This window comes from Haliotis asinina, chromosome 1 (genome assembly GCF_037392515.1).
Source record: "Haliotis asinina isolate JCU_RB_2024 chromosome 1, JCU_Hal_asi_v2, whole genome shotgun sequence".
Classification (NCBI taxonomy): domain Eukaryota; kingdom Metazoa; phylum Mollusca; class Gastropoda; order Lepetellida; family Haliotidae; genus Haliotis; species Haliotis asinina.
Window position 1 is genome coordinate 76,818,913 of NC_090280.1, and position 137,591 is coordinate 76,956,503.

A 137,591-nucleotide genomic window follows, 5' to 3' on the forward strand; every position below is an offset into this window, starting at 1 on the left:
AAAACTATTTTTATCAAATTTAATTGTTTTAATTGTTAATTTAGTTGTTGTAAATCTCTCAATGTGATGACCTGATGTGACAAAGTGATTCTTAAATTGCCATGTATTTTTCTATATCTACTCCTCTGCTATTTTTCCATGAAAGTGTTGTAATCTTGGTAGAAGATCCTAAAGATAATGAAACCCTGCCCTACACTTGAACATATCTTAACCTGGGATGGGAACTGAACGGTAATATTTTCTCCCATCTAGAATGATGTTCATACTCTTGGTATAGTTTTCTATAAAGATTTTGTACAGTTTTCACAGTGTTAAATGTTTATAGGACTGACAACGCACAGCTCTTATCGCACATTTCCCCCAAGTGCTTTTGGTGTTGACACTGTTATTGTGTTTTGAGGAACACTATCTTTCACCTTTGTCGCATGTTAGTATAGTATGGAGACAAATGTTTGATGAAAACTTTGCTGTTTCAAGTCATGTCACTTCCAAAAAATATTGAGGGAAACAGTTAAGGGAAACAGTTAAGGGAACACCTCATAGTCACATATTTCTTTTAGTGATGCCTAGATTAACACAAGATGTGTGAAGGTGAAGAAATCTAGAAAAGAATAAACAAACAATTTTACTTTCATGTGTTACCTTATTTGTTTCCTTCAATATATATCTACCTACATGAAGATGTGTTGCATTTGGAAAATCAGTTGTGGCTTATTCTGACTGTCCACAACTATTAGAAATGTTTGTGATAACGGTTACTAAAAAATCTGTTTGTCAGTTTTACAAATTTGGTTGTCCAGCAATTAAGTTGTCATGGGTGACGAGCAATATAGTTTGTCAACCCTTGTTTGATTGTTGACAAATAAGAGTGACCTTGAATTGTTTTATTGCCATTGCTATGAGGCAGAGAAAAATCACTCTGAACTTGCTGGTCTTCGTTGTTGACAGATAAAACTTGCCCCTTGGTAGTCGGTTTCTCATCAAGGTATCTTCAAGGTTGGTGGGGTAGCCTAGTGGTTTAAGCATTCGCTCATCATGCCAAAGACCTGCATTTGATTCCCCACTTGCATACAATGTGTGAAGCCAATTCATGGTGTCTCGTGCTGTGATATTGCAGGAATATTGCTGAAAGTGGCTTAAAACCTCACATACTTTCTTCAAGGTATCTTCAGAGCATAAATTTAAATGTTGTGAGGAATGTTACATTTTATTACTTTTCAGGTCAGTAGACTTTTGAGTATGATTTCTGTCCAGTTGGTCAGCAGTGAAATTTATGATCATTGTTTATGTATCACAAGCATTATCATCAAACAGTATTATCTTCATCATCTGTTATAGAACAAAAGATAGCGCTGAGACGATTGTAATCAGTAACACAACTGTGTAGTTTTTCTTGTTACTTTGTGATTAGACCAAGCATAGACATTTTGTTAACAAAATTGGAAGTTTTCAAGGGCATTTTCCCCTGTGATCATGAGTAGTTGGAGTGAATGTTTCATTTTTCAGTTTTACTGACATGCAAATTGTTGAGTTAAACAATAGACTAGGACATTGAAATTGACAAAAAAGGCATGGTACCAATGCTTATCAGTGTTGAAACATAAGGCCAGACCAATTTTATTTCTTGTTTTGTGGATCTGCTTGTCAGTATTTTCATGAATAAAATAAAGAAAAAAGAAAAAGAAAAGAAAAAAAAATACATTCCTGCTTAAAAAAATAAATCCTAAGGTTTTATTTACTAAAAATGTAAACTTGCAAGAATTTTTTTCAGATTGTTTTTCACTTCATGTACAATTCATAAGGTAACAGATTTTAAAAATACTTACAGTATTTAAAAAAATTATTACTTTGGGGATTTCACAAAATGAAATCCCTCCTGCCTTTAGGTTTTCTGAGGAAAAAAGTCTGTTAAACAAAAAATAAAATTGGTCTGGCATCAACCACAAAGTCATCTGCAAAAAATAATTAATCAGATTTGCCCAAAATGTAATCCTTGATCTCTTAAGACAATACCAAAGTTTTATTTCGAAAATGCAATGTATGTTCAAGACATACATCACTATGGGTGTTTGTCTCAAGTTAGGATGAGGTTTGGTAATAATACGTACAAATATACTGAAAATATCTTGTACCCTTTCATAAATTTTATGCACACATTTACCCCCAATTTATTTTTTAAACATATTTGTAGAGTCTAGTGTGTAAATATTATATTTTTTAATCAAAGCTTAGTTTTGTGTATGTATTTGGTAGGACAAATGTGTGTGTCATTTGAAGCTACTATATCATTAAATAAACAAAGGAGTACATTTCCAATAGACATCTACTTCATCTGTCTAGTATATTAAGCCTTGTGTGGATTAGTGTAGAATCCTTTAATACATAGCATCTTTCTGATAATGAACAATTCAGGTGGGGCGATGTTTGATACAGACACCTGCTTGACAATGATAAAAGAATCTGTATTGAAATGTCGCATCACCGGAATAAAGCTGTTCATCCATAAAGTTTGTCCTTATCCAACTCTCCAACTTCTAATAAATGCCATTCAAAGAAGTTACCAGTTTTCTATTTACTATGTAACTACATAACAGTAGAAGATCGTTTATGCTGATGTAATATCTCTCTGTATGAGGACTTGAGAATACCCCGTGTCAGATCAGGGTCACCATGCACAAGTCATTTGTAATGTTACAATGTTTCGTAACACTATAGTTTATCATAGGCTTAAGATTTGTTGACCTAGGTGAATTTTCTCATCAACCAGTAGTGTTTCCTCCAGAGCGTTTTAGAAGGGGGCTGCACCCTGCCCTTTTCTTTTGGTGCCCTGCCCCTTTTTACTGCGCCCTGCCCGGTACTTGCTAGTTGTGACGGAGCACAGGAACAGACTGAAAGTCAGCAACTGTAACAAGCATCTTATGATCAGCCTAAACACTGACAGCCACAATGACACCGAGCTGTTGTGATGAGCTTCCTGTGAAAAAAGCAAAGGAGACTGTAGGTTATTAATACATCAGGCTCAATCTGTTCATTTTGTTTTGGTTCCTTTTGTGGTTTGTGCCCCTTTACAAACTAAGGTGCCCTTTTCTGTAGAAACTTCACCCTGCCCTTTTTGTGGTCTGGAGGAAACCCTAACCAGTGTGCATGGAGACTTCAAAACGTTTGGTACCACTGAGTGAAAGTGAGGTAAACATAGTGAAATTCTGAACCAAATCTTAACAGGCAGTTCTGAATGCAAAGATAAAAGTGTGTCTTAATCATATGCACATATAGTTGTTCTTTAAGTGCCATGGCATTTAGTGCCATCTATGCACATCTGAAAGTAATTTTTAAGGTGTGTTTGTATTTTGTATGTTGGTTATTGACTAGGGTAAGCACTGATACTGAATCACTGAAAAGCTGATTGGCTAAAGAAATAAGTCATCCTTCAGTTATACTGGATGGTCAAAGTTTGCTCAGTGTTGAGCTGATATAGGGTGTCCTGTCTGTCCATAGGTCTTCATCTAGAAAGGTCATTAAAGAGGAGTTTTTTTATGGGAAGAATGGGCAGCGTTTGGGTTTAAGTGTTCGATTGTCACAGGCCAGAATTTGATTTTGCTCATAGGTACAATTGTAAAGCCCATGTCTGAAATCCCCTCCTGAGGTATTGAAGGAATAATGCTAAAGGCAGGGTATTTTAATTTAATTTAATTATAAATATAATGTAATTAAAAATTTAATAAGTTAATTTAATTTGACATTGACCTACACCCCAGGGAATACTGGTATATTTTTCTGTTTACTTAAATATTCACCCATAGACGTTATCAGTCATCTTCTTTAAGATCTGGCTTTTTCTTGGTATGTCAACAGTTACATTTGTAACGGAAGTTTCGAATATTTAAGGCTTGCATCACGTCAGGTTGGAAACCAACACAAAGCAGCATGCATTGCAGTAGTGTTTACAACAGCGTGATTGTTAAAAAGGGTATTTATCATCAGAGAAAGCATTTCTTTCCTACTCAAAAGTAGTTACAGCAATTCTTTCATAGAACTATTAAGTGATCCTGTGCTTCTTTTGAGTAGTATATATGGGCGTGTGTATAGAGGGTCCTGATTCACAAAACATTCGGAGCACTACAACATTCGTAAGCCCATGCTAAACTGTAGAGATACGACAAGTCGTAATGTTGCGGATGCTTTGTTGATCTGGGACTCTTCGGGTACTCTTAGGGCAGTGTTAAAGAATGGGAATTAAGGTTAACCTTAGTAAAGGATGCTTTGTGAACGGAGCCCCAGGACTCTGATTAGTTGTCTTGAACATGTATTATATCATCTTAATGAGCATCATAGCAAAGAGAGGCTTTGCTGATTTGTAATTCAACAATTCACAAGTGTCATATTTGTTAGTATTAATTGCATTCCATAGTTGAAGTTAGTGCTTCTGAAGCAGATATATGCTGACATAGATGCACGCTGAGTAGATCTGCAGAACAATAGTCAAGCTCTCATTGGTGATTACCTGGCCCCAATTTCTCTAAACAAACTTATGTCTGAGTTTTTGACTTAAGTTCGTGTTTTTACTCAAATTTGAGAAAATATATTTCCCAGAATGTACTGGAATTGATATTAAACTCAAAAACAGTAGACAGTTTGAGTTTTGTGAATATATTGCTTAATGCATTTGAGTTAAAAATAAAGCAGTTTCAAATTGTCAAACTCAGTTTGAAATTTGAGTAAATACTTAAGTTCGTTTCGAGAAATCAGGGCCAGGTGTATTACGTCTCCATTGTGTTTTAACATATGTGCAGCCATGGCATCATCTGAGTCTGGTTTGAATGACAACGCTGAAATGAGCCGTCCAATCATATCACTCTATTCTGTCAAGATTGAAATGAGAGGTGATATCAGCAGTACTCAACTCACTTTGTTTGAGCCATCTTAACAGGAATGTGTTGTAGCTTTTGGATAATATTCATTTATAATTGTTTCTTGTTTCATTAAATATATAAAATATATACTGAGATTATGCTGGTATGCAGCTTCTCAAGCCGTTGCCTCCTGCGATATAGGCTAGTGGACACTCTTGCCTTGGACAATGTTGTTAGTGGACTCAGTTTGCCCAAAAGTGTCCACTGGTCAAACCCAAGATTAAACTTCTTGACACTTTTGGTGGCCTGGGGAAGATGGTATTCGTGTCCATTACCAAGAGTGTCCAAGGCAAGGGTGTTCTCAGGCCAATATCAGATAAGTCAGGAAGATCGCAATTATGTCCACTGCCATGATTGTTAGAGGCAAGAGAGTTTTCATGCCAATATGAGATAGGTTTAACCTTTGGTACTGATTAGTGCTTCTAGCTTCAGGAAGATGGCAGTAGTGTCCACTTCCATCAATGTTCACTTGTCAATAGGAAAGGTTACATTCTGATACTGGATTCTAGACACTGTTGCTTCAGATACTGTTGGTATTAGATGGCTTAGACAAGGCTAGGGGATGAATGATGATTTGCCAAACAACCATTCAGAAGCTCATGATTGAGAGAAATTCTGTTTGAGTTGGTCATGAGAATGAATGAGCTGGTGATGTCACTTCTGAAATGAAGCTAAGGCTGCAGATAGGCCCAGGAGTCATGACACGATAGAGGTTTATGATGGCTACCAGAGTAATCGAGGGAGGGGTTTTCACTTCCACTAAAACATCTGAATGCCCCATATTGCTCCAGTTCAGCTGATGCCTGTTCGCCTGTTTGAAGTTGTTGAAGACATTTATTCATGGGTTTGCTGCATATTTTTGTTAACTGCTTGTAATGAAAGCAAAATATATGTATTCAGAAATAGTGGGTCATTATACCCATTCTTTCAATTTAGTTCAGAAATGTAACCTTTAGTTATTTTTGCAGCATTATCTATACCCATGGAGAATCACTCTCTGCAAATCCTTGTGAGTTTTTTCCACCAATGTTCTGAGGCCATGCTGGGAGCCCAGCATTACTACACCTGTGTATATCTGCTGTGAGAGTATGTTGTAAGCATTGTATATAGATTAGTATGACACGATTACATTTTGTAGATTCATTTATGTTTGGTAACCAAAGATGTCATCGTCATCCCTTAATCCATCAGTACATGTCATTTATGGCCTAAATACTCAGAATCATTACACAAGTCTCATAGAACAGAATATATGAACAATTTGTGGCCATGATAAACATACTTGAGAAGTGAAAGCAGCATTGTGTTTGTATTTTGTCTGAGGATAATGTGGATGACATGTTTACCTTGTTTGTCAAAAGTTGCAGTATGTTAATTACAATGTAGCTTCAGTTCTAATACCTTGAACCTTGTTAATCCTAAAAACTGCTATTGCTGAACAGTGACTGTTTGAAATGTCTGCATTATACAGTAAGTAGTCTGTCTTGCTGTCGCTGAACCATATTATTTTCTAGAAGCAAGTCTAAATTTTCTCAGAATCATTTGTCTCACATGGAGTCATTTTTTGTTTGAAAAGGATTATTTGTTTCAATGAAAGTTGTATATATTCAGAGACTAAGCGTTAGACTACACGGTAAATTGTGTCTGTAACAAATACAAACTGACAGGTACAATGACCGGGTCATCCCTTATCTCTATTTCTAAACTGAAATTGATATGACAAATTACCGTTATTTTGAACTAAAATTACCAGTCCAATCAAGTCCATTATAACCATAGTCTGCTGAATACAGTTTTACCAAAGGTGTGTTATGTTTTGGGGGCTGTTATTCTTTTTAATGACTGCATGCGCCAAGATTGATTGGATTCAGATGAGGGGAATAAACCTTGGTCCATGGCTTTCCATCCTTACAGAAACTGCATCTAATCACTGCCCATGTGGTATATGTTGGTAAGTGGCGCCTTGATCATTGAGAAGCTATGTGTCTATTGAGGAGGGCACCAACCGATGTGTAACACAACTTGGTACTTGGAATTGGTTAATTTAGGTTTCAGATTAACAAGGTTCTATTTTATGTGAATACTACATGTAAATCTGTTTAAGCATAATATAACTTCAGTGGAACTGAAATGTATATCCACTCATGAAAACATACAAAGGAACAAATCAAAGTACAAGTGTTCCTTTATTCCAGTTTCCTTCACAGGGTATTTATTGCACTGTGGGTGTAATCTTGGGAATAAATATTTGAACGTTTGTACTTTCGTGTGTTCCCATATTCGTTCCCATAAGTATATATACTGAAGGCAACAAATAAGGAAACACCACTTCATATCAGTGTTCCTGTATTCCAGATTTCCTCACACAGCTGTATTTAAAGCTGATGATGAACACTGGAAATATTAAAGGAAGACTTGAGTTTCCTTGTGTTCCTTTATTTGTTTTCCCAGTGTATATTTATTTACATGGAGCTGGGATTTTGATTTCATGCCTGATGGTATGATTCAGAAAATGTGGGTGCGTATCTTATAGCATTATCATATGGTAATAATACCTGAAACAGTTGCTGTCGAATTTGACTTCCAGTCTTATTTGATGAGCACTGATGAACAAATACAAAAAGTATATTTCAAATACAAGCATTATTCATTGACAAAGTTGCTTGCCCACTTTTCAGCTACTGGACCCTTCCTTATACTGGATGCAGTGAAATGTATTGTGGTATACAGCGCCAGTATTTCAGTGTTAAAATATCATTTCTCTTTCTTTGTCTTTGAGGTTACTTAAATATAACCTTAAATGGTAAGCGTGAATTTTGAGATACATATTTGCAAATATAAGATATTATGATATACATTACATACTTGTTTCGCTTAGAAAACCTTTTAATACTTGATTCACTTGTCCTGTTTTTTTTGTTCCTTGGCCGTATGATTTTCCCTTGCTTTACAGAACTGCTGACTGAATTTTTTCAAAAATGTAAACATCCTAATTGCCCTTTTATTAAGCTGATAAGCTTATAACTTACTGCATCCAGAAACTATTTTCAAAATAATATGTCAATAAATGTAACAAAATTTGATAAAACACTCAGTCTTATGTTAAGTTGTTGGTCACCTATCACAAGCATACAAGGAGGTCATGTGTATCTTTCCACACCACATATTGGCAAGTGTGGTATTTTATTCACATTTGATAGTTCCTTAATAAAGCACACTGTATGTAGTGTTCCAAATAATACCAGTACTTTTCTCTGTTTTATCGTGATGTGCCCTAAATTTCTTGAACACCACTTTTATGTGAGACTGTTACCTTCACATTTAAACACATTATGTGATGAGCGTTTATTTTCTGACAAATCTGCCAATAAGGTTTTGTAGATTGTGTTTTATACATGCATATGTTGCTATCATTGTTCAAATATGTTATCATTTCATCTTCAGAATAAATCTTCTGATAATTTTCTGCTGTTGTGTTATACCTGGTTATCATGCCTGCAAAGGTGAGTTAGTTCAGTTTTATGCCGCTTAAAATCCAGCAATATCATGACGGGACACCAGAAACAGGCCTCACACTTTGTATAAGTATCCATGAGGGGAATTGAACCTGGGCCTTTGGTGTTTAATGAACGATAGCCTTAACCACTTGACTATCCCACTGCCCCAGCCTTTTAAGGAAGGAGGGGTAGCCTACTGGTTAGAGCATTTAATGATACCAAGGATACTTGTCAGGATGCACATTAATCAAATCTGGATGTGACAATCTAGTTATTAACGTCACGAGCAATGGGTACTTTGATTGGTATACAGTGCTATTCATCAACACCCTCCAGCCCCACCCTGTGTATATGGGAGTAGTTGTGTATCACGCCAAAGGCCTGTGTTCAATTCCCTACATGGGTACAATGTGGTAAGCCTATTTCTGGTGCTCCCCCATTATGCTGCCGGAGTATTTATAAAAGTGTCATAAAACCATTAAATTTTGATCTGACAATCTAGTGATTGACATGATCAATGGTTTCTTTGATTGGAGGGTGTTGATATATAGCATCGTATACCAAATTTCAACCTGTTTATGGGGAGTGGTCGGGTAGCCTAGTGGTTAAAGCATTTGCTCATCACACCAAAGACCCAGGTTCTATATTCCCCTCATGGGTAAAATTCATTTCTGGTATCCTTCAATGTAAATTGCTGGAATACTGCAAAAAGCGGAATAAAATCAAACTGACTTACTCCTACCTGAAAACATCTGGTATGTTTTGTTTGTAGTTTGATACCTCTGTATGATTGTTAGTCTGTAAATAATCGTGTCTGGACCAGACAATCCAGTTAACAGCATGAGCATCGATTTACACAAATGGGACTTGATGATGTGTCAACCAACTCAGAGAGTCTGACTGCGCGATCCCATTAGACGCCACTTACAACAAGCATGGGTTGCTGAAGACCAATTCTAACCTGGAGTGAGTGAGCGTAGTTTTATGCCGCACTCAGCAATATTCCTGACATATGGCGGTGGTCTGTAAATAATCAAGTCTGGACCAGACAATCCAGTGATCAACAAGATGAGCATCAATCTGCGCAATTGGAAACAGATGACATGTGTCAACCACAGCCTGGCCACCCGATCCAGTTAGTCACCTCTTACAACAAGCATAGTCACCTTTTATGGCAAGCATGGGTTGCTGAAGGCCTATTCTATCCCGAGACCTCCATGGGCGAAACTCTAACCTAGATCTTAACAGGCAACATATGATTCTGATGTGGATGGGGGTATCATGTTGTTATCGTTATCGGATATTTATATAGCACATATCCAGTCATCTAGAGCTTGCTCAAGGTGCTGACATATATTTCCCTTCCAATTACGTCTTCCCCTTCTGATGATCCTTGGACAATGATGATGTTCCAACATGAACACAAAACAATGCTCCAACAAGACATAGTAAGATTGAATTGTATTATTCACCGTGTGAGTTCACAAAGGTTAAATACTCCAACAGAAAAGTATAACAAAAGTCAAGGTTGACAAAAAAAAGTGCAGATTCGAATCGTTACATATACCGAGGTCATATTTGATAGGCAGGTAAGGATGGACAATTATCAATGATAATTTCATATTGGTCTAGTGCCTCAAAATTGTACCTCTGGCTTTCACGTCATTATTTGTGCAATGAATACTCATGAGATCTAAAATATGAATATTCATCAGGTGTCAAAACTACCTCATGTATCATATATAAAATATACATATTCATCATATGCAAATTTCTGACTTGATGAGTGATATCTTTACCCAGGTTTGAATATTCACAGGATGAAACATCAGAGGTAAAATGATTAAACCTCTGTATTGTTATGAAAATTTATCCAATATGCATCATGATTATTTAATTTTTATGAAATAATGGAATGCAGTGTGTAGTTTTTACATCAACAAACTATTGTAGCTGAAATTCAGTGATACCATATCTGTGCTTGTACCCTTATGCATGGCGTCGATAGTCCCTGATTGTTTTAGTCAACAATCTTATGAAGGGCTGTTTAGTAACTATGACAACAGTTACCACACTCCCATTATAAATACCAAACACAGAGAAGGGTGCCAACCCGTTTTTGTAAGCTGATCCCTGTTAGTGATTGTATGCCACAGTATAGTATGCTAGATGTCATGATGTGTTGGTCTGGTGTGCCAATATTTCAATGATGGAATGTAGTTTTCACTTTTTTCTTCCAAGAATGACGAATTAAAAAAATATTTAGCCTTCAGGTAACGAACACACTTGTTCAGAAATTCAGAATGAAAATTCTAATTTCATTTCAATTTGAATGAAATTTGAATTTAATTTAATTAACAGCAATTTACCCTGATATTGCCCAAGACTTTAGATGTCAGATCAAATAAAGTGGCAGACCAGATGCCCAGAGAGTAAGAGTTGGCACCCAAATTGAGATCAAAACACGGGTATGTGAAAGATATATATAGATATATATATATTAAAAAATAACATGTATAATGAAAGCACAACAGGGCTTCAGTTTCAAGCAAACATTTATACAGAAATTCCCTTATCTAACTAAACAATGGAAAGTGAGTACACTGTTATTACCCTTTAGATAAATTAGAAAACTTTGGATTGCTTAACAGCCAAAACACAATAAACTACACGTTAGAATGAACTGCTTTGACCTTGACTGTTTGCGACCTTTGACAATGAGATCCAGGCATATTTAAACAGTGGTATTATTTGAAATAAGTCCTGTAAATATTGTTTTTAAGCCTTCAAGAATTACTTCCCTTTAAGTATTGATTGATATGGTTCATCTGCCACAACAACAACAACAATCCCAAATAATAATAATAATAATAACAATGATGCCAACCATTCTGATTTTGGAGGAGTTACTCCAATTTTCAAACACAGAATCTACTCTCCGCTTTGTCTGCAAAAAAACTCTGATTTTTAGAAAATACAAATATGTTTATGAATTTAGAATGTTTGAAAGAATTTTTTTAAATAGCCGGTTGAATATGTTCATTTGAGTTATGTATTATGTGGTTAAGTATGCCCAGATATTGCATATTTCCAACAGACTAACCCCCCAGACACCCACAATCAAAACGGCCCCAATCCACCTCAACTCGCACCTTTATTGCCCGAGAATTGCTTTGGGCAAGGCATGACTTCGCTTTCATTTGATTCAGGGTTGGCATCAATGCAATAATGTGTCCATTCATATGGTGCCTACAGTACTTCATACAGTAAGTGTATGCTCATAGTGCTACAAACATGTTCTAGTATGAATTTATACTCTGTCAATGGGGCACATGCACAAGGCAGTAGATTTTTTATCCAGGTATGACTGTTGGAAGATATGTTTTCAGCTGGGATTTGAAAAATTCCAACTGTGATGACATCTACTAGAACCTGCTGTCCAAAACTCTAAAGGGTAGTTAAGTTGTTACATGGCTATCGGCCTGTAACAAGTCATGGTATTGCCCATTCAAATCTGCATTCCTTTGGTTTAGGGAATACAGATTCAAACGGGCTGTACCATCCCACACAAATGATCACATAACTAATACTTTCCTTATATGTAAACCAGGAATAAACGACTCACTTAAAAATAGTTTTAGCTTTGCAAAGAAATGAAAATGATACAACTCACTGAATGTGAACAAAACATTTTTTGTGTATATTATGTGTAGAACTCACGATGCATATTCAGTTTGAAATTATAATTCACAATAAACACCTTGAAACCAATAACTATTGTTTCCAAAATACCTGATGAACACTCTGAGAACCATGCAAACCCAGTCCTTCTCAGATTTTATCAACACACAGAGAACCTAACTACAACAGAGTAACTGAAACTGTTTTTTGAAAAATGGAAACTTGATGGCAAGCAGTTTTACTTTAAAATTTGTAATGCTAACTTAGAAATAGGTTTCATGAACTGGTGACATTTAGCATTTCAACAGATGCTTGAGTTTCTACAGAATGTGATCTGAGTGAATGATGAAGGTGATAAAAGAATTTTGAATGACGGTATAATATTACAACCAATGCAATCAGATTTTGCACGTGCAGTTTCCAGAAATGACCATGGTTTTGAGCACTTCATTTCCAGGAACATTAAACATGTGTAGGACTCAGATCGCTGGTAAGCTCTAATTAGGTCATTTGCTGACTGACCACTCTCACTGATCATCCACGTGTATGAAAGCATTTTCATCATGCTGAAAACAGGGATCCAATCCCTACAAGGGTACAACGTGTGAAGCCCATTTCTGGTGTCCCCTGCCATAATATTGCTGGAATATTGCTAAAAGTGGCATTGGGTGAATCTTGGGTTATGCCTAACATCTAACTTTCACTGATTCTTTTTACAAATAGCAATGTTACATCACAATTTACCATAGACAGGCAATAATCCAGAGAGTGGTAGGAATGCACCAGTGAACTGAGTCCCACACTGAGAGTATGCATATCACATATACAGAACTCAAAAACGGGACACATGGAATGAATGTCCACACAAAGATGCTCGTTGATGCCACAGACATTTGTGTCAATTCTGCTGCACATTAGAACTCAGTACAAATGACCTCTTGTGTCATGAGGAAAAACTGCAGTTATGTGATGCTTTGAGACAGATAAAAACAGGTCGAGGACCACCTTTGTACGACTTCAGTTTGTTGGAAATAGGAGAGAAATATATACTAATCAAAGTAATCAATCAAAATCGATTCAAGTTTTTCAAATGGAAGAAATGTCATTGTTAATGAAAAAAAACCCCAAAACCTTTAACACTTAAATCACTTGGCCTACCAAATCATATTCGTGCACAATTACAATCAACATAAATGGACAGGTCAATTTTGATGGTGGTGAATGAATGTTGTTTTATGCCACAATCAGGAATATGGCAGCTTCCTGATGTCAGCACGTCAATCATCAATACGACTGTCAAACAGAATGAGCAGTGATACCACACACTCTTCCAGGTCACCCAGGTCACAAATTCCAGCCATTTGAGGCTATATATTCCTGATTATTTCCAACAGAAAGAAACATTTGAAATCCAGTTTCAATCATAACTTCCTGTTAAATAATATAAAACAATACCAAATTCAATGGTGTGTATAATGATGTACAATTGTACAACAAAAAGAAACATTCCTAACCTGATTATTTTTTTTAACACATCTTCCTGTGAAACTGATTCACATTCATTGTACAATGACAAGGATAATGGTCAATCTGGGCAGAGATTCGAATTTCTGTTTGGACAATAACTTTCAAAATAAAGTCTTCACTTTTTGAATCATATATTATTTTTATATGTTATGATTAAAATATATTTCAAATTTGATTGGTGAAGAAATAAAGATTTCAGAAAATTCTACTGTTACACTCATTACTTAAACTACATAACAGTGTAGCAATTTTCTAAAATCTATATTTCTTTATAATTTTCATTCAAATCTGAAATATGTCTTAATCATAACATTTAAAAACAAAATATACCTGCAAATTGATTTTTTTTAAAAAATTAGTGTCAAACAATTAACTGACTGCTCTTAGATGAGAAATCTTTGGGAATGGTGGTTAAAACACAATCATAAAAGTTATCTGATTTTGGTATAAGAATATATACATAAATATTAAAAAACAAAGAGTAGCTTCAACCAACAGCTAAAATGTCAACAAAGTCTAACAAAAATAAAACACAAGAGTCAACAAGAATTACATTAAAATCTGCGAACATGAGACAGGTCTCACATCTGATAAGACATGGTAAATACAAACGAACACAATAAAATTATGAAATATCTCCCATGAATGATAGTGAAGTTAGTTTCAGCAATATACAGCAATATTATGATGAAAAAAATTAGACCTGGACTAGTGGTTGATAGTGCGAGGAACGACCTAAGATGGGTGACATCTACAGGTAAACTCTGCAGCCATTGTAGACAACTGACACATGAATAGGTTGTCTCAAACTCAATTTTTTTCATTGAATGTTCATGTTTTTAGTCACTAGGTGCAAACTGATGCGTTCACTATTGCTAAGTTTGAAAGATACTAGTGATGTCGACACTGACATGACTGACATGTTAGTCAACAAAGTCATTCGTAAATATGTGCATACATCTATAAAGAAAACAAAAACAAAAAAAATTGAGACAGTGTTATTAATTTACATGTATTTTTCTCCATTCTCTCCTGTCATCTAATGGTAATATGCATTCAAGTAAATCTGAGAGGGCCATTTGAAGTTGGGATGACTACTGCCTGAATTAAAAACTGACAAGGATTTTATTTACAGTTGCCTTTTTCCCAAAACTGGATGTGCCAGATGATATGGTCACTCTGTCTTGCAGTATTTCACTTTTACTAATTTGTTAATCATACCTCTCCTGAAAAAGACCTGGGCCTAGGTTTTTGAGGCTCTCTTAGCCCTAGGACAGTCGTAAGTGCCATATTTTATCATTAACTTACCACTATCTTTGCACTAAGAGAGCTACGGCATACTCAGCACAGATCATCACAAGTGAACCATCTACTACGTTAATGTGAAGTCTTTACTTCTCAGTATGCTGACGAGGAGTATTTACAACATATACTGAACAACAACAAAAATGCAAATATGGGTTTTAGTCAAGTTTTTAAACATAGGACTTACACATGAATGCTTACTTTTATGAGATTTCATTTTTTCGAAGCTTGCATTTCTTTCGCTGTTCAGCATATTTCAGTTCTGTATCCAGATAACAAATCTAAACAGGCAGTTCTGAATGAAGAATGAAAAATGAATCTAAACAGGCAGTTCTGAATGAAAATAAAACATGCCACAGAGTGGATACTTTACATACTGTCTTTTCTGAAAATCAATGTAGAGAGAGAGTTCTCAATGAAGATTTATAAAGTCAAAATATTTTGGGGACACATCGGCACCTGAAAAGGTATTATCCCGGAACACTTTAGGAATTGCTTAAGCTTTCTATTAGATAGGCAGTTTTTATTGACTCAAATATTTTATTCTGATGAGGTGATAGCTCACACAGGGTTAGCCAAATTGATGTTTAGTATGTTTGTAAGATCTTAACAGAGAGAGGTATAAAATCACAGAAAACATCTGTCTGTAATAAGATTAGTTCAAGGAATTATATCTGAACAAACAACTGTGACATACCAATAAGTGTTGTGCAGCAATATTAAAGTGAGTGGGTGAAATCAGTGTAGTACTGAACACTATTAAGTTTAAAAACGTGCAATATCTTAGCAGAAAATGCTAAAAAGACATACGCCACAGAAAAAATATCTTGCACTGTGATGTTTCAAACACCTGTCCTGATTTTACTGCAATGAGCTAATACATTTGTACAGGTGAGCTACTGTGGTTTTACAACAAGACTGAGGCAAAGTGATTGCAAGAAGATAGTTGAGGACACTTTGGGTAGGTTGAAATGACGACAAGCAATGTTGTTTGGACAGATGAGAGATGACAAATGGCATACAGTAAATAACCACAATGTCAAGGAACGTAAATACAATGTGGATGAAGAGAAGATGAAGGGGATGGACAGAAGGAGAAGACAATGGATAAAGGAGGATGGCCTTCTGCAATCACAATCACACTGGAATCCATATAAACTTGACTCTGACTAAACCGGACTCTGTCTTAAATGGACTTTGACTTACCTTGACTCTGACTAATACAATTCTCTGTCCACACAGAACCATCTTATGTTCTTGAAGTTACAATGTGGCCTGTAAGTTTGGGCTGTACAAGCACATGCAGGTAAATAAAAGTATTTCAATAAGGTGATTATTTGGGTCTTGCATGAATATATTTGTAGGTAGGGTGCCAAGGCGTCATTGACAATTTTGGCCCATTACAGACACAGTTTTTCAAAAGTCACTAGCCCACGTAGGTATATACAGGTATTTCAAAACAAAGGTGGTCATTTGGGTCTTGCATGAATATGTATTTAAAGAGTCTATATTTACAAGCTCCTGTGAGTATATATCTAGGTATTTCAAAAAGAACGTAATCCTTTGGGTCTTGCATCCCTCCACTCCTTCGTCCCCTGAAGTCTGGTACTGTACAGAATGACATGAGAGTGGCATGAAAATAAAATGGATGGCAGGAATGAGACTGACAGAAGGACCAACACCTTCTCAACACATACAGTTGTAATTATGCTTGGGTAAAGAGTGAACAATGGCAGGGCATTCCCTGATGAACCTCTGTCATCTGAGACACAAACCTGATGAAACATGTGTATGATATATAACATTATATATTCGTCATGCTCAAACCTTAAGCTCAGCAATATCTGGACAGATCGTTGTTCCGAAACAAATGACTTCACCAAATAATTAACAAATTTGCCTTTGTCCAAGGACTGTCGCTTGACTTCATATGGGTATTTCTGTAATTACTTCAACATATTCCATCAAATGGTAACCAGCAAAAATGACTTCACCCAAGGAGAGATTTCATGATTACAAAGACTTGACTTTCATTGTCAGACATTTCGTTAGATGGAAGCCAGAAAAAACAATTCCACAAACAACTTGCCATTTTAACTGGGCATCATCTTTAGAGTTGGGATTTCTTTATTTCAATTTTAATCATCTTTTGTTTTCTGAAGTTCGGTTCATTTGGGTTATAATCAGTGGGAATCATTGCCTTCAATCAAATTTGGCCATGAATCCAGCGAAATGACTGAAGATAGTTGGAACACATGTATTAGTAAGTGAACTTCAGAAATTGTGTATCTCCCATGAAAACAAAACGTATTAACACTGAAAGAGTGTAACAAAACAGTTCAACAAAGAACAGCAAAAGTCATACAAATATGTGAAAACAATGACGTGAATAAATACATGAAACAGCAACATGCGAGTGAGATTAAGAATGTTTACAAGTTTGAAGCAATAACACTCATATCACAGCTGGGTCACAAAGTATGACCTTGAAATATTTTACCAGTGTTGGGAACAGAACCCAGGACTATGCGTGGCAAACGAACACTCTCACCAGAGGCCTGTCATGTCCTGTCACTTATGAGGTGATGATGTTAGGAGCTAGGATTACTGAACTAATCAAGTTCCGACAACCCATATCTTCACAACCCTAGACGTATTCCACTACCAAAACAGACACATATATACAATTCTCGTTAATGCTTGTGAGCAGCCATTATCCATGCCCACTTGGAAAAAGTGATTTGAATTCATTAATACATTCAAAGGGTTCTTGATTGAACTGAACACCTTCATAAACAGCATCTTGATTTATTCCAGGAATGACCAACTTTTTACCACAGTGTAGTACTCACTAAATGTATTATGTCTACCACCATAGTGAAACCAACTGGTGGGTCCTGGCAGGCAAGGGTAGACAACTCTGCAAAGTCAAACACCCATTCTCTGCATGCTATATATCCGCAATAGCAAGTCTTTCTTAGGGAGGAGGGGCACTAAATACATTGTATATGGTAAATGACTTTTGTTCATGTCACTATGCATGTTAACTTTTCATTTTATCTGGCTACATTCACTAAATATGAGCAGAGTGATGAGAAAAATGAGGCTTTATCAATTACATGCTACTAAATATGGCTTCTGGAATCTGTAGAAACAGATTTTTTAATGAGATGGTGCCTGAGCACTGCTATTTATAATAAGCTTGTATAACAGATGGAAAATTCTCCACTATATTCATAAAGAAAATGCCTGACATTCTCCTAAATACTGCATGCGAACAAGCAGCCAATATTTCAATTTGTGAATACTGAGGGGAGTATCAAGATCACTTTTACCCTTACAATACTACTGCAATAGTTTCATAATCTGCTACCATACTTCAGACCAGACCAATTTTATTTCTTGTTTTATGAAGTTTTGACCTCAGAAAATCTTAAGGCAGGTGGGAAAATAATAAAAATTAAAATCACCAGTCAAAGTGAAAACCCACATGAGTTTCCCTGTTTTCTCTGTTGGTTGTTCATATCAACTAAAAATAAGTGATAATAGATTTCACACTGATTTCAAGAGTATGTCACTTTTATCACATTAACATTAGGATTTTATTTTTTGAGCAAATTAATTATCATTTTTTTCTTATTCTTGAATAAATACAATTGGAGGATCTGCAAAGCAAGAAATAAAATTGGACTAGACTTAAGCAGATTTCTTGTCATCAGTCAATATAACAAATCCTAAATTCAGCATTGAAAGCTGTTCAGGAGTAAAGGGAGAAAAGTCTGTGCAATGTCCGACATAGACCATTAACAAATTGTGAATGAATTGTGAACTTTGCTTCCAGAGAGGAGTATTTTGACTAAAAAACTGGAAAAGAAAAATATGAATAATATTTTTCACTTATGTCTACAGATACTAGGAAAGATGGACCATGTCAATGTTAATGATGGGTATTTTACATGTCACTGATGTATTGCAATTGGACCACAGATAATTGTCATGATGAAAATATTAGCAGCCAGAAATATTCATATTACTAACAACAGTAAAACACCTTTGTATCTGTGATCTGTAACTGCCATGAGATTCTCTGATATCGATGTAGAAGAGGATAACGATATTCACATTGTGCACAGAGCAACAACCAGGTTGTGCCTGCATTTTACAGCATTCAGTACTAACGCTGTTTGTCAGTGAAACAAATAATACTGGTGCTGACATAACTCAATAAGGTGACAACTGAAACAATTCACTGCTAAATAATGAGGCTGCTAAATAATGCAGTACTGACACATATGACGTCAACTCAGCCATGTGATGATAAAATAAAATTCACAAAGACCTGTATGACACAAGTAACCTGTAAATATTCAAGAAATTCACAAAGGTATCCATAATATTTAAACATTTGACCTCTATATGATGTTCAAGAAATTCAAAAATAATATTAAAACAATTAACTTCTAAATGATGTACATGAAATTCACTGTGGCTTGTTCAACACTGAAACAATTAACCTCTACATGATGTCCACAAATTCACACAGGTCACTTCAATACTGAAACAGTTAACCTCTAAATGTTCATGAAATTCATAATCTCCTGTTTAACACTGAAATAATAAACCTCTACATGCTTATAACGTTCACACAATTGCCTGTCTAACACTGAACCACCTTAACTCTAGATGACATTTAAGAAATTCAAAAAGGCAGATGTAATATTGAAACAATACACCTCTAAATAATGTTCACAAATCCACAAATGCAGGCATAATATTGAATAAAATAACAATGTTCAAGATGCCCATAATATGCAATACTGAACATATATAGTCTACACAATGCAAGCAAATTGACAACAGCCATAATTCCTTTGAAACAATTAACCTCTAAATGATGTTCACAGTTGTCTGTGAAATGAATATATGTCATGAGTATTTTAAGGTATAGGGCATTTGACTTTCTGACAACAAACAACATGATAAATGTTTCCAAGTAAGTAGCTGTTTCTCGGAACTCTCTGTAAAATGTAACAACATACATATTATTCTCTACTACACCAAGGCTCAGGACATTGCAATTTAAGCCACACTGAGGCAATTAACATTCTGAAATATTGCAATATAAAAGACAAAACATTTTGACATGAAAAATACACAGATCATAAAATCTCAAAATGTCCAAAATAAGAAGTATGATAAACTGACAAAGTTCGCTGGAGGAAGTTCTTGTTGAGTTGGGGACACAATCGATGTGAGCACCCCCTATCAACACAAAAGGAACGGCATCTGGAATGTGCTGAAAGAACACTGAATCTTAGCTGCACCTATAAGATCGAAAGGTCATGTATGAGAAAATAGATTGTCTATGAGGCAGGCTCATCACAGTTACATGGACAAATATTCTCAAAAAGTTATACTTCAAGTCAGAATGTTGATGAGAGGACATTCTGTGTGGTTTTTGACTTCTTGGATGACTTGCAGTCGATGATTGTTGATGATGTCGCTTACATTGTCCAGTGAAACAGCCCTGGCACTGTTTGATAAACAGATCTTAGTACTATGGTGATTGTAACTCCTATTCCTTTAAAACTGGCTTACATTGTGGAACTGAGCAAAGTCCATCTGAGTTTGTCCTTGTAATGAAGATGTGGTCTATCTAAGCATGTGCTGGTGATAAAGCTGTGGTTCAACTGAACTTGTCCTGTTGATCAAGTCATCGGCAATCTGAGCTTGTCCTGTTGATCACTTTAGGGCCATCAGAGCATGTCGTAGTAATGAAGCTGTGGGCCATCCAAGCTTGTCCTAGTGATGAAGATATAGGCAATCTGAGCTTGTCATAGTGATCAAGTTATGGGCCATCCAACCTTGTCCATGTGATCGAGCTATCGGCCATACAATATTTTCCTTCTGATCAAGTTATGGGCCATCCAAGCTTATCCTAGTGATCAGGATATGGGTCTTCCTAGTGGTCAAGTAATGAGCCATCCAAGCTTGTTCCAGTGATCAACTTATGGTCCATGCAATCTTGTCCTAGTGATGAAGCTATGGGCCATCCACGCTTGTCCTTGTGATCAAGTTATGGGCCATCAAAGCTTGTTCTAGCAACAAAAGTGTGGTCAGTTTGAGCTTGACAAGTGAGGAAGCTGTGGCCTGTACCTGCACTTTGCCTGTACTAGTGATGAAACTGTGGTCCATCTGAGCATGTTTCGTGTATCAAGCTGTGGTTGACGATCAAGGACTAGTCCATCTGAGCTTGTCCTAGTAATGGATCAGTGGTCCCTCTGAGCTTGTCTTAGTAATGGATCAGTGGTCCCTCTGAGCTTGTCCTAGTAATGGAAAAGTGGTCCCTCTGAGCTTGTCCTAGTAAGGGATAAGTGGTCCCTCTGAGCTTGTCCTAGTAAGGGATCAGTGGTCCCTCTGAACTTGCCCTAGTAATGGCTCAATGGTCCATCTGATCTTGTCCTAGTAATGGCTCAATGGCCCATCTGAGCGGTCCCTCTGAACTTGTCCTAATAAAGGAATCAGTGGTCCCCCTGAGCTTGACCTAGTAAAGGATCAGTGGTCCCTCTTATCTTGACCTAGTAATGGATCACTGTTCCATCTGATCTTGTCCTCATAATGGCTCAATGGTCCATGTGAGCGGTCCCCCTGAGCTTGTCCTAGTAATAGATCACTGTTCCATCTGATCTTGTCCTAGTAATGGCTCAATGGTCCATGTGAGCAGTCCTCCTGACCTTGTCCTAGTACAGGATCAGTGGTCCCCCTGAGCTTGTCCTAGTAAAGGATCAGTGGTCCCTCTGAGCTTGACCTAGTAAAGGATCAGTGGTACATCTGAGCGTGACCAAGTGAGGAAGCTGTGATCCATCTCAGCCTGTACTAGTGATGAAAATGTGTTATGAACTTGTTCTGTTGAACAAGGTGTGGTTCAGCACAGCTTGTCCTAGTGAAGTAGCACTTGTCCATTACATATTTCCTAGTCATTATGCTCTGGTAAATTGCAATTTTCATAGTAACATTGGCATATATGAGTAATATTGGGGTGCAACATCGCTTTGTCATTTTCATTCTCAATTTGTTTTTACAATATCTTTGTGAACTGCAGCCATTGTGTCAGTGATATTTTGACATTAAAGGAATAGGACTGTTGTTCTGATAGATTTTTTAAATACGACTGCTGCCGGGAGCTGAATCTGGAATAGAACTGTAAGTGGGACACATACCATGAATGCAATCATCATCAGACCATGTTTCACAGTTGTATTTATGGCATGTTCATACATACAATTGTATTCCTGGTATTGAAAAGCTGTTTTGATATGTCAGATGTATGTTGCAAATGTGCAGGAATGCTGCTGCTATTTTGACATGTTTGAGATTCATCTGGATGTTTCTAAGCACTCCTAGTGATGGAGCTCAGGCATTTCACGGAAAGTCTCATGGGACATCGTCAGCTGTTCAATGACATCCAATATCTGACCAATAGTTTTCAGCTTCTTGTCTATGGGTTGACCTTGGCTAGTGACGCAACCCTCTGAGCCCTCTGCTCCCCTTCTGGTCAATTCCAGCTGAAGCTCGATCTGTTCCTTCCTGTGAGAGAAAAAGAAACGCAATGTAAGTAATATCTTCCACATGTTGTTTGCCATCCTTCTAATACTGGGCTCAGTATATGTTTCACTAAGCCCCCCTCAGAATTTATCTTCAGCAACCCGTGCTGCTAAAGTTTTTCTTCTGTTTCTTGTTTAAAGCTGTACTCTGCAATAGGCCAGCTATCTGGTGGTGGTCTGCATATTTGAATCTGGACCAGACAATCATGTGATGAACAACGAAATCTATGCTACTGGGATATGACTTGCATCAACCCAGAAAATGAACTTTACCACCCGATCCTGTTAGTTGCCTCTAATGACAAGCTGGGATTTCTGAAAACTTGGTCTAACCTGGGGACCGTTTCACAAAACTCTATGTTACTCTATAAGAGGTACGAATGCTAAGAGAAAAGTCACTAGATCTTAGGCTAATGATAGTTTTGTGAAACTCAGCACTGGACCTTAATGGGTATGCTATAATATAAAAAAACATGTTCTAATATAATGTATTTTACAGTAGTTTTAACTATCTCTATACATTAAAAATAATAAGAGTAGAGTGATGATCAGTTTAAGAAAACAGATTGTTACAGAAAAGATTTTGTAAATGACTATTAAGTACACTTGCAAATGTTAAATGTACTGCAGGCCCCTGATGTATTTAAGTGAGTAATTTGAGCAGTTTTGCGCCACACTGAGCAATATTCCAGCAAAATTTCCATGACGGTGGTCTGTAAATAATGAAGTCTGGACCAGCCAGTCAAGTGATTTACATCATGAGCATCGATCTGCACAACCGGGATATGATGACAAGTGTCAACGATGTCAGTGAGCCAGAGTGCTTGATCCTGTCAGGCGTCACTTACGACAAGCATGGGTTACTGATGATCAGCTCTAACCTGGATCTGCATGGGCCACTTTTTAAGGAGTGAATAAAGATTGTGACAGATGTATGAGTAGGTTGATGAGGGTCTGACCTGAGGTCGTCCCTGCTGTTGAGGAGTTGTGAGAAGATGATCTGCGTCTCCAGCCTCGGGTCCAGAGGATCCTGCCAGTCTCCCAGCATCACGCCGTGGTATGTCTGACTGCACCCAGTAGCTGCAGTACAACAAATTACACGTGTGAGTGAGTGAGTGAGTGAGTGAGTTTGGTTTTACATCATTAGCTACTTTATCATCATCAAGAGGGTAAAAGGCCTGCTGTCAATAACAAATCAAAAAAAGCTATTTCATGCAAAATTATGTGATGATACCTGTAGGCAGCGGCTTGTGTAATTGGTGGGCTGTAGATGGTGTTACATCTGTTGGCAGTGGCACCTATGGGTAGTCAGGGACGGGTAGTTATACAACTGTGCCCAGTAGCTCTCCTGTGGGTAGTGATGCGTGTGGGTACCAAGCTGTAGGCATCTATGGGTAGTGTGTCACTTGTAGGTAGTGACTCACCTTGGGGTAGTGACTCACCTGTGGCACATGTGATTAGTGTGTCACTTGTAGGTAGTGACTCATCTGAGGGTAGTGGCACTTGTAGGTAGGAAGCTGTAGGTATCTATAGGTAGTGTGTCACTTGTAAGTAGTGACTCATTTGAGGGTAGCAACACTTGTGGGTAGCAAGTTGCACACATCTATGGGTAGTGTGTCACCTGTAGGTAGTGACTTATTTGAGGGTAGTGGCACTTGTGGGTAGCAAGCTAAAGGCATCTATGGGTAGTATGTCACTTATAGGTAGTGACTCACATGAGGGTAGCGACACTTGTGGATAGCAAGTTGCACACATCTATGGGTAGTGTGTTACCTGTAGGTAGTGACTCACATGAAAGTAGTGGCACTTGTGGGTAGCAAGCTGTATGCATCTATGGGTAGTGTGTGACTTGTAACTACTGACTCATTTGAGGGTAGTGACACTTGTGGGTAGCAAGTTGTAGGTATCTATGGGTAGTGTGTCACATGTAGGTAGTGGCTCACCTGAGGGTAGTGGCACTTGCATGTAGCCAGCCATAGGTATGAACACATTGATAGGTAGTGACTCACCAGTAGGTAATAGCCTGTGACAGCAGCTCCACTTGTCCCCCTTGTACACCCCAGGATGGTAGGCTTCAACTCGACACTGATTAAACTGACATGTCTTCCTGATGGCAGACATCCAGGAGGTAAGCTCATTTACATCCTGGGAGGGTAGAAATGAAAAACTTACAATGTCACATCATATTTGGGGTACAAGGAGACAAGTAAACTCACTAACAGCACCTCCTTCACATCCTGGGCAGGTGCAAGAACATTTGGGCATGTTATTCAGCTTTTGACCAAATGAAATCCAGGTATTGCCAAGTACAGTCTGATGACATATAGGATCAACATCCGACTATATCCACTGTCTCTGAGTAACACAACCTGAGCATCCAGACACAGGAAATGATGGTGGCCAAATCCAATGAGCCATAACATTTACATAATGGTACATGGTGATGGCAGTATATGAAAAATCCCCCAAACCCAGTCAGACATCAGGGCTAGAAAATTCAAAAGGTTACCAGGATTTAACCAGACCAGACATCAAGATATGGTGAATTTAGTCAAAAATATGGACAATCTAAAATTTTTACCAGACCATTGGTCTGGCTAGCTGTAAATTTTGACTGTCTGTGAGAAATCTTGCCCGTCTCTGGCTGTTGAACAAGCCTGATTTTCATACACTGGTAATGGTGCTGAAACCTGGAAACTGAATTGGGGGCAATCCTAATATGTTTGACTGTCACTGTAAACATGGCTAATTATACAAATCTGAAGTGTGCTGCTCACTATACATTAGCCATCTCTTGTTTTCCAAGAATAACTGCATGTGAGGTTTTTGTTTTGTAAGGCAGACCTCTTCCCAAGTTTTACTTTTCATTAGTAAGACCTCTTCCCAGGTTTTACTTACCGTATATGCACATCAACATTCAACTGATATATGAGTTTTTGAAATCAACTGAAAAATATCATTCAAGATTATGTTCAAAGTGCAAATGTTTTCCCAAGCAAACTTGGAACTGCAGCTTACAGATTCATATGCAGACACTCTACCACATGGCTACTGGCCTCACAAAAGAAGTGAGATTGAATTATCTATTTACAGTTACTGTCAGTAAATTGATTTTACTTGCGCTTCAGTTATAGTTATGTAGCTTCATTAAATAACCATCTACATTGTAATTATCTATCACTGACGGTATATGTGTTAGCGAAAACACTTCTTTTTGGTTTTGGTAGACAATGTAAAACCTCCACCCCTCCAAATTTCCCTCCCCCTCTGGAGAAGTGGTCGCTCCTATACATACAAACCTGGCTGTCACAAACACTAACTGGTAAAAAAAAAATCCCAAACTCCCTAGTTGATTCACAAACCAAACAAAAATGTCAGTTAATAAAAATATGAATGTTCTTGCACAAAAGTGTGTAAGCCAATCAGCCTACATTCTAGAATAGAAGGAATGAATGAGTCCAACCTTGGCCTGAAAGTAGAGGATGCCGTAGTCCAGGTTGTTAGTGTCCTCTGGGTCACGGATGAGGATCTGACCCATGTTGGACTTGCTGAGGGCTCCATAGTCCAGCTTCTCTACCGCACACACCTGGGACACAGGGATCACCTTCCTTGCCTGGAAACATGGCAGTCATCATAAAACATGGAAAGAATGTGTACTACAAACACAGACTACCTGTGAAGATCTCAGTTAGAACTGGAGACCAAAACCTAGGGATGTCATCAGATGTACCTAATAGGATCAGGTTTTCAGGGTCACTGAATGGTTGAGGATATCGTATCCCAATTGCGTACATCAATGCATATAATGTTTATTACTGGATTGTCTGGTACAGACTGGACTATTTACAGTGCAGCATTAAACAAGACACAAACAGAATCTGGAAGTTGGGCTTACTAACTTTCTTGACACATGTCACCCTATCCTAACTGCCCATGTCAATTACTGGATAATATTGCTAGAATTTCTGTGAGTGTCGCATTAAACAAAAACAGAGATAGAAAGGACAAAAGTTTTGGTGATGCATTATTAAAAATCCAAAACAAAGCATATTTTTCTTCCAATAACAAAGTTTTCAAAAACATGCAGAAAACATCATCAAAGATTCCTTCACACTCAATGTTTCAAACAATGTTTCAAACATTTCTAGTATTCCATCAGGAAAATTCATTTTTTTAAACACATAATATTACAAGTTCATTTTATAAGGAGTGCTCTTCCATGTCCCCCTGAGGAGATCGATATGAAAAGCAAACAATGTCCTTGACCTCTCACCTCTTCTGACTGTGACTTTGTGTAAGATAAGGTGGATCGAGTGAGCCAGAAATTGCACTTCTTGAAAACGAGAGGCCGCAGCCATGACTTGGTCTTGTAGCGGCACTTCAGCAGCACCCCGTGCCTCAGTATCACTTCATCCTTCTGGTGGGTTGGGGACAGACCTGAACATCGGTGGTTCTCTGTACAAAACACATTCATACGTTACATTTCTTGTTAGCAGGACAAGAATCATCATTGGACTGGGGACAGACCTGAACATCGGTGGTTCTCTGTACAAAACACATTCATACGTTACATTTCTTGTTAGCAGGACAAGAATCATCATTGTACTGGGGACAGACCTGATCATTGGTGGTTTTCTGTACAAAACACAAGTCATACTGTACATTCTTTGTTCACTGCCACTTGCCAAGAGAGGTATATAGAAGATGGTATTCTAATGGGGATGATGAAGGGGCACCTGACGAAGGGGTAAGGAATAGCCCAGAAACATTGTGTAAATAATAAGGAAGAAGTTGACATCCATAACATTTTGTCTTACACTTGCCAACAGTATACAACTGAACTGAACAACCCAGATTACACTATCAAGACAAGAATTATAGTCTTCAGGCCAGGAATACCCTTCTGGCTGACACAGTACAATATAATTGGAATATTCAAACAAACAAACAAACAAACAAACAAACAAACAAACAAACAAACAGAAAGACATATATATGCTGCAACAGTTTGTGTTTCAATATAATTAAAATCTAAATATTTTAGATATTTAAATACTTACCTTACCATAGGTCTTATGCATTTTACCTCAAGCTACCTCAAGTTGAGACAGTCATTGATTTGCCATCCCCTTGATGGCTACCTCATGTAATCTACAAATGCAGTCACAGAAGTGACGTGATCTCTCCACTCGTGCAAGAGCACCGAATCCAAAATTCACTTTTACCGTCAACCGGAAGGTCCGAAGAGTCCAAAGTGGGGAGGAGCATCCAGCGTTGGGAGGGAGTCACCGCCCTATGGTAAGGTAAGTATTTAAATATCTAAAATATTTAGATTTTAATAAATTTTTAACTTACCTTACCATAGGTCTTATGCATATGGCTTCGACAGATGGATGGTGGTGTGGACTCCAGAGGACCATCCCTCAGCAAACAGTGCAATGCATCAGGAGAACTCGGGAAACCAATGCCAACGGTCTCAGGATAACACCTGGAACAGGACAAAGAGTAACCCAATAGAACTCCAAAGAAAAACCGACGCACCCTGGGGGTGAGGTTAATCTTAAGACCAACGGTCAGTAACAGCGTTATTACCTAATGGGCGGACGGTCGGGTAAGTTGCTGAGCAACCACCAGTGGACCAAATGACTGTAACCCCTCCACGTCTTCAACTGCCAAGTCCATCAAGTAGTGGGAAGCTAAGACAGTTGATGACTTCCAGAAACAGCCCTCCATGATCTGCGGTACCGTGCAATTCCGATGGAGGGCCATTGTAGACGCCAAAGCCCTGATCTCGTGCGGGTTATTTGCTACCGGATTAGGCAGGTGCTTGTTGTCGTAGGCCGCAAGGATTGTCGATCTGAGCCAGAGGGCAAACGTGTTCCTCTCCTTTGCAGGTCGACGCAAAAGGAATGAAGAGTCTTTTGCGGGACCGTCTCCTAGAGGCTGATCTTTTAATGTAACATCTCAGAGCTCTGATTGGACATAGCAGCTCCTCCTCCAAGTCATGATGACCCAGGACCGTAGATAAGGGAGGGATGGAAAATAACCTGTTGGGTTGCCCGGGAAGCTGGTTCTTAGCCACAAAGTCCCATAGCAGACCCAAATGGACTCGTCCAAAGCGGATCTGTGTGACATCAAGAGCATGGATCTCACTGACTCTAGCCGCTGTTGCCAATGCTAGTAGGAAAGCCGTCTTCTTGGATAGGTGTTCAAAAGAGGCTTCCTCTAACGGCTCATATGGCGGTCCTCTAAGATGTTGTAGAACGACATTAAGATCGCAAGCTGGAGGACAAAACTTGGTATTCTGGTCTTCCAGCTTGAAAGCTTTGAGAAGCGCAATAAGTTCTGGTACCTTGGAGATCTGTTTATCACTTGATTGCAAGGACAGAATTCAATGCTGACAGATAGGTGCCTAAGGTACTGCCTCTGAGATGTTTAGAGTTCCGTAGAAAGAGAAGGAACTTTGCCACAAACTGAGGGGATGCTGTCATAGGATCTTGAGATCTTTGTGCGCAAAAATTCTTGAATGAGCGCCATTTGTCGTCATATAGAGATAGGGTAGAAACTCTATAACGCTCGCCACGCGTGTGAAGTAGCCCTTAGCCTTTAACGCCCTCTGCTAATGACCCATGCGTGAAGATGGAATCGCAGTGGATCCGGATGCAGTTGTCGACCGAGGGGACAGGGTGTCTGCCAAAATGTTTTTGCAACCGGGAATGTGACTAGCCACGATCACGTTGCTGTCCACCAGATCCGCTAAGAGGAACATCTGGTCCAGAAGTTGTTTGGATCAGGTCGTACCCTGATTGCGAATCACCCACACGACCGTGGAGTTGTCGGACGCCACCAGGAGCCTGGAGCCTGTTAGAGCCGGCAACCAGTGATGGACCGCTAGGATGACTGCCTGCATCTCCAGGTTGTTGATATGCCACTCTCTTTCAGCGTCTGACCACAGCCCTGAGGTTGTCTGGCCGTTCAAGTGAGCGCCCCATCCCAGCAGGGATGCGTCTACAAACAACTCGTGGTCGTGGTTGAAGCTTGTCAAACAAACACCGTCGCAGATGTTCCACTCTACCGTCCACCACCTGAGGTACCGATGCAGGTGCTGAGGTAGAAGAAACGATGACTGGAGGTCGTTCTCCCGAATAAATGGTAATAGGAACCTCTGTAGTGGGCGCAGCATAAGCCGTCCTCTGATGGTGAGGTCTTGCGCCGATGTCAACAGGCCCAACAGAGACTGCCACTCTCTGAGGGTCAAGGGTAGGGACAGAGCTCGATCCGCAAGGACGAGAATCTTCTGTCATCAATCGGGAGGGACCCTGACAAGATTGAGCCGGGTCAGGAATAACCCCTCGATGAATTATTGTGACTTCCAATTGTGACTTCTCGGTATTGATAATCCATCCCAATTGATGTAACAGGCGTGTGGAGAAGTCCAGCTGTTTGTGTAGCAACTGAGGATTGCAGTGATTCAGAAAACAATCGTCGATGTAAGGATTGAAGTCTATCCCCTGGAGGTGCAGGAACCGGGTGACAGGCAGTGTGATCCGAGTGAAAAGCCACGGGGCCGTAGAAATTCCAAACGGCAGCACCCGCCACTGGTAGTGTACTCCGTTGAATATGAAACGCAGGAACTTCCTGTGACGTGGAAATATGGGAATGTGCAGGTAAGCATCCTGTCCGTCTAGGCTGGCCATCCAAGCTCCGGGTGACAACTTGGCTCAGATCTGTTCCAGTGATGTCATCCGGAAATGCGGGGGCTCGGCTAAATACTTGGATGCTTTAATAGTTGGATTTAAGGACAATTTCGCAAAATCCGAGTCTAGCAAAGCTACAGCATCCACCACCATGGGGTGAGGTGGAATAAGTTATTCGGGAGACAGGTGAATCGCCGCCGGGTTGCTTGAATCAGCAGAAGGTGAAGGACAGTCCGGTAATCTATCGGCAATCCATTCAAAGACAGCAGCTAGGGGAGGATAGGTGGCATCACTATCACCATCATTGCCAGGTTCCTCCTCATAATCTGGACAAAAGAACTGCTCATGATCCTCCCAGGAAACAGACGTTGATTCCCGTCGATCGCAAACGCTGAGACCTAGAGAGACGCCGCGGAGATCGGTCGTCTACTTCTGGTGCGTGAGTCTTCCTCTAAAGAGCACTTGACAGTGTTGGCACCGATTATCAATGGAGCAAACAGAGGACGCACAATCCGGACACCAGGGATGTGGGTCTTTGACTGACTTCTGCCCCTTGCAGATAGTGCAAAAGTGTCGAGTCATACACAGAAACAGTAACAGACAAGAAACCAACACTTGACAACATGTTGACACAACGCCAGGAGGAAAATACCCCTACATAAAAGTGTAGGAAATAATTGCACCCCTACATAAAAAATAGACACACCCGTAAGTACGGGGCAGCGATAAACAACAACCAAAATGGCTTCCTTTGCTGTGCTGTAATTAATGGCAAAAAGGGTATTATAAATACCAAAAACTCAAGCTATAAAGACCAAAACATGGACAAGTACATGGAGGACAAACAACCAGCAAGTTGAACTACCCCCACGGACGCCATGCCGCTCTCACACACGACACAGACAAACCCATGCCTGAGTGAGAGAAAAAGATAACACGAGGTAGCAAGGTAAGTGTAATTAAATACTTGTTTGACTTGACATACATAATGAGGGGATACAAACCATACCTACCAAAGAGTAGCGACTTTATTGAAACTACACAAAGTAGATACACAGCAAACCAACATGTCCGTTCGCACGCACGCTTAAGGTAAAAGTGAATTTTGGATTCAGCGCTCTTGCGTGAGAGGAGAGATCACTACACTTCCATGACTACGTTCGTAGATTACATGAGGTAGCCATCGAGGGAATGGCGAATCAATGACTGTCTGATCTCGTTTAGCGTAGCTTGAGGTAATATGCATAAGACCTATGGTAAGGTAAGTTAAAAATTTGAGTCTTAATAGTACAGACCCATGAAGATCCGGGCTAGAACTGATCTTCAGTAACCCATGCTTGTCATAAGAGATGACTAACGGGATCGGGTGGTCAGGCTCGCTGACATGGCTGATAATGTCATCATATCCCAGTTGCGTAGATCAATGTTCATGCTGTTGATCACTGGATAACCTGGTCCAGATTCAATTACTTAGGGACTGCTGCAATATCGCTGTAACACTGCTGTGTGTGGTGTAAAACTAAAGGCACTCACTCTATAATGCATCTGTACACTCAACAGCCATGTTCCAGTATATTTCCTATGATACATTTTGAGTAAGTGAGAGAGTTTTGTATTATGCCTCACTCAGAAATATTCCAGCTATATGGCAGCAGTCTGTAAATAATCGAGTCTGGACCAGACAATCCAGTGATCAACACCATGAGCACTGATCTGCGCATATGGGAACTGATGTGATACATTTTGAGTTGTTAAGTTGATAATCATGTAGATGGATGTTTGATAGAGAAATGTAGATGGATGTTTGATAGAGAAATGTAGATGGATGTTTGATAGAGAAATGTAGATGGATGTTTGATAGAGAAAAGAGCTTTTGGTTTCTAAAACTTGATCACACTCATACCAATAATTTCAGCAAGTTCACTTACTGTCAGAATCAAATACTGTTACCAGGTCGTCGATGAACTCTCTGACACAGCCAACATAGTTATGTATAAGAGGTGCTAGGGGTTCCAGCCACGACTCCTTGCCCTGAACGTTCAAGTTCCCCATGCTCTGGGTCAGCTGCAACAAAGGAGAGGGCTCGAAATGTTTAGATGCCAAAAGAACTAACTGTAGCTTCAGAAACAAGTCATCATGCCTCGGCATTATGATTTTCTAAACATGCTATAGCAATGCAATAATATCTATTGCTGTTTCAAACCAAGCTTTTGAGTTGTTAACATGTACGTCACTACTGGCAAACAAGGATAAGTTGAGAACCAACCCGACAAGTGAGCTGAATTAGCATGTACGAGTGCTGCCCACATACCATTGTGAGCAAAGGGGCCCCAGGTTGTCCGCGATGAAGTGTACTTAAGTGTGGTCTTATTTTGCTTTCAGCAGTATTCCAGCAATATCATGACAGGGAGCACAAGAAATGGGATTCACACATTGCACCTATGTTGGGAATGGAACCCGAGTCTTCGGCGTGACAAGCAAATGCTTTAACCACTAGGCTCCCCACTGCCCCAGAGGACACCCGAAATGTTTTTTCCACATTGTACTTATGTAGGAAATCTGACCGGAGTGTCGTGTGACAAGCCCACACATTAATCACTGTGGTCCCTCGAACCCACCTATCCTGAGCCGTGTGTATACTGTAGTGAGTCATAGATATGATGTAATAATGACCTACCTTTGCCAGGAGGGTGAGGGTCCGACTGATCTTCCTGTTGGCGTGTACAGGGTGGAGGGAAAACAACTTTGGGGACAAGATGGCCGGAGCAAAGAATCGGAGGAAGAGGAAGCCGCTCACAGCCAGGTATGGAATGTCCTATACAACAATGGAGATAACTCTGTCTGTAATATCTGTTGTCTAAAAGGTCCTACATGTGTATTCTGGTACAATGAGTTCAATTCAATTAAATGCTGAGATACAATCCTGCAGCATTCGAAATTAACTTTGGTCCTCAGGCTGACTGAGAAACAATGCAGCGGTCCAAAGCCCCGAAGCCGACTGAAACCCACAGCTTTCTGGGGGTCCTTATGGCCGACAGCCTTTTTATCCACAATTACTAAGAGTACTGTTTTTCAGAAAATATTGTGCAGTAATATTTAGTTTTTCTCTCGATCAGTAGCTGTTGTCTGTAAGTGAATCAGCTATCATTTTTGAAGAGGCAGTTCAGATACTGAGATATGATTTTTTAACCTTGAACAAGTTTCCAGTTAACTCTTTCACTCAGTTTTCTAAAGCATCACATTTTTTGTTTGTTGAGAATTACTGATATTGTAGATAAAATATTGGTCAACACATTCTAATCAGGATCCACAACTGTCTATGGTTCTGGGCCCTTAATCAATCGATTGCGGAATTGTCATGTACTCTCAGTGCACAGCTCCAACATGTAAAACACCATTACTCAAAACAAGTGTCTTTAAGGATGAAAAATGTCAGGTACCTGAAGCAGCCAGATCCAATCTCATGTTCATTACTTAACCAATCACATTTGTTGCGTGAAGGCAGGCATCCCAGTTACATGAATTCACTACAGCATTCTATGCACAAAATGACAATTATCGGTTATTATTAGCTTTTACAGACCCAATAGATTTAATGCAAAGGAGTAAAACAGAAGCCAATAAAGACACATTGTAATGACAAAAGCTGAATAAATGCTGTCTAAAAACTATAGGTGCACAGTTCAAAGACTGCACTGACTTCCTACCTCATACTCTGTCTCCGGCCACTTCTTCCTGACGGTCATCTGGAGGTTGCGGAACACTACCCTCATGATGTGGGGGCAGTCACGGGCGGAGTGGATGATGCGCTCCATGATGTCCGCCATGTAGCCCTCCAGCACCTCCTGACTAGACTGGAGGATGTTTTCCTCCGACTCACGGTGAATACTATGTCGTCTGCAATACAATACTGGGAATAAGACACTGATGGGGTACTGACAACCTCCTGACTAGACTGGAGGATGTTTTCCTCCGACTCACGGTGAATACTATGTCGTCTGCAATACAATACTGGGAATAAGACACTGATGGGGTACTGACAACCTCCTGACTAGACTGGAGGATGTTTTCCTCCGACTCACGGTGAATACTATGTCGTCTGCAATACAATACTGGGAATAAGACACTGATGGGGTACTGACAACCTCCTGACTAGACTGGAGGATGTTTTCCTCCGACTCACGGTGAATACTATGTCGTCTGCAATACAATACTGGGAATAAGACACTGATGGGGTACTGACAACCTCCTGACTAGACTGGAGGATGTTTTCCTCCGACTCACGGTGAATACTATGTCGTCTGCAATACAATACTGGGAATAAGACACTGATGGGGTACTGACAACCTCCTGACTAGACTGGAGGATGTTTTCCTCCGACTCACGGTGAATACTATGTCGTCTGCAATACAATACTGGGAATAAGACACTGATGGGGTACTGACAACCTCCTGACTAGACTGGAGGATGTTTTCCTCCGACTCACGGTGAATACTATGTCGTCTGCAATACAATACTGGGAATAAGACACTGATGGGGTACTGACAACCTCCTGACTAGACTGGAGGATGTTTTCCTCCGACTCACGGTGAATACTATGTCGTCTGCAATACAATACTGGGAATAAGACACTGATGGGGTACTGACAACCTCCTGACTAGACTGGAGGATGTTTTCCTCCGACTCACGGTGAATACTATGTCGTCTGCAATACAATACTGGGAATAAGACACTGATGGGGTACTGACAACCTCCTGACTAGACTGGAGGATGTTTTCCTCCGACTCACGGTGAATACTATGTCGTCTGCAATACAATACTGGGAATAAGACACTGATGGGGTACTGACAACCTCCTGACTAGACTGGAGGATGTTTTCCTCCGACTCACGGTGAATACTATGTCGTCTGCAATACAATACTGGGAATAAGACACTGATGGGGTACTGACAACCTCCTGACTAGACTGGAGGATGTTTTCCTCCGACTCACGGTGAATACTATGTCGTCTGCAATACAATACTGGGAATAAGACACTGATGGGGTACTGACAACCTCCTGACTAGACTGGAGGATGTTTTCCTCCGACTCACGGTGAATACTATGTCGTCTGCAATACAATACTGGGAATAAGACACTGATGGGGTACTGACAACCTCCTGACTAGACTGGAGGATGTTTTCCTCCGACTCACGGTGAATACTATGTCGTCTGCAATACAATACTGGGAATAAGACACTGATGGGGTACTGACAACCTCCTGACTAGACTGGAGGATGTTTTCCTCCGACTCACGGTGAATACTATGTCGTCTGCAATACAATACTGGGAATAAGACACTGATGGGGTACTGACAACCTCCTGACTAGACTGGAGGATGTTTTCCTCCGACTCACGGTGAATACTATGTCGTCTGCAATACAATACTGGGAATAAGACACTGATGGGGTACTGACAACCTCCTGACTAGACTGGAGGATGTTTTCCTCCGACTCACGGTGAATACTATGTCGTCTGCAATACAATACTGGGAATAAGACACTGATGGGGTACTGACAACCTCCTGACTAGACTGGAGGATGTTTTCCTCCGACTCACGGTGAATACTATGTCGTCTGCAATACAATACTGGGAATAAGACACTGATGGGGTACTGACAACCTCCTGACTAGACTGGAGGATGTTTTCCTCCGACTCACGGTGAATACTATGTCGTCTGCAATACAATACTGGGAATAAGACACTGATGGGGTACTGACAACCTCCTGACTAGACTGGAGGATGTTTTCCTCCGACTCACGGTGAATACTATGTCGTCTGCAATACAATACTGGGAATAAGACACTGATGGGGTACTGACAACCTCCTGACTAGACTGGAGGATGTTTTCCTCCGACTCACGGTGAATACTATGTCGTCTGCAATACAATACTGGGAATAAGACACTGATGGGGTACTGACAACCTCCTGACTAGACTGGAGGATGTTTTCCTCCGACTCACGGTGAATACTATGTCGTCTGCAATACAATACTGGGAATAAGACACTGATGGGGTACTGACAACCTCCTGACTAGACTGGAGGATGTTTTCCTCCGACTCACGGTGAATACTATGTCGTCTGCAATACAATACTGGGAATAAGACACTGATGGGGTACTGACAACCTCCTGACTAGACTGGAGGATGTTTTCCTCCGACTCACGGTGAATACTATGTCGTCTGCAATACAATACTGGGAATAAGACACTGATGGGGTACTGACAACCTCCTGACTAGACTGGAGGATGTTTTCCTCCGACTCACGGTGAATACTATGTCGTCTGCAATACAATACTGGGAATAAGACACTGATGGGGTACTGACAACCTCCTGACTAGACTGGAGGATGTTTTCCTCCGACTCACGGTGAATACTATGTCGTCTGCAATACAATACTGGGAATAAGACACTGATGGGGTACTGACAACCTCCTGACTAGACTGGAGGATGTTTTCCTCCGACTCACGGTGAATACTATGTCGTCTGCAATACAATACTGGGAATAAGACACTGATGGGGTACTGACAACCTCCTGACTAGACTGGAGGATGTTTTCCTCCGACTCACGGTGAATACTATGTCGTCTGCAATACAATACTGGGAATAAGACACTGATGGGGTACTGACAACCTCCTGACTAGACTGGAGGATGTTTTCCTCCGACTCACGGTGAATACTATGTCGTCTGCAATACAATACTGGGAATAAGACACTGATGGGGTACTGACAACCTCCTGACTAGACTGGAGGATGTTTTCCTCCGACTCACGGTGAATACTATGTCGTCTGCAATACAATACTGGGAATAAGACACTGATGGGGTACTGACAACCTCCTGACTAGACTGGAGGATGTTTTCCTCCGACTCACGGTGAATACTATGTCGTCTGCAATACAATACTGGGAATAAGACACTGATGGGGTACTGACAACCTCCTGACTAGACTGGAGGATGTTTTCCTCCGACTCACGGTGAATACTATGTCGTCTGCAATACAATACTGGGAATAAGACACTGATGGGGTACTGACAACCTCCTGACTAGACTGGAGGATGTTTTCCTCCGACTCACGGTGAATACTATGTCGTCTGCAATACAATACTGGGAATAAGACACTGATGGGGTACTGACAACCTCCTGACTAGACTGGAGGATGTTTTCCTCCGACTCACGGTGAATACTATGTCGTCTGCAATACAATACTGGGAATAAGACACTGATGGGGTACTGACAACCTCCTGACTAGACTGGAGGATGTTTTCCTCCGACTCACGGTGAATACTATGTCGTCTGCAATACAATACTGGGAATGAGACACTGATGGGGTACTGACAACCTCCTGACTAGACTGGAGGATGTTTTCCTCCGACTCACGGTGAATACTATGTCGTCTGCAATACAATACTGGGAATGAGACACTGATGGGGTACTGACAACCTCCTGACTAGACTGGAGGATGTTTTCCTCCGACTCACGGTGAATACTATGTCGTCTGCAATACAATACTGGGAATGAGACACTGATGGGGTACTGACAACCTCCTGACTAGACTGGAGGATGTTTTCCTCCGACTCACGGTGAATACTATGTCGTCTGCAATACAATACTGGGAATGAGACACTGATGGGGTACTGACAACCTCCTGACTAGACTGGAGGATGTTTTCCTCCGACTCACGGTGAATACTATGTCGTCTGCAATACAATACTGGGAATGAGACAATGATGGGGTACTGACAACCTCCTGACTAGACTGGAGGATGTTTTCCTCCGACTCACGGTGAATACTATGTCGTCTGCAATACAATACTGGGAATGAGACACTGATGGGGTACTGACAACCTCCTGACTAGACTGGAGGATGTTTTCCTCCGACTCACGGTGAATACTATGTCGTCTGCAATACAATACTGGGAATGAGACAATGATGGGGTACTGACAACCTCCTGACTAGACTGGAGGATGTTTTCCTCCGACTCACGGTGAATACTATGTCGTCTGCAATACAATACTGGGAATAAGACACTGATGGGGTACTGACAACCTCCTGACTAGACTGGAGGATGTTTTCCTCCGACTCACGGTGAATACTATGTCGTCTGCAATACAATACTGGGAATAAGACACTGATGGGGTACTGACAACCTCCTGACTAGACTGGAGGATGTTTTCCTCCGACTCACGGTGAATACTATGTCGTCTGCAATACAATACTGGGAATAAGACACTGATGGGGTACTGACAACCTCCTGACTAGACTGGAGGATGTTTTCCTCCGACTCACGGTGAATACTATGTCGTCTGCAATACAATACTGGGAATAAGACACTGATGGGGTACTGACAACCTCCTGACTAGACTGGAGGATGTTTTCCTCCGACTCACGGTGAATACTATGTCGTCTGCAATACAATACTGGGAATAAGACACTGATGGGGTACTGACAACCTCCTGACTAGACTGGAGGATGTTTTCCTCCGACTCACGGTGAATACTATGTCGTCTGCAATACAATACTGGGAATAAGACACTGATGGGGTACTGACAACCTCCTGACTAGACTGGAGGATGTTTTCCTCCGACTCACGGTGAATACTATGTCGTCTGCAATACAATACTGGGAATAAGACACTGATGGGGTACTGACAACCTCCTGACTAGACTGGAGGATGTTTTCCTCCGACTCACGGTGAATACTATGTCGTCTGCAATACAATACTGGGAATAAGACACTGATGGGGTACTGACAACCTCCTGACTAGACTGGAGGATGTTTTCCTCCGACTCACGGTGAATACTATGTCGTCTGCAATACAATACTGGGAATAAGACACTGATGGGGTACTGACAACCTCCTGACTAGACTGGAGGATGTTTTCCTCTGACTCACGGTGAATACTATGTCGTCTGCAATACAATACTGGGAATAAGACACTGATGGGGTACTGACAACCTCCTGACTAGACTGGAGGATGTTTTCCTCCGACTCACGGTGAATACTATGTCGTCTGCAATACAATACTGGGAATAAGACACTGATGGGGTACTGACAACCTCCTGACTAGACTGGAGGATGTTTTCCTCCGACTCACGGTGAATACTATGTCGTCTGCAATACAATACTGGGAATGAGACAATGATTGGGTACTGATGAGCTCCTAAATAGACTGGACGATGTTTTCCTCCCAGTCACGGTAATAACTATTTGTCGTCTGCAACACAACATCGGGAATAAGACACTGATTGGGTACTGATGAGCTCCTCCTCTTACTATTCCAATAGGAAGAGAAACATTTTCCTCTGGGACACGCTTCTGTCTTGGACTTTCTACGGGATGACAAGAGTTATCTTCAAAATATTTCTTTCATTCAAAATTACAATGCACTACAGCAAGACATGAATATTCTTTAGGGTTTGCTTCTGTTTTCATGTGATAGGCAGACAAGTAGAATGTTCTGGGAATCCTTTTGTTTCTTGTTTGTTGTTGGACACAAAATTCTAGGTACCGGCCATGATCAGGACCAGACATTCAGGTACAAATATAGTAAACTATAGTCATAACAAACTAAAAGGGACCACTAATTTCAGTTCATTTTAATTTCACAGTTCACAACACACATTTCAGTCAAAATATACTGCAAGAGGCCCAAGCCTAGATTTGTGAGGCTTTCTTAGCAATAAGACAGTTGCTTGCACCAATCATTATCATCAACTTACCACTATCTTAGTGCTAAGAGAGCTTAAAACATATAGGCCCAGAACTGCACTAAACTATTTCATTAGTTCACAAGACCCCAAAATGTCCTATAACAACCCTTGAAATTAGTCTCTTGGGGGTTTCTGAGCCCTTATATTTGAAGGACAAGGTTGCATGTTGTCCTGTGCATAGTGCGTTGGGCGTGGACAGTCTTTGGATGGGTGACCCTGTTTGGCAGCTTGACTCTTGACTGAGTTTCTAGACTACAGACCTGTCCCACAACGAAAAGCATGTGAAACATGTTGTCTTACCTTTGGCAAGTGATTTTGTTCAAACATGCCTCGGTTCACCCACCAGAAAATGGGCACCTGGTGCTGTAAGTCATGTGACTATAACCTTCCAGCGCCTCATAGCTTGTGCTATCTCAGATAATACTGTGCTGTGCAAGCACTTGCAGCAGACACTTAGTGCCTTTAATATACTGCGTTATAGAAATACACCCATTATTACTGTTATCATTATGCAACCCTGCTGCTGACCTTCTGACACTGTTGACTCTATGAGGGTCCAGTTCCACAGTCTTCTTCTCACTAAAGATCCGGTCGATCTCATTGGACAGAGTGTGATGGAGGTATGGCATTCCTACAATCTGCAATTACCAACCACCATCAAGCAATGAGCTTACAGAAGACAGGAAACTCAATTCCACAGAAAGGATATTACCATATTACTGGAGTATCAACACAAAATTCTTAGAACCTTCAAAATATCCTAGGTAATACTGCAGAGCATACCTTCATAAACTGGTCCATGGACTTTGTAGCAAGAGTGTTCCCCCTGAACAGGGTGTTTGGATTGGCTGAAGAGGAAAATGGAGAGGATATCATCAGATTATAGAAAAGTTTGAAATAATTTCTGAAATGTGTCACTACACCTATACTTGTTTTGAAAAGTTTTGAAAAAATGAAATCTCACAAAAGTAAGCATTCATGTTTATTTCTTCTAATTCTGTCTCATCTATTAAATCACATCAAGCACATCAAGGGGGGTGGGTGTGTGTGGGGTGTCAGTCGTTTATGCGTGTCCCCAGGTCTCGGACAGATGGTTGTTTGCTGACCTGCATTCTCTGCGTCACACTAACAGTTGGGAGTGCGTGAGTATGGTTTTCAGCAATATTCCAGCAAAATTACAGCAGAGGACACCAGAAATGGGCTTCACACAATGTACCCATGCCGGTAATTGAACCCGAGTATTCTGCATGACAAGTAGATGCTTCAATCACTAGGGCCACCCTGCCTCCTCTGACTGTTGTGACAGCTACATACCTGTATCTTCCACATCTATGCGTGTCACTCGGTCGAGGAAGTCGACTACTATATCATGGCTCAGTGAGAACCTGATCAGTGATCCAGCAACCTCGCTGAGCTCTAGAGTCCTGTTCTTGGCCAGAGTGCGCCATATGTACATGCCTAGATTGTAGTTCTGCAATGAGATAGGTCACTTGTAACCCTGACTAATATTTTGCAATTGTGTTGTCAATATCAATATTGACCAAGATATTTTATGGATTAATCTTCTTTAATCCTTTCAACACAATGTTTCCAGGTCATTACAGATCACTTCATCAGGGGAACTGACAGTTGATACTATGATGTCGAGCTTACGACGTCATAACTGCAATATGTCTATGAAGAGGTTGTAAACATTGAAGCTGTACATTGAAGCTGGCTAGATATTCTCAAAATGTTCGTAGCCCTACGAACTTCATAAGCCCATACTTAACACATTGGTTACAATCAAAGTTAAGAATTCTTAGGGCTACCAACATTTTGAGAATAAGGGCCCTGGACTTTCAAACATGGTTTTACACTTCCATGTGAGATCAAATTATGAAATCAAATCTAACCTGATCAGTGTCTGTCCTTAACCCTGAAAAGCTCCAGGCCATGAGGACCAAGACCCATAAGAAGTCGTGAGTCCTGGTCAGAATTTGTAGGCCCTACATCTTAATATGGAAATAGTACTCTTAGTTACTGGGGATGAAAAAGTTATCTGCCATGGGGACCTGTAGAAAACAAAAGCTGTGGATCCAACTGGTTTTCAGTTGGCTTTGGGCCTAAGGACCAGAGTTAATTTCGTACAATGAATATGACACATACGTGCTTGTTGAACATATCACAACCCAGTGAACCTGGAAATAGGGCAACAATGGTTGTAGGACCATCATTTAGAAAAAATATGTTCCTCCAAAACATGTGATTACAATTGTGTGTTACAGTGAGGAGCGTCCAAATTTTGTTTCAGGACATTCAGCTGAATCTGATATTGCTGGATATTGAAGAAATGCATATGGTAGATGGCTACAAGGCTGTGACACAGGAGCTTGTAAGTGTTTGGCACTGCCCATAACCTCACCTCTGGTTTAATGGCCTGGAACAGCAGGTCAGTGATGGGATTGTAGCAGGACGTGGGCAGCACCAGCTCCTCTAACAGCTGCAGCTTCAGACGTAACTTCCCACGATCGATTTTACTGTTGAAACAATGAACAAATTAATCATCTTCCTACAACTTAACTTTCTGCTACCCTCAGAACTGTCCATGTCTGAGCCAGCGAATTGAAACCATGAGCCTGAGGTGTACTTCTGAAGATCAGGTCATCGATACCTAATCAATATTCCTTTTAAGTCAGGGCAACAGTACAAAACTGTTTGCCATTCCATAACGACTTTTAACTAGATCATGCCCTGTACTAAACTTCAAACTTGCTGGTTCTTACACACTGGGGACCTAATCTTTATGCCAATCATGATAGGAGCAGACATTGAGGTAATGGGAGCTGCATAATTTGTGGATAAAAATACAGACAGACATTGGAATTTACTTCAAGATAATTAGAGTGATCAGTACCTGCATCTGCGTATCTCAGTTGCTGTGAGGGTTTTGTGAGCTACTGAGTGCCACTTCCTAGTTGTACTGCCCTCGGGAATGTCATCCGCTCGGAGGTGGATCTACAAAGTATAATTGCCATTTAAAGTGATCTGATGTCAGATGAAGTCATCAATGCCTACCACTAGCATCACTTACTTGTCCACTGAAGTCATCACTGTCAACCATTAGTTTCACCTCCACATCAAATGAAGCTATCACTGCCAAACATTAGCGTCACTTGTAGCATCACAATTACCCTTCCCATCAAATCATCATCTACTCTCCCAAAGAAGTCATCACTGCCTAGAACTAGCATTACCCTTGAAGTCATCGCTGACAACCACTAGCATCACCTACCCTCCCCATGAAGTCATCACTCCGAATACGATCTTTGTCCATGACCGTGATCGTAACTGTGAAGTCAACATCTGCTGACGGAAGCAGGAAGGTGAAGGTCTCGTGCCATTCAGGGAATCTAGTCTTCTTCTGACTCTGTTTATAAACAAACAAAATACATCTCAAAACAGCATTATTGAAATATTTTCTACAGGGCAACACAACAGGCTTTCACTACCCTACAACTATATTCCTGAAATGCGAGTTATACAGAGGTTCATCCTTTCCAGTTTACTGTGTTTTGTTCTGACCCATGCAGAGGTTTCTATCCAAACGATTCCGAATACTACTTTTCCCTATGTTTGCTTCCGGGTAATGCACATGGAGCATAGCACGAAAGTGATAAACAGTCGCTGAAAATAGCAGCTTTGGAAATATTCAAAGATGTCATCTTGCGGAAATATTAGCTAATAGTAACCATGTCAACAGAAACAAGAAAGGGTATATACTGCAGGTCAAATATCAGTGCAGATTTTCGTCTGTTGAAGGATCATTGTCAGTGACCAGTGTATTTTGTAAGTCCCACCAAACCCTAAACAGTAGCCTTTGTCTGATTGGTTAAATCCATTTAGCTGTCTCGCATTTGAATGGACGGTCATAGGTCGCTCAAATGTTACCTGATGCGACCTCCTACTAGGTTTTGTTAGACCCATTGTAGGAATGCAACGAATAACACTGGGGCTAGGTTTACTTAGACTGACGTCACTTTTAGCAATATTCCAGCAATACCATAGATAGGAACACCTGAAATGGCCTTCACATATTTTACACCTGTGGAGGATCGAACCTAGTGTTTGGCATGATAAGCGAACTCGTTAACCACTAGGCTACCTCTCTGCCCCTGTATTAGCACTTACTGAGGTAGTTTTACTTTGGTCAAGGCATTCAATGGTGATGTATGGATCGGAGTAACCAGTCTTGTCTTTCGGAGCTAAGTCTCTGCAAAATACAAAGAACAAAGATAAAGTTCTGTAAACAAAATAGATTGATACATCTTCCATACAAACTCCAAAGCAGGAGTAAGTCCTTGCAAAGTAAGAGACTGGGATTAAGATTTGCCTCAAATCATAAGAGATATATACATGTTATATGGAACACAGACATCACTAAAATACACATATAAACAGATAATAAAACAGACCACATTGTTAAAGGTGAAAGACAGTAAAGCAGATACACAAGAACCCACCTGCCCTCCACTACAGTGAGAACCAGATGACTGCTGGACATGTTCTCAGAGGATCGTATTCCGTATTCTAGGAGTATTTCCCCCTGGATTTCCAGGTCCTTGTTTGCCTTCAGCAGGGGGAACCATCTTTCTAGCCCTGTGGTAACAAAAACAATCCAGTGACGACTTCTTCATGAAGTTTCAGTACTAAGAGAGTGAGTGAGTGAGTTTAGTTTTACGCCGCACTCAGCAATACTCCAGCTATATGGCGGCAGTCTATAAATAATCGAGTGTGGACCAGACAATGCAGTGATCAACAGCATAAGCACTGATCTTCACAACTGGGAACCAATGACATGTGTCAACCAAGTCAGTGAGCCTGACTATCTGATCTCTTATGACAAGCAGAGTCACCTTTTATGGCAAGCATCTACCCCGGACCTTCACGGATCCAGTACTAAGACACCATTCATAATTTATGATTGTGGGTTAGGGGTGGAGATTGGAGCAGGGTGTCACCCATTAAGTTCTGGGGTGGTTAGGGGGGTCAGCAATTCTGTACATGAAATTATTCAGAAATTATTATAACAAATTATGGGTACATGTAATTGATTTTGTACAAGACATGCATTGGGGGATGGGGTGTGTGTATGCATGTGTGCGTGAGAGGCAGACAATGACGTTGTTCAGAAAGTTTAAGGTCTGGCATAAAAAAACAAAAATCACTTCCCAGCCATAAATTAAGAAGGATGTTGTTTTGACTGTTCAATTTCGTGTGCAACAAGCAGGAAATCGTAACCAAGGTAACAGCCTTAGAAACCATAGACATAAATATGTTTGTGACATGATTTTGACAACAAAGTTGTGATATTTTCTCCACTACAAACACGCAGAGCTCAAGTGTCTGTAACAAGTGGGTTTCTTCTGATCTTCAATGTGTACTCAGATTTTCTAATACCAACCCTTTTTCAAAATGTGGGTATTTTCTATGTCAGTAATTAATGAAAATTGTTAATATAGATAACTATAACCAATTGTTTGCTGTTGGTAATTTCCTTTGCGCATTTGGGATGCTACAAATTAGGGATGTTATGATACATTCACATATTCGGAGAATCGAACCATAGCCCTTCATGATTACAATTCATTATTCATGGTCACCAGAACCCAATATTAATGAATATTTACAATTTTTTTATCAGAGCATATTTTACTTTAGCCCTTATCAATGGGAGACATGAAACAATGGAATTATGTACTAGCCTTGCAGTACTGCAAGTCCTGTTAGTTTGCAATGGCTGCCCATGGTACGATGGACTATAATTATTAGTCTATTGCATACCAAATTTGAGCGTCATGTCAGATTACTAGTATTTACTATGATAAATTAACAGTCAACATTGGGTTTTTGTATTGTGAATCAATCACTTACCTACAATATTACATTAGTGAATAATTATTCGTATTCATTACCCAATATTCATGATACATATTATATTCGCCACAGAGTGTATTCATTGGAGCCCTACTACAGAGATATTTTAGTGCATATATGAGGCAATCACTTTATTAGACTTATTTAGACTTCTGAACACAGTTTGGTTGGTTTGTCTTTCAATGCCACACACACCATTATTCCAACTATATGGTGTCAGTCTGTAAATAATCAAATCTGAACCAGACAATCCAGTGGTGAACATAATGAGCATCTTTCTATGCAATTTGGGTATGATGACATGAGTCAACAAAGTCTCCGAGTCTGACCACCCAATCCCATTAGTCACCTCTTAAGTCAAGCATGGGTTACTAGCATGAAAATCAATTGTACCAACATGGAAGAACATACGCTACCGTTATTCGCCTCTTACAACAAACATCGGTTACTGAAGATCAATTCTACCAACATGGAGTAGCATCAGTTACCGTTAGAGGACCTTTGCTCGTGAATCATCTGCTTCGTGATGGAGATTGTGCCGATGATGTCATCGCCACTGCAAGGGTAATTGTGTCATATTCATCACATACACAGACAAAACAATTTTTTACTGTTTTTTTGTTAATGCCACCTTTATGTGGCTTTGTTCCAGCTTTATGACAAAGGACCGTAACTAACAGATCAGGATCACACAATCACATGATTGATATCATGAACAACATTAGTAATACAAGTCACACTGAGTGACAGAGTTTAGCTTTACCCCACTTTCAGCAATATTCCAGCAATATTGCAGCGGAGGACACCAGAAATGGGCTTTACACATTGCACCCATGTGGGGAATTAAACCAGGATCTTTGGTGTGATGAGTGGATGCTTCAACCACTGGGCTCCTCCACCATTCCCAACAAGTAACAAGTCTGATTAACAGATTTATTATGCTTCCTTGTGAAGAACATAGTTTCCTGGGGATCTATTCTAATTCCTGGTTTGTCTTGATAAATATCTGAAATAAGACTAAATTAGGGTTTTTAATATTCACTCACATATTCAGTGAATCAAATAATAGCTCTTCATAAATTCAATACATTATTGACAACCACCTGAATCGATTATTCATGAAGCTTTCAAAAGGCGTGTTTATATTTAAATTTGAATATTATTTATCAAAATGAGATGTGCTAACTGGAAAATATTCACATTCCAGCCACAACAGCTTCCTTTGTATAGGAGAATTAACAATGCCAGTACACCTTGGGGCAGGGATGAGATGTACTCAGTTGCTACCACACTTGCCGTACACCTTACAAGGGATAGTGTGTGGTTTCTGATCTTGTTACCCCAGTATCCTCGGCAGTCGGAGGGGGTCTGACCATCCTGTCATGTTAGTCTCCTCTTTAAACAAGCATGGCATGCTGGAAACTGCCATAAAACCTGGATGTTCAAGGCACAAAGACAAAGGGTGCAAAAAGTGCACTGACATACCTGACTCTGTCCTCATCGTAGACGTAGATTGCAAGGTCACGGAAGCCGCATGGCATGTGAAGGGTGAATTCCTCACCCCACAGAGGTTCCAAGCTCTTATATACTGTGACTGTCCTGAAAACATTATATGCACCACATATGCAAACCATAATGTGTTGATTTGTATTGGATCAATTAAATGCACATACCTTAATCATTAATCATGATGATATTCACCAAAGGATTTTTGTATAATATATGACAGCATATTCCAAAATATTCATCATTTTATCATATTTACCATATTTACCATATTTACCATATTTACCATATTTACCATATTTATCATTCATGGCATATTTACCTGGCTATGACTTCATTATCAACTTTTAACACACAATAAGGATCACTTTTGCCATTTCTGAAAACAAAAACAATATCATGCTGTTTACCAAAGTGATAAAAACAATGGATTGTCATACATTGGAATCTGTCAAAACTGGAATCTCACAAATCCAAACCTTGTTCAGTATTACATTTAAGGTCCGATCCAAATTTTCTATGAGGAGTTACTGAATAATCTAATCCTCGGAAATGTCTAAACTGGACTTAACTGTGTTCGACCAGCGCTCAATTTAAGGACATGAAATTTGTTAGCAGGCAGTGGAACCCTGCGTAGCAACAGTGTATGAAATATGGCCTTTCCAACCATCTGACACTGGCTAAATTTTTTACGAATGGTCGAAATGTACAGCTAGCCAGCTCAATGGTCTGGCAAAACATTTTGATAACATGTTCCACATATTTGAGTAAATTCACCATATCTTAAAATTTAACTATTCACTGGAACTAAAACTTGAGGCATTTTCTTTGGATTGTCTGGTCTGGTCCATTTTGGGCTTGGTAACATTTTGAAGTTAAGAGGCCTTGTGTCTGGCCGGGTTTGGTACTTATTTTATACACTGGTAGCAAACCTGTTGCACCAGACAAAAACAGGTTGCACTTACTGAATCTTCACTTTATTCCTATTATGCCGTACTGAAGAACAGGCAAAGTGTCAGCTTGGGTCATCCAGGGTAATAATAATCAGATTGTTTGGGCGCCTCGAACTTGCATTGTGGATGGGGAAACGTACATGATAAATGGACTATTATTGTTATATGTTATCATTGTTATGTATGCATGATAACATATTCTAAATACACCTTATGACACATAACAACAAGATAATCTGTTACCATTATTTCATCAATTTAAGTCGTGAACTTGACTTAGCAGAAACTTTAATCTACCAAATTGACCAATCTCAACATGCCAATAAATCTAAAGTAACGGAAAACATGTGATGTATAAAGTTAAATATGAAGATGATATCATAATAACAAAGATAATTCAGGGATTCAAACCCGTATCAGTTTATATTCATGTTGTGTGTTTCCTGATGCTTTGGAACATGTGTCATACGAACAACTCTAAATCATAAAACGCACTTGTAAAAGACAACTCTATCAAAAAAATATAACATATAAACATATACAGCATTTTTGTGATGACACATCTCTAGTAACAATACTTGTAATGGCTGTAAATACGGTAGTTAGAAAAAGTAATATGTCTGGAAACAAACATATATGCAAACATAGAGCACATCCAGATGAGAAATATAATATCTATATTTGAATAAAATATATTTCATCGCAGTTTTCAGCTACCTCCTCTTCCTAATCAAAACCAACTTGTAGTTTTTTAAACAACCTATTGAATGTACATCATAAATCTTTTGGATAAGAAAAAACGTATCAAATACAACACTCACACACAAAAACACAACACATCAATATCATGTTTTTGTTAGACTCTACAGAAGGGACAGTGATCATGATTCATTAATTGCTTGTTGTAACATGCACATGCAACTGAGCTAACATCGATGACAAATATTGACCAAACTGAACCAAAAAAAGGATAAAGGCTTTCGATGTTCCATCCCGAATACTAATTGAAATGACATCACATTGGGTGGTGACGTCATCTGGATTAATGACGTAACGTCGCGTCTTATCATGCGATCAACTCTGCATTACACTAGACAGGGTGGCCAAATGCCATCGAATAGAAAGACAGCAGACACAAGAACTAGTAAAGTATCTGGTGACCAACGCCTGTCGATGTGACCACTGATGTCAAAAGATGAGTCAGAATGAAGTGAGCACCAGACCACAACGTCCCCAAACAAACACCCACTGACTATCTGACAGGGCTGATGTAAGAACAAAACACACTTACAGGTCTTTCGACAGCAAGTTCTTTGCTTCTGAGATTCGTAAGTAAAGGGTTGTGTGCTTAGAAAACATGTTTAGACGTTCAATAATTCGGTATCGAGCGAGTTTCTCATTGTTGTTTTCGTTTGCGGAAGTTGGTAGAGTTGTGTCCCTTGACGTGATTGCAAAATCGCACCTTACCTGAAACGAACAAGGAAATACGTGGATAAACGAATGAAATCACCTTACGTGCTGAGCGAAAGAGGAAAAACGAAGACAGCCTGGAGTTTTGTGGTGGTTGTGAACTTGTGGATAGATGTACAGAATGTGCACAACAGGAGACAAGGGGCCGTTCATAATTTATGGCCAGTAGCGGTGGTGATGATTTTAAGGTCGGTCTGGGGTGAGAGAGCGTGGGTAGGGGTGGGGGTTGGGATGGGGATGGGGATGGGGAAACTTACTGGGATCAGATAAAGTGGGGTATTACGTGTCCCCAGACAGTGTTTGCAGTACAGTTATGTGGTAAATGTGTGGTGAATAGATGTTTGTTTATATCTGAAAAAAACTAACTTCAGTGAAAAGTGAAATCCTAACCACTTCATAAGCTTTGTGAGTCTTTTATGAGTTCACTCCTATGAAAACTTATAAAAATAATGCATATTACTAACCCGTTGAAGATACTGCAGTGTAAAATTTTACTGCAATATTTCGCCAGTGTAATACCGCTTGACGTGTGACTTCAAAATGGTTCAAAGTTGTGACGTCACAATGCTAATGTCACTGTCTCAGTGGTACTAGATCTTGCTTGACTCGCGGAAAAAAATTAATACAAAGCTGAGAGCCTGACACTATAGGCAATTTCGCCGCAGTTTCCGTCAACTTATGTTGGCGAGTAATAAACAGAATACTAACATCGACTTCGTGAAATACCATTTGTATTATACACGTTAAAGATTTCGTATCAAACTCGCTTTCGCTCGTTTAATACCAAATCATTAACTCGTTTAACACGGAAAGTTTTACACGGAAGGTCGTTTAGTTAATACAACTGATATGTATGCAATGTCAGACATCATAATTCATAAGTTTGATTGCAATATTATAGGACAGATGTTAAAGTGAGAAGATAACCAGCCCTGACACACCAACATACACGCACGGAAATGAAATTCTTTTCAAGCGTTATCAAACAGATGTCAAGCATAAAGTAGTCACGTTTTCATCAAGGCAAATAAAAGAAATAGTGAGGAAATTACCACTTTAATGTCCTTATCAAATAAAACCAAGTCTTGTGATGAAAGTGTACTGAAAAGTAAATGGTTTATTCACGAGTAAATAAGACCACCGGCCCACATTACAAGCCATGCAACACAATTATACAAAATATATGGTGCGCCAATTTTAATGATAACGAAGGTTTGAGAATCATGACTCTATCTATTTCCAGCAACGCACCACGTTCTTAGGTCCAAAGAAAGCATGCTTTGCAAGGCAGTATACAATGTACGAATTATCACTTTTATTAAGCCTACTCGATTTCTGTGAAGATGGAGATTTCAGTAGCAGTAAGGCGAACTACCTTTGCTTAAATCTGAATAAAATGGACTCTGTAACATAAAATGAAATTCAGATTCTTACACAAGTACTATACAGAATGGACCTAATCCATCTTCTGGTGTTATATTATATTTTGTACCAACTTCAGTCATTAGATGTTTACCTTGTGAAAAACAACATCCGTAGTAATGATAACTTAGAGAACAACACATATAGTGCCACATCGATACAATACTCTTGCAGCGTATACGTTGCAAGTTTAAATGCTGATTAAACGGTGTTTTGAAAGCAGAATGGGTTGGCACTGTCAAAGGACAGTGGAAACCAGGTTAACTAAATTTCACATCCAATGAAAGATCAGAGGTTATATGATTTGAGTTTGAATCTGGGGACTTCAAGGCTGTGGCCAGTCCACTACCTCCATGACTAGTAAAATGACATATTTTTTAATTCTATTTTGATTCAGTGATTAACCGTATAACAGAAATGTTAAAGCACTGACGATTTTAATGTTTAATTTCAATTTGTTACCATCTAATTAGCCTAGTGTTATTTCAATGAATGTTTGTATTGTTTCGTCTAACAGAATTACATGAACCACAACGTCAAACAGGAAACAGACCCACGGTAAGTCCAACGTAAGTGTTAATTCTTTCCAGTCAGATGTCGTTTTTTACTTTTCAAATAAGTAACAATACTTTATCTGAAGCAGGTTAACCATTCGAGCATATACACCACGCTGAATGATCGTGCACGTGCACGGGTTTCTATTGACAGAAGTATTTCGTCTTTGGCAAAGGTTCTTGAAAACGCATAGTGCTGAGCGAGCGTGCAAGCTCGTGTGTGCGAGCTTGTGTGCGTGTGTCAGGGTATATCAGAAGTAGGCTTCACACATGGTGAACTGAACCGGAGTTTTCTGTGTGACGAGCACACGATGCACAGTTTGGAAAGTATCTGTTTATAGATAAATACAGGTGATTTCTTGGCAACTGATTATCTAGCAACACAGACTGGGCCACGCCCACCAACGTATTACCGTTTGCTGACGGGCTGACAATAGAATGCGTTGGGCTTGTGTATCATTATATTCGCTGACTGGTATGGCCGATTTCTTATTATTTTCTGTAGTTTGAGTGTATGAAAGCGATTAAATAACATTCTCATTATTTATTATTGTTGACGTGAGTACTGATTGCAATGTCATATTTGCGTTTTTGGAGTTGCATGCTATTTGTACTTTCCAGCTACGTATAGCCCTGACCTTTGAATGATACTCTCGGACAAAAAAGTGTTGCATATTTTTAGAGAGTGTTTGGGTATTTGAAAAAGGAAACGGAAGCATTTATCCTTTGTTAGACTCGTAATTTCGTTTGATCTTAAATTTGCTTTTACATAACACTTAACAACCTTAGACATATGTAGTATACGCATCAGTGCATGTTATTAAAAACAAAGCGTAATACTTTGAGGTGTTCAGAGCAACCTTTGAGTGAGTGAGTATGATTTTACGCCGCTTTTAGCAATATTCCAACAAAAACACGACATGGGACGCCAGAAATGGACTGCACAATGTGAGGAATCGAACACTGGTCTTCGGCGAGTCAGCGAACGCTTCAGCCACTAGGCTGTCGCACCGTAACAGCACAGAACACCGCAGATTTACTTGAAACATTGACAGCAGGTGCTAAACCCGATCTACTGACGTGTTGATCAGCTATCGATTAGGATTATATTTTTCATCGATAATCCACCAAAATGCAACTGTAACAATGGAGAATTCAATCAAACACGTTGCCAGACAGTTTCATTTTTTTCAGCTTGGTTTTGAAAACTAGATTCTGCAAAGTTTCCAATGATATCAAACGCGTATCCTCTTCATTTTGGGAGCTTGCTGCAGATTGCCACCAGTCACTGGGATACGATTGGCTGTCAACATGTTTTCAGCCCTAAATACTTCTGATATGGACATGATAAAAATAACTGTGTGATATTGATGAATGCTCTATATCATTCACATGTTTCCCGCTGCAGATACGGCCTAGCTCCTCCATCGCTCTCTGAGATGAATATCCTCACGGTCATTTTGACAAACTGACTCATTTTCCACGTACATTCCATAGTGACCTTTTTAATATTCAGTGCTTTGAGCGTTCTCTGTATAGCAGTGTTCACGAATAGTGTCTGACCCTCTGACAAATCTGGCAGATTTGCCAATGGTCAGACAGACGTCCCCAACCTGCTGGTCCCAGTGTCTGACAGAATATATTACAATGATTTTGTCTGAAGTTGTCATTTGTGGCATGTGACACTGGTTCACTGTTTATAAATTCATGTTTATAATGTTTGTCATTATATAATGTTAATAATTTCAATGCCAATTATGAGAAATGTTAAATCTGAAATGTGTGTTACATTTTATTCTGTGGGTCCTGTGAAATTTCAGTGAGTCAGACAGACATCTGAAACTTACAGGACCCAATGTCCTGTTACTTAGAAACCCCATTCGTAAACACTGGTATAGTATTATTATACTGGTATAGCCCCTCGTAGGTTTTGTGTATTGGTAAATAACGTGTATTTCATTTCAGGCCAGGTCGGTGCCCGTATTGTCATACCTAATGTGAAAAAATATTATATTGAGAGTCTGACAGTGAGTTACACTAATTGTACATGCAAGTAATATATTCAACATACCAGTGTATGAGTGTAGTGTTACTCCGCACTCAGCAAAATAGCCTTATAACGTGATCTGATCACCATACATGTACCGCCTTATCGCGGGATCTGATCTCTATGTGTATACAGTTGAACATCCGATCAACTGTCGACCATAACACATGGTTGGAGGAACATTTATCAGTAATTTTCCTAGTCAGGGTCACTCTGAGTCTTTGATATATTGTGCTGCTATCAAGTTATGACATATGACATTATGTAAGATAATGTATTTTGAACTTTGGATGAATGTAGGTTACATACCAGTTGGGGATGTTTTAGGTACTAATCACTGACCCATATTTACTACATGTATGAAATCTCGGCTTAAATTTCCGCTTTTATGCAATAAAGCCATGCGTGTGCCGACTATGGGGCTCTAATTCATCAGACCTGCCGATTACAACAGGCTCTCAGTAACCCATGGTCGTCGTAAGAGGCGACTAACATGATCGGGTGGTCAGGCTCGGTGATTTGGTTCACACAGGTCATTGTTTTCCATTGTATCGATGCTCATGATGTTGATCACTGGATTGTCTGGTCCTCGCTCGATTATTTACAGACCGCCTCCATATAGCTGGACTATTGCCGCTTGCAGCGTAAAACTAAACTCACTCACTCACTCACTCACCAGGTGCTGTATACTTATCAAAAAAGCAAGCAAACAGCTCATTCCTCATTTAGATATCATGCGGTTGAGTGGCCCAGCGGTTAAAACGTACGTTCGTCACGCCAAAGACCCGAGTTCGATTCCCAACATGGGTACAATGTGTGAAGCCCATTTCTTGGATCCCCTGTCGTGATATTGCTGGAATAGTTGTAAAGGTGGCGTAAATCTAAACTCACTCACTTACTGCAAATGTAGCAACATCGGTGGAATTGAAATGTGAGATGTATATTAACGGGAGGCAAAGTGCTGGAATTTGTTTGGAAGAGCTACGTCTCTCAGACGCACCAGGATCTTCTGACCATAGGTTCGAATCTCTGATTCGCCTTCTATACGGCACAAACCATCATTCCAGTGCTGTTGGTTTTAACAAATTGATAAATCTCACTGTTTCACTCACTTTGGGATTTCTCACACTGTGAAGTAGCTGCACTTAACCAAATCAATCACTCTAAAATGCATGACAAATTTGAGAGTGACTATAGTTTTACACCGCTTTTAGCACTATTCTTGCAATATCACGGCGGGGAACTCTAGAAATGGGTTTCACTCATTGTACCCACGTAGAGACTCGAATCCGGGACTTCAGCGTGACAAGAAAACGCTCTAACTACAAGGCTACATCACCGCCCCTTATGACAAATTAAACATCCAATCATACATGGGGCAAAACAAATACTGTAATTTTCACCACAACAACGGACCAAGAAGTCTTTGTCCCATTTTTGAGGCAAATGAAACCAAATCTGCCACATGCCAGTACATTGCCAGTAGAATAGATCGGCAGTAATGACACTCGTGTGGAGTTATCAGCTGCAATTGTGGACACACTGGGGCTTGTCAGAAAGTACAATGGTCATTGACTGTGTGGAGTTATCAGCTGTAATTGTGAATACATTGGGGCTTGTCAGAAGGTACAATGCTCATTGACTGACACGTGTTTAATTTCGTCCATTGTGTCAATTTCCGATTTGCATATTTCCGGTACATTAACAACTAGCATACAACATATGTGGATTTTACGACCCCAGATTCTGGTACCAACTCATTCGGGCACAAAATCAGAGGGGTACACAAAGTCTATATTATTATACTAACATTTGTCACAGTCACAGTTACACTACTTTGTCCAAGTTTACTGCACGTTAACGTTGCTGTACCGGCAACTAGGTGTTTGTAGTATTCTCGTGGCCTCTGGTCACATACTAACGGATTCGATCGTGGGTTCTTTTAAGTGCACCGGGGTTGTGAATTGTACACTAGAACACGCAGCATGCTTGTGTAAGGCGACGAATGCAGCTCCCAAGGGAGCCGTGCTGAAATAGGTGATACAATCTATATGGGTGTGCGACAACACTGAAAGGGTCTGCGTACATAGTTGACTCCAAGGTTTTTTTCCGCCCAATCTCAGGTGTGCTAGATCTCGGCACCTCCAAGCTCGTCAGATTTCAAGCCTAGCGCCTTAGACATCTCGCCCACGTGCCCCTCGTTTTATAGACCTATCTCCGAGTTTGTCTATAGTAATGTAGGTTACTTCTAGAATCAGGTAGACATCTGCTGTGACTTTGCGCTGTTCACTTCTAAATTAACCTAGGTTTTGAAGTACACGTTTCGAAACCTCACGTGCAGCTAGAGCGCATGCAAGGCTGGGTGTTGTCTGTCATTCGTATGCCAGCTGACACAGGCTGTTCCATCTTTTGCTGGCTGTTCCATCAATATTGTTCTCCTGCGTACATGAATACAAAACACTGCACAAATTGAAAATAATGCATATTTGTGTTTCACATTCTTGATGGCTCATATGTTGGATATAACACCTCTGGAACCCTCATGGAGTCAAGAGGATCCCTCCTCCGCGAGTGTACATTTGGTACCAAATCCTCGGAGTCGTGTTCTATACCCTTTATTCAGTTCCGTGGATATGATGCCAAACTGGGTATACCGCCTTTTTGAGAAAATACCTTCCAGTTGTCTGGATATGGCAGTTCGGATTATTTCATTTTCGCTGTTTTCGCGTATCAAAAATAGAAACTGAACATTCGAATTATTTAGGCTTCGTCGTTTCATATTTTGAAAAAAAATAATCTGAAATTTTGGATTATGAACGCTTCGCTGTTCCCCTGTATTGTAAAGTTGAAATTGTGAAATTTCGGGTTATTTAAGTTCCCTCTTTTCATATGTTGGAAAATTAGTAAATAAATTTTCGGATTATTTAGATTTCACTGTTTTTATATACTGAAATAGACGATAACGCTTTAATGGCAGTAATGAGGCGTCTGGTATAAACACAGCCTTAAATAGCTCCACACACACACACACACTGAACTCAGCCAGCTAACGATGTTTGTGTTTGTGGGACTCTTGGTATTGGTGGACGTTACCCCGGGGATCGACGGGTTCTGTGTGGTGGACGGGGTGGTCCGCGACGACTTTGAAGAGTGGGAGTCAGGATGCGATATCTGCTTTTGTCAGGGAGGGGACATAATCTGTGACAACATCTGCTTTGACGTCGAGCACGAGGACAACCCCTGTTTTGAAGTAAGTGAGTTTTGTTTTACGCCGCTTTTAGCAGTATTCTATCAATATGACGATGTGGGACATTGCACCCATGTGGGGAATTCGGCGTATACAAAGTAAGTGTCCTCCATAGGTTTGGACTGGAGACGTAATTTCTGCTGGAAGTTAGGTGAAATCGGATTAAAAATGGTTGCACTTAAATATCGACGTGTTATGGACGTGTGTGCGTGCACGCGTCTACGCGAACTAGTCCGCACTAATCCCATATTGATAGTACAAGCCCACCTGACAGAGGAGCAAATGAGCTGTATATCTGCGTAAATCACGTAAATATTTCTATAAAAACTCAATTCCTATTAAGTCATTACGTACAAGTACGCTTGATTTTTGTTGTAAATACGCAATAAAATGTTTATGGTACAATACAAAAATAGATAAAATACTTGAGGTATACTGAGAGGTTCGATTTCAACACCTGCATCTGGCAACGTTCTGATCGTTCTCCGTATTACAGATCAAATATAAATAACAAGCACGTAAACCAGTATTTGAGCTTTATTATATTTGAACTGAACTGAAATGAAATTGGCACAATGCCCAATTGAGTGTCAGTGAAGTGGGTACAATTTATTTGGTTTACCAGATGAGACAAACACAAGCAAGTACTCAATTCAATGACCTAGGGCCTAGACTTTCGAAGCGCTCTTAGTGCTAAGACATTTGTAAGTTAATGTTAATGTATGGCACTTACGACTATCTAAGCGCTAAGAGAGCCTCGAAAGCCTAGGCCCAGAAAGTTATTTGTAGCTCTGCCCCATGTGCCATACCGCAGCTGTCATTATGCTCTTGCCCACAGTAAAACACTATTCCGATCTTACCAATGCTTGTGAAACGTAAGGGTAACAAAAAGTACCCTTTTAAACCGTTTTGGGGTGTGAAACGGCGTTAGACGATGTTCATGATATCCATCACTGGATTGCTTGGCCACACGAACCTACAAAAGTGTAAATGTGCAAAGAATTCGCGACGCCCGTCTTTGCTGAACCAGAATGTAACTTTCACGTTTTTCTATGCCACTCACTCACTCACTCACTCACTCACTCACTCACTCACTCACTCACTCACTCACTCACTCACTCACTCACTCACTCACTCACTCACTCACTCACTATCCAGTAAATAATCGGGTTGGGACCAGACAATGAAGTGACCATCAAGCTCAGCTGTAACATGAATCAGTCAAGTTAACGAACGGTGAAGATTCGGGTAATGCTGATCTTCAGTAACCAATGCTTGTAGTAAGAGGCAATTTAAGAGATTGGGGGGTCAGAGTCTCTCACTTGTTTGACACATGTCACATCCCAGTTGCAGAGATTGATGCTCAACACTCGATTATTTACAGACTCTGCCTTATATCTGGAATATTGCTGACTGCGGCATTTAACAACAAATAAGCAAACAAACATAAAAAGTTAGCTAACCTGATCACGGGCTCCTGGAGATTGATTCTAACCGGGTTGACATTACATAGTGTCAGAAAAGATATTTTATATTATTCATTCAATGATTTACAATATAGCCCGTGGTGTCAAATAATTAATTCGATGATAAATTGAAACAATAAACGACAGAGAGACCAGGGAAAGCCTGAAACTATCAGTATCACAATTAGTAGTCCATATCAGTGACCGTTCTGAAAGGCCAGTGTCAATATTGTGACGTTTAAAGGTCGGATATAATTTTTCATCCCACTTTGTCATTCTATATCCCCACTTTGTCTGTTTCATTTGCGAGCTTGGTACTTTTATTGTCGTAGACGCCTTTGTGTTCAGGACAGAGGCTTGTGTAGACGCCAACAGCACAATTACCAAACTGTGATAATAGCAGCCAGTGAAAATGTGCCCGTGAAGAGCCGAGGCAGAATAGGTCTTCTGCAACCAGTGCTTGCCACGAAAGGCGACTGTGCTTGTCATACGAGGCGACAAACAGGATCGGTTGGTCAGGCTCTGACTTACTTGACACATGTCATCGGTTAGTCATTGCGCAGATCGGTGTTCATGCTGTTGATCACTGGACTCGACTATTGACAGACCGCTACCATATAGCGTCGGTGTAAAACTCACTCATTCACTCACTCAGTCTCCCTCTCCACGACTCGCACTGCAGGAAGTGTTCTAAAATGGTCGTTAAACAGAAACGAGTTTGATTCCCCGCATGGGTACAGTGTATGTCCATTTCTGGTGTCCCTTGCCATGATATTGCCGGAATATTGCTGCAAGCGGCATAAAACCCAACTCACTCACTCACCTTGTACAAGAACACCGGTGTTATTACTGATATTCAAGTGATGCAGTCAGAATGTTGTCGTTTAAAGCCTATGGAATCTGTTGTGGCAGATAATCGAGACTGCTGCTTCTGATGGCTCCTGACTGGCATGGCTCAATCATTAGTTGAGCTTCATAAAAAGACGGACCGCATAACATTAACCTTTGGTTTGTCTTTCAAACTTTTGGTTTATCTTTCAAAACCACTGATTATACACAGCCCTGCTTCATGACTGAAATAGTGTTGAGGGACTATATATATTCAAGTCAATCCAAATATGAATATATGCTAGGGACTGGATCCAGTGTTGAAGACCCAATTATTGAATGAGTGGACATGGTTTTAAGCCGCATTTACCAATCCTCCGGAAATACCACGGCGGGGAACACCAGAAATAGACTTCATGCGGGGTATGAACTAGGCTACCCCACTTAATATATACACAATCATGCACAAATGTTAAGCGCCACTATTTTAATATTGTCCTGATTTCACCACTGATGATCATAAATAAAAAATATAAATGTTTATAATTGAATTAGCCTTCCATAGATTCATGAACCTAAGATTGTCAAGATGTGACAAAGAAAACGTTCTGCACGTCTAGCTTCATTTCCCTACCATCTGAATCTTGAAAAGTTTCACACACTTGGTTTCACCGGTCTGTTGTGAGATTCTCCTTTCACTTTAGAGTCAGAAAATCAGTCATTGTGAGGAAAAAGGTAACTATCGCTGAGAGATGGAAGGTGATAGGCATAGAAAAAAGCTGGCATGTCATGCAGGTCCATTGCATGGCAAATGGGTCGTCATCAAAGCGTCATCACCCGTTTAGTTGCCAAACATAATCAAACCAGTGATGTCAATGACAGTCATAGATCTCGTTATGATAGCTACCATTGAGTATCCAAAGTAGCACATCAAAATTAGTGGGTGGCGCTTAACTTTTGTGTTCAATACTGCAACATTATGTACAGCAGAGGTATATGTTTTGAACCACGACAATGTTTTTGACATTATTCGGACATGAAATTTGCTACAGTTTCAGAACAGCTCGGACCGATGCAAGGATTATGGCTGCTATAACATATGGGACGAACCTTATCCATTCGCGCCAGTCCAAGACCTTCCTATTGTGCCGCTTGGAGACGTCACAGTCACAGCCCCGGGTGACCAGTCCTGCATTTGTGAGATGGGCTATCCCTATGTTTGGTGCGTGGCGAGTCGACTGTGAATTCAATGATGTGGAACAATATATGGCACTCCATAATCGATTTGTTATTTCGGTGTGTTTGGGCGGTAGGGTGGCCTAGCAGCTAAAGCGTCCGTTCGTCAAACCGAAGACCCGAGTTTGATTCCCCTCTTGGTTACAGTGTGGGAAGCCACTTTGTGTTGTCCCCGTCGTGATATTGCTGGTATGTTGCTAAAAGTGACGTAAAACCATACTCAAACACTATTTCGGTCTGTTGAACTTGTTTAGACACCAGACTGTCACTTGACAAACCTTAACTCAGTGACCCAGTCGGGTTGTTCCGGCACACGCCGAATAACGATATTCCGGGACAAGCCGAGTAACGAAGGGGGTTTACGGAAAGGGGCGGTTGTTGACGAACGCCCCAACTCTGTTCTCGAATTCGCGGTGGTCCAGTTTTAAAGCATGTATTTCCAAGTGATATCTCAGGTGTCCCAAGCGGATGAATCTAAATGAAACTTATCTGAAAGTGACGTGAAAGCTGCAAGAAAATCATTACATTAATTATGGTGACTTGTATACTCATATGCATCCATTGGACTCTTCAGAAAGCGTTCCTGATGTCAATACTTTCTGTTGATCTGTTCCCACATACATGTTAACCATGGAATATGAAAGATCCCAGATTACTGGTATTTCGGTTACAGCAAGGTTACCTTGCATATTATTCATCTAAAACATTTGTCTATTTTGAAGAACACCCCTGTCATTGCTGTTTTTCAGCAATCCGTTCACGGCTGCTTTCCATTTCACGACCAATAGAATCTGTTTTTTTTGTTAATTGAGACTGGTTACTCTCTAACATTGACATTTATATTTCTACACCGATCTTTTTACGACCAGGTTACTGGTTGATAGAAAATAATATGTTAAATAAACAAATGTGTTCCCGAAGCGTCTGGTGTCTACTTGGCTTGGCTATTTCGTGTTGACATGTACACGTGTTTCTGCAAGTTGTAAGTCAGCGTTCAACATTTCTTCAGGAAACAATATAATTGAAGTTGAACGAAATCTGTTGCACATGGCGCAAAACACGTCCCGTGGTCGAGGACAGGGAGATGGTGTACCGTGGTCAGGGACAGGTAGATGTTGTATTGTGGTCAGGGACAGGGAGATGATGTACCGTGGTCAGGGACAGGGAGATGGTGTGCCGTGGTCAGGGACAGGGAGATGTTGTATTGTGGTCAGGGACAGGGAGATGTTGTACCATGGTCAGGGATAGGGAGATGGTGTACCGGGGTCGGGGACAGGGGGATGGTGTACTGTGGTCGGGGAAAGGGAGATGGTGTACCTTGGTCTGAGCCTTTCGGGCTCAGGGAATGCTAACAAACATCAAGGGTACGTCAAACCCTTCAGACTCAGGGGACATAAACAAACCATGCCCCCGAGGGATCAGTGAACAGCTTAGAATGTACATTCCTCACTTCCAGGAACAAAACGCCATAACGCGGATATCCTGAGTCTCGCTATATGGCGAGAATCTACGAGAAAATAACGGGACACGCCATTTTGTTTCTTTACCTCCTTGACATTCATTGCATATTTTATGAATTAGGCGGTGAACTAATTTCTGTAACAACCATACCGTTTGTACTCTAATGGTAATGGGTGATGTAACTGCAGCAGTCATTATTGTCATGTCCCGGTTCTCACGACGCGATCACGTATTCACACTTAACCCAAATATCTCGAGGCTGGCTGAAACATGGGAATACGGACACATCTAATTCTTCTCGGCACTGTCATTATTCGAACTGCTCGATCCGCTTAATACATCGACCCTAAAGGTTTATGTGTTCGCTGTCTAAATGTCGCGACCTATTACCTATCGACATTCAACTCTGAAAACGAGTGATTGATATCATGAACTGATGTGAGATGAAATCCAACCAGCCCTCTTATCACGTGAGGTGAGATGAAATAATGCCTTTAAAATTACCTAAGTATACTGAAACAATCTCTAAAGATATCACTTTTTGTCGGTCAGTGAGGACAGGGAGATGGTGTACCGTGGTTGGCGACAGGGACATGGTGTCCCGTGGTCCGTTTGTAATTTATATTCCTGCGTGCGTGCGTGTGTGTGTGCGTGCGTGCGTGCGTGCGTGCGTGTGTTTGTGAAGGTGTGGTTTAATCTGTTACGTCGTGAAGCAAAACGAACACACGATGACGGAGACACATCTACTAAGGCGAAGGTTTTTGATAAACCTGAACCAACTAGCACTTTTGACACTGACACCCCAGTTGTATACACTTCACTGCATTCCAGACTATTAGTTTTTTGCCATTCATTCGTTTAATGCAATTATATGGAAACAACAACGGTAACATCCGACGAAGATTTGAACCTGATACCTTCGGCTATCTTGGCACACACTCTATCCACTTGACCACTGAGTCAAAAGGTGCACATATTACGAGCACACATGGGTGCGATGTGTGAAGTTCATTTCCGGTGATATTGCTGGAATATTGCTAAACGCGGCGTAAAACTAGATTCACTAAGTAGGGGTGTGGTGTGGGGGTGCAATCTGTCCACTTGGCCTCTGCACATATTGGTAGCATTTCTTGCGCGGATGCAAATTACCTTCGGCGAGACCATACAAGACTCGAATATGATGGTAGGTATGCTGGTAGGGTCATATACCGTCTATACCTATCAGTCCCTGGCTTGAACTGACGGGTGATCATGAATTTTGCAATTTTTCCAACCTCAATCCTTTCTATCAGTCTGTGGGCACCGAACTCGGTCTTAGGGTCGAAGAGCGAACGCTTTACACGGAAGGCTAAAATTCTCTTCCATGTCTATATGAAGGTCTTCGAGAAGACGGTAATAATGTCCGTTGGCGTTGTACGCCATCATTCATCACCATACAAGGATGTAAACAAGCCCAGTTCATACATTCCAAACCGCAGGCAGTTTCCGGTGGAATCGTGGGAAAAAATCGGTGACGGAACTTCCCGAGTTATTCCGAGTGACACAATGGCCGTTCCCATGTGTGAGCTATCACTGCTGTCCGGATATAGGCATCATGGCACGCCTCCAACCGTCAGACGGTTATTAAATTGAAATAACATTGGGATGGAGAGAAACGCAATACGTTAAGTATCTGACTCGAAGCCTAACACTTACAAATTGCTTGGAATTTGTTTACATGAGGGGAAATGTCACCATTGTGGAGACCATTTCTGCTTGTTGTCATGATTCGTTCGTGAACCCTAATTTAGTTTTCAATACATTCAACTTAAATCAACTCATAGTCGCATTTAAGTTCGCAAAATGTAAATGGTTGTTTTGGTAAGATTGTAAATATGCGTGTGTATGGATTTGCTCAGTATTTAAGCAATATTCATGCAACGTCTTTGCTCAACGTTGTGTTTTGTTGCTCAACGACACACTTAGCAGTGCGACCGTAATCTGTAGATGATAGGGCTTTGGGCTTATAGTTCAATGATTGAAATCATGAGCATCGATCAACGCAATTGGGATAAGATGTAAACAAGTGTAAACCAAGTCAGCGAGCCTAACCAGCGGTCAAGTAAGTCGTCTTTGGCGACAAAGATTGATTACTGTGGAGACCAGTTTGAACCTGGATCTTCAGGGGGTCCATAAGTCATGCTTTATTCACGCCAGCACATCTGAACACCATTTTATCGACTCACACGTCAAATGTGGCTTGATAAAGACCAATTCTAAGTTTTAACTCCGATTCAACGTAAGTGACAACGTGACAACGTACTCACATCTGGAGACACAACCCAGCGAGACTACCAAACACGTTAACCTTTAGCTTTATCATTGCCAGGAGCGGTTGGGGAGCCTAGTGTTAAGGCACTGGCTCGTCACATCGGGTTCGAGTCCTCATGCGTGTACAATGTGTGAAGCCCATTTGTGGTGTCCCCCGCCACGGGATTCCTTGAATATTGGTAAAAGCGGCTCAAAACTAAACTCACTGATCACGGTCTCATTTTATATATGTTTATTTCTAAGCGTTTCCAACATTCAAAATTGAGCAGTCGTTCTTCTAATTTCCGATGTTAAAATAATGTAAGACAATGAAATGTTTTTACTTCCTAAAAGTGATTTACAAGTTCTTTCCGGTTGTTTACACTTCCTTGCGTGATATATGGTTCTACCAACGTAACAACACAATAGAATCCTGTTTCTATTTTTCTGAAACTTCACATCCGCTTAAATGGCGTTGCATCAGAGAAAAAAATATACGAATAAACAATTTTCGAGGTGAGTACGTGTGAGCTCCTTATCATGTTTAGAGAGACGTAAGTGGGAGGGAATACTCCTCCACTATCTTTGACATGCCCCCCTGCCCCAGCATCGCTATATAAGCCAACACAATACCCCCCGTTTCCTTATAGCGACAATAGCGAGAGAGCAAACAGAGCACCTTGCCGTACCACCATGCTTACGTTAATCGTCGTTGCTGTGGTCTGCGTTGGAGGTGTGGTGGGAGGCTGTCCCTCAAGGGACGGTATGGTGGAGGAAGGGCACACGACAACTTTCGGGTGTCTCACCTGCACGTGCGGTGATGATGACATGTACACCTGCAGTTACCCGGATTGTAATCACACAACACTTGTCAATCCGTGCCTTCGGGTGAGTCCTGCGTTTTTCACATTGGCGTATGGCGTACGTTTGTTTGAGTGAGTGAGTTTAGTTTTTCGCCGCACTCAGCAATATTCCAGCCATATGGCGGCGCACGTTTGTTTGAACTTGTAACAGTGTTGTAAATATACTTTTTAATATTTTCGTACTCAACCTATTAACACAGACGATAGTTTCTAAGCGTTGTTATGAACAAAAACCATGAACTTAGACCCCATTGATTTATTCCTTTTCCGTCTCGTAAAATATTACTTTGTTGAACTAGATGTAAATAGTTCCTTGAAAATATGTGGAAATATTTTGCTCAAATAATATATGTGCAGAAACTACTGCAAAAGCCCTACAAATTTAAGTAAATTAGCACAGCCTTTCGCTCTTGTCATTATTATGACAAGCAGACATTTGCCGTATTTCTGGGTTTTATTATTATAGAGAGTATTTGGCTAAAACTTCAATTGCTATCGTAATATAATGGTTTTAACTGACGAATCTTTATTGGTAGTAGAGTAACCATTAACTGGTGTTTAAAGCGTACGCTGGATAAGCCGAGAGCCCGAGTTCGAATCCTTAGATGGGTAGATTGTGTGAAGATCATTTCGTCGTGATATTTCTGGAATTTTGAAAAGGAATGGGGTGTAAATTCATAGGCACTCCAGCTTGCCCGAAGACATTTCTACTTTGTATTGTACAAGTTAGGGATTGTGGTGTGATATGAGGACGTTACCTCGTTCTTGACAAGTTGTGTATATTCTATGTTGCTGCATGTACTAGTTGTGAGTAAGTAACACTATGACGTCACAGAAGTAGCATTTCACTCAAAGGAGTTCGAATCACTGTTTGGACAGTATTATTTTTAAAAATACAGGAACTAGACCTTTGCAATGATATATTGTTTATATGTTATGAATAACATACATAACAATTTCAAATGTGAACGAAATCGCCGAGGAAATGAATATTATAGGGAATTCTACCGCTACATTCAGTACATAAAATACACCGTGTTATTCGTTGTCATTTCAGTTTTCGAACGGATGTTGCGCAGAGTGTTTGGAATATGGCTGCTACAACCAGTACTTCCGGGGACAGACGTCTTTGGTTCCACTCGGTCTTGTACCACACCCAACTGACCCCTGTGTCACCTGCTCGTGTCACCTTGGATACGGAGAGGTCATCTGCCGCTCTGTCATGTGCGAGATGCCAAAGTGTGCCAATTTCAGACGACGGCCTGGTTCATGTTGCGAGTATGACTGCCCCGATGAAGTCAACTCAGGTGAGTGAAGTATGTCGTCTTGCCTCCCCAACCCTAGAAAGGGTGTCCTCAGGCCCTCCACGGGTATCACAATTTAACGTCTCATTGGCCTCTGAGGCATCACTAAAGCATGCGCTCTGACCATATTCAGGTAACCCAGACGGATGTTCTGTGACCTACACTGGCATTACATTGGAATGACCTCAAATGATTTTTAGGTATTTGTATCTCATCGATTCTCTGTCGCTCCCGTTATTCCTGCAGAATGTTCTCCAACACGTCCCTGATATTCACAGAATGTTCCCTATCACTTCTCTATTATTCCTACAGAATGTTCTCCATGACGTCGGTGATATTCCTATAGAATGTTCTCCAACACTTCTCTGTTATTCCAACAGAATTTTCTCTGTCGCTCCCGTGTTATTCCTACAGAATATTCCCCAACACTTCCTTATTACTCCTAAGGAATGTTCTCCGACATTACCCTGTTTTTCCTACAGAATTTTCCTCCGACACGCCCCTGTCCTTACTTTAGAATGTTCTCCAACACTGCGCAGAGCCATTGCTACAGAATATTCTCCAACATTATCACATTGTTTGTACAGAAATCTTTCTTACGCTTCCATATTATCATAACAGGATGTTCACTTTCCTTCCTGTTATTACATGACCTTCTCTGGCACGCACAAAGGTCGACATCCACATAATGCTCCATTGTAAAACCTGCCATGGAATGTTCTCTGAGTTTTTCTTCTCAAATGCCAGTTGTTCAGTTATGCTAACATCACCATTCATCCCCTCTCTTCTTTAGATAACACGTCTCCCTGAAGTTCAAGGACTATTCAGCACAAAGAGTGCAGGTGTTTGTGTATCGTCTGGACAGTATTATGAACGTTCTGCTGACGACCTTTTTCGGTGGTGTTTTGGATTTTGTCGGAAGAGTGGAGCTGCGTTATTTGTTTGTTACTTCTTGATGTCATTTTCTTATTTGTAATAAAGTTTGTGTCTCAAAGGTGCATTTGAAATTGACGTTATTCATCACTTAGTTGCTCTGCCTTGTCAGTCCAGTTTGACCCTCCTCTCAGCACCTACATGGTTTTCGACCTATTGGCCCTATGGGAGAGGCGTAACGACGTTGAGTAAGTGAGTTGGTTTCACACCGCTTTTAGCAATATTTTAACGGATGACACCAGAAATGGGCTTCACATATTGTACCCATGTGGGGAATCGAGTACGGGTCCTCGGCGTGACGAGCGAACGTTTTAACCACTAGGCTACCTCACCGTCCCGTAACGACTTTGATAACGTATGGGAATATAACAACCAAAACAAGATCGGATGGTAACACAGTCATTGTTTTCAAACGTGTAGGTGTCAACTGTGCTTTTGCGGAGCTGTGTAAAAGCTAAACATTCAAAAGTCAGAATCTGGAGACAGTGTGGAAAGACTCTGGACTTTTGGATTTGCAGAATTATATTGTGACTTGTTAATGACAGCAATCGGAACAAATAGTAATATAGTGGAAGCTGTCAAAACCGGCACTCATTGGGACTGAAGAAATAATCTGGTTTAGACAATGTGCCGGATTGTGGAGCTGATGATAAATGTACAAGCAGCGGATGGGACCGAGATTTTGTGTCGATGTTGACAACTTGACGGATTGGACAGATGCCGGTTATGACAACTCCACTGTATAGCCAAGAAATACACGATGCCATGTAAACGGTCAGATGTGTCACATATTATGTCGCCAGCAAACCAGGATTTGGGAGAAGTGCATGTGTACGTGTGTGAACAATATATCATGACGTTCAAAGGTAAAGGTGAAACACTTCTCAGGGAATTTTTTCAGGGGAGAGTAGCCCGTTAGACGCCTAATCTGAGGATGTGGGTTCGAGTCTCGGACTGAGCTCAACCCAACAAAAGTTATAGAATCCGCACTTTATTGAGAATGTGTCAACCCAAATATAACGTTGTGTTACAATATAACCAGTAGCATAATCAAATTAATTTTTTGAGGGGCGGTGGAATGGCCCAATGATTAAAGCGTTCGCTCGTCACGCTGAAGAACCGGGTTCGATTCCCACTTGGGTACAATGTGTGAAACCCATTTCTGGGGTCCCTGGTCGTGATATTGCTAAACACAGCGTAAATCCATATAGCCAGTGTAGCACAGAGGGAAAACTGAAGTCATCATGAGGCAACGTCATCTGAAAAACGACGACGGAAACACATATTCCAATAACAAGGTTTCCGGCAAACCCGAATCAACTAATATAATCATTATGAAGCATGTCGAAACATTCATTGGACAACCGTCTCGTTTCCTGTTGACTGGGTTCCGTCCTGCTGGGAAGCTTAGTGCCATAACCAGTCCAGAATATTCAGACTAATTCATTTAACTGGATACACAGATATTAATTAGTATAATTTGATACACCAGTGCATTTGCATATTGCAATACTACGCTCCTTCTAATTATTGCAAACACGCCGAAGAGCGTGCTCTGTTGTACAGCGAACTTTGAGAAGCGGAAGCCCGGAAATAGTGGAAATCTCAAAACGAGGCTCAGCCGCTAGAAACGTTTATCGGTTTGGTATTAGTGTATCAGTCTCATTGTGCGTTACAGAACTACACTGAATAAGCGCACAAGACACAACAGGTGTAGCCAGTGAGCCAGATGCATTGTGAGTTATTTTACGACCTCTTCATGTTTCTATATGGACAGGATTGTGTCGCTTTTCAAATACAACTGTCGAATGCTTTAGGGCTGAAAAACATTCATCGGGACCGATTTCTGGACTTTTAATTACGTCGTTTCTTCACATAGGACACTTTTATGTTGAGTAACTTGCAACAACACAGTCTCGGTTAGACAGTTTACTTTTCTATGGCTGAAGGAGTCCGTGCGGTGATTGATCTCTGCATCCTTATTGGCAGTTGGTGTAAATCTGAAAAAAATCCCAATCATTTGGAGTATTGGTGGGGTTTCATTTTGTTTGGAAACAACACGTTTCTGAAGACCAATTCTAACCTGGATCATCACGGGTTTTCATCGAAGAAAAGTTGTAGAAGTTCTATCTCAATCGTTTTAGTTGCATTCAGTTTTAAAAGATGGAAAGGAATGGTGGTGAAACACCAAGGGACACAACTTTTCACAGCACACTGCATCGCTTCGGGCTCCCCATGTCCCCAACTAACATCACGCTACACAATAGAGGCAATTTCATTACTCACAGTCAGAAGAGCGGCCTTGAACTCTCCGTACGATAAGCGACTGTCACCTGCGCAATTAAAAACATCAGCTCTCTGTAAGCATGTACGAAAGCCCAGTGCCCCTACATTTATAGCATATTTTTTTCAGCGAAAGTTCTCTTTGAACCGAATATGTGTTGTTAGGATTATTTTCTCGTTGCCTCGAACATGTTCCCGCTTATGAACTATTACTTAATTTCAAAAAGTTGAATTTTCTAGTATTTTCTCGGCGCTTCAATAACATTTTTGTTACCTCGATTATATTTAAGTAACTCTGTTGAATTCTTTCTCGTTTCATTTTTTTTCAACAATTTGAAATTTCGAGTATTTTCTCTTTGCTCCGAGTAGTTACTCGTTACTTCACGTTTTTGAAAGAAAGTTGAAGGAACAAGAAAATACTCAAAGCAACGAGTAAATACTCGAAATTTCAAGTTTTGGAGAGAAACTTCAAGCAACGATTTCGAGAAAATAAGCGGAGTAACGGTACAAAAGTGGCACCATGAGGCTTTCATACACGTTATGTCGTAACATGTGTTTGCTCTTTGGGTCAAGGTGATCTGTAGCTTAAATGTTGTTTCTGTTTCACATATTTCAACTTTGACCTCGCCACGAACTGATGTTTGTCGAGAGTTAAGTAAGTCAAGATCTAAAGTCCTCAACACATGTAACGGTGTTTTCTGTCTTTCGTCGATAATTGGGGGACTGTAGCAGCCAAGATTTAAAGTGTTTGCTCGGCACGCCGAGGTTCGGGTTCAATTCCCCACATATCACTGCGATGTTGATGGAATATTCCTAACAGCGTCATAAAACCGTATTCACACACTCGTCGATAATACTATGGGGAAATTATATATAGGAGCTTTTACCGACCTTTGTAAGTCAAAATCTCCCCTATGAATTGGACTCTATCTCAAAAATACATATTCCTAAACGACTCGAACCAACGATAGAGAAAATAGGAAAAACTCTGCAGAAATTAGTTATAATTTTTGTTAACAAAATACAAATTTGTTAAACAAACCATCATTGTTTTCATGTGATATTTCAAGATTTGTGACATAGGTGTAGCGACAGGTCAAGTAACAGCTATGTAAGCGGTAGGCACGTGCAATATTGTCAGATTTGTCACGTGGCTGTTTATCCTACTGATTATTGATTCATCTCCACAATGAAGATGTTAAAGCTTTAATATACTTGGTTTATGACTTCTTCAAGTCTGAATCTCAACGAAGCAGACGATTGTATGCGCTTGATAAATTTCTCAAACGTACATCTTGTGCTGTTGGGGTTACAGAGCAGCAACTGAAAAACCGTGAAAACAACGAAAAACTCTGTCTTTAAACATGAGCATCAGGAGGTGGTCGTATCAAAAGCCATCACACTCGAAAAACTTGATTTGCTTAAAATACAACTTGTCTAGAACACAATTTGGGGTTTATATAGCAGGAACAGACACTTATCCTTACACATACTGCACAAACAAGAGGAAACTCAACATTCCCTCTCAATATCTAAGTACCAGCTTTGGAAGTTGCTTCATAAATTCCGTTTTCGGTACACCAAAGTTAGTGGGAAGTGAGACGTTTGTGCAAATGAAAATTAATTATTTAAGCACCATAGGTCAAAACGGGAAGGGTTTGAGCCTGTATATCTTGATGAGACTTGGATGAATGCAAGCCACACGGCAGGAACACAATGGGCTGCTAGCAGTGAAGTGGCATGTTCCAGAAGGCTGTCTTTAAGAAAAGAAAAACTCCTTGTGCTTCATGCTGGTTGTAAATCTAAGGGGTTCGTACCTGGATGTTCTCTTGGCCAAAGCCAAAGACAACAGAAAGTACCACACCCAGGTGAATGGACACGCTTTTATGGAATGGGTACAAAGACAACTGATTCCGTCCGTATCTTAGTGTTCAGGGTCCTGATACGAAACTTCAAATTCATGGAAGGACGACATGATAGCGTGGTTAGAAAACCATAATATACCGTTTCCACAAAACACAAGAAAATCAAAACTGTATGAAATCATTAAAATCAACAAAAGAGGACCTGTATAAAATTGACCAGTATCTGAAGTCACAATGTCATGATGTCTTACGTTTGCCTCCTCATCACTGCGATTTGAACCCGATTGAATTGATCTGGGGGTATAATGAAATATGATATTGCCCGGAATAACACAACGTTTATTTAAAATGACAGACGTTCACAATCTAGTCCATGAATCCATGGCTAAGATTTCACGAGTCACATGACAAAAATCAGTTGGGAAAGTTGAAAATGCTGTGGAGCATCTGTAGTGGCTTCAAAGCGGTTTACAACAGACAGCATCATCATCAAAGCCGTAGTCAGACCGTATTTAATGATAACAAATGGTACAAAATACGCCAAAATATCCCAGGTAGGCAGGTCTCAATTGTCGTATCATCACTGATAGTTTTTCAAAAACAGATGCTCAGTGCAATGTCGGAATTGTACAACCGATTGGAGAGATTCCTCGTGAAAATGGGAAGTAGGACGTGTACAAATGTGACCAAACTCCATTCAAGGACGCATGTAACCGGAAGCTGAGGATAGGGACAGATCTTACCGTTGGAATCGAAGGCGGCTATGGCGCTACTTATTCCGGAAGTGGTGAGTAGACCGTCTTTGTCTGCGTCGAGAAACTCAAATACCCGTTTAGAGAACTCCTTGGAGTCGTGGTATGTTTGATGCCATTGCTTGATGAATTCAGCCTCTGACACTTCACCATTGCCTGTAATACAAGCAGAATGTTTTAGCTGCAGTTTGTCCTCTTAGCTCCTGTGAGTGAGAGAGTGAGTTAACTTTTAAGTCGCTTATCAGAATATTCCAGCAATATCACAGCGGGGTACACCAGAAACAGGATTTTCACAATGTGCCCATGCATGTGGGGAATCGAACCCGGGTCTTCGGCGAGATGTGCAAAAGCTTTAACCACTAGGTTAACCCAAAGGCCCCTTCTCTTCAGTGTGTAAGATCTGTTTTTGTAATATAAAGCTATTTTTGTAAGTCTGTAATAAATATACCGAAAAGAAATAAGAAATAAAAGTGTGTAAGATCTGTTTTTGTAATATAAAGCTATTTTTGTAAGTCTGTAATAAGTATACCGAAAAGAAATAAAAACCTAAAAATATTCAGGTAGTAGACCCCGTTTGAATAAACAAGACACATGGAAATGACACCAGAAAGCAGAATTACAAAACAATGAAGGTGACGGGTGGTTGCATTGCACAATCGCCTTTGTATTCATATGTTTCTTGTAAGTTATTAATGATCTGTTGATAAAGTCATACGCACTAGGCTTCACACTTTGTACCCATGAGGGGATCAAACCTTGGTTTATTGCTTAATTGCTTGTTGAGTATTAGACCACACTACAGCCTCATTACTCAGTGAGTGAGTGAATTTAATTTTACGCCGCTTTTGCAATATTCCAGCAATATCATGACGGAGACCACCAGAAATGGGCATCACACGTTGTGCCCATGACGAGCTGACGCTTTAACCACTAGACTACCCCACCACCCTCCGACTAGCGATGTAGACACTGTATGAAATGACAACCAACTGTTGTGGTCAAACTTGGTGATAAACTCTCTTGTGAACTCTTCCATGGTAACGTGACCGTCCCTGTTGTGGTCGAGATCGTTGGTGACGAGGTTGATGACGTCTTGTTCACTCAAGCCGTGGTGATTGTTGTGGCAGGAGTGGGCACTGAGGGAACAAGGTCGAGTTTCAATGATGTTGTTATGATCACGACACTCTACACACTAACTAAACAACGCTATAAGGAAACGTTAATAACTTATGGGTAGGTTAGGGTGGCATTCACGCTTCTGCACATAATTCATCATCAACCTCTCTAGCCATAAATCTACCCCTAACAGTCAATACCGTCATGTCGCGTCACGTTACGACAGACACTTGTCATTCATCAAGTATTCTGCCTCTGTTTCAACTCACTAATCGTGCCAAACAGATCTTCAACTTTTACCCAGAATTTTAGCCCAGAATCATTAGTTTTGTGCACACCACGCCACACCACACACTTAAGTAGCTCCAGTGGATGGGTGAGTGAGTTAATATTTACACCGCACCCTGCAAAATTACAGATATATATAGTCTGTAAATACTAGAGTGTGGAACAGACAGTCCAGAGATCAGCAGCGAGTGAGCGTCGATCCAATAGTTGCTATGAAATATGGTGTAAAAGATATGTAATATATAACCATCAAACTTGTAAAGGTAAATATTCAAGGGGTGTTTTGGATATTGTTTGATTACATAGTTTGCCACGTGTCCAGTATTCACAAAACGGGTTTAAGTGAAACACGTACCCAAACGTCAGACTGCAAGTGTGCAGAAGCAGCAACGATACAACCACGACCTTCATATTCCTGGAATAATCATACAAGAGAGTGAGTGAGTGATTTGGTTTTAACATTCGTGATCTTCCAGCTTTATGTTGGAGGAGAGCTCAGAATCATGCAGGTTTCATGCGTTGGCCACTTTGAAACCTGGGGAGTTCTGGTGCTGAAAAGCCTTGAACTCTAATCATGAGAACCTGGATTCGAACCCCGGATCATAAGATTTGTAAGGGACATAACTCTGCTGCAGTGCCTTTGACAAATAATATATTGACACGCAACTCGAAAGTCGTTACAGTGAGAGAAATGTATATTTTTCTGAATTAGCCAAACTGGATTTGAAAAGAATGTTTCCGATCTTTTACAACACAAGATTTGGTGCTTTTTCTTTCTAAGCCTTGTACATACGTGTACTTGATTCCTATTTTGTAGAGCCTTATTGTGCACAGTTTGATCAGAAAAAGAGATTTTGCTGAAGACAACTCTAAAAGATATATCTATATATATCTGTATCTATCTATATCCATCTCTCTCTCCCCCCTCTCTCTGTCTGTCTCTCTCTCTCTCTATATATATATATATATATAAAGCATATAAGGACAACATCAATGGTATTGAAGACACCTGAATCGTGACCTGTCTTTATCAAACTAGTTCAGTGTTTAAACTTACAAAATGTTACGAACTGATATTCAGACAAGTTCTAAATACTAAGCCATCCCTCCGGTACGCTATCCTATACCGATGGTATAGTGACACATATTTATTTTTTATGGAACATTTTTATGGACTGGTAGTTTAAAAAGTCACTTCTTTGATCATGGTGCAAAGTAAAAGACTCCCTTACCTTATTCAGACTACCGGAATCAACTTAACACCACGTTGTAGGTCGTCACTTATCTGGATCATGATCCGCACGAGGCCATAGTTCGTGGACCAGATGTCAATATTCTTCCTATGGCGTGTTAGATAGAATGCCAGTCATGAAACAAAATCCTGAACTGTTTGCGCCGAATGATTGCTCAAATTATTCTAATGATAAACTGACGGGCAAAAGAGAGTATCCCAAAAAGTTACCATTTCTCAAATTCTAAAGAAATATTTTTGTAGGTAAATTGTACACTAAAATATGTCTCCCCAACGTAGCAATTTGATACTTGTAGTGAAATTCAGGTGCACGTCGTGAATAAAACGTCAAAGTGGTAAATTGTACAAACCATGATTTTGGGCTTTCAAAGTTCAGGTGTTGATCCTTGAACACAGACTGAGTTGGGCCCGAGCTGTTCGTCGTTGGCAGCCACGGGAGGGTTGACGTGAACAGTCTACAGTGAACAGCGCGTTCTCCAGACGCGTGACCTTGTCTAACGTCAGACGTCTTCGGCTAGAGAGAGGCTGCTTGCCTTGCATGTATTGATGCAAGGGGTGGACATGCAGGATACTAAAGTGATGGAAGCGAACATGTATTATGTGCAAGTCGGAACCTGCTTATCGTCTATGAGACTGAAACTGGTTTTCAGGGCCCTTAGTGAACTTACGCATGTGTTACGCCACGTGTTTCTGTAGTATGCGAGTTTTATCTCAGGTTGAGTAAAGACCACTGATGTGTGTCTAGGGACTTTGTCAATAATGACTTCTTGAAAATGTTGTATACTTTCTTTTGTCGGTCAGTTTATATTTTTCTTAATATATAAAGGTAAATTTCGCGTTGCTATATGGAAAACCATGTTCTTTATATCCATTTATATGAGAAAAGAACATTGGTTTCCCTTTTTCATTCTACTGGCTGCGAAGATCTACTGGGGTTTTGCTGACAAGCAAAGGCTTTTGCCTAGTGCGAGCTTCCGGAGTACAGTATTTCAGCAGGAACAGATGTTTGCAACGGTCGATTATTCAGCATGAGCAGGCTCCGAGACTAAACTCACTCATCACTATTTCTGGTAACAATAATGAGTGAGTATGTATGATTTTACGCTCCTTTCCTTTCAGCAATGTTTCAGCAATGTGTTAGCAGTGTTCCAGCATTTCATGTCGGGGAGGCACCAAAATGGGGTTTCACGCATGTTACCGGAGTGGATCGAATCCGGCTGTTCTACGTGACGAGTGAACCACATTCCATACCCTGGAGTGCATGTCTTCATGTTTTTTTAATGTCTTAATGCTTTTTTAAATAATGCACAATACACTTGTTCAACAATTATTGTTAGGTTGTTGTTCCCTACTTAATTACCTGTGCATCACAGACGAAGGACAGGTATTAATGGTCGATGTATTATGGTAATTTTGAGGGATCCTTAACTGGTGTAATGATTTTATGCGTATTTTCAAAATCCACTCATGCATCTAAATCATCACAGCTTGGTCATCACATCTATATCACAGGCTTAGGGTAACGGACCCTGGGCCCAGTATACAACCTATTGATAACTTGAGTAATGGATCATGCGTTGTGTTAATCGTTCTTCAGGGTTGCATAGGGTGGTGATAAAGGATGGGCAGAGGATGTTCACTAACAAAAGATGCCACAATTTATGAATCCTTACCCGTGTCAGAAACTATGACCTTGAGTTGTATTCAAGCTATATGGTGGGGGTCTGTAAATCATCGAGTCCGGACCAGACAATCCAGTGATCAACAGCATGAGCACCCATCTACGAAAATGGGATATGACGAAATGTGTCAGTTAGTATGACCGCCCGCTCCGGTTAGTTGCCTCTTACAAGCATGGCTTGCTGAAAACCAACTCTACCCAGCATCATCACGGGTCTGATGGGCTTGCTAATATTGAATTCTCTCCTAGATTCTCTCTTCCCCTGTTGAACACCGCCCATATCTTACACTCGTTAAGGAAGGAGCACCGCCATTTTAACTGGGTGCTTGATGGCGATACTTGATGACAGCGCGGTAACCAATGTCGCCATTTTTTTTCCAAACAGAGAATAGTGAGTCGCATGCATACCGCTTGATTCAGGATTTTATTGAAACACAACCATTATTGCACTGAATACATCCAAAATCTTATCACTCGCTGTTCTGACAGAACATAAAGGTTATATAGTGATTGAGTGAGTATGGTTTTACGTCGCTTTTTGAAATATTCCAACAACATCACGGCGAACACCAGAAATGGGCTTCACACATTGTACCCATGTGGGTGACAAGAGAAAGCTTTAACCACGAAGCTACCATTACCGCACTTAAAGTTACGTACGTTATGCGAGAAGCAGTATGTATCACCGTATGGACGCATTTCGTGTCAGATTCATTTTGCGCCCAAATCTCAAAACTTCACAAGCTTCGGCAGCATTAAAACAGAACATTTCAAGGAAAAATGTCGATTCGTACCTTACTACCTATTGATGTAGCGCCAATAAATAGTATATTAAAACTAATACACCCTTCTTATCATGCGTGCAAATAATTAAGAGACTATACGGTACTCATTTCTGAAAGCAAATCAGTAAAAAATCTGTTCATTGCTTATAACAGCTGAGACAGCAGCGCCGCTTAAGTGGTATATTTTGTATAGTATCTGGGAAACCTCAAACTCAAAAAATAAAATATTACGTGAAAAAATATTGTCATTGTCATGGAATCAGCTTTCGGCCGTCCGGTTTCGGGAGGAAGTGTTTAGACATGATTAGTTTTAAAAATTCAAACTTGGAACTATTCATCCGAAAACCACGAAGTAAATGTACGCAAAATATCCAAAGTACAAATCACGGCAGATTATCTTGTATCAGTGGATCCTGTCTTTGACTATCCCGCGATTCGGGGGCTTATTGATCACTGGATTGTCCGATCCAGATTGAAGAGCGAATCAATGTTACCGGACGAGGGCTAAATTGGTGTTTTCTAAGAGAAAGAGACAGATGGTGCCCGTAGAATTGGACCCGCTTACCGTAACTGGTTTCACGAACCATATCCTATCCTATCATATCCAAATATTGTAAATATGCTATATTTGATATCACTACTTTGCCTTGTTTCCTTCGGAAACTCTTTCGGCAAAGAATTCGGGGACTGGTCTTAACGTTCTGACTTCAGCAATTATTGGTGATTACTGTTAAAGCTCCCAACACCTTTGATCGTTTCTAGGATGACAATTATAAACTTGTCGTTCCATGATCTAAACACATATATGGCATTCACGCTTCGCATTGCATATTGAATCGTAACAGTGGTCCTGTGTCGTTCGATGGATTATCCAAGTAAATATCAAATCGTTTGTTCAGCAAATCAAACATTCCGGTGCAAACTGTGGCATTTTCATCAGATGGGCGAACAGTTCGATAGATCGGAAATGTCGTATTATCAGTATCACCTAGGATATTCCGAACGTCCTTTGCGCATGTCGGAACCGGAAGTGACAATGCCCTTTCAAATCTTGCTCTCGATCTTTCAGCTGTTTCGACCTCAATGTCCAAGTGACGATACTCATTCATGTGAAAATACGTAGACTTCTCGGGGTCATCAGATTCGTGTATTTCTTTGATGGACACTTTGGATTCGAACACATCTGGTGCTACTTCAACTGACCACTGAGTGGACGTGTCCACTATAGAGCCGACATTGATGTTAAATCCTACGGATACGCCAAAACCTGTATTTGACACAATTTTCTTCACTTCGTCAATGTTAGAAGCTCTTAACACTGCTCTAAGCACAAAGTCTGCTGATCCTGCCTGGCCAATCGTCGGACCAGCCAGCCCATTGACCGAGAATATCATTCCATGGAAGTTATAGCCCATTGATATACCCGGAAGTCCCCCAGGGTAACAGAGGCTCGTGAACTTCTCTTCAACACCGTCGTCTCCTGTTATGGTGGCATCGATGACGTAGCCAAGGGTCCTTGCAAGATCTTCACCGTCTTCATTATGACCTATGACCTTAACATCCGGGCGGTTGATGTAAACGGTGCTGCAACCGAGATCCTCTTTCGTGGCTTGTGGGGGTTTCTGACTTAAGCCAAAGTAGATCTCCGTAAGTAAAGTATTAAGAAACAACGTCTCAAACGGCAACCCTGCGCCCAGAGCCTGTCCCCGGACTTCATCGAGGTACTTTGGAAAGTTTTTCTCCGTCCTGCTAAGCATGGCCTCCACGAAATCTCGTCCTTGGCGAGTGTCGTAAAATGGTAGCAGCGTGTCCTGAAGTAGTAATGACTTCTGAATGTATGTTTGTATGCGGGACTGGAAGGTGCTGCCGATGCTGTAGCCGACGTCAAAGTGGCTCCCCCTGGTGTATAACACGGGAAAAGAGGTCGCCATGTTGAATATATCTGAAAAAAAAAACATACAGAATTCTGTCAATGAATAAAATAGTATTACATTTATTGTTAATGCTGTTTAACAATACTGCAGTCCCTGACACATGCTATCTTTAGCACGTTTAATCAATTGCAACAGAAATATAACGTTTTACTTTTTTGCCGTAATGATTTGTTGGATATGATACATGAAATTTTGGCTTTTTGGCGAATTATTAACAGCACAATTTAATACGCGTTGCAACATAAACGAGAGATTGAAGAAATGAGTGAGTAGCATTTAAAAAATCCACGTAATATCATGGCTCGTGAGCTTATGGGTGAATGAGTATAATTTTATGCTGCTTTCAGTAATATATCAGCAATATCGCGATGGGGGTTAGCAGAAATGTGCTTCACACATAGTGGGGAATAGAACCCTGGTGTTCGGCGTGACGAACGACCGCTTTTACCGCTCCACTACCCAAACCGCCCTTGAAAGAAGGTTAGATCACACTAGCGAAAGGGACACAGAGTGTGCATGTTTTATTTCGTCTTTACTCACGTACCTGAGTGCGATTCTTTTTGACAACAGGTATAAGCATTCCTGCACTTTCAGTGTGGACAGTTAAAAATTCATTCAGATCTTTGTGATTGGTAAATTCTTCAACTGGCTACTAAAAACTAATATTATAAATGCTGCGACGTTCCAACATGCCTGTGTTGACATGGAGTTACTGATAGATAAGCATAACTGTTGCCTCTGGTGTCTAGCCAGTGTACATTTAGGTTATCAGGCAACGCTCTGCCGAGTCGCCGTACGTCCCGCCCTTTAAAATTAAGACTATAGATCAAGCAGGAGTCAGTCAGTAAAAGCAACTCTGTCGCCAGTGTTTTTTCAAATATATAATGTCTTCTTGTTATTGTTTTGTTCTTTGCTGCTTGTGTTTTGTTCCGTTTTTGTTTATGTTGATTTGGTTTGTTCGAAGGATCGAATACCGGCATACAGCGTGACGAGCGAACGCTTCAACCACTGGTCTCATGACGGCTTACCTGAACGTGGGTCTCCATTAGTTTTTTCAGTCTTAAATGGGGTTTAACGTGGTGACCTCCACTGACGTCCCGTCTAAACATGGGTCTCATATATTTCCTATGTACTGTTCCATACAAAAACACAGGTTCCATGACTTGTTGTCTAAACAGGGATCTCATGAGGTCTTACACAAGGGTCTAGAGGTTTAGAGCTCATCTTTATACACGGGTCGGTTAAGTCCTTATCAAAAATGGTCTTTTGAGGTTTTGTTCATTCGCCGATCTAACGGCTTCTAGACAAAACATAAATATTGCAGTGAGTATGTGAGTGAGCTTTGTTTCAAGAAACATTCCAACAGTCTTCGACGTGACGAGAGAAGACTTTAACCATTGGGCTACCCCATTGCTAATGTGTCTACACCGATCTCATGAGCACACGTGAAAACACTGAACTCCTAAACGTTTGTCTTCGCTCGGCCTCATGTGTTATCTCTTCTTTTGTCGACCTGCACGTACAACTTTAGCTAAGATACATAGCGGTCACTATATGAAGGAACCTCCATAGACCGCAATGGTGGAAATCCTTTGTTGCACTTTCGCGCACTCGTTACGACTATTGTGCACGAAAAACTTACATGAATGGCTTCTTTGTACTTATACCTACATGTGCGCCCTAGTTTCATTATCAAAATATTCCAAAATAAATATTTGCAAGCCATCAAACATCTCAGGCGATCGATCGCATATGATGCGGCGCCATTTTAAATCACGTGACGCGCAGGGATTCCCTCCCTAAAATTGTAACACTTGTTCCACACCTCGGTGCTTGTTTGTGTAACAAATGTTCATACATTTTCAGATAATTTAAAGGATTGTGTGGGGACTTTCGTTCCCAATCAAGACTGACTGACCACCTAACCCTTTCAACAACTGTTTTGAAAGGAATTGCGCTGGAGTTTTCAATGCTTCCTACAATTATTCATTATATTGGATCCTTTCTGCCACCTTGACAGTGTATTGATATTTCTGATTACAAAACATAGTTTACTGATAAGACATATTGAATGTAGGAACTAAATACATGTAATTAATGAGTTAACGAATTAATTATCTCTAAATCCCATTAATGCATAAAAAATAAATAATAAAAGAAAACTTTAACATTCCTCAGTTCACATTTCTGCTGCCTTGAATATCACATTTAATATTTCCATGTTGTGTTAGGTTTCAAGCACCCAGCTTCAATCCATGCAGAATGAATGCCAATACCCTTGTTTTCCGTATCCCTAACTTGACCCTTTTAGGCTTAGGGGATTTTCCACGACTATACATGACCTGGTGTTTTCTCCCTGATGTTTTTTTCCATGCGTCTGTCCGTCATCATTTCTGGCTCTAAAACCATTTATTACTTTTCAGCATAAATTGGAAAAATATGGATCAGGGTCTAAAGTGGTGCCTTTTGCTATTTGCATATATCTTTCACATTTTTCTTGTTTTTTTTTTATGGAGACGATTGGACTAAGTGAAAAAGGGCAGGGTTAGTCAGTCTAACTTGGAAACGAAAGTCTCCACACAATCCTTTTAATTTTTTTCATAAAGTGTGAAAATTTGTTGTAAACAAACAGCAAGTTGTGGAACAGGTGTGTTACTATTTTAGGGAGGGAATCCCTGCGCGTCACGTGATTTAAAATGGCGCCACATCATATGCGATCGATCGCCTGAGAAGTTTGATGGCTTGCAAATATTTATTTTGGAATATTTTGATAACGAAACTAGGGCGCACATGTAGGTATAAGTACAAAGAAGCCATTCATGTAAATTTTTCGTGCGCAATAGTCGTAACGAGTGCGCGAAAGTGCGACAAAGGATTTCCAATATTGCGGCCTATGGAGAGCGGCATAGCGTTCATGTAGTGAACGCTATGTATCTTAATCTATGCTATGTCAGCATAATCTGTACAACTCTGATCATGTAATGTTGCTTGATCGGAATCTATGTAAGCATTTGAAGTATGTATGTATTAAGACTACTGAAAACTAAGAGGCACCTACCGGTATATCTGTTTAACAAGGTGGTACACAAAGTGGCCTATTACAGGGTGTAGCTGCTGACGAGCTGTGGCCGACTACGAGGAATTGCACAAGGGAGGTAACTCTAAAAGGACTGGCTTACAGGCGTAAAGTACAATCCAACAAACTGTGACATTCAATAACCAAAATTCATATTTTCCGTTGTATTCTAACCGGGGCTTTTGAGGTTGGTTAGATGATTCATCTAAAGCGCCAGGTCTATCTGTTTACTAGTTTGAGCTGACAATAGAGACTCACAATGCCAACGATCTTACTGAAAAACAATATGCACTATACTATGTAAGTAAATAACTCCTGAGGCAATTATGTGTTTGTACGTAGGTCAGTACGATATTGTTTACCAACATATACTTCAGAATACAGATATGAACTGATAAAGTAGACAGTGTTGTACAAAGTGAAAAAACCCTCTTTAAAGCACTATTCATTCGTTGGCTTGCTTGAAAATGAACGTCAGTAAGTGACGTTGCAAGGAGAATTGAGTGCAGCCGTCGGAATGTTTAGGATTTATAGATTCGATTGCAACAAACTGGCACCACTGCTAATCGCCCTAGGCCAGGTACACCACGTATGACGTCAAATTGTGTTACGTTACCTGCGTTATCGTTTTCGAGGGCTAAAGAAAGCAGAACTGGGCTGTTAAGGGGTCGATTGTCGGTACAAATCACCCTAAACCGGATGCGATCTGCTAACCTTCGTGTTCGACGACCATATAGCGGAACGCCATTTTCAGGCCATTATATCGACGTCAGTGTTTGCAGACGACACTTCCGATGATCAGGGAGACAAAAGTGGAGTTGTCTTCAGTGATGAATCAAAATTTACCATGAGATTCACTGTTGGTTCGTTGAGATTGTGGAGGCGACGCCATTAGGTCAGGAAGTTGACAGAGTTGAGCGGAATTGTCATATTTTGGGGGTCTTTCTGTCGGAGCGTTCGTTGCCGACTTATTTATGGAAACCTTAATGGTGCAACTTACTGCGACCAGGGGCAAACACCCGAACATATTCAATCCATGGCAGCACATGGTTCAAGTCTGCATTTGCAACAATGCCAGACCACTTTCAGTCATCTTGACCAGGAATTACCTACCTGCAGAACTCTGGAATTGTTCTTGACGCCGTCAAGGTTAATCCAATCGAGCACACCTGGGATGCTCTTGGTAAACGCCAGCGCACTCTCAGGAACCAAGCCCAGATTTTGCAGGATCTTGGTGCTGCTATGCATACGCTGTGACACCGACTCCCTACTTCTGTGTAAACACGTATCAGACAGTCCATGAGGAGGTGTTGCTTGGCATTTGTGAAAGGCAAATGAACGTTTGAAACATCAGATTTAATTACTTTGACTTTGTTTTACGAACATTTTATTGATAAATCCAGTAACCACATGGAACTGATTTTTGACATTGTAAACATTCTCAGTTATTCTCAGTTATTCTCAGTTATTCTCAGTTCGAACTAAACAAATACATAATTGGATGCAACATTCTTGAGTAACTTCTTGTATATGTTATGTAACATAATTATTGAAGTTTCCAGTTTGACCAAGTATATTAAGTGTGTGATGGTGAAAGTTTATAATATTCTGGAATTAAGCACTAGCAGGAAATGCTGCTCTATGGAACTAGCCCAGAATAGCCGAAACCCACACTCACAAGCACCATGCGACAGCCCTATATTTGAGTCATTGTCGCAATGGGATCTTGAAGCTTTTGCTAAGCTTGTCACCTTATCGTATGAGAACTCGACAATGAGTGAGCGCGACAAGTAGATCTCTCTTAGATATCTGCGGATGCATGGATATGATTGAATTGGATCAACGACAGGATGGGCAGCAGGTAAAGATGTACCCAGCAATTACAAACGTATGGTCGACAGCGTTCTGCGACACAGTGGTGTTACGGTTAAGAATTTGCCGTGACAAACGATGTAAGAATCCTCCTGTGAACCCACAAAACAGTCTAAAACGTTCATATATTGTATTATAGATCCAAGCAAGAGAGCAAGTTATACAAGGTCACAAGTCAATTTCAGAATACCGATTTCAAATACAATACAAGAGAGACAAAATCTAAGGCAATGGGTCACAAAATGTAATATAGCAAACTCACCAAAGTCACAGTGCGAGAGAAAAACAGTTATGCAGAATGTAACACAGCGAGCGGTCTGACCGCTATGAAGATTCAGGCGTTGACAGATAGAGAAAGATATTACTCCAGTAAACTCTATGTCCGTGCCCGTCTAATGCACGGCAACCAACATTTATATATACATTCAGTCATTTCCCGAAAGTTCGAGCACATACGACCATCGCCATTCACATGGAATGCCCTCGAACAGTGTCCCGGAACTGCCCGGAACTGCCGGATAATTTCCGGACCACCTGCTGCCCAAATCCTGAAAATCTTGACCACCTATTATACGAAATGTGACCCATCATAATTATTGGTCAAAACACTAAACATTGTGACCCAATAATAATTATTACTTAATTAATTAATAACAAAATACAAAGAAAACACACACTCGTAACAGCGGAAAGACGGGTTTTAAGTCATTTTCATTTTGCTATTACATGCAGAAAGACCTAATGAAGGTTATAGGTACAAACGTTTCGAAAACAAATTTATAGAAATGCGTAATAATCTTCATAATTCCGTATATTTTTATAGTTTTTGTATATATATATTATATATTATATTATATATTAATATAATATAATTATATATTATTATATTCGCATACCATTGATCTAATATGACAGGCTAGCACGTTTGCAGTGAGTGGAAGACCAGAATAATCTGGGCTCCGTTTCACAAAGCTCTCGCAAGCCGTAGATTTCGTAACTTTCCTCGTAGCATTCCTTCTTCCTATCTTTAACACTGGTTTAATGTAGTATTAGCGCAACGACCGCTTTGTGAAACGGGGCCCAGGACATTGCTGAAGTTCTTTTCACTGACGAATAAAGATACTGTTATAACTTCATGGACTGTCGAGTCTGAGAGTGGTGTAAATTCCTACGTAACCCAACATGGCCGCTGTGGTGGGGGATCAATCATTATTTGAGAGTCCTTGTGGTACCACGATGACAGGTTGGGCCACAAGGATTGTAATCTGGATATATACACTGGACGATATGCTGATCTTCATAGTTGGAGTTTTTATGCATTCTCAGAGCAGGAGACTCCTCGCAACATGAAATGGTCAGTCCAGTCACCAGATCAAAGCATACTCGGACGTATGGAACGAGCTGCAGATCGCCATCTCACGTCATTCATATATTTAGTAATTTCTTTCTTTCCTTTCAGATCTTCCTTCTAGCAGTCCTTTTAGCCATTCTCTAAACTGATTCACTTTAGCTATTGCCATTCATTTGAGTGATATGATATTTAGTAATGCAGGTTAGCCTTTAAAATCAACTTTGATAATTTTTAAAGTCCATTCTCATATACAAACATGGCGTCAACCTCATTTGGAAAGAGGTGGAAATGTGACGGTGCCAAATCTGATGAATGCGGAAGATCCTCAATCAAATCAAAGCAACTATCTTACAATTTAGGGCGGTGAGGTAGCCTAGTGGTTAAAGCGTTCGCTCGTCACGCCGGAGACCCGGGTTCGATTCCCCAAATGGGATACAATGGGTGAAGCCCATTTCTGGTGTCCCCCGCCGTGATATTGCTGGAATATTGCTAAAAGCAGCGTAAAACTAAACTCACTCACTCACTCACTCACTCAACCCTAATCGTCATAAAAACTGGGCTGACATTACCATGTCTGACAAAAATCAAACGGACATCACCAAATGCAAACTCAATGTGTCACTGGCTCTTAAGCTCAAAATGCTTTTGCCTCAGTATACAAGTTATGCGCAAAGCTGTATGTACTGTAGCTCTCCATTATATTTCAGCCCAAACCACGGTTGAATCCTCTTGTGCCAATATTTCACAGGCTTCAGTAGCATCAAAATATGACACGTGTGGAAAAATACCATTTCGTACCTTTCTCTATATTGACTCCTTTAAAAATAGATTAAAAGTAATAGATGCATCTGATCATACTTAGAATGGTGGTTAAAGTGTTCGCTGGTCATGCTGAAGGTCCGGGTTCGAATCCCCACATCGCTACAGTGTGTTAAGCCTGGTTTGTCCAGACCAGACTTGAAGGTTATCATGTACTAGGCACATAAAGAAACTGTGCATACAAGAAATAAAAATCTAAATTTATCAAACCTGTGTAGACACATAAGGATTTAAACTCGTCCATGAGACGTGCAGTACGTTGTTGCATGTGTATTCTGGGAAAGAGAAACAGAGCAAATGAAAGCCACACAATACTGTCTCTTTGGAAAGACCAACCCCTGCCCTTGCGATCCTTAAAAAAATTAAACGGCTATTGAAACGCATATCATGCTAGGGCTAACGTCTGCATAACGTCATGAGGCCATTGGGATGGTCCGTAGGGGATGTCTCAAAGACATGTGGCTGCCAAAGAACTCCTTTCCTGATTGTTCAGGGCAGCTTAACTGGTGTGGGCTATAGGGATCAGATTCTTCTTGACCTGCAACGTCATGGCCCTGGGTTACCATTCCATCAGGACAATGCCCGCCCTCATACGGCAAGGATTGCTATGGATTTCTTGCAACACTACAACGTTGACTTACTGCCTTGGCCTGCAAATTCACCGGATCTCTCACCGATAGAGCACGCTTGGGGCGAGATGGATCGACCTTTACGCCGTCTTCCTCATCCGCCAGATAACGTCCTTGACCTTGCAACAGAACTTGGGAGAATCTGGTGTGACATCCCACAAGCCTTCCTTGGACGTTTGATAGGCTCTATGCGTCGTGGATGTATTGCTGTTCTCAATGCCGATGGTGGACATACCCGTTATTGAGCTTGTGACATGGTCTTTTGACGCCTGTCCCACGTGTGGGCTCGGGACGTCATTGTGATTGACTTTTCAATTGAAATTCTCCCGACTTGTTATGGTCTCATGATCCCTCCATTAAAAAATATATGTACCTTTGACATTGATATCGAACTTATCAAATGGAATAATATTTTGACAATGTATGGCCAAGTCATGTTTTAATCATTATTAGTTCCTTAGTTTATACGTTTCAGTTTTAAGTAGTTGCATATAGTTCTAATATAGTTTATAGGTGCCAGCTTTAAAAAATACAATATAACAAACCCTCTCAGTTAAATGTATCCATGCACCCACAATCACTCAAATTAACAATAGCCACTCTACTGGGTCATTCCAGATTCTGATCCATGCGCTTATGCTCTGCAAATGCTTCTTTTGCCCCGCAGCCTCAGTTTTTCTGGTCAGATTGCCACCGTTAGTCTGCTACGTTTTAAAGGTTAGTGTCACACATAGCTTGTATGTAGTCAACACAGATCATTTAAAGAGGATCAGGTCAATATATTGTGCATTTCGTGGAACATTTCTGGGATTTAATGTGAACTTTACCAGACTAGCACATATATAGTATATGTATTTATGGTATTGTATATAGTGTACTCATTACAGAAGTGTTATATTAATGCTTCCGTGTATAACTAAACTAAATGTATCTATTGTTCTCCAACTATCAGTACGTGGATGTGTAAATTAAGTGAAATTTATCTGAAGTACGTCACTGAATATCAACTAAATATTTACATTAAATATGGCATACGCAGTTGGTCTCTACTAGTCTAAAACTAATCCAAATCATAACGGTAGGAGTTACGGGCCATTATAGTGTGAATGTATAATTGTGTGAATGTATAATTGTGTGAATGTATAATTGTGTGAATGTGATATGAAACAGTGAGGGTAGATGTCAGATTTGTTGATTATATCATAACGTATCTTATATAATATTATTAGTATTATCAAGGTTGCATTTTAATTTTCCTAGAATGATCTGCGACTTCACGACTGCATGAGAGCTTGTACTCACTCATTGCCACACAGTGGTAAGTGTACTATATAGGACCTTATAAGTATTAAACTTGATGCATTTTCCTCAGGTGCGATATATTTACTGAATATCCTAAATGGTTTATGTATGTATGAATAATTTTCATGTTGCTATTTATATTTCAAAATGTGTTCGTGCTAGTACATTACCAGGGCTAGCTCTATTCCGTGAACATATGGAAAGCGTGATACATCTATACTGTGTATGCTACGCTCAAATATGTACTTACATGAATGTATGTCTTCAGGGTGACCTCAAACGTTCATATTAATGGGAATAAATGGTTGTCAACAGTGACCATCAGTAGCGTTGTGTTGTGTGCACCCCTCCACCAACATTAACCCCTATCCGCTACTACAAATGTACAGTTTCTCCATGTGCCTAGTATACTTAGGATGATGGTTAAAGTGTCCGCTCGTTACGCTGAAGATCTGGGTTCAAATCCCCACATGGCCACAGTGTGTGTAGAACGTCACTTGTTTGTCCAGACCAGACTTGAAGGTTTTCATACTTAGGACGGTGATTAAAGTGTCAACTCATCACGCTGAAGACCCGGGTTCGAATCCCCACACGGCTACAGTGTGTTAAGTATGTCACTCGTTTGTCCAGACCATACCTGAACGTTATCATACTAAGGAAGGTGTTTAAAGTGTTCGCTCGTCACTCTGAAGGCCCGTGTTCGAATCCCCCAGTGGGTATAATGTGTGAAGCACTTCACTGGTTTGTCTAGACCAGACTTGAAGGTTACCTGATGTTGTGGTTTGGCAGGAATATTACCGGAAGTTGGCTAAGAATAATGCAATGAGTGACAATGGCTGCCGGAAGAATTGGAAGCGTTTGCTACTTTTACTAAGCAGTTCATAGATGTGATATGACTATTTTGACATGTACTCCAATGGTATCTGTTTCGTCAAGAATTTGAATACTGGGCTGGGTGTTCTGAATTCAACGATTATCCGTGACCGTAGCTGCAGAAGCTTTAAACATTTAGAGAAAATAATCTGTCATGTCAGGATTAAAACACCAGTATATTATTACCTAAGTGACATTCACGCTTCGCATTGCATATTGAATCGTAACAGTGGTCCTGTGTCGCTCGATGGATTATCCATGTAAATGTCAAATCGTTTGTTCAGCAAATCAAACATTCCGGTGCAAACTGTGGCATAGTCATCAGATGGGCTAACGGTTCGATAAATAGGAAATGTCTTATTATCAGTATCACCAAGAATATTCCGAGCGTCCTTTGCGCATGTCGGAACCGGAAGTGACAATGCCCTTTCAAATCTTGCTCTCGATCTTTCAGCTGTTTCGACCTCAATGTCCAAGTGACGATACTCATTCATGTGAAAATACGTAGACTTCTCGGGGTCATCAGATTCGTGTATTTCTTTGATGGACACTTTGGATTCGAACACATTTGGTGCTACTTCAACTGACCACTGAGTGGACGTGTCCACTATTGAGCCGACATTGATGTTAAATCCTGATGATACGCCAAAACCTACATTTGACACAACTTTCTTCACTTCGTCAATGTTAGAAGCTCCCAACAATGCTCTAAGAACAAAGTCTCCTGCCGCTGCCTTGTCAATCGTCGGACCATCTAGAGCATTGACCGCGAATATCATACCGTGGTAGTTACAACCTATCGATACACCTGGAAGTCCCCCAGGGTAGCAGAGGCTCGTGAACTTCTCTTCAACCCCGTCGTCTCCTGTTATGGTGGCATCGATGACGTAGCCAAGTGTCCTTGCAAGATTTTCACCGTCTTCATTATGACCTATGACCTTAACATCCGGGCGGTTGATGTAAACGGTGCTGCAACCGAGATCCTCTTTCGTGGCTTGTGGGGGTTTCTGACTGAAGTAAAAGTAGATTTCCATAAGTAAATCATTAACGAACAACGTCTCAAACGGCAACCCTGCGCCCTGAGCCTGTCCCCGGACTTCATCGAGGTACTTTGGAAAGTTCTTCTCCGTCCTGCTAAGCATGGCCTCCACGAAATCTCGCCCTTCGCGAGTGTCGTAAAATGGTAGCAGCGTGTCCTGAAGTAGAAATGACTTCTGAATGTATGTTTGTATGCGGGACTGGAAGGTGCTGCCGATGCTGTAGCCGACGTCGAAGTGGCTCCCCCTGGTGTACAACACGGGGAAAGAGGTCGCCATGTTGAATATATCTGAAAACAGAATTTTGTCGATGAAGAAAATATTGTTACTGTATGCCAAATCGATTGAAATTACAAGAAACCAAACGTCTCTTCAGTTACCCACAGTAAGTGGCAACTAACCTTAAATTTCATCAATGTTTAATGTACATTTTGTGAATTCTGCAAAGTATAGACGTAGAACAGGCCTACCAGAACACGCTCGAGAAGATATCATCGCTCTTGGAAGACATTGCTGGAATGTTGCTACAAGCGGCGTAAAACCATACCTACTAACTGGGAGACAAAACATCCGTCAGTATTAGGCCCGTGAGACTATGTGTGCAAAGTCCTGCGTCCAAAGTAGGTAGGATCACACGAGCAAAAAGGCACACAGTGTGGACCTGTGTCTTTTTGTTATTTTTTTCTTTTTGTAATTGTTAAATGTCATTAAATTTTGGTTTCAGACCAACGGTAGAGAGTGCAATGTTTCCTTCTTTTCCAGAATATATGTATTCTTTAGTTCATTGGGTTGGTTTCATTTTACTTTCAGCCCATTCTAGTAGATCCTACCACAGCAAATATAGTAGATGAGTGTTTCATTTCTTGCTTGTTTGCTTGTCTGTGTTTTTCACAGCATGCGTATGCTTCCTTGCATTTTCAATGTGGAGATTTCATAAACAAGGTCGAATATCGAAAATTCATTGAGATCACTGTAATTTACACATTCCTTCAATGGCTACTGAAAAAGAACTGTGACCTAGCGTACAATATTCCAACATGCCTAGGCTAACAAGTTACTGATTACTGGCTAAATATAACCGTCTGCCCTAGCGTCTAGCCACTGCGGTGTATTTAGGTTATCAGGCAACGCTCTGCCGATTTGACGTACTGTTTCTGTCGTAACAGTAGGTCAGGCAGCAATGAGGGGTGTCTCGCAGTCACACGAAAGCACATTATTTTGCCTACTGCCTAGCCCCCATCTCCTCCCCCCCCCCCCCCCCCCCCCCCCCCGCCGGAACACTTGTCTTAATCTCTCATGAAGTTTCGTAAGCACGGGTCTCACTTCTACTAAACACTGGACTAAATACTAAACACTTGTCTAAAATCGGGCCTCAAGCGTTGTCGGTAACATCGGCTGCACTGCACACACAGTGACACAGATGGGTCATGAAAACGCTGCTTCGTAGCAACGTATACGACTCGTTGATATATGTGCATGAATACTCTTTGAGTGTGTGAACACAGAAAACTAAGTGACACCTACCGAAATGTGTGTCGAACAGGTGTTATCGAAGCCGGCCTGTTACAGGGCAAAAGCCACTGAACTATGGCTGACCGTGTATGCACTTCCATTGGGGAATTACATAAGGGAGGTAACTCTGATTGGGATTGGGTGACAGGTAAATTAAGGTAACTGCGGTTCGAATCCTGCAAACTGTGGCATTCAATAACCACATTCACACGAATGCGTTTTTCATTGTCTTCCAGTTTAGACGTTTGCGGTTGGTTAGGTTTTCTTTCAAAAGATTAAAGACCACATATGTCTGACTGACACTGTCAAAGATCTTGCTACTATGACATTTATATGCAAACTAACAGCTCATGAACTGAAACAATTCGTAAGGGAGGTAATTGTGTAAAGGATTGAGTGAATTAACTAAACTGCGAGGTGGAATCCATCAAATGGTGACATCTACTTCTAAATATAGATCGATATATTCTTGACACTTTCCATGATAGGTTGTGGAAGTTGGTTAGGTTTTCCGTCACAGACATTTACCTATGCCGAAGATTAAAGCATCTATCGGTCTGCTAGTGTATAATGACAAAGACGACTCATGCATACAAGCAAAACAAGCAAATTATGTGTTTGTCCGTAGACCAGTACGCAATTCTTTAACAGGTGTAGTGTCTTTATTAGCATATTAAGTGAGTGATACTTAAGGTTTACAGCATTACAGGCGTACATGTTTCTACTAAAACACTGCGCAATCGTCTTAGTATAGCTGGACATTGGTCATTGTTGGGATATATTCGCACTGCACTGAACTGGACATACCGGGAAGATCAAGAGAATTGGACACTTCAGGACTTAAATGTTTTTCGCTAAAAGAGATACTGTCTTTAAGGATTGTCGATCCTGAGAGTGGTGTAAATCTATATTCTTACGTAACTCAACATAGTCACTGTGGTGGGGGATCAATCATTATTTGAAAGTCAACTTCTTGTGGTACCACGCTGACAGTCTGGGCCACAGGGATGACATTCTGAATGTATACGTTGGACAATATGCTGATGCAATGGGACCTGATAGCAATCTCATGGACGATGGTGTACAACCTTCAGAGTGGGAGTTATTAATAGCTCAGACATAATCTGACGTATGGAACGAGCTGCAGATCGCCATTTCACGACACCCTGTCCTTGTGGACATCTACAGGAACTCGTCTATGCTCTTACTGAAGAATGGAATAGTTATACTGCAGTAGCTGGCTATGATCACATCAAGCGAAACACAAACGCGCTACTGAGAGATGCATTTTTAACCGTCATCTTATTTTTGTCATTTTTTGACGTTTCAGTCATGATCACATTCCCTCTCTTTCACCTGTAATCTGAATGACAATTCGTCACAGGTGACATATGACGGACGTATGCTTAACAAACAGTTGTTCACAATATTGTGTTTGGCTATTCAACAGATGCACCAAATGTGATGCCTCAGCTTACTAAGAAGTCATAAACCTCGAGTAGTGTATAGTAGGTACGGTTTTAATATCTGTTCCTATGCTAAGATACAGGATGATAAGCAAATATGGTTTCTGGTAGATTAACGTCGAGATGAGCTTTCCATATTGAAGGTTAACATCCGGTAGTTTAACGTCGGGATGTGCTATCCATATTGAACGTTAACAATGGTTCTATGTCCCTAGATGGATTATCGAAATATACATCAAGTCTTTTGTTGAGGAGGTCAAATATTCCTGTGCACGCTGTCGCGGCGCCATCTGTCGGGCGAACAGTTCGGAAAATTGGATGCATCAGATTTTCGACATCACCAAGAATATTCCTAGCGTCCCTTGCGCAAGTTGGCACCGGAAGTGACATTGCTCTATCAAGCCTCGCTTTCGATCTTGCTGCTGTTTCGACCTTGATGTTCATATGACGATACTCATTCATGTGAAAATACGTAGACTTCTCGGGGTCATCAGATTCGTGGATTTCATGGATGGACAATTTAGATTCGGACACTCTGGGCACGACTTCGACTGACCACTGAGTGGACGTGTCCACTACGGAGCCGACATTGATGTTACAACCGGTCGATATTCCATTACCTGCGTTAGTAATAATGTCCTTCACTTCGTCAATGTTAGAAGCTCTCAGCATTGCCCTCGTCAAGAAATTGGTCGGTGTTGTCACTCCAACCGTTGGTGCCACTACAGTGTTGATCGAAAATGTCAACCCGTGTTTGTTAAAACCCAATGACGCACCCGGAAGACCCCCGGGGTAGCAAAGGCCCGTGAACTTCTCTTCAACGACGTCGTTTTCAATTATAGTGGCATCGACAAAGTAGCCGAGATGCTTCACCAGATCTTCACAGTCCTCGTTATGACCTATGACCTTTACATCCGGGCGGTTGATATAAACGGTGCTGCATCCAAGATCCTCACGTGTAAGTCGTGGCGTGTTTTTAGAGTAGCCAAAGTAAATCTCCAACAGCATATTGTTGACGAACAACATCTCAAACGGCAGTCCGGCCCCTTGAGCAGTGCCCTGGACCTCGTCGAAGTACATGGGGAAGTTCTTTTCCGTGAGGGTCATAATGGTCTCGACCAAATCTCGTCCTTCGCGAGTGTCGTAAAAGGGAAGCAGGGTCTCCTTGAAGAGAGCGGACGATTCTAAGTAGGTCTGTATGCGGGACTGGAAGGTGCTGCCGATGCTGTAGCCAACGTCGAAGTAGCTCCCTTTGGTGTGCAACACAGGGAACGATGTCGCCATATTGGATAAGTCTGGAATACAGAACATGTTTGCTTGATTTCTTTTCGGTGAATACGTGAATTTTGTTTTACGTAACAATGGCAAGGAAATCAATGGGATTCGTCCCTCCCACCAAATCCTCCGTAGTAGACCCTTGAAGTTTCGGGTAGGAGAGAACAAAGCATTTTGCGCAGTGACTCCTACTTTATTTCTTGAAAACGAATACAAACATGCAACTTCGAATGATGTTCCGCACAAACATCATTCACACTCCCTACCTCTTCTGGGCACCATGGCGATTACATTTAAACGTTCTCTCCCTTGGTTTGTGTCAGAATCATATGCTAGTAAGTTCGTTTTGCAACTTTGATTCTCGGTGTGCCATCACTGTACCAGTTCTTAAAACATTCAATAAGTGGTAAACGTTTAAGTCACAGAGAGACGTCCTAAAATATGAAGCTGGCATGCCGTGAAAAAAATTGAAACAGTGTTCAAAGTAGGGTAAACTGGATTATGTCTATCACATATTATGTGTGAAACCCATCTCTGGTGTCCCCCTTTACTGCCACTCACCCAGTCCTTGAGACGGTAAGGTAACTCGCCACCCTGACCCCCGGGTTCGATTCCCCACATGTGTGAAGCCCATTTCTGATGTCCCCTTTCGTATATTGCTGAAATATGGCTTAATGCAGCGTAAAACTAAACCCTCTCACATGTGTATTTCAAAGCTTTGCGCGAAAACCATAAGCACTATGCTTGAGGAATAATAGTTATTGGGTTCCTTATTAATATTCAGCATTCATTTGTCTTCATGTCGAATAATGTATGGAATATAGATACTGTTGCACCGGCTGCTACAGGTAATAATTTAACAGGAGTGCACATTTATATCTGTAACTGTCACTGAGAATTGTATTGGTAACGGCGTTTAGCCAAACGGACAAATGCAACATATGTTATATTTGTGAATGCGTTCTGCCATTATAAAACTAATACTTCATTGTGATAAAATTGTATGATCATTGTCCAAACCAGAACATGAGTTATATCAACCAGTTCAGACGATAACTGAATATTAAGATGATCCGAATTTTCACTGTCGCCACTAGTACAAACATGTAATATACTACTGCTTGACAAGTGAGCCACGACCTGAGAAATGATCCCAATTTCCAGAACATTCCATCTGAAACAAAAGGGAAACACCTTGTCGTCTAAATATTAAGCTCAATTTCCTCGCGCGAATCGTGTCGTGATGGTGTTTTGCTGAACTAAATCGCTCTACAGGACATGTGTTAAACAGTAGCGGTATTGATTTCACGCCACGGTCAGCGTGTATTGCACGTGCTTAATCGCCAGTCTACCTGTAGCAACCAAGCGTATTCGTCCAGATTACTTGCCTCGCCTGCTTGTCACAATCGCGTTCACTGCTCTGGCTCATCTAATACAAAATATCATACATCTGTTACAACCTATGCCAGAATCAAGTTTACTCGGGGCAGCGGGTGGCTTAGTGGTTGCATGAACTGTCCGTTCGTCATAGCGAAGAACACCACACACATGTTCAATGAGTGAAACTCATTTCTGGTGTTTCCTGCCGTGAAATATTTGTAAAAGCGCCGTAAAAGACAACCAATTCACTCACTCACTTCGTTCCAAACCGACCAATAATTTCTAGATCTCTGCAAGGGATGAAGAATAGTATTATTGGGCGTTTCAGACTCTATAATCATCCGTGACTGGTTCGAATCCAAAGTTCTCCATCCTTGTTCATTGGTTTGTCAGCGCCATTTACTGCTCTTAGCCACCCCGTAGCACTGACGTCGGCAGCACTGTAGACGTTCCTTCCTTCAGGTCATCAATACTGTCAAAAGAGGCGTTACACACACTCCCATGAAAGTATCTTCGTCTTTGCAAGTGAGTGAATGAATGACCTCATTTAGGAGTGAATGAGGTTTTACGCCGCTTTTACTGTTCCAGGAAAAACACAGAGGGAGCACACGAAATTGACTTCTCACGCTGTACCCAAGTGGGTAATCGAACTCAAGGGTTTTCTTGACAATGGAGCGTTTAAACCACTAGACTACCATAGCATTCGTTCGACTGAGATCGGTTTGTTAAGATGGCCCCTGCCGTATTGCGTAATACAACTGTCCCGTCTGTACCCCAAAGATAACATTACGATTTACGAATCTAAATTACATAGCTTGGTACGACTGCAGGATATCAATGACCTTTCTACCCCGCGTGTTGTGTATTTAGGTCATCTGTGTTTACTAAGGCTTAACAGCATGAGTGATAAATACTTCAATATCTTAGCTGACCACGACTGGGGCCTTCCTTGTGATCTCAGGGGGCCTTCAATGTGAGCTCAGAGACGTTGCAAAATACCTGACTACAGTTCCAGCTCATAACCGTATATTCCTCGGTTTTCTGTATTTATAAAACTGGTCTTAAAGACATTAACGTCTTTCATACAAACGGTACTAATGTTCCTGTGCATGGGAGGCTCGATAACACATCCCCAGAGGGAGAATGTGCACCGTCCTCAAAGGCGGATACGGCTCTTTGATAAACTTGGGTGCACAGTTTTGAGAGAAGGGGTGCATATACTTATTTTTCGCGAGTTTTTATGCTCTTTCAATAAACTTTCAGGACGAAAAATGAGGTTGCGAACTCCTGCAACGCCCCTCTGGATCCGTCTATGCTGCTTGTGTCACAGTGAGGGAGGTATCACGAATGTTGTTGAATTATTCTTTAGCAATAACCAGGAACTTGTTTAAGGACTTGATCGTCATATTTGTTCTAAATGTTTTTAATTAGAGATTAATGTTTTCAACCTAGAGGGAGCACCGAGTATGTATGTATGTATGTATGTATGTATGTATGTATGTATGTATGTATGTATGTATGTATGTATGTATGTATGTATGTATGTATGTATGTATGTGTCTGCGTGCGTGCGTGCATATGTACGTGTGTCATACATACGTGTAGACAAAATCAATAAAGGTGACATTAGCTATTTCAAAGCTGTCAATAACACAGTGCCCGCATATCCATACATCGCATGAATAAGATAGAGCCTTAAAATCAACACTTTGAAATGTCACATACCTGTGAGGCTAGATCTACGTTGATGAAGACTATCTGGTAGTGCGCGATGGTCGCTGGTGCACTCTGGACCCTCCCTGAACAAACACCCACAAGTGGGCGGCCAATCATCGGATGTGAAGAAGGGAGGCAATTCAGTCTGGCATAATGTGCGAGACAAATTTACTCTGCATGGGGTAGTCGATACGTGTTCCATTCCAGGCACGAACTCTTTTGTGATAAATATTTGATTTGTTACATTTGATAATGATGTTTTTTTAATTTTCTCTATGAATTTGTTTTGTTACATGTAGCGAATTATTACTTTTAAAACACTGGATCCTTTTAAACTTTATATGTACAGAAATCATACTAGTTTACAAAACTCGTGCAATCAATGCTTGTGCCAGTTTACATAATACGAGAGAAGCAGTTATCAGAATGAATATCAAGAACAAAAACACATCCAGACAGACGTATTTGTACCAAGGAAGGTCAAGACCAGCAGAGCGCATATGTGAGTCGCCATATTTGATCACGTGATCAATCCAATACGCAATTTGTTGTCGAGAATTCATTGGCCTATCCCTCAAAAGTTTAGAAGCTCTCAACACATTCTTTTTAAACACTGGATTTTCTACGATTTGGCTGATGGCATCTGCAAAGTCTGCTGCCGAATTTCTGTACAGATCTAAAGCTAAGCCATATCCCTTGTGTTGTAATCTTTGAGTGTTATAATACTGATCAGCGAACATTGGAACTCCTAACATCGGTACACCGTGGTATATGCTTTCGAAATAACCATTATTTCCTCCGTGGGTGATAAACAGCTTAGTTTTGGAACTGCCAAGAAGGTCATTTTGGGGTATCCATTTCGTCAGAAGGCACTTAGTCTGGTTCCACGAAGGTTTATCAGATTTCCATACAAAGTTATAATTGGTCATCGAAAATGCCTGTTGTAACTTGTCTGTCAGTTCCGTGGAGAGAGTTGTGACACTGCCTCCGAAAGAAACTATCACCACGGAATCTGATATGTCATAAAAGTCTTTGAATCTTCCAGAAAGCATACTAGAATTTCTGGCAGAAAGACCTCCTACTAGAATCGTGTTTGGCATCAATGGTCTTGGAAAGTCCGCAACAAAGTCCTGTTCAACCATCCATAGCTTAGCGTTGATCATGAGCTGTGTAAAGGTGATAGGGGTGTTGTCCGGCGCATAGGTCACCACGTCGCTTTCATAAATGAAGGGAGGCAAGTCAAGCTTCATCAGATATGCCAACGTGTTCTTTACCCTCTGCAAGAAGGTCATGCTATCCGTTCCTATGTCACCATGAGCGAGATAAGGTAAATAGGAAGGTAGAGTTGGATTTCCACTTCGCCAAGGGTCGTATGAATTTCCAAGTATGCAGAAAGGCAAATCCAGTATGTATGGAATAATGATTAACGGAAGACCAATATCGCCATTTGCAATGACCAGATCAAAGCTCTTATCCCTGATCTCTTGAAGCATGTCCGAATCTGTAAGAATCTTATGGTTTATCTCTCGTACTTTTGAAAAGGAAGAAATAGGGATGGTTCTTATATCAATCATTCTGTTTAAAGTGTTTTTCCAGTTTGTCACTGTTACAATAAACTTTGACAAAGTCCATCCTGGGTCCAGAGCGCTGAGGAAAGCGGAATACAATTCGTCGTTCACATCCATTGATCCAAGTCCTTTCATTCTGATCAAATTGAGGCTTGAGTTCGTGACTGTGGACGATAGGTAGTCAGGGTAAGCCGTCCACAGTTCGTGTCCGTATCGGCTGAGGTCGTCGATGGCGAAGTTCATTGTTTGCAGATGACTGTACTGAGGGAAGGTGAGGTATAGTACCTTTCCTGCTTCCGTGCACCACGTCGTAGCCAGCACAGAGAGGATCACGGTTGCTGGAGTCATGGCAGCAGCATCTGCGATAGTGAAAGCTGAAGGATAATTCATCCATCGGTTAAAGCCAAACTACATGCATGTTCTTTACCATCTTTAATTTTTAATGGTGTTGTATCTATATTGACTTTTGTCACCGACCTCCGTTTACTCAATTATGACAAAGATATCCATCTTTTATGCATTCAGTTTGTCTCGCTGCTGCATACTGGTGGGGCAAGACATGCTCAGAGTTTTGCACCTGTGTGAACACAGCTATAGTGTCGGTGTGTTGTAATGACGGTTAAAGGGCTGGCTCGAGGTGCCGAACACCCTGATATGATTCCCCATATGGGTACAATGTGTGAAGCTCACTTCTGATGTCCGCCACCGTGACGTTGATGAAATCTTGTTAAAGAGTTACTTGGATAATTGGATATTTTTCACCGTTATGATGTCTTTTGCGCTAATTAGAACTGTTCCCCTTGGAAATCGAGTCTGGTCATAGACCGATGGGGAATTCGAGACTTGATTTTCTGAATGGCTTTATTACTATAGCGCTGATTATTTTACTGCATATTATTGATGCGGCTTCTGCGGATTTTATAGCTTCGTATTACTCCGATTGGTTGTAAAAAACTATTCACGAGGTATTTCTCGTAATAGAATGGAGATGCTGTACATTTTATAGTTTAATTAAATTTGAGATGTTAACTTACTGTAGCGTAAAACCCCGAAAGACTAACAGAAATAGCGGACTCGTAATTATTAATGAAAAAGTAGATAGGAAACTGAATGAATTTAGATATTTCAAACTGGCAATATTTTCGACATTACTTGATTGTTCAGTTTTAGAAAAAAGAATCTTACTTATCGTTTGCTGAAATGAGATCAAGACGAAATCATCTCCAATACAGCGTGTAACTATGTTTAACCATTGCTACATTACCATCATTTTAGCAACTTGCCAGAAATAACAGTATAATATGTTCTTGAAATATTCATATCAATGAGAATGCGTGTCCATCTATACTTACATGTCTTAAAACACGAGCGAACGTCCATATTCCGCCTACGACCTTTTCTACGCGCTGTCACGAGAATGGTGCATGGCCTCTGCATTATATTTTTATACGTTTTTATCCAAGATATATTAATTGAAAATGGTGTTAATGAATCAGTTGGTGGTGTTTTATACTGATAAGCGAGGAAGATGGGACGTTTGATAACTCTTTGATATTCAACTCATTTAACCGCAGTATCAATAACTGCCATATGTTATTGCAATGAAAGCGATTTCATCGTTGTCCTTGACCTTGGCTCGCTGGTGCTACAATGTTCAGTGTATTAATAACCTTGTATCAGATCCCATGTATCTCAACACGCGAACTTACACAACAGTCGATGCTATATACTTTAAATTTAAAAAATGCAACATGTACAATGAAATTGTTTATTAAAGTTTCCCGTTTCTTCATTATGTTACATAGGCATAATAATCTACCACGTGACCTGTTTTGCCACGCCCTTTGGGACCCGAGGTATGACGAGAGGCCTCAATAGCCAGACACCCCATAAGACAGATACCCCCGAAGTCAGACACCCACTAGTTAGACAGTAGAGTAGGGAAGAATCAAGCGCACCTTTACGTTGACAATGGAATAGTCTCTCTCTATATATAATATGACAATGCTACCTTTAAAAGAAGCTGCAGACAGTGTTGAAACCCCACACCTTCTTTACCACGACACAGCCCAGGCAGCTAAGCTTCCATGACAGATGCAAGGCCATGACATGGTTACATGATAGTGAATGCCATAAGAAGTGTTGTCCGCTGTCTTCAGCCCAGCCCTGGTTAACCAAATCATATTTCACTAACAACGATTCATTACACCCATCGTGCCGCCTGCTCTGTCATATATCGTGCCCTGTCTTACAGCGTGCTCTGTCGTACAGCGTCATATGTCAGACAGCGTGCTATGTCGTACAGTGTGCCCTGTCGTACAGTGTGCTCTGTCGTACAGCGTCATATGTCATACAGCGTGCTATGTCGTACAGCGTGCTCTGTCGTATTCTGTCGTACAGCATGCTCTGTCGTACTCTGTCGTACAGCGTGCTCTGTCGTACTCTGTCGTACAGCGTGCTCTGTCGTACTCTGTCGTACAGTGTGCTCTGTCGTACTCGTACATCGTGATCTGACAAACGGAAATCTGGAAATCCTGGAGGTCTCAATACGCGGTTCGGGCGCTAGAAAGGTTTTATATGAATCACATATTACGTTACAAAAACCCACATAACAGGTGTAATCAGTGTGCCGGATGAAATGTGAATCATTGTACGACGTCATCAAACAGGGGCACTCTGTGAAGTCTTAGTTAAAGACATCCTGTAAAACCAGAATGTAACATACAGAAATGCGATTTTTTTCAAAGTTTAAAGGCAAAATTAATTTGTAAATACCATTTTCTAATGAAACACGGAATTCAAATTCAGTTGTCTGTAGTGTCTTCACTTTCATACGATAAAATTCAGATCGGCTGAAAAGTAGGTCATTGTCTGAACTGGTTAATGTTTCGGTTTGCTACAAGTGGGTCGGTGTACATCGTACAGCTGCAGTACAGTTGAACCCCTTATGTAAGAAATGCGATCATGCGATGGACGGCCGATATACCAAAGTCTATTCAACGTCTCCGAGAATGGTTCATAGTCGTACGAGTTCATGCCTTCTGCTCTAGTCTCCAGAGGATTTCAATATGGCTGCTGTTTATGAGCCAAGGTTACTAAAGTCCAATTCGAGGATACTGTTAGTCATACTGGTAGCTGCAGACCTAGAAGTCTGAGGTAAGAGAGAGTGGGTGAGTGAGTGAGTTTGTTTGTTGACATCGCATTCAGCAATATTCCTGCTATGCGTCAACGGTCTGTATATAATCGTGTTTGGACCAAATAATCCTGTGATAAACAGCATGAGCATCCATCTGCGCAAATGAGATGACACGTGTCAACCAAATGAGCGAGCATGACCATCCGATCAAATCAGTCGCTTCTTGTTGCAATGTGTTATCATATAAACTTGTTTAACACATGGTCTACAGGAGGACGCTGGTGTAAATAGTGAACCGTTAGTAAATACTATAAAGTATACATGGGTTTGATTTAAAATATTCATCAAATTTAATATACTCATTGAAGAGCTTCGTTAGGTTCCGTCGTTTGCAAACTGTGTCTTTTGTATGAAGAAAGTGGGAAATAATTGCGCCCTTCCTGTCCCTCTACTTTCGAATGTATACTCAACCGAAAATATAGTATCTAATAGTTTATGATATGATCCGTGTAATACTTGAGTATTGTGGTGGTTCTTAACTTTTGTTGTTGAGAATATGAAATGATAACAGATAAAATGTTGTGTGTCAGTCTTCGATAACAAGATAGTTTTATAACTAATATCGGACAACTTGAGCTGTGTCAACTGTATCGTAGCCAGCCTCCGTGTTGGAGTTTCTATAGCACCTAGAAGGTTGGTGTTTGGACCCCGAGAAGGTATCTCATTAGATAACGTTAGGATATGGTATTTGTTGTTGCCCAGCCTTGTGCTCGATATTTAGGACTAAAACACGGACTGGTCAGACTGGGATCAGTAAAATGTGGTGCAACCATGTTTAACTACGTATCATATTGTTGTGATGTAAAACGTCTGAAAGAAACGCCCCCAAACATTTTTCTGGTCGAAAACAAAATTAAGCAAATTATGGCAACATTAAAAGTTTATAGTGAAAAAACAATAATTCAGCACCAGTAAATAATGGATAACAAGAAGAAAAACGAGGCAGTTCGTGATCTAATATCACATGAATGGCACTGGGTCGCATTATCCAGTATTCCATCACAAATGCAGAATAGACTGGGAGCTTTTACAAATCTGGGCAGCACATATTGTTCAATACTGGGTGTGCCCACCCCAGTGATGTAGGCCCGAACCCGGCGTCGAACTGTTGGTGAGTCTTCTGACGTCCTGATTATGGAGCCGACGTCGTTCTTCTTGCCCGGGAAACTGCTAAAGCGTTCCTCTTCAATGGCTGATTTTGGCGTTTCCGAATACAACGTCCCACTTGACCCAGAAGGCGCTCGGATGGGGACAGATCTTGAAGAGCTGGAGCCTACTCTCGTCACTAAACCGCACTCTTCGCTAGTTCCGCTGCTGCCAGTGTGGCATAGTCCTGGTCCATCTCAGTCTGGCACGTCGATGTTGGCACGTTAACGCCATGTCCTTGATACAGATACCATGATGGCGGAATCGTCTGCCGGAGTCTGTCTGCTGTCTGGATGTCCGTAGTGTCCTCTTCAACTTCCAGTCGAGAACGTGTGGCAAGTCTGGCGATGGTGAATTTGCAGCATCCCATGGTCCTAGCCTCATGCTCTTGTGTTGCTCCCACTTGTAGCATCCCGATTGCTCTCTCCCTCTGCTTTGCTGTTAAACGTGGTATGTTCCTGTTTGTCAGTCGATTAAAATAGTGTAATAAAATAGAAATGGTCAGCTTTTATACTCTAATTTGACACAGGTAATGTTGTGCACAATTTCCATTTTACGCGTGAAAATTCATGTTTTTTCCCCAAAATACGAAATGCAAGTGCAGGCGTTCAATGGGAATACATATGCTGTGTTCGTTAGATGTGTTTTAAGCTATTTTCAAACAGACTGACAATTATTTTGACAATTTACAGTCATGTGTATTTGTGTGGTGTTTCGTTTAGGCTTAGTTTACATACAGGTCGCTATATCTAGAATTGGTCGTCAATAACTCAAGCATGTCATCAGAGGGGACTATCAGGATCAGGTCAGACTTGCTGACTTGGTTGACACATGTTATTGTATCCCAGTTGTGTAGATCGATGCTCACGCTGTTTATTATTATAATGTCTGATCAAGACTCGATTATTTACAGACTGCTGACATATAGCTGGAAGAGTGCGCCGTAACGGTAAACTCACTCACTTCTACACCAATAATTGATAAAACTGTCATGACACTATGCAGTCATGTAAGTGTCGTTTTGTCAGTAATAAAATCATATCGTGTTTGTCAAGATCATAACAAACAAACAAACACACTACAAGCCTGGTTCTTGGGAATATTTTTCAAAACACATGGTAAAAGAAAGTGATCGTGACTCACAAACACCGTGTAGGTGTCCCAAAATCTGCCCTTGCCAAACAACGTGGCCAGCGGAACGAAGACGATTCATTTGATGTTGACGGTTTCATGACACGCCCAAAATGAGCGACTGGCCCGCAATCATCTCATTTCTACACTCCTGCTGATGCGGCGGCATAACACTGTAGTAGGTGATGACGTCTCTGTGAGTATCGGTTGCACAGGGACTTTCTGATGTATGGCCATTCTGACTGACATGACCAGAAGGTCATGAAGGTCCCATGAAGGTCCTTGTTAGAATATTGGCCTTCAGTAACACATGCTAGTCGTAAGAGACGACTAACGGGTTCGGGTTGACACGACTTGTTTGACATATGTCATCGGTTCTTCATTGCGGAGAGGAATGTTCATGCCGTTGATAACTGGATTGTCTGCTCCCGGACTCGATTATTTACAAAGCGGCTCTAGCTGTAATATTGCTGAGTGCGGCGTAAAACTAAACTCACTCTTTCGTTCGTTCGTTCATTGATTGATTGATTGATTGATTGATTCAGTCCGTCAGTCAGTCAGTCAGTCAGTCAGTCAGTCAGTCAGTCAGTCAGTTACTCATTCAGTCCTTGAAAATGTGACTCCCATTTCTAGTTTCCCACGCCTTGATATTGCTGGAATACTGCTAAACGCGGCGTAAAACCATACTCACTCACTCATTCCTCGAGATGGTAAGGTAGCTCGCCATGCTGAAAAACTCACTCACTTCTTATTCCCTCAGCTGGACAATGCACTGGGCACTTCTTGTACTGCCCCTGGCGTGGGCTATCCCGACACCCATCATCACCCCACTTTCCCCGTCTGGACTAAAATGGGAAATACCAGGTGAGTCTTTTATTCCGTCCAGGCACGCGAGATCCGAATTGATCTTCAGTAACCCATGCTTGTCTTAAGAGACGACTAACGGGATTGGGTGGTCAGGTTCGCTGGCTTGGTTGACACATGCCATCGTACCCCAAATGCGTAGATAGGCGCTTCTGCTGTTGATTACTGGATTGTCTGGTCCAGACTCGATTATTTACAAACCGCCGCCATATTGCTGGAATATTGTTGAGTGCTCCACGAGAGGTTCAATAGCAAAAGGACAAGGGGGAGGGGGAAGGGGAAGGTGGGAACACCCCTAGATGTAATGATGAAACGGTAACGTGTGTATGATAACGCAATAATGCAAGTGTTTCCATGGCAACAGACGCTGGTTATGACCTGGTGGCCGTTCACTTCAGCATCAATGCAGATCTCCCCGGCGTCCAAGCCGGTCGCTACAACGTTGACATTCCGAGAAAGCAAGGTTAGTATGTATGAACAGCACATATTTGTTTGTTTGTTTTTGTGTTGTTTTGACGCCATATTCAGACAAACCGGAGACTGATATCATGAACAACGGGCCACGATGACGCGAGTCAGTCTGGTCTCCCTTTTGTCGCTTCTACTACTCACGTCTAACTATAACCTTGAATAATTAGGGATGTGTATCTGCAAATATATCATGCTGCACCACATTGCGATTCAGGTACCCACATTGCGATACGTATTGCGATATACTGAAACCTTAAACGTTTGAGAGTGTTTCGTTTAACATACTGGCATACCAGTAAAATCGTGCAGTTCTACTGAATATAAGCAACACAGACCCACATCCTAGTCTTCTTTTATTTCTATAACGTTATCTGAATACAGACTGACTGAAAGATCAATTTACACAAACATAAGCAATCCCTATATTAGTCTATCATCGCAACCAGACTGTTTTATTACCATATGAACAGAATATTTCATAATAAACTTTTCAGAGCATTGTGACGTCATCACTTTTGACGTCGTATTTAGTGACTGTCAGAATAGCTGGTTAGCACTGCACGAAAATGACAGGTTATTACTGTTTACAAACTGAGACAAAACTAGTATTTACTTCATGCTCTTTTACCAAATACGATGTATATCTTATCGAGTGTCACTTGTGAAATACTACATCAGTGATCACGGAAAAGATCCTCTTAGTGGCAAATAAGAACACTACAGACAGCAAAATGCCAGTGTTTTGTAACATAAAAGAGACAGGAAGCGGCTCAAAAAGTCATACGTGTGGTAAATGTCAAAAAACGTCAGGCCGATCTTTGACATCTACTCACTTCTCACATGGTTGACCCAGAAACATGTTGTCAGCAGACGAGCCAAGGGAGACAACTTCCAAAGAACGTAGCTCTGGACGAAATGAATTCCGTCATTCCAGGTCCATAAAAATATTGCTTTATGTTGTCACAGGAGTGAAAACACAGACAGTGAAATGTGATATTTCCATGGAAAGAAGACTTTTTGTTGGATAAATTCACATGTCACACATGTAAATCATAAGATAAATGGCTGTGTTATTAATACAATTCCTCCCTTATGTCGTGTAATACAGGAATACACTGGCAATACCTTTTAAACTTTCATTTTATGCCTGATATAGATATAGATATAAAATGGATATAAAAGGCCAATCAAAACAAAAATCAACAACCAACATAGAATTAATAGAAATGGAGACTGTTTGTCTCCTTTGCTGTCATTGTGAAGCTGGATACACTTAGTTCACTGACAAACTGAGACCAGACTCACATTGGTCAACTGTATCCAGTATAGAAGACTAAGATTAGTCATCCAAATTGATTTTTTAGAAGAAACAGACAATGATTACACAATGCTCTTTAGAAAGTGGTCAGATTTAACACAATGTCTTATTGCTTGACAAGTATTAGATGAGCCACGACCTGACAAATGACTCCAATTTGCATATATGGGACCGCCCTACAGATTATTCCATTTGAGACAAGAGGGAAACAGATTGTCGTCTAAATATTGAAGTTCAATTTCCTCGTGCGTATCGTGTCGTGATGGTGTCTTGCTGAGCTAAATCGCTCTACGAGACACGTGTTAAATGGTAGCAGTGTTGATTTCACACCACGGTCAGCATGTATTGCACATCATCGCCAATCTACCTGTTGCAACCAAGTGTGTTCACCTAGCTGCAGATTACTTGCCACGCCTGCTTGTCACAAACGCGTTCACTGCGCTGGCTCATCTAATACTTGTCAAGCAGTAGTGATGTGCTTTCGATTAGGTGCCTGACTCTGGGTTTGAATCCCGCACAGGACACGGCCTAACACAAGTACTAGAATTTATAATTTACTGAGAAAGTGTAGTCCCAAACAAAACACATGTCTGACCCAATGCAAAATATAAATGATGTACCCAGTGTTTCCTAAACTGGGATAATCTAGATTTTTCCAAATATTACATAGGATGTAAAGCCATATATAAAAACAATATTCTTAAGCTTGTTTCTCATTACGCGACCCTAAGATATTATATATACTTTTTACACTTGAAAATGTGCATGAATGTTTCACACTTCCATGATTTGATTTTCTATGGGATGAAACTTGTAAATGTCCACAGAAATCAAGGGGTTTTGAACATAAATTAAAAATAAAATGTAAAAATAAAAAAAACCCCTCGACCAATATGTTTTAAAACAGGCGATGAGAAACAAGAATATTATGTATGTGGTCTACCAGTAATTTAAAACCACACGCTGCGCGTTCGCTTTCAAATGAAATTTGGAAACTGTCAATTCGAAGTAACATTACTCTAATCTTAAAACAACACGGATTGCGGATGTGTTGAGACAGATTTTGTCATTGATCTGTACAATTCTGTTTTATCAGGCTCGTCGTGGGTATATGTGCAGAAGGGTGTTACCTTACATCCGGGCGATAAAGTCCACTATTGGCTGTATGCATTGGCAAATGGAAGGCCGTCTCAGGACCTAAACCAAGTGTGGACCTATAGTAAGTGGTAGAATGGTTTACGAGGACTATTGGTTTCACTTATGTACGTGTAGCCACAAAATAAGGTATGGGCGTACAGTAAGAGAGAAAATGGTGGACGAGCATTATTGTTTTCATGTACAGTTTGGGCGTACAGTAAGCATATCCTGGTTGAAGAGGTCATTTGTTTTCATGTACGATGACTCACAAAATATGCTTTTGGCCGACAGTCAGACAGGAATTAACTGAAGAGGACAATTGTTTTCATGGTCGAGGGCCTAAACCTGGGATTAGCCTACATAATTTCGGAATGTTTAATGAGGTCAATTTGTACTATGCGATGAAAATATTAGTACTTTGACATGGTTATGGCTTAACAAATGTGAGAGTATTCTACAACAGAATAAATTGCAATACTGAATTTAGACGCGGGTCTTCTCATGAACCTGTCCATGATCTATAAATGGGCAGTAAGAGTGACTTTCAGAAACCGGCACCTGTTTTGGACCTTCATGTACCTGACAAAATCACTTTCATACACTTATTTTGTTAAAAAGGTGGTAAAAATACACAGGCTCCGGTTACTCATGCACCTGTCACTCAAGCACCTGTCACTCAAGCACCTGCCACTCACGCACCTGCCCACCATCCAAAGACGGAAGCAGCCACTCAGAAAACGCCATCTAGCGGTCAGAACATAGACAGCGTCAGCTTCAACGCTGTCCCGAAAGACTGCGACGGTAAGAACGTTTGCATTGTCTCCTCTTCACGAAACCTATGTATCACATGTACATTTGGTGGCATTCAACGTGCATCACCTTGTCTTTATAGATAGTGTACTGCAACAACTGTTCTAACTCTCTTGTGTGGTTTGGAGTTTCTTGTGATTCAAATGATCATTGGGCTAACGTTTGTTTTTCTGATGGATTTCTTGGTTGAGCAAGATAGAGTGAAACAGGGGAGGTGGGATAGCCCAATGGTTAAAGAGTTCGCTCGTCACGCTGAAGACCCTGGTTTTCGATTCCACACATGGGTACAATTTATGAAGCCCATTTCTGTTGTTCCCCGCCGCGACATTGCTGGAATAAAGCGGCGCAAAACCTCACTCACTCACTCTCTCAGAGTAAAATAAATAAAAAAGAAAGATTATGTATTCATGTGTGATGGTGGTTATCGATGAAAAAAAAGCAACAAAAAACAAAAAAGAAACGTTAATTTAGTATTTTCGCGAGTGATAATTAGTTATATTTATCATAGCTGTAACTTTGGCGACTCAACATAAGATCATTTAATTAACGTCTCAATCGGTCATTCATTTTTTCAAGCTTGTACTTTAGCATTCCTTTGCAATTGTTTTCAACTGTATCTGAAAAGAACTGTTCTATTCTGGTCTCGTGAATGTTATCTGTCGAAGGTCACTCCAAAGGCTTCTATGAACTGCAAGTTGTTATTTTCTTGGTATTCACTCGCTCATTGTTTTGCTGCAGATTCGCCAGTTTGCACGAGCTACCCGTGCCTCATCTTTGACGATGAGTTCGACACCTTGGATCTGAAGACATGGGAACACGAGATCACAGCTGGGGGAGGCGGGGTAGGTATATCCACCCCATGAGTCAACTCGGCTTACTTCAGACCCATGAGTGCACTTGGCCCATTTCAATGCCTTGAGTTACCGCGGCTCATTTTCAACCCCATGAGTCAACTCGTCTCATTTCAACCCCATGAGTCAACTCGTCTCATTTCAACCCCATGTGTCAACACGGTTAGCCTGGGAAGACCTCCGCCCTAGAACATATTTCTCGATGTGACAAACACAACATACTGAGTTGGCATGAATGAGTGTTTCTATGTTAAAAAAAGAAAATAATTTTTAAAGAGAATATAAGCAAACATGTCTGGTAACATCGTTTTTTGAAAACTAGAACTTTCAAGCTTGCCAGCGGTACCAAATACATCATGCTGCACCTACAATCGACGTGTTTCAATTTTCTACACCAAAACCCCTGCTCTATAACCCCGAGCAATATTACCGATGGACAAGACAGCAATAAAAACAAGTATAGTATATATAATGTAGCAGTTTTTTGCAATATTGTCAGCCTTAACAAACGATCCATTTTATTGTTTTGTAGCTACTTCAGTTCAGTTTTCAGAAAGCTGTGCTCCACATGTGCTTGAAATCCGTGAAGATCCTGGTTAGAATTGGTCTTCAATGTTCCATTCTGGTCGTAAGAGGCGACTAACGGGATCGCATAGTCACGCACTCAGTGTTCGCGTTAACGAAGAAACCTGCGGTTTTCCCGCAAACAAAATTAATGAAAACGCGCAAAGATAATTTTGCGTGGTTGTTTTGACGCATTGCTTGATTTTAGAAAGTACTTTAAAACAGCAACATGTGAAGAACAAGAAAGTTTATAATGATTAATGATTGTAATGATAATTTCACGTGCAAAAGATTTGGAATACACATTTTAATAATTATTTCATATCTGCAAGCACTCTTACAAAACCTACAGTGAACACTGCGCTCGCTGACTGGTTTGCCACGTGTCATCGTGTTCCAGTTGCGCAGATTGATGCTCGTGTTGTTGATCACTGACAGTTGATCACTGCATTGTCTGATCCAGACTCAATTGTTTTTTTATTGTTAAGAGCAGCGTAAAATTAGCCACGTCTTAAGCCGGAAACGTAAGCGTTTGAAGCATATGTAAAATCTTGTTTCTTTTGTTACAGAACTGGGAGTTCCAGTTCTACACAAACAACCGAACTAACAGCTACGTCAGGAACGGTATTCTTTACTTGAAACCCGTACGTTAAACATGAGAAATTCTTTCAATATAAATTATTATATCGTTGTTTATGCATTTTGTGGTTTTTGTTGTTCCAAAACCAGAAGTTACAACCACGTACATAAATTTATTTCAGATCGTTTGGATAGCATATATGTTTCCCAGTTCGTAGTTTCAGCAAAAAGTGTGGTTTGTTAGAATACGATGAGAGTCATGCTTTTATTACTCATGTCACGCCCTCGAAAAAAAAACCCCGATAATTCTCATACCAAACTTAAGCATGCTCATATTTAATACACAGATAGATCTGAGTTTCAGGGAAATTTCTGAGAATAGAATTTGCAATTATACGTTGGCTTCAAGGGGAGAACGCCCCCCACCCCCACCCAAAACAAAAAACAAAAAACGAAACAAAAACAAAAACAAAAACAAAAACAAACACACACACACACACACACACGCACGCACGCACGCACGCACACGCGCGCGCGCACACACACACAAACAAACACACACCACTGAATCCTTTTCTGTCCTCGACCCGGCCGGGGCATGCAGCCCATTGGACCCAGGCATCTCAAGCTATTTTTCTCTCTGGGGGTAGGAGCTCTGTATAATTGTATTTGCTAATCAGACACCTGGCATAGAGTGGAAAAAAGGTCCGGGTTCCATTCCTAGATAGCTTCTATCTCAGTTTACAAGTAACCTGTTTGCCTCGTAGGACAAACATGTGTTTCTGTAGACAAATCTATCCAAGAACTAACTACCATTCTTACATTCATGACTTAGAAAAATGCCCTGCTTGCAGACATTGACGTCCGATCAGTATGGCACCAACTTCTTGGAACACGGCAAACTAGAACTGTGGGGTGAGTTACCTCCCTTATCGCACTTTCACGTAAAAGATCCACACACGTTCATACAGACTTTGAATTTATTCCCGGTATATGTTTCATTTGGAAAATATCGGATTTATTTAAATTGATCCGACATACAAAATTGCGTTTGGTATGTTGCATGTAGTTCCACCGGCGATATCTATTTCATTTCCGTGCTGATGATCAAGTTCTACGACTCAGAAGTGATCGGCGTCATTGAAAATAACAGAATATGCCTCAGCGCACCATAATCCGCCACCACCTCCGTGGCGTTGTGGTAAGAGTGTCCGCTCGAAAGCTGAAGGCCTCGGGTTCGATGCCCGACCGCGTCATACCAAACGTCGTTCAAATATAGTATGTCATGGTCCCTGCCTGGGTACAACAAAAGGGAGTCAGTATAATATCAGTATAATGTGTCTGAGTGGGGTATTCATGCTTAACCGTATTGTTTCTCAGTGAGCTAGGACTATAAAGCAAGCTGAAGTCTGGGCTAGTACAAGCAGCCACGGATGCTCGTCATCGTGTGAAAGAAATGTTCTTAAATACGACGTTCAACTCATTTTACCTCACCTCACCATAATCCGATTTTAATGCGTACGAGAAGCTTGATCTAAGACTAAATGCAGACATATCTTTTCCACCTGTAGGCGCTGGTCCCTATGACACGTGTACAGGAAACCAGTTCTATGGCTGCGAGAGGCAGGGCGTTCCTGGGCGTGTTGTAAACCCTATCCAATCAGCGAAGCTCAGAAGCTCACGTGGTTTTAATTTCAAATATGGAAAGGTTGAGATCGAGGCTAAGCTTCCGACTGGAGACTGGCTGTGGCCAGGTAGGTGGTCGTGGTCTGAATATTTGATATTCTGTATAGCCCATGTTTGGTTTTCACAGAAAGTACTGCAAACATTAATAATGATTTGATCAAAAACCCGATGTAGTTGTAAATGTTTATGCATTTAAATACGCAGTGAGCTAAGTCCCCTTTAGCAATATTCAAGCAATATCATGGCGTGGGACACGAGAAATGGCCTCCACACATTGTACCTATATGGGATGTTTTGTTGTTTCACGTCGCACTCAGCTATTCCAGCTATATGGCAGTGGTCTGTAAATAATCGAGTTTGGGCCAGACAATGCAGTGATCAACAACGCGAAGATTAATTTCGCAGTTGGGATACGATGACATGTGTCAACCAGGTCAGCGAGCGTGACCACCCGATCTCATTCGTCGCTTCTTACAAGAATGGGTAAATGAAGACCAGTTCTAACCCGGATCTCGAACCCGGGTCTAATCTATAAGCTATCCCACCGAGGAAGCCGCCCCTTCAAATACCAAGTAATTTATGAGCGAATTTAGTTTAAAGCTGCCCTGTATTTTAGTTATATCACAAGGTGTCGCTTTATCTATTTTCTTTCAAGGTTATTGCTGTGGTGCTGACAAAACAAGAAACACCCTGTCGTAACACAAAATGATGGCATTACTTACTGTTTGTTTGTTGTTTAATGCTACACCCACCCATTTTAAAGTTTTGAAGGAGGTCGGTCTGTAAATAATGGAGTCTATTATTCAAGCCAATTGACTCCAGTGATTGTGATTAGTGACTGACAGCACGAGCACATGTTTCCGAGCCTTACCATCCCATTCCGTTTATAGTGCATCGAGAACGTCATTCGTGCGTACACTCGACTAATATTTAGGTTTTATATACATGATATACACGTCTACATTCTAATGAGTTTGTCTTCCGCAGCAATTTGGATGATGCCGACATACGATGCATATGGCGGATGGCCTGCTTCCGGTGAAATCGACATCATGGAGAGTCGAGGTCAGTAAGCATGCGCACTGGACAGTTTATGATCCGTGCTTCGTATGGTCGTTATCGTGAGAATGATAGGCGATGCGCGGACTGAAAAAAACCAGTATGTCATCAGAGGTCGCGGCGAGCAAGGGAGGGATAGTAGTAACGATTTTGCGCATTTATTTTGCTTATGAGTCATGTTTGAACTGGTGTATTTTGCTAGGCAATCTGCACTACACAGAACCCAATGGTCAGTCGCAGGGCGTGAACCATATGGGCAGCACGATCCACTTCGGCCCTGACTGGACGCACGACAGATGGGATCGTGGACATGCAGAAAGGTACGGCCACTCACAAATCGGTCTACTGTCCATACTGTAAACAAACATGAACATATGTCAGAATTTGGCTACAAGCATATATTTAACCTCACTGTGTTCCTTTTGAATGTATATAGAGAATCTCACCAAAGTATATATCAACACAAGTTGATAAAGTTACAAATGTTTTCATCTTTATCAACGAGTGTTGATATAATTGACATCAATAGACACGACGGTGACATTCTATTTATCGTAAAAATATCGTCATTTTCAATTAAAGATGTGCATCGCTCAACACTGTATTACCATTAGACTTGCAGTGCAGCGATGTCATAGCATTGTGACGTCATCAAATTATTGACGTCATAGCATTGCAGGACATTGTCCAGAATCTACACTCAAAACGATTTCTCCTAGGAGATTTCATGTGATCTCACTCAAACGATACGGGTTTGGGTGATAAATCAATTTATTATCCATATAGTGACACATAACCGAGTACATAAAATTCATATGTTGCACATGTGGAATAAACCCTAAAACGAATTTCATTGGTCAGTTATCCGACCATGACCTCCATGACCCCACTGGAATGTGGAACTACCTTTTTCCATTCATAACCTTTTACTTCAAATGTACTAAGAATGTTCAGTCTCGCTACTACGAGAACAAACCAATGAAATGCTATCAAATACAAAACGTTACAAACAAGCAATTTTCACACACCGTGTTTATTGATACGAGATTTCAAGAAAAGGTAAAATAAATTCGGCTCGATAAAGACAAGTGGAGCACACGTCACTGGCGACAAACGACTAACTAATCACAGTGTCCGCAAACATGATTCAGAAGTTGCAAGACAATAACGTAGCTTCAAAGCAAATCATGCAAGTGTCTAGACATAACAATGTACAGAGTGTGAACAATTATTCATGCCTTTCTATGTGGGGATATATACCCGTGAAGATCAGGGTCAGACTTTGTCATCAGCAGCCCGTGCTTGTTTTTACAGGCTGCCGTCATATGAATGGAATATCGCTGAGTGCGGCATTAATTATAAACAACAAGCAAACAAATACACAAAACTGATCCAAGATGGCTACCGCTACTACTTTTGTGAACACGTGACCATTTGTTTATTTCAGGGACTGCAAACATGGAACATTTGGAGATTCTTTCCATAAGTACGGTCTTGAGTGGGATGAAAACAACATGAAGTAAGTGCTGCACCATTCACAGTAAATCTGATCTTAGCGTTGTCTACTGCAACCGTATGACTGATAGCATGTTTCCTTCAATCCGATAAACAATTGAATTAGAAATGTAACCCTGTAAATAAGGTAGTGCTTTAGATCTCTATCACCAGGTGCACAGGGGTTTCTTTCGTCCTCAAAGATTTAACTGTTAAGTATTTTCCGGAACGGATATCCGCAGTTTGCAAATACAGTCGAACCCCGTTTATCCGGACGTTTTGGTTTCACTCGAAAATCGTCCGGATAGCGAGACGTCCGGTTAATCGTATCAAACAAGCAAAACGTGAAAATTAAGTGAAAGCAAATTTTTTTTTCATTTACGTATCTCAATAAATCAACAGTGTACCAATAATGCATGGAAGGCGGAACGCAGGTTACAAGTTGTCCGGTTGTCTCGGACGTAATCATGTAGCGTGTGGAGTTTCAGGTGGTAAGTTAGATGAAAAACGTAAATCGATGACAAAAAGTCTGTATTTTGCCAATCGCATATTCTGTTTTTTGTAAATTTTCAATGCCCTAATAATATATGTCGAACTTGTGCTGTCTGCAGAAAGTAAACTTCCGGACGGGATCACATGACGTAGATCGTGTAGCAGGATATGTGGGGTCCTAGTAAACGGGGTTCGACTATAGTGCCGCAAAGCTTTTACAACTACTGAGTTATCTATGTAGAAAATACTTACGCCTACGTTGAAATAGTTTTGTCTCCGTATATGATATGATGATAATAATATTTTATTACTTTGTCATGCTGTTTCAGAATATAATATACAACTGTGAAATATATGCATGTCGCAACCGCCCCTAATAAGTTCTAAAAGACTCCACATTTAAAAATAATACTATACATAGACCAAATAAATAAATAAATGAATGAATGAATGAATGAATGAATGAATGAATAATGACAAGCATCCAGATACATTAAAAACTTACTCGGACAGGCACACCAACTCCCTCAGTCAGACACAACGGATCACTCGAACAGACATACCATCCCAGTCGGTCAGACACTCAGACCCATTCATTTGGACAGGCACACCAACTCCCTCGGTCAGACTGGTTCAGTCGAACAAACGCACCGACTCACTTGAACAGACTCATTCTTTACAGACACACAGACTTAATCGAACAGACACAGCGACTCACTTGAACAGACCTACCGACTCACTCGTACAATCACATAAAGTTATTAACAGATACACTGACTCACTTAATGTTTGTGCGTATCTAGACTCGTGATAATGTCTTGTAAGGTCGCTTCCCGGGTTGGATATAATATATTCTAGTAAATTATGTTTTATGTATAAGATTCGTAGTATATTGGACATTTATATTCATTTGGCTTTTTGGTATTTTCACAACTTATTTAAATCATTTCAAACTACCAAACTATCAGCGTTGAAATATATTAATGAAAACCCAAATAAACTCCACACATGAGTTCTTATGACACGAGTACTGAGACAATGAATGTTCTGCTTGTACCTCAATAAAGACATGCCAGTGAATACCTACTTCGTCTGCCTGTTTTCCCCGTCAAATAGGTTCTTCCTTGATGACGAATTAATCCTCACTGTGGATCCAGGTAACGACGGATTCTGGAAATATGGCGGTTATGACAAAACACATTTTAACAATCCTTGGGCTGGAGCATCAAAGATGGCCCCCTTTGACCAAGAGGTAAATATACATTTTTATCTTACTTTACACATAAATGTCGCTTTCTGACTGGCTGAGCGTTCTTCTGTTATTTTGAATCTAGCGATGCTTACGAAATGGCATTCCAGTAAATACATTTTGACTAAACGTTCTAATTTTGTCCCTCTGAACATTAAGAAGGGGAATTACACCTCTGCGAATTTACCTGCGGGAAGATAATACCTGCGGAAAGAAAGGCAAGATGCAAGATTTGAATCGCTTGATTCACACATGCTGACTGAAGTGTACGATCCGATACCCAAGCTTCAAACAGTTCAAAATTAACACTGCGGTGTTCAAGATAAATACGTTGTGTATTTTGTATTAGAGAGACAGGTTTTACTTTTCGCTAGGAAGACCTCTTCCCAGCTTTTACTTTTTGCTAGAAAGACCTCTTCCCAGCTTTTACTTTTTGCTAGAAAGACCTTTTCCCAGCTTTTACTTTTCGCTAGAAAGACCTCTTCCCAGCTTTTACTTTTCGTTGGTAAGATTGCTTCCCAGGTTTTACTTTTCCTAACTTTATATGAACATCAACACTCAAATGATCGATGAGTGTTTGAAATCAGCTGAAAAATCTCGTTCAAGATTAAACTCACAATACTAATGTTTTCCCAGGCGATATTGGAACCGCAGTTGTCATATCCATAGGCAGACGCTCTACCGCACGGCACTGGGCCGACGAAGATTGATTATTTGCTTCTAGTTACTGTCATTAAACTGATTTTACGCGCGCTTCAGTTATTGTTATGTAGTTTAAATGATCACCTACGTTTTAATTACCCATCATTGACATAATATGTTAGAGAAAACACTTCTTCTCGGTTTTGGTAGACAATGTAAAACCATCGGGGTTGGGAAATCCCACGGGGCTCCGCCCCTCGGGATTTCCCTCCTTCTCCGGTTATATTGTCTACCAAAACCTCGGAGGCGTGTTTCTCCTATACATGATGTATCCAGGTTACAATACAGATAGATGAAGTGTCAGAAGTGTTGTCTTTTTGAAACATGATAGCATGATAAGGGCATGCGATCTGATATATGCGCTGGTGAGCCGAAGGTCAGTGTTTTTGGGGTGTGGGTGTCATGTGGACTGAGGGTGTTGTGTACTGTGTGGAACTGCGATCCGGGTGTTTTATAACCAGGACACTTTTAAGGCAACAAGCTCACTCACTCCAGCAATTTGAAGGTGAGGGACCGATAAATATGCTTCGTCCATTGGTACAATGTGGGGAATCGAACCCGGTCTTTGGTGTGACGAGAGAAAACTTTCCTCACTAGCCTTCCCCACCGATTTCTCACGTAGAAGATGGCAAGAGAGAACTTGTTGAAATATGTAGGACATGGACATTCTCCATACTGGTCTCATGTTCACACGTTTACAACGTTTCTTGCTTCTATAATCGCAGTGACCCGTGAAAGTTCGGGGTAAAATAGGCTTTCAGCAACCCATGCTTGCCATAAAAGGCAACTATGCATGTCGTAAGAGGCGACTAACGGGATCGGGTGGTCAGCCTCGCTGACTTGGTTGACATATGTCATCGGTTCCCAGTTGTGCTGATCTATGCTCATGCTGTTGATCACTGGATTGTCTGGTCCAGACTCGATTGTTTACAGACCGCCATCATATAGCTGGAATATTGCTGAGTGCGGCAAAAAACTAAAATCACTCATTCACTCACTCTATAATCGCAGTTCTACATCATCTTCAACGTCGCTGTGGGAGGACAGGCCTACTTCCCCGACAACCTCGTCAACGCCGCCTACCCCAAGCCATGGAAAGATGCGGACAGCACCGCGTTCTGGAACGCCAGGAATCTATGGTACCCCACGTGGAAACCCACAGAAAACAACGGGGAGGGGGCGGCTCTGCAAGTGAACTACGTCAAAGTCTGGAAACTGAAGCCATAAACTGTACCGGTGCCATACGTGGGTATTGTAGTTCTGGCACTGTACCGGTGCCATACGTGGGTATCGTAGCTCTGGCACTGGGATAATTTAGTAGACGCGGAGTGATATACTTGAAACGCTGAAATAAAACAAGTCAATTTCTGCGCGTTATTCTCGTTATTTCTTGGATAATGGGCCAAAAAATCGGGCGAACCCCGAAAATATGTTTTGTCATGATGTTCCCTAGCACAATACTGGGTTTTCTGGCTTAATCCAACGGGGAGAAGTAGAATTGGAAGTCTTTGATTTTTGGCGGCCATCTTGGCCGATCTTACAGGTTTAATAATTACATGACGGTTTTGCCAAATTTGGACTTTTTCCCCACTGTTAGTAAAAATGAATGAGTGGGTGAGTTCATTTTTACACCCTAGTCAGCAATATTCAAGCTATGTAGCGGCGGCCTGTAAATAATTGAGTTTATGATTAACTGCATGAACGTGGACCAAGGCAGTTGCAATACGCTCATATGTGTCAATCAAGTCAACGAGGCTGTCCATCCGATCCTGTTAGTCGCCTCTTACGACAAGCATGGGCTACTGAAGACCAATTCTAAGCCGGATCTTCTCGGGTATCATTGAATACACTACACCAGACACTACAAGCACCTTCTGAATGTGGGCGATATATCCGAAAATCAAATAGACTTGAATGGATTTGACTGATGGAGCGAAAAAAATGAAGTCACGACATCCTGACGGCACGACATTAATTCATTAATTCAAAAGACAGTGTTGGTTCAAATGTCGGGTATTTGACGGTGGCTAGGATTTATTTAGGGATTATTATTTTTTCCGGTATAGTTGCAGTACCAGATATGCATGAAAATATATACTGTAAGTCTGAATACGTTTTTGGGGAACCATCTTCCAAGATTCTTATGAACTGATATGCCCAGACTGTTTGAAACAGATAACTAGTGATTCCTGTCACCTGTACAACATACACTATCCTTACTATAGTCTTTACTGTGATAACAAGAACCGTATATAGGGTTTCCCGGTGATGAATGGGCACTTGAGGTATCTGTTATTAGAAATGCGTCACATAATCCTAATATGATGTCATCAGTAATAAAACTGAATTATTTACGGCAATTTGATGATATGACGACACGTTGCCCCTACAAACAAGGAAAACATCGGAACATTTGATAGGAACTAGGGAATCTGTCGAGAGGCGGTGAGGTGGCCTAGTGGTGAATGAGTTCACCACCGAGACCCGGGTTCGATTCCCCACATGAGCGCAGTGTGTGAAGCTAATTCCTGGTGTACCCCGCCGTGATATCGTTGAAATACTGCTAGGAGCGGCGTAAAACTTAATCACTCACAACCATACATGATGAGAATAACCCCAAAATATCTCTGTCCCTGCACCCAACTGTGGTGAGAGCCATCAGTTCGAATTTGAACATCTAGTATTGAGCAACTGAGTGATTAAGTAAGTTTTACAGTATAAACATTCGGGCATAAATATATTCAAGTTAAACCATAATATCAGAAATATTAATAAAAACTCGTCAAAAGTATTCAAACACATCACAATCGAATACCGGCCCCATTTCTGTTTTGTTTCATTAAAAAAAAAAATCAGATATGGTTGAATACTTTCTATTACCCGACAGTTACAGATCTTACCGATATGCGCATGAAATGGTTACCATGGCGACCAGCATGTCATAAATCACTGATTGCACAATAAATCACTGATTACTGATAAATCCATAGAGGCGATTAGATTGGATGCTGTTTAAACAGTAGGTTGGATAAAAGATCCTATTTTTTCAAAAGACATTTATCATTATTTCAAATATCATTTATTTCGTTTTGTTTTTCCATTATTTTTATATAATTTTGCCTATTTTCTGTTTAATATTTCTTTCTCAGACACGGAATTGTAACAGAACTACCGCGAAAAACATCGTACAACAACATAAACAGTTAATTGAAATAATTATAAATTTTCCCGTATTGAGCCGTTTGCACGAAATAGAACGCCTTCAGATATTCCGACATTGTTTCTCTTGACGTCACACTGACGTCATATTTGAACCCTTGCTCCGCGCGGATGGGCACCGAATCCACTGAAGCTTGCTGGAGAGACAAAAATGGCATGGACACACTTATGGTCCAAATGTGAGAAAGATGTTCCCTTTAAATTCAGTGTAAAACGCCAAATGCTTATTAACGCAGTACACCCGGCGCTGAGTTCAGCAGCCTGTCTTATCGGGTAACAGTAATATCAGATTTATCTTCCTTTTTGTCAAAAGGAGTAAACGGATTTCAGACGTTCATGATCAAATGACGTCATGTTTTGTGACAACGGAATCGCACTGAATGACGACACACGCCGTAAGTCCACATTGTAAAGTAAGTGTAAATTATAGCAGTAAACTGACTGTGCTCCCACAACTGGCATTTTTATCATTGACGTGCATAATAAATATCATCGAATGTTATTTACCCCATAACCAACCAGGAAAGAAACTATGATTTCGAAATCAACTCACTCACTCAGCAACTACTGTTTTACTATTTACGGCATCCCGCCAGCTTAAATGAATAAGTGAGTATGGTTTTACGCCGCTCTTAGAAATGTTCCAGAAATGCCACGGCAAAGGCCACACGAAGTTTTCTTCGCATGTTGTAAACCCCTGGGCAATCAAATCCTGGCCGTGACCCGTGAACGCTATGGCCTTATGCATTATCACCACGGGGTGGTGTGGTAGCCTAGTGGTTAAAGAGTTCGCTCGTGACGCCGAACACCGGGGATCGATTCCTCACATGGGTACCACGTGTGGAGTCCATTTCTGGTGTCTGGTGAGATTGCAGGAATTTTGCTAAAGGCGGCGTACAATATTCACTCACTTCCTTACGATTATCATCATCAAGTTGTTTTAGTTATATAGTGTATCAAGTAAATGAGACCGGGAATTTCGCATGGCATGCATCAACATTCTAAACATTCTGTGTATTTGCCATTCACTGCAAGACAGGCGGTACCCGCATGATAGATAGTCTCTGGTTCCTAAGCGACGACTGGCCACATCATATAATGGTAACTGTGACGTCATCAGTGATAAAATTCAAATATGTACGAAAATTTGATGACACGTTGTATGTACAGACAAGGAAAAATTAGAACATTTGATATGAACAAGGGAATCTGTCATTACAATTGACCATACCGTGGTGAAAGAGTTCGCCATCGAGACCCGGGCTCGATTCCCCACATGGCTGCGGTCTGTAAATAATCGAGTCTGAACCAGACAACCCATTGATCAACAACATGAGCATCAATCTGAGCAATTGGGAAAAAAAGTCAGCGAGGCTGACCACCCCGTTAGTCGCCTCTTGCGACCAGCATAGTCACCTTTTATGGCAAGCATGGGTTGCTGAAAGCCTATTCTACCCCGGGACCTTCACGGGTCTGACTGTGGAGGTAGCACAGTGAGGTAAATGTGAACTGTCATACCTTGGTGATATCAGATTACTCCCAGCTGATATCAAACAGACCCACGTGTCACATGATACTAGTGATACACAGATAATTATCTGTACTTCTGAAGCAAACACAGTGTGTTACCCTAACGCTGATGTTACAAATTCTCCTGTGGCTAAGGGAAACAGTTCCTCGAGTGTTCATAGCATTATACTGTCTGCAGATAATATCTTATATTAATGTAATTTGATGCTTATGATGACGATGCTGCTGCTACTGCGGCTGCTGCTGCTGGTTGTGGTGGTGAATTTGAGTTTCTTTTCTAGATTCAGCATTGCATTCTGTATGTGTGTATGTATGCGTGCGTGCGCGCGTGTGTATTATCTGATTCGAAATTAATCTGATTTGAAATTCTGACGAACACTGTCAATATACATTATTTCACCCCTTTTCATGTACCAGGTGATCCCTGTGATCCTGGGTACATTAAAAACATAAAACACAAACTGCAGTTTTCCATATTTGAACCTCAAGTTTGACTTTTCTTGCCGATTCAAATGCCGAAACCCGAATATGAAGAAAAGTCAAACTTGAGGTTGAAATATTGAAAAATGTAGATTTTTCTCTTCATGTTTTTAAGATACTCTTCTAGGGGCCCATGGAACCTTAGAAGGGGTGAGGTAGTGTATATTGACACTGTTCGTCATAATTCCTAATCCGAAAAAAATATTCAGATTCGGGATTCAAATGCTGAAACCCGAATGTGAAGAAAACTCAAACTTGAGGTCCAAATATGGAAAACTGCAGTGAACATCACGCGCATGCTTACTAACGTTGCACAAGAAACATTTGTGACCGGTACACAATCAGTTAAAAACAAGCGCGTGAAACGAAATCATGAACCGTGGTTCGGAAATGAATGTAAATTTCACAGAAAAGAATTCAACAAAGCGAAGAAACACTTAAAAAATAATATCACGAACAAAGAATCGTTCCGTGAATCTTCGAACGAGTACTAGAAATGTATGTATAGGAACATTCGATAATATAAACAGCAGTTGCACGACAGGTTGGGAAATTCACAAAGATACTCTCCTCGTGAATTCTAGAAGTTTAATAAAATTTGCGGAACAAAGATGGAGTGATGCAATTCCAAATGTCGATGTTGTTCAACAACATTATGGTAAAGTCCTGTTCGATTTGTATTTACCATATTCATAGTGGCAGTTGAGTATTTAGTAATAAAGATAAATACCCCTCAATACCCTTCAATACTTGTACAACACAACCACTTCACTTCTTCTTGCAGACAGTAAGGGTGTTAATGATATCTGAGGTGGTATGATTTATCACAATGCGTAATCTATCTGATCAAGTTCTCAGATATGTCTGCGATGTCACCATAAGGAGCTACTGAACAAGCGTTACTGCTCCGAGAGCCATGGTGGACGGTAAGAATGAAAGTCTCCCCAGATCAAAACCAGGAAACCTTGTTGGTTTTTTGACGTCGTCCTTTTACAGGGGACGTGTTAGAATCTGCAAATGTAGGCGACGTGACAAAAATTTTGTCAACTGTCCCTTCATCTTCACATACCTTCACGTGACAGTGTGGGTGAATATGAGGTATAAAATACACCCTTGGTTGCTGCACATACCAACCCGAACCCTCGAAAAGAAATATTTGTTTAAAGTTTCGCTGACGCTTACGGCCATCACATCTCCACCGAGTGTCTTACCGACGTCACAGAAGACCTTCTCCACTGAAGACCTTCTTCCACCAAGGCTTACCCACGTCACAGATCTTCTTCCACCGAGGCTTACCGACGCCACAGAAGATCTTCTTTCACTCAGGCTTACCCACGTCACACAAGATCTTTTCCACTCAGGCTTACCAACGTCACAGAAGACCTTCCACTCAGACTTACGTACGTCAAAGAGGACCTTATCGTCCACTGAGGCTAACGGACTTTCGAGAGGACATTTTACCACTGAGGATCTTCTGCATCACAGAGAACCTTCATATGTGGTTGTCGTCATGATGACGTTCGTCGTGGAGGATGCTGCCAAAGTTCGAAACGTAACCACAGTTCGGTCTGGTCAAAAGTGCATGCAGACATCAAACCTTGCGCAGATCTTCACGTGATCAAACAATCTGACTGGGCCAACACCCGGGTCTCTCTGCAGTTCTCAGACATGTCCCTGGGACGTGAGTCGCAGCCTTGAAAATCCAGTATGTGAACGTTCCATCTGCCCTTGGTACTACACGGTCAGGCATTTTGTTGACAAACTACTACCCTCAAGAACTTACGGAGGCCAGATGCAGATGTCGTTACTGTGTCAATTACAGCATCAACGTATGTGAACCAGTCCTCATCAACATCCAGATTTTAGAGACCAGTGGCTGTGTAAATGGCGTCTTCACATACCAACTACAGACGGTTGTAATAGCAGTTAGTTGTACATGCACCATGGGTCGTCTCTCGGCAGGTCTTGGCGCAACGGTTGCGACTGGTTTTTTTTGTCATCACAGAAACACTTGCAATCTGCAAACTGCTGAGTAAGCCCATATTCGGTAATCACAACCTTTATTACTCCTTTACAAACATTTTTTTAAAATATTGCCTTTGGTGTGCTCTTAACATATATCTCGCAGTTGTAGTCTCTGATGAGTTTTTGAAATGGTTTGATGTTTTAGATTTATTTGTTTGTGAAAATATTTAGTAAATATATTCGTGTTTATGTATACATTGTTTAAAAAATACTTTTGTTGGTAACATTGGATATGAAAAATATTAATAAATAGTTTTCAATGTAATTAAGTGTGTTGAATGTTTCTCCCAACGATGTAAACGCAGTTCCCTCTCTTTGCCACTTTTTAGGGCGGTGGGGAAGCAAGCGTCCGCTCGTCTCGCCGAAGACACGGGTTCGATTCCCTACAAGGGTACAAAGTGTGAAGCTCATGTGTATTGTACCCAGCCGTGGTTTTGCTGGAATATTGCTGTTCGCGGCGTAAAATCAAACTCTCTCACTCGCCTCTAGATGCGTCCTCTTTCACAAAGCGAACCCATAAGGTCCATTTTTCGCGTGCGTCGTCCGTGAATTGTTAAGGACCTCACTCAAACGGAAGTCGGCTTGTTCTTGTTGGCTGAGAGCCTGTTCCTTCAATCTTTTGATTGGTACATATATAGGTACAACTTATCGTAATTAATCGCATACACAGCCATGGTAAAACTGATTGGTATATCTAACATACGATGTTTAAATTGCTGCACCGTTTGTAATATTTCAGAACTGAGAATTTTGTATCTGTCCAACTTGACCCTTCGTGCAACACTTTACGGGGATATCTGGGAGCCCTGGGCAGCTTAATTGTTTTAGGTCTCCTGAATTTGAAGGAAGTCCTTGTTTTTCCTGTTCCTGTTATCATGGACACCACGTAGGACTGTACGGATGTGTATGTACCTGAGATATTTTCCCAGCTGATGGGTAAGTATTGAAAGCAAGTCGTCCGAAACTGAATTTGTTGACATTATTCTTGCAAGAGTTAATTAACAGGTGGGCTTTCACTTATGATGACACACTTATGGCCAACTACTGTTGTAGGAATCCTACAGCCGATACTGTTCTGGACCCTTTTATACATAATTCCTCAAAACTATTTTGCTTTCCTGCTTTGGACCTGTGTGGTAGTCGTTAAAGTGTTGACTCGTAATGCCTAAGACACGAGTTCGATTCCCCACGCAGGTGCAGTGTATTAAGCCAATTTCTGGTGTCGCCCGACGTGGTATTGCTAAAATGCCGAAAAGCATTCTCTGTCACTGCCTGTACCAAATGCGTATAATCTGAGAACAGTCCGTGAATAATCTATGTATGAATCGAACATAACCCAGCGATATCCGCTGATTTCATTTAGAAATGTGATAACATTGTATTTGTTTCTGACAGAGGGTAGGGACAAGAATTAATTGCATACTCACCAAGCATGTTATTGTATAGTCTCACAGTCCCTGAACCACATTTTCTTCCCAATGGCCAAGCCCTCTCTGCAATGGCAAACCCTTAAATGAAGCAAGTCTAGATTTCCTAGTCTCCCTGGGGCTCCTTCTAAATTTACATGGGTAGATTGTTACTATAAAACTTATATATATTCAGAGACTAAGGATTATTCTAATTATTGTGCTATACATAATACATTGATATAACTTGAATGAATTCCAAATACATGTAATATTCCTGATGATTCATAATACTGCTTTATGCATACCGCATTGTGATGTACGTGCATGGTGTTCTATGCTATGGACGAATCTATGCTATGGACAAATCAATGTGTGTGTGTGTGTGTGTGCGTGCGTGCGTGTGTGTGTGTGTGTGTGTGTGTGTATACATACGTGCATATATTTAGTATTCACTGGATAATTTGAACTCAACCATTCTAAAGTACATTTTGCAAAACATTCCAAACTGTTTATAGCTGCTGTATACACATGAGCTGATGTATTGTAAAACAAATTCCTCGTGTTGAAAAGATTATTGTCATGAGTTCCATGATTTGTAGATAATATGTCTCGCTAACCATTTCTGATGTCTATGATAAATTATTACATAAATATATTTTGTAAAAGTAAGAGTAAAATACTTGTTTTTGAAAAAGTTGTTGTACGCACTAGCCGTTGGCATATACGTTTATTCAACTTGTTAACTAAGGGTCAAACGTGTCGATCGGGATTCGACCATGTTGGTCTTTGTGCTAAATTTATGAAATACGCAAACTGTTTCAGGACTTACCTTGGTATGAAAATAGCTAATTCTACCAATCATGTAGTAATAGGGCTGTACCGATCCATCGAACTATCAACAGGTTGAAGTTGTCGACGGTAGAAATGAAACTGAACAATCTGAACAAGCTGAAAAAGCTGAACAATCTGAACATGCTGAACAAGCTGAAAAAGCTGAACAAGCTGAACAAGCTTAACATGCTGAACGTGCTGAACATGCTGAACAAGCTGAACATGCTGAACATGCTGAACAAGCTGAACAAGCTTAACATGCTGAACAAGCTTAACATGCTGAACATGTTGTACAAGCTTAACATGCTGAACATGCTGAATATGCTGAACATGCTGAACAAGCTGAACAAGCTGAACAAGCTGAACATGCTGAACAAGCTGAACATGCTGAACATGCTCAACAAGCTTAACAAGCTGAACAAGCTGAACATGCTGATCAAGCTTCACATGCTGAAAAAGCTGAACAAGCTGAACAAGCTTAACATGCTGAACGTGCTGAACAAGCTGAACATGCTGAACAAGCTGAACAAGCTGAACAAGCTTAACATGCTGAACAAGCTTAACATGCTGAACAAGCTTAACATGCTGAACATGTTGTACAAGCTTAACATGCTGAACATGCTGAACAAGCTGAACATGCTAAATATGCTGAACATGCTGAACAAGCTGAACATGCTGAACATGCTACATGCTGAACAAGCTGAACAAGGTGATCATGCTGAACATGCTGAACAAGCTGAACAAGGTGATCATGCTGAACAAGCTGAACAAACTTAACATGCTGAACATGCTACATGCTACATGCTGAACAAGCTGAACAAGCTTAACAAGCTGAACATGCTGAACAAGCTGAACAAGCTTAACAAGCTGAACATGCTGAACAAGCTGAAAAAGCTGAACAAGCTGAACATGCTGAATATGCTGAACAAGCTGAACATGGTGAACAAGCTGAACAAGCTGAACATGCTGAACATGCTGAACAAGCTGAATATGCTGAACAAGCTGAATATGCTGAACAAGCTGAACATGGTGAACATGCTGAACAAGCTGAACATGCTGAACAAGCTGAACATGCTGAACGTGCTCAACAAGCTTAACAAGCTGAACAAGCTGAACATGCTGAACAAGCTGAAAAGCTGCACATGCTCAGCATGCTGAACATGCTGAACAAGCTGAACATGCTGAACAAGCTGAACTTTCTGAACATGCTGAACATGCTGAACAAGCTGAAAAAGCTGCACATGCTCAGCATGCTGAACAAGCTGAACATGCTGAACATGCTGAACATGCTGAACGTCTTGGTGCTTGGGACATAATAACAAAAAGCAACATCGGCAGGGAATTACGATGGACAGTATCAAAGAAGAACATTGCTACTTCGCCACTTGTACGATTTGACAGTGGCACTGAAACCTATGAGAGTAAGATTCAGATTTACCATCACATCGTCAATATTTCAGCCATACCGTGATCAAAGCAAGTCATATATTAATAATATATAGAATTTGATTGTAAAATCTGTCGACACGGTGCATGAATATCACATATATTGATATATAAACTAGTATTTTAACCACAACTAGTAACACTATTCGAGTCCATATAAAAACGATATATAGATCACCATCAGCTGAGTGAGTTCTGTTTTACACCGCTTTGAGCAACATTCTAGCAATATAACGGCGGGGAATACCAGAAATGGACTCCACACATAGTACCAAAGAGGGCAATCGAACCATGGACTTCTGTGTGAACGCTTTAACCACTAGGCTGCCCCACCGTACCCCGTCATCAACTAAAGGAAGAGCACCTTACTAAGATATATGCTGCCAATCTAATTACAGACATTCATTAAGTGTGTACAATACCATGACTGCAAGGCCTATACGTGCCCTCCATCCACGCTAGTTAATTGAACAATGCACTGCATATTGGTGAGTCATCAGTCTTTTAGTTTTCTCGGTTTTTGAATACATTTGGCGGACAGTTGAACTGAATAGAAACAAAAATATATCCTACAAAACCAACAACAAAACAAGCTATGATTAAATGCTGTCCGACATTTGTAAATCAAATGTGTTAATAAAGTAGCAACAATATTTTCATGTGATTCATCGACATTATTAAAATTTCTATATCATCTGGATATCAAAACATCACAAGCTGATAAATATCCACTCACGAGTCACGCTCGTATGATTACAGGTTGTATGCATCAAAAAAGGTAAATGCAACACTTGTCATCGACTGATCACATTTAATATATAAACTGTTCAGTTCAGTAATTCAGTAAGGACATGGTTATTTGAAAAGTTGCAATATTACATGATCGTTTTATCAAGTTTTGACTATTTTCTCACTGTAAATAAAATAGAGTGAGATTATTTTACGCCGCACTCATATTATATGTCTTGCGAGGAACGCAACATGAAATACATAAATGTGTTTACTTTTAAGTAAGGTTGATAAATGTTATATTCAACGGTTGTTTTTATCTGCCTTGGGCTAGTACTTTAGACTATGTAGCAAATCTGCCAGCGGGTTGGTTGCTATTTCGTTTAACGCTGCACTGAGCAATATTTTAGCTATATGAAGGCAGTCTGAAAATAATCGAGTCTGGACAACACAATCCAGTGGTCAACAGCATGAGCATCGTTCTGTACATTTGGGATACGATGACATGTGTCAACCAAATCAGCGAGTCTTGACCACTCATTTACGAAAAAATGCCAAACAACCAGAGGGACAGAGACATAGGTGTTTTATCATAGTCTCACCTCAAATATGGTACGTACATTATATTGCACGAAAGCTAAAGACGTGTATACAAAAGAACCTGAGTCACTCCTTTTATAGGTATGAGGGACTTCTGTGAAAACAACATTGTAATTAAAATATACATAAACACAATTAAGAGCAATTTGTATATGAAATATATTTTTCGTTTACCTAGAATAGTAAGAACAGCACAATCTATTGACAGTCCGTTGCATTATTGAAATCTTGCCATAAAGGAATTGCACTTTTCAAATAATACTCTCATACAGCGGAGAACATAAAATGACGAGGCACTGATACTCGACACTGGTTTTGCAATGAAAACACACTCTTTCGTTTCCTTGTAGATTACTGTACTTCCCGGTCCAGGCATTACAGTCAACTTACAATGACGTTATTATCCAGCATTATGTATAGTTCATATCACAAGGAGCTAATTATATAAGTTGGGTTTCTTTCTTGCTTGGACCGTGTCTATCGTGAATATCAATCCGTCAGTCTCAAACAAACTGGTAAACAAATAACATTTACATACAGAATGGCAATATTTTTAAAATATGCTTCAGATATCCTAGTACCTTACCTTACAATTCTATTTAATATTATGTTTGAAAATGCATATTTTCCTGAAGCCTGGTGCGTAGGTGTTATTGTGCCCTTACATAAAAGTGGTAGTATCCATACTCCATCCAAGTATAGAGGTATATCTCTGCTGAGCGTCATGAGCAAACTGTACACTTCTATTATTAACAATAGGTTAACCTATTGGTGTCTTGTATATGGTAAAATCGTAGAGTCTCAGGCTTGGTTTCGGCGTGATTACTCCACTATTGATAACATTTTCCTTCTTCTGTAAAGAGTAAAATTAAAATATATGGTCTCTTTGCGGATTTTGCCAAAGCTTTCGATAGTGTTAAACATATGAAGTTGTGGTCAGTTTTAAAACAGCAGGGTGTTTCTGTTAAAATGATTAGGCTAGTACAGTCTGTATATAAATCTGTCAAAACTTATGTTAAACATAACAACGCCTTTTCTGAAAGTTTTCCATGCTCAGTCGGTGTTCGCCAGGGTTGTGTCCTTAGCCCCCTTCTATTTTCTATTTTTATTAATGAGTTGGCAGCTGAAATTGAGCAGAATTCGGGTCCAGGTATACAGCTACATCTTGATATCACACAGTTGTTTCTGTTACTATTCGCTGACGACGTTATATTGCTTTCAGACACCATCATAGGGCTACAGAGACGTATCGATGCATTGGAGAGGTTTTCTGATGAATATGGTCTTAACGTTAATTTAGATAAAACTAAAGTAGTTGTCTTTAAAAGGGGTGGATCTTTATCTCGGAAGGAAAGATGGTTCTATAATGGGAAAACGCTAGAATACGTCAATTCTTACAAGTATCTTGGCATTACATTTACCAGAACATTGGCTTGGTCTAGTCGTTTTATAAGTGCTTCTATTCAAGCTAAAAAGGCTCTGTTTGCAATACTACATTCTCTAAAACATATAAAGGGTGCATCTTCAGATTTATTCTTCCGCATCTTCGATGCTAAAATTGCTCCTATCCTCCTTTACGGTGCAGAGGTGTGGGTGTTTTATCAAAATGACTATGTTGAGTCTGTTCATACTCTGGCGTGCAAGGAGTTCCTAGGAGTAAAACTAGCAATATCCAACAATATAGCTCGTGGTGAATGTGGTCGTTTTTCTATGTACATTCAGGTGTATAAAAGGTCAATTAAGTTTTGGTTGAAATTAGTGCCTATGCCAAATTGTCGTAATCCCGAAAAGTGTTACAACATGTTGGTGCAAGCTGCTAAATCTGGAAAAGATAATTGGGCTACTAGGTGTAAGAAGTTGTTGTACAGTTTAGGTTTTGGGTATGTTTGGGAACAACAAGACGTTATTAATCCAGGTGTATTCTTATCGGAGCTCATTTCTCTCTTGAAATTTGTTCATGAACAGAATTGGCGAAATTCACTCCAAAGCAAAACTTTCATATATTCTTGTTTTAAATCTTATCTTTCAAAGGAGTCTTATATAGAGTGTGTAAATGTAAAGAAGTTTAGATATGCATTAGCTCGGTTCAGGTGCTCCGGTCATCAGCTTCACATTGAAACGGGGCGGTATTCAGATATTAGTCGAAATAATAGGGTGTGTAACGTGTGTAAGCTTGGCTATGTTCAGGGCGAGTTTCACCTTCTCTTAGTTTGTGAGTCTTACAAGGAGTTGAGGCAACAATATATACCTTGTAAATATTATTCCTTTCCAAATATGGAAAAATTTAACATTATAATGTCAACTTCTAATGGTGGTCTGATAAGGAACCTATCTATCTACATCTATAAAGCTATGCTCTTTAGATCAGTATCCCTGTGTTAGCTAATGCAACATTTTATTGTATGTACGCCTTGACATGTCACAGCATGTACTGTAGTCATGGGCCGATGGCCTACACTCTTGGAAATAAATGAATTGAATTGAATTGAATAACACCAATGAACAGTACCGCATAAATGGTTTAGGTTTTAATATTTGATATTGATACTGAAATCCGGTTTTCGAATTGGTTGACTACGTAAAGTACGTGATTATATTGGCAACAAGGGAAATTAATGTAGATCACCTAATGTATCACCCTGATTGATTGGTTAAGTGATTTGATTGTTGTGATTAAGCCATTATGAATATGTTCCAGATCAGCTGTTACTTCATTAAGCTATATTCATAATATACTCTTCAGTTACTAATAAATATAGGTTATTATGCTCGTGTGTTTTAGGATGGTTAATATCCTGCATTAGGAATATAAATTGTATTCAGCGATCCTTGGCGAGCTAAATATATAGTGTGTTTTGCTGATGCAGGATATTTATCACCCCAAAACACTCTAGTGTGATAACCTATTTATCATACAATGTCATTCTTAATTCATAATTCATTTGCCACAGATCATACAATTAAACTTCGTGGGATGTGCCCGCATATCTATGACGTCATAAATATGTGTGTAGTAATAAGTGACATCACAAGCTCGCTGACGCTATTTTCTACTGATCACTCATTTGATTGCGTTACATCATCGGGTGTTGTTGAAATGAAAAGTGAGAAAAGGGTTTGAGTTGACTAGATTTCACACATTTACAATGTGACCCCTACCTTTCCTACAGATGTAATGTATGTATGAATGAATGTATGTATGTATGCATATTTATTCTTCACTTTACGCCACGACCATAGGGAACGTGTGCGACATAATGAATATCCTTTAGTTGTTAATTTAAATACTTTAAGCGATTCAGAACAAACACGACGATTGATACGTGCATGACATTTATAGTAAAATAATTTATTGATACATACGATTTATTTTGTGAGCATTTTTGTACCACTTCCAGCTTTTGTCAAACTGACAGGTTTATTATAATTATATACGGCAAACATAACTCTCACTGAAAGTAGGTTAGTAGTGACGATGCAGAAACCAGTAATTTGTAAATGACCGAAAATGAAAATGCAACATTTCCCCCCGCCAATGGTTTTCAACTGAAGTTAATCCTCCAATACTTTTCAACTGAAGGTCATCTTCCAGAGTTTTTTTAGTGACAGTTTGTTCAGTAGTTCAGGCCATGACCTATAGAACAGTTGTTGTATAGTTTTACATCCCACAGTCACCTGGATAGATAAATATGCATAGTTTACATATATTACTGTCTAATATTGTATATTTCTTGAATTTAACAGGATTTTCATTTTTTGTTCATCTTTGTACACAGTTGAGATCATAGGGAGGTATCTTGGTTCTAACTGGTAATGTTTAAAATGAGAAGAACATGAAACTCATCCTCGGCAAATTCAGAGCTGGTGTATTACATTTTAAAAATAACGTAGGTAGGTGGCAAAATATTGATGTATCTCACAAGAAATTGTCGCGAGTGTAAAATAGATTTAGAAGATGAATATCACTTTTTGTTGAAATGTCCAGCTTAAAAAAATCTTCGGGAAAGAGAGGGGATCCCATTGGCAATCCATGGATCTGTAGAGCTGGCCATTCCAGCTGAAGTATGAAGTCTCGAAGCATTTACTTATGAGATCGACGATGCTTTGGGCTGTGAGTTTGGTGTTTAGGTCTGATAGAGATGTTTCCAGTCAAGTGGATAGGATGTGAATGGCTTTGATGGGTATATTGGTAAATAGGTCTACCACGTCGGAACTGACTAACGTTTTGTGTGAATGGTGTTTCTCAGTTGTTGTACCAGGGATGCCGAATCTTTCACAAAGGAGCTGCCAGTTTTTCAACTGGTTTGCTCGAAGCTTGATTATGGCTCCATCGTATATGATGAAGCCTGCAAAAGCAGCCTATTAGACTAAAGCAACTATTAGATGCAGTCCATCATCCAGTTCTAAGACTTTGTCTTGGGTCCTTCGGAACTTCGCATGTTCACAGTCTCTACGTTGAGGCCGATGAGCCAAGGGCGCATAAAAATTATCATTACAATACATATATATTACAAAATGATATTCTAACGACTCCAACCCTACCTTTAACTGTGTCTTCAATCCCCTATAAGAGGATTTGTACAACTTTTCCCTTGTTCCGCCTCTTGGGCTCAGAATTAAACCATTCACCTCTGCTGCAGACATTAAGCTTGAAACTATATCTTCTTCTCGTTTGCTATTTTTCGCCCCCTTGACAGTTGGTTAGACCGCACGTTGACCTAATTTTAACCACATAACCTGAAACAAATGAACTACAGTATTAGCAAGAATTTAGTCAAGAAAAAATGTAGTGCATATGAATCCTTATTTACAAATGGGTCCAAGGATGCTGGCACAGTAGCTTGTGACACTGTTATTATATCTGGAACTGTATCTTCTCGATTGCCTGAGAACCGCTCTATTTTCACAGCAGACGCTAACGCCATATTAAGAGCCCTAAAATTTATCAATACACACACTAAATATAAATATATAATCTTTTCAACTCTCTCTTGCCTTCAGGCTATTAGAAATCTTTCTTGTAAACATCCATCTTTAACTGAAATTATTGAATTGTATAATGATCTTGCTACTGGTCATCTTGGTACTGGTCATCTTGGTACTGGTCAGTACGACATCGTCTTCCAGCCACGTAGGCATTTCTGGTAACGCCGATCTTGCTGCCAAGGCAGCACTCAACGAATCTGTGACGCCATCTATATGTATTCCATATTCTGATTACAAAGCTAGCATTGGAACCTACATTCGTGATATGATGTAGAAGAAGTGGGACACTCTAGTAGGTATCAATAAATTACATGCAATAAAACCCTATACCGGTTACACCTACTTAGATTGTCAGCCCAGAGATCATCATGCGATCGTGCGACGATGGCGTATGGCCATACCAGATACACTCACTAATATTTATTGAAATCCCTTGTGATGAAGACTCATGGTCAAACATGTCCTGTTTGTCTGTATGGAATATTCCATCACAGGGGAAACCTATTTCAAATCATCGTCTATGAATGATCTTTTTACTGTCACTTGTCATTTAATTACTGCAGTTTAAAAAGAATTAGATTTGTTAAATCGTTTGTAAGACGACAAATATTTTAAGATTGGAAGTTTAAATTAGTAACTTAGATTGTCATGGGGAAGTATTGTAAAATTATTGTCCTCCAGAGAGGGTACGTAAGTCCCAAAACATTCAAAGTAAGTTAAAACTTTCATATATGTATGTGGCTAACTATGTCTAAATTGCTAACAGCTAAAGGGATGGTGAAACTCCAGCTTGGGTTCATGCAGGAAGCAAATGGACTGTAAGTCCCCATGGTCCCTAGTGTGGTGATCTACCTTCAGTTGTTGGCAATCTATAGTCTGTTATCACATTGTCTTGTTATTTCTGGTTTATATGGTTTAGATTTAATTACTAGTTTTAAATGGGTATCTGTGATATTCTAGTTGTTTCGTCAACAGGGTGTTAGTTTCTAATTTTATTTATTTTTACAATATCATTATTAATTGTTCTCGTCACGATATGGCTGAAATATTGCCGATGTGACGATAAATATTAACTCACTCACTTGATGATGTGCATTCAATCTTTTCTTTTTAAGTCAAAGATGGCCGTGGGAGGCGCCGATTGACAATCTGTGCGTAGGGCTCACTGTTGGTGAATCATATTTAATGATTTTGCAGAACTTGGAACAGGGGGGCAGTGCTGGAAATATGACGAAGCAGTTTATCAGTCCATATAAAGAAGATGTAAGGCCACAGAGCAGCTTTCTGTTTTACGTTAACCAAACGACGGTACGAGTGAGTATGGCTCACACCTGTGAATATTTTCTGAAAGCATGTGTGTCCAATGTTATCCCTGAAGATCCAGGTTAGAACTGGTGTCCAGGAACCCATGATTGTCGTAAGAGACGACTAAATAGGGTCGAGTGGTTAGTGTTGCTGACTTGGTTGACACGTCATCGCATTCCAGTTGTGTAGATCGATGCTCATGTCGTCAGTCACTGAATTGTGTGGCCCAGACTCGATTATTTACAGACCCCACCACAGAGGTGAAATATTGCTGCGTACGGCGTAAAACAACAACCAACCAGACCAATCCGTCCAGTGTAGGGCGCAAAGCCCGACGTCGGACATGGGAGTCAGTCATTAAGCTAAACCATTAACATAGGTCTAAGGCTGCACCAGCCCACGGGATGGTAAATGGGGCGAATGTGTGTATTAACGAAATGACTCAATTGTGTTTGTTGGTCATAGGTACCAGTATATACTTTATACTTCCCAGTGTTAAGACACAGTGTTGAATGTAACATAGCACCTACCCTGTCCATGGACAAAGATTTGTAAGCTAGCCCAGTTCAGTTTATCTGAAGGACGATGGGGTAGCCTAGTGGTTAAAGTGTTCGCTTGTCACGCCGAAGACGCGAGTTCAGTTCGCTTTTAGCACAAGCGAGGTACAACATAAGCGCGCTACACAGTGTGCCCTTGGGGAATCGAACCCGGTCTTCGGCGTGACGAGCGAACGCTTTAACCACTGGGCTAACCCACCGCTTCCAGCTCAAAGATATGTCTACATAAGGACAGGCACATCACAATGAACTATGCCAAAAACAAATACCGAAAAAATAAATGAAATTGACCCACAGGTTGATTGATGTACTGGACCTATTTGTGTAGAGTCTAAAAACGTGGAATCACAACAATAATTTGTGCTATGTTACCAGCTGTTCACAAATAACTTAATCAAACAGGATCACACATATTTTGTACATTCAAGG

At 40.6% G+C, this 137,591-nt stretch overlaps 9 protein-coding genes across 13 annotated transcripts; 4 read left to right on the forward strand and 5 right to left on the reverse strand.

Moving 5' to 3' along the window:
- Window positions 1–21,991: 21,991 nt before the first annotated feature.
- LOC137282864 (rasGAP-activating-like protein 1) lies at window positions 21,992–49,754 on the reverse strand. Its single transcript, XM_067814581.1, has 20 exons — window positions 49,636–49,754; window positions 47,714–47,770; window positions 47,371–47,484; window positions 46,374–46,441; window positions 44,472–44,607; window positions 44,140–44,221; window positions 43,244–43,378; window positions 42,866–42,966; window positions 42,374–42,488; window positions 41,284–41,440; window positions 40,753–40,817; window positions 40,498–40,607; window positions 33,929–34,118; window positions 32,899–33,036; window positions 32,150–32,285; window positions 26,798–26,979; window positions 25,988–26,137; window positions 24,534–24,669; window positions 23,484–23,604; window positions 21,992–22,507 (listed from the first exon to the last, which is right to left on the reverse strand). The coding sequence occupies exons 1-20, from the start codon at window positions 49,701–49,703 to the stop codon at window positions 22,321–22,323; spliced, it is 2,448 nt and encodes an 815-aa protein (XP_067670682.1). The 5' UTR covers window positions 49,704–49,754; the 3' UTR covers window positions 21,992–22,320.
- A 7,135-nt stretch (window positions 49,755–56,889) lies between these two features.
- On the forward strand, window positions 56,890–60,679 carry LOC137282880 (uncharacterized). Its single transcript, XM_067814582.1, has 2 exons — window positions 56,890–57,087; window positions 60,431–60,679. Exons 1-2 carry the CDS (start codon window positions 56,890–56,892, stop codon window positions 60,620–60,622), a joined length of 390 nt encoding a protein of 129 aa, XP_067670683.1. The 3' UTR covers window positions 60,623–60,679.
- A 4,322-nt stretch (window positions 60,680–65,001) lies between these two features.
- LOC137282945 (kielin/chordin-like protein) lies at window positions 65,002–67,529 on the forward strand. The gene is made up of 3 exons (XM_067814586.1): window positions 65,002–65,252; window positions 66,285–66,534; window positions 67,325–67,529. Exons 1-3 carry the CDS (start codon window positions 65,058–65,060, stop codon window positions 67,339–67,341), a joined length of 462 nt encoding a protein of 153 aa, XP_067670687.1. The 5' UTR covers window positions 65,002–65,057; the 3' UTR covers window positions 67,342–67,529.
- A 913-nt stretch (window positions 67,530–68,442) lies between these two features.
- Window positions 68,443–75,062, reverse strand: LOC137282913 (uncharacterized). Its single transcript, XM_067814584.1, has 6 exons — window positions 75,001–75,062; window positions 74,124–74,183; window positions 73,355–73,500; window positions 72,356–72,520; window positions 69,751–69,797; window positions 68,443–69,464 (listed from the first exon to the last, which is right to left on the reverse strand). The coding sequence occupies exons 2-6, from the start codon at window positions 74,177–74,179 to the stop codon at window positions 69,444–69,446; spliced, it is 435 nt and encodes a 144-aa protein (XP_067670685.1). The 5' UTR covers window positions 74,180–74,183; window positions 75,001–75,062; the 3' UTR covers window positions 68,443–69,443.
- Window positions 75,063–76,270: 1,208 nt separating this feature from the next.
- On the reverse strand, window positions 76,271–82,583 carry LOC137297386 (beta-alanyl-dopamine/carcinine hydrolase-like). 2 transcript variants are annotated; one of them, XM_067829392.1, is made up of 2 exons: window positions 82,479–82,583; window positions 76,271–79,428 (listed from the first exon to the last, which is right to left on the reverse strand). In XM_067829392.1, the coding sequence occupies exon 2, from the start codon at window positions 79,415–79,417 to the stop codon at window positions 78,299–78,301; it is 1,119 nt and encodes a 372-aa protein (XP_067685493.1). In that variant the 5' UTR covers window positions 79,418–79,428; window positions 82,479–82,583; the 3' UTR covers window positions 76,271–78,298. The 2 variants fall into 2 exon arrangements, with proteins under 2 accessions (XP_067685493.1, XP_067685498.1); XM_067829397.1 differs by having other exon boundaries at window positions 76,285–79,297; window positions 82,479–82,581.
- Window positions 82,584–89,306: 6,723 nt separating this feature from the next.
- LOC137297402 (beta-alanyl-dopamine/carcinine hydrolase-like) lies at window positions 89,307–97,864 on the reverse strand. Of its 3 annotated transcripts, none has more exons than XM_067829417.1 (2): window positions 97,738–97,864; window positions 89,307–90,669 (listed from the first exon to the last, which is right to left on the reverse strand). In XM_067829417.1, the coding sequence occupies exon 2, from the start codon at window positions 90,656–90,658 to the stop codon at window positions 89,540–89,542; it is 1,119 nt and encodes a 372-aa protein (XP_067685518.1). In that variant the 5' UTR covers window positions 90,659–90,669; window positions 97,738–97,864; the 3' UTR covers window positions 89,307–89,539. The 3 variants fall into 3 exon arrangements, with proteins under 3 accessions (XP_067685518.1, XP_067685521.1, XP_067685509.1); XM_067829420.1 differs by lacking the exon at window positions 97,738–97,864 and adding an exon at window positions 91,904–92,005 and having other exon boundaries at window positions 89,313–90,669; XM_067829408.1 differs by lacking the exon at window positions 89,307–90,669 and adding an exon at window positions 91,904–94,652.
- Window positions 97,865–98,090: 226 nt separating this feature from the next.
- LOC137282896 (UDP-glucuronosyltransferase 2C1-like) lies at window positions 98,091–100,696 on the reverse strand. Its single transcript, XM_067814583.1, has 2 exons — window positions 100,649–100,696; window positions 98,091–99,670 (listed from the first exon to the last, which is right to left on the reverse strand). Exons 1-2 carry the CDS (start codon window positions 100,674–100,676, stop codon window positions 98,091–98,093), a joined length of 1,608 nt encoding a protein of 535 aa, XP_067670684.1. The 5' UTR covers window positions 100,677–100,696.
- A 1,655-nt stretch (window positions 100,697–102,351) lies between these two features.
- LOC137297431 (beta-1,3-glucan-binding protein-like) lies at window positions 102,352–119,415 on the forward strand. Of its 2 annotated transcripts, none has more exons than XM_067829422.1 (14): window positions 102,352–102,452; window positions 105,530–105,633; window positions 105,998–106,096; window positions 108,519–108,641; window positions 109,178–109,360; window positions 110,108–110,211; window positions 111,354–111,428; window positions 112,218–112,278; window positions 112,935–113,117; window positions 114,037–114,114; window positions 114,311–114,428; window positions 115,556–115,627; window positions 117,211–117,346; window positions 119,057–119,415. In XM_067829422.1, exons 2-14 carry the CDS (start codon window positions 105,537–105,539, stop codon window positions 119,270–119,272), a joined length of 1,545 nt encoding a protein of 514 aa, XP_067685523.1. In that variant the 5' UTR covers window positions 102,352–102,452; window positions 105,530–105,536; the 3' UTR covers window positions 119,273–119,415. The 2 variants fall into 2 exon arrangements, with proteins under 2 accessions (XP_067685523.1, XP_067685522.1); XM_067829421.1 differs by lacking the exon at window positions 102,352–102,452 and adding an exon at window positions 104,871–104,965.
- Window positions 119,416–127,632: 8,217 nt separating this feature from the next.
- LOC137275488 (homeobox-like protein HDP1) lies at window positions 127,633–128,316 on the forward strand. The gene has a single exon (XM_067808172.1). The coding sequence runs from the start codon at window positions 127,633–127,635 to the stop codon at window positions 128,314–128,316; it is 684 nt and encodes a 227-aa protein (XP_067664273.1).
- The last annotated feature ends 9,275 nt before the right edge of the window (window positions 128,317–137,591 follow it).

What these genes read in the sequence shown, in the direction of transcription:
- LOC137282864 (XM_067814581.1), bottom strand. Translation starts at nt 49,703, where the DNA reads ATGTTTTCTAAGCACACAACCCTTTACTTACGAATCTCAGAAGCAAAG. An exon ending in ACCAAAGTAAAACTACCTCA is followed by an intron (nt 43,379 to 44,139) that starts GTAAGTGCTAAT and finishes GTTTATAAACAG; the next exon opens with AGTCAGAAGAAGACTAGATT. An exon ending in GTGATGACTTCATGGGGAGG is followed by an intron (nt 42,967 to 43,243) that starts GTAGGTGATGCT and finishes TATACTTTGTAG; the next exon opens with ATCCACCTCCGAGCGGATGA.
- LOC137282880 (XM_067814582.1), top strand. Translation starts at nt 56,890, where the DNA reads ATGTTTGTGTTTGTGGGACTCTTGGTATTGGTGGACGTTACCCCGGGG. An exon ending in AGGACAACCCCTGTTTTGAA is followed by an intron (nt 57,088 to 60,430) that starts GTAAGTGAGTTT and finishes AATTTGCTACAG; the next exon opens with TTTCAGAACAGCTCGGACCG.
- LOC137282945 (XM_067814586.1), top strand. Translation starts at nt 65,058, where the DNA reads ATGCTTACGTTAATCGTCGTTGCTGTGGTCTGCGTTGGAGGTGTGGTG. An exon ending in TTGTCAATCCGTGCCTTCGG is followed by an intron (nt 65,253 to 66,284) that starts GTGAGTCCTGCG and finishes TTGTCATTTCAG; the next exon opens with TTTTCGAACGGATGTTGCGC.
- LOC137282913 (XM_067814584.1), bottom strand. Translation starts at nt 74,179, where the DNA reads ATGAAGGTCGTGGTTGTATCGTTGCTGCTTCTGCACACTTGCAGTCTG. An exon ending in ACTTGCAGTCTGACGTTTGG is followed by an intron (nt 73,501 to 74,123) that starts GTACGTGTTTCA and finishes TTGTTCCCTCAG; the next exon opens with TGCCCACTCCTGCCACAACA. An exon ending in AGCCGCCTTCGATTCCAACG is followed by an intron (nt 69,798 to 72,355) that starts GTAAGATCTGTC and finishes TTAATTGCGCAG; the next exon opens with GTGACAGTCGCTTATCGTAC.
- LOC137297386 (XM_067829392.1), bottom strand. Translation starts at nt 79,417, where the DNA reads ATGGCGACCTCTTTTCCCGTGTTATACACCAGGGGGAGCCACTTTGAC.
- LOC137297402 (XM_067829408.1), bottom strand. Translation starts at nt 94,641, where the DNA reads ATGGCGACATCGTTCCCTGTGTTGCACACCAAAGGGAGCTACTTCGAC.
- LOC137282896 (XM_067814583.1), bottom strand. Translation starts at nt 100,676, where the DNA reads ATGGACGTTCGCTCGTGTTTTAAGACAT. An exon ending in TCGCTCGTGTTTTAAGACAT is followed by an intron (nt 99,671 to 100,648) that starts GTAAGTATAGAT and finishes ATTATCCTTCAG; the next exon opens with CTTTCACTATCGCAGATGCT.
- LOC137297431 (XM_067829421.1), top strand. An exon ending in CGACATCATGGAGAGTCGAG is followed by an intron (nt 114,115 to 114,310) that starts GTCAGTAAGCAT and finishes GTATTTTGCTAG; the next exon opens with GCAATCTGCACTACACAGAA. An exon ending in TGGCCCCCTTTGACCAAGAG is followed by an intron (nt 117,347 to 119,056) that starts GTAAATATACAT and finishes CTATAATCGCAG; the next exon opens with TTCTACATCATCTTCAACGT.
- LOC137275488 (XM_067808172.1), top strand. Translation starts at nt 127,633, where the DNA reads ATGAAACTGAACAATCTGAACAAGCTGAAAAAGCTGAACAATCTGAAC.